This window comes from Trematomus bernacchii, unplaced genomic scaffold (genome assembly GCF_902827165.1).
Source record: "Trematomus bernacchii unplaced genomic scaffold, fTreBer1.1, whole genome shotgun sequence".
Classification (NCBI taxonomy): domain Eukaryota; kingdom Metazoa; phylum Chordata; class Actinopteri; order Perciformes; family Nototheniidae; genus Trematomus; species Trematomus bernacchii.
In genome coordinates, this window is record NW_022987564.1 from 22,389,114 (window position 1) to 22,528,573 (window position 139,460).

General features: G+C 41.5%; 6 protein-coding genes across 7 annotated transcripts; 3 read left to right on the top strand and 3 right to left on the bottom strand.

Moving 5' to 3' along the window:
• Window positions 1–11,758: 11,758 nt before the first annotated feature.
• LOC117478172 (homeobox protein MOX-2-like) lies at window positions 11,759–35,439 on the bottom strand. The gene is made up of 3 exons (XM_034125106.1): window positions 35,010–35,439; window positions 20,367–20,539; window positions 11,759–11,977 (listed from the first exon to the last, which is right to left on the bottom strand). Exons 1-3 carry the CDS (start codon window positions 35,437–35,439, stop codon window positions 11,759–11,761), a joined length of 822 nt encoding a protein of 273 aa, XP_033980997.1.
• A 31-nt stretch (window positions 35,440–35,470) lies between these two features.
• LOC117477815 (classical arabinogalactan protein 2-like) lies at window positions 35,471–41,823 on the bottom strand. Its single transcript, XM_034124565.1, has 3 exons — window positions 41,764–41,823; window positions 41,058–41,344; window positions 35,471–35,539 (listed from the first exon to the last, which is right to left on the bottom strand). The coding sequence occupies exons 1-3, from the start codon at window positions 41,807–41,809 to the stop codon at window positions 35,471–35,473; spliced, it is 402 nt and encodes a 133-aa protein (XP_033980456.1). The 5' UTR covers window positions 41,810–41,823.
• Window positions 41,824–56,637: 14,814 nt separating this feature from the next.
• Window positions 56,638–75,055, top strand: cunh6orf136 (chromosome unknown C6orf136 homolog). Its single transcript, XM_034125294.1, has 7 exons — window positions 56,638–56,722; window positions 59,559–59,773; window positions 60,596–61,270; window positions 73,207–73,295; window positions 73,397–73,597; window positions 73,986–74,055; window positions 74,799–75,055. The coding sequence occupies exons 2-7, from the start codon at window positions 59,687–59,689 to the stop codon at window positions 74,940–74,942; spliced, it is 1,266 nt and encodes a 421-aa protein (XP_033981185.1). The 5' UTR covers window positions 56,638–56,722; window positions 59,559–59,686; the 3' UTR covers window positions 74,943–75,055.
• A 5,274-nt stretch (window positions 75,056–80,329) lies between these two features.
• si:ch211-152p11.4 (regulator of G-protein signaling 8) lies at window positions 80,330–100,152 on the top strand. Its single transcript, XM_034124749.1, has 6 exons — window positions 80,330–80,653; window positions 82,443–82,942; window positions 83,807–83,856; window positions 84,058–84,191; window positions 95,242–95,408; window positions 99,169–100,152. The coding sequence occupies exons 2-6, from the start codon at window positions 82,448–82,450 to the stop codon at window positions 99,337–99,339; spliced, it is 1,017 nt and encodes a 338-aa protein (XP_033980640.1). The 5' UTR covers window positions 80,330–80,653; window positions 82,443–82,447; the 3' UTR covers window positions 99,340–100,152.
• A 5,786-nt stretch (window positions 100,153–105,938) lies between these two features.
• Window positions 105,939–120,043, bottom strand: atat1 (alpha tubulin acetyltransferase 1). Of its 2 annotated transcripts, XM_034124750.1 has the most exons (12): window positions 119,674–120,043; window positions 117,326–117,386; window positions 116,639–116,730; window positions 116,339–116,396; window positions 116,093–116,206; window positions 115,030–115,131; window positions 114,126–114,171; window positions 113,730–113,775; window positions 112,264–112,338; window positions 110,479–110,692; window positions 107,769–107,854; window positions 105,939–106,515 (listed from the first exon to the last, which is right to left on the bottom strand). In XM_034124750.1, the coding sequence occupies exons 1-12, from the start codon at window positions 119,763–119,765 to the stop codon at window positions 106,239–106,241; spliced, it is 1,263 nt and encodes a 420-aa protein (XP_033980641.1). In that variant the 5' UTR covers window positions 119,766–120,043; the 3' UTR covers window positions 105,939–106,238. The 2 variants fall into 2 exon arrangements, with proteins under 2 accessions (XP_033980641.1, XP_033980642.1); XM_034124751.1 differs by lacking the exon at window positions 113,730–113,775.
• Window positions 120,044–135,349: 15,306 nt separating this feature from the next.
• Window positions 135,350–137,572, top strand: tnfa (tumor necrosis factor a (TNF superfamily, member 2)). Its single transcript, XM_034125016.1, has 4 exons — window positions 135,350–135,571; window positions 135,685–135,712; window positions 136,115–136,171; window positions 136,492–137,572. The coding sequence occupies exons 1-4, from the start codon at window positions 135,410–135,412 to the stop codon at window positions 136,962–136,964; spliced, it is 720 nt and encodes a 239-aa protein (XP_033980907.1). The 5' UTR covers window positions 135,350–135,409; the 3' UTR covers window positions 136,965–137,572.
• Window positions 137,573–139,460: the final 1,888 nt, after the last annotated feature.

Below are 139,460 nucleotides of genomic sequence, written 5' to 3' on the forward strand. Positions count from 1 at the left end.
AGGCTCGCTGCTTCCGTGTGGGCGATACAGCGAGAACAAGCAAAACTCATCGTGAGCACACAAACACTCACAGCCGAAGTAAAAACAATAAGTGTGGCTTGATATTGAGTAAGAAAAAGGTTTATAATGCTGTGAGCATGGGTCTGCGGAGAGCATTTCTCCGCGATCCCAACGTAGTAGCCGAAAAACGTTTACCCATTTAAACAGTCGTGGTAGATACCTTGTTTGTTTTAAACATCATAAATACACAAACAACAATGAATACTTACAGGTTGTGTACCCGAATCTCCCGCTGGTCCAAACAAAGTAGGAACAGCATCGTTCTTCAGTGCCCTACACTGTACATATCCAGCATGAATCGCTGAAAGGTTTGGGAAGCTTTGTTTCGTGAAAGGCTGGCAGAGGGTGTGGCCTCTGGGTATTCCCACGTCAGAGTACCCAGGAAGTAAACAATGCAAAATGAGGAATCTCCAATGAGGCGTTTTGGGGAGGTATTTTCTGTGTTAGGGTTTTACTCCCTACAGGGTGTACTTTGAGGGGTTTTGACTCTGCAGACCGTTTACATGCAGAAAAACCTTCATAACACACAAGGGGACGGGTAATAACCGGAAAAGCATGACATGGGACCTTTAAGACATGTTTAAGTATCAAGCATAATTTACCTACATTTGATTGATTTTGCTAACTTATAACTGAATTTACTCACCTTGAGGCGCCGTTTACACGAGGAGAAAACTGCTTGTATCTGCATAGTTTCGCGTGCGTATAGCCCTATTATTTACACGAGGCCGATAGAAACTGACCCCACAAACGATAACGGGTCCCAAGGTGGATAGATTTGCAAACGAAACGCTCTGGGGGGGTCAACCGAGTCCGTGTAATCACCTCTATACGAATATTTCCTGAAAAAAATCGCGATAGCCCCACCTCTCCCCACCTCTCCCCACCTCTCCCCTGCTCACTGCTGTAGCAACTATCAAAAATAGCTGTGTTCATTAAACGCACAAGGGGTTCTTGAATGAAATAATATTATAAAAGGCAAACCAGAATTGTTAACGCCCAATATACTCCTTAAACAAAATAAACAGAGTCAGATTTCATGCATTGATCCATTATATTGACAAAGGTGCGATCTCACCCGGTGTTTGTAGAGAATATCTCTCTTTCTGAGCCATCCTCTCCACAGAGACATGCAATATCCACAGATTCGGTTTCTTTCAGTTAACTTCCCTGTTGCATTTATCCATATGCTGAGGAAATGACTATATCCCGCTGAATACCAGCAATCGCCACACACTTCCTCCTGTCAGTAGCTACTGCTAGTGCTACTGCTACTGACCATGCTACAGATATTAGTGCAAAATCTACAGCTCCTCTACCACAACCATCAGCAACAAGTGGACATGGAGAATTACATGAACTACATGTTGCTAAATACACCGCGGGGCTTAAACAGAAGGGTAGCCATGGCAACATTGTGGCGGGGGCTGCTCGGGCTGCTCTTCTTCGCGGCTTTTGGTGTATTTTGGCGGAAGTTACAGCGCCACTTACAGTCCCGGCATATGTACCACAGCGTTTCCAGCGGCCTCGTTTGAACAGACACGTTAAATGAAACTAATGCATGTGAACGGAAGACTTTTTTGAATACGCATACTGTGCATAAACGCAAAACGGTCCCGTGTGAGCGGGGCCTTAGTGAGTGGCCCAGCCCCTTCTTTATTTTTCTGTATGTGGCCCTCGGTGAAACAATTTGGACACCCTGGTGTGGAGAGACCTCCAACTTTGTTTTGTGTTAAGGGCTTTACTGACATCTAGTGGTCAACCATCACTTCACTTCACTTATGAAGCTGATTCAAGCTTCTCTTAGGACGCGTAATAATAGGCTCATTAGGGCTGAAATTGCATTTAACATTTTTTAACGGTATTAGTTTTTTAATACTATATACCCTAACATTAAATACCTACAAAACTATAATATTTTTCTGCAAGCTGACATGATGAATAGCAAAGTTCAGTTCATCCAGAGTGTGATTTGTACCTGCTCACTCTAGGACACAGATTAGAGGAATCTATACTCCTTGTCTCCAGGTGATGGCGCTGAATGTTCATTTAAAAGAATACAGCAGAGTAACGTATCTACCACATTAATTTGTGTATGCAGGGGAATGAGTTCCATTAGGTCATTTTTGTCATGCAAAATAAGTCATGCAAATATATTCCTAATTTGGTTTTCATATTTTTGTTGATTTACAGATAAGAATGATTAAATAGGAAGAAGTCATCAAGTGTCAAGAATGTGTATCAAAAGCATCACATAATGTATTTATGTGATTAGTAATCCTGATATATGATAATGTCTCCATCCACCCAGTGCTCTGCAGCTGCTCTGGCTGCAGCGCAGGTTGCCAGATATGGTCGAGGTCACTGAACTGTTGAAAAAAGTTCCAGCAGGTTCCTCCCTTTTAACCACAAATGGTGGTTGTTATATTTCTCTTTGTTCATGGATTTAAAGAAACATACAGTGTGTTAATCAGTCAGCTATACTGGTGTAGGCAGGCATATTTTATCACTTTAGGCAGAATCAGGCTTGCTTTTCCCCCTTATTTATATTCTTTATGCTAAACTAGGCTATTTTTTCCTTGACTGTAGACTGGAGATGCAGGCCCAATCCCCCCCCCCCCCCCCCCCCCCAAAGGCCTTAACGGATTGCACATGGGAGGGAGGCTGCAAGGGCTCAAAATGGTTTACCCAGGAAAGGGACAGCACTTCGAGGTGACATCAACCAATTGTGAGTTTGAGACCCTTTTTTTACTCCCTGATTCGAATGTCTTCCAAGCTCTTAGCTCGCATTATGGACAAGAGGTAATTGTCAAATAGTCGAGGCGGCAGGAACACCAGCTCAGATTCATGTTATCTGTAGAGTTTCAGTTCAATTAAATGTAATGAATCACATTGCATTCACTACATAACCTTTGGGCGACAATACTCCTCCCAAACAAATGCAGGCTATAACTTATTACATTTTTGTATTAATCTATTTTGAAAAATAGAGGTGTGTGTTGTGCTGATGTTGTGGGGACTCCTGCCCAACATCTCAGTGCTCTTCCAGCAGCTTCTTGTATAGTGGAGGTTGACAGTGATTACACTTATACAATAGTCAACACACCAGCCTATTCCAAAAAAAATGTATTAGTACAAAAAAATATATATATGGCCCCTAAAACCATCTCAGGCAACAGACAAACACTCACACACACACACACACACACACACACACACACACACACACACACACACACACACACACACACACACACCACACACACACACACCACACACACACTCTACATGAATAGTGTAGAAATATAAATGCTACACTGAGTAGCTAAACATTATCTGATTTATTCACACCTTTCCAGGTCCTTTCCGATGATAAACAGTCACACAGTTAGATTAACGTGGCCAGCTAACCAATCAGAGCAGACCGGGCTCTGGTTTCAGATATAGAGGGTGAAAAGAGCTTTTTGAACATTAAAGTATAAAGACATGTCACAGAAGAGGCAGAAATGATGAACCTGAACATAACCATTTTGTCCTCTTTAAAGCATAAGAGTGTCAGTTTTTGGAAAGATATATAAGTTGTCCAATCCTCACATCAGGGAGGATGGTCTTCCTACGAATAACTTCTAAAATCTGAATTTGCTTGAATTTAAGGGACCTCTGTTGCCCAAAAAACACAACTGTCCTTGGGAGAACAAAATATGATTCACCTACTGTGAAGGGACATTAAATATACCTTATTTACCCCCCTGTGATGGTGAAGGCCCATTAAGGGGAGGATGTGGTCATGGTCAGCTGTGTGTGTCGGTGTGTGTTTGCGCCCCCTGGTGCACCAGAGCAGTAGCGTGGCGTGGGGAAAAATTTAGGGGAAGCCCATTTTTTTGGGTTGGTTGGGGGGGGGGGGGGGGGTGGTTGTCAATAACGTAACCAGATGAGTGATTACATTTTACACACATTTGTATCACACAGATGCAGGACTTGCACACGCCTGTTATCTAACCGACAGGTCCGCACGCACTCTCCAGCCGAAACTCTCGTTTTATTAATTTAAGCATTTTCTTATTAATTTATGCAGACACACCCCCCCCCCCCCCCCCAAATGCAATACCAGCCGCTCAATGCGCAGTGCAGATGCGGTAATGAATAAAAAAGAGCATTCATTCACAAAGTAAATCAGGAGGACCTTTAAAGTTTTATGTACACATCAAAGTATCAGTAGGCGTGTATGAATTCAAAAACAATTATGTACAGAAACATTTGCATGCGATAGTCCACCTTCTCTTCCCTTCCCTACACACGGCAAGTGCAGCAACAGTCCTCGTCTCTGTAATTAGCTCAGTCCGTAGTCCAAAAGTAACTAAAAAATATAAACAATCTCATCTATTCAGGTGAAATCGCCAGCCGCCTCTGAAGGGAAGCCACAGTTAGCTGGCTTCCCTTGGCATGGCCCTGACCAATCACAGGTTGGCAGGGGCATCACGTGGGCCTCATCTGATTGGTCAATCCCTCAATTTTTTTCACCAAGGGAAGCCTGATCCGACTAGCCTCCTCTCGCAACAGTGAATGCAATCTACTGTTTCACCATAACATCTAGAGGGGCGCTGTTTGTTTCACTCTTTGTAATAAATAAATACTCAATGAGAGTGGGGGAGAGACGGGCCGGCAGCAACACACAGCAAAGGAGAATTATCGAAACAAAACAAAGTGTTTTTATTTATTTATTTAAATTATAACTACAATCCGAAAAAACAGGGGAAGCCTGGCTTCCCTTGGCCTCCGGGAGAAAACGCCACTGCACCAGAGAGAGCTGGAGGTGTTATGACTGGGCTTCCTGCTCCTCCAGGGTGTCCTCTGGGCACTTAGCTTAGCACTCACTGCTATCACATCCACACGCTGCTAGCTGAGGGCGGAGTGACCCCCACACATAAACTTAGCATGGCAGCTGGCCGCATGCCACACTTCACTTGGTGTGAATTCAGCGTTGGAGATTTAACTACCCCTTACCATGGAAGCATTTTCAGTTGGACTTCTTGTTGTCAAGTGAAACTGCTAAACCTTTGTACCCTCACACTTTCACAAAACCATGAGGGCACCAATTTAGTTAGAGACTGATGACATATGAAAGATTTCCTAGAACTAAAACTTGATTATATCATGAAGTTTCAACGTGTTAGGGTTAATGTGTGTGTGTGAGAGTCTGTCTTCCAGATGTGGAGCAGTGAGAGACTTTCTGTGGCAGTGTGTGTATTTTCATTTCAGTCAAGAATTCAATTTCTCCGAACCCCTTCTGGATGTGTATTTTTGAGGATCACATATAACACTTTGATAGGAATAAGAAAAACAACTTCTAGCAATGTTCACCGCAATTCACAATGCCTACCAGTTTGGGAATATATGGTTATTAATAAAACCCCAAAATGAATAGGTCAAAATAAATATGAATATATAAAATGAATGGCCTCAATAAAAATGAGTAAAATCGACAAAATACATCAGACTATTAAGGGATTCTTTTGACATTCAATTTGTTTTAAATCTAAGTTCTTTGGCTAGCCTATTCTCTAATGAAGTTTATTCAAGTCGAACTAGCAACCCCCTCATCCCTCAACACATTTCAGTCCCCTCACACAAACACATGACCGGCTCTCAACTAGCCATGAATCTTTCAGCTCATTATTATCTGATAGACTATGCTAAAAGATAATGCTTACAAAAAGTTATCTAACAGAGGATAATGAATCACGTTTTTTTAATTATTTATGTCCACCTGTTTACACCTATCCTGATTAAACGTCCAAACTCAACACAGCGGTGTGTTTGTGGTGTTGGTTCAGAGTGTGTAGCTGTCGAGGGGCTAACTGTAAGCGCGGACCGAGCAATCTTTTCCACTATGAATGACAACTTTCAGTGACATAGTCATTTTATTGGAATAACTATAAAATAACAGATGTAAGTAAAGGTTTAATTAACTTTAAAGTAAATGAAGTGTTATGTGCCACTGCTACCAAAGGTCTATAAGTGTATATGTGTGGTGGGGTACGACAAAAAGTAAACAAAAGTATAAAGCTACCGGTTCACTAACAGCGTCCACACGATCTGTTATTAAACCTTTCCTTAAAGAAAATATACTCTGTATAAGTGTTCTGAAGCTGTGTAGCCCACACTGCAGCCATTTGGAGATTAGGATCTTTGGCAGAACTCCAGGACAGTGATGGGCAGAATGGGGGTTCATCTGTCACCAACCTGCACTTTCACTCCCCTCAATTTCCTTCTCCAGCTTTATTTAGCCCCCCAAGGAGCAGCCAGCACCTCACCACAAATCTCCACTTCACCAAAAGTATTTTATTCAGCCTTTCTGTTAGTCCCTTCTCATGTTGCTTTACACTTTTCAAGCTATAGCAGCACAGTTCCTCTACTAAGAGCAGCATATTAATTAAATGCAATGCACTTTAAGCATTAAGGGGTAGAGAAAAAGGAGTGAATGTCCTCTTCCATGCCGTCTGGTTATTTGTGGTTCTCTGAAATATTGACTGGAGGTTTAATGAAGGACTTGTCTGGTGTCAGGAGCCGGCGGCTGGAAAAGCCAGCAGGGCAACAACAGTATGTGGTGTACTGGCGAAACGCTCCGATGACTGGAAAACAAAACCCTGGAAAACTGCACAGTGACAGGAGAACACACTGAGCTGACTGAAGGATGGTGAGGCAGCTAGATCTCTGGAAGAGGGGAGACCCTGGAGATCCCCAGGAAGAGAATGTGGGTGTCATGGCTGTCTAAAAGGTGTTCATTGAAATGACACACATTGTATGCTGAACTGCACAAGATTTTAGAAGATTTTAAAGAATGAATGTGTAATGTGGAGTAAGCTTTTGGAGTGACACAGAAACTTGCAGGTGATATTATTGAATGCTTCCGGTGTAAAGTATCAGGTCCTATTTAACCCATAGAATCCCCTTGGTGTCTTTAATTTAAAAAAAAACTGATGCACAAAATGACACAGTATGTTCAAAAAGCTGCCCTTTTGCTGGCCCTTTTCAAGGCATAGATCAATATAATTCGGTCCTAAAACCAACATATTAAACATTATGAAAATAAAATCAGTTTTCTTTTCATAAAAAACACTTGGAACAAAACCATTCAAAGAGTGTAGCTCTCAGATGGACTACACAACACAGGGGCAACAAGGACATTATCAAAAAACACAATAACGTTTTTGTTTTACTTGCAAAACACATCATACAACAAAAATGAATAAAAGCCAACAAATTATGAATGCTTCTATTCCCATTTCAGTTTTAGTTTGTATATAATATGCGATAATGTGCAAGATTAATTATTTTATTTTAATTGATTATGAATACAACCTTCTTCTATAAAATAAGCGACACACATAGGGAAATACAATCCTAGAACTAAGTGATTTTTCATTTCTATATTTATTATTTATTTATTATTTGTCCTTTTCTAAATTGTCTTTAGTTTTATTTTGGTCAGTTTTTTTGTCAACCATATTTTATGGAATGTTCTAAAGATTCATCTCATCAAAGTCTTGAGTTTGGATAAAAAGTCATTAAAGCATTTTTTATTTCCACTCATCACAGTTGTCGTACCTGAAATAAAAAGGGTATAATGAGACTGTAGCTCAGTATTTTCTTAGTATTCACTTTATTTCTTGGTCTAGTCATCAATTCCCTGGTGCCTGAGTCACAGTCCAGCAGCTCTGAATGCGTAACGCAGCTGTCAGTCAGGGGCCCCTGCCAGCTTATTGAAGGGCTTCCAAGTCCTTGGCCCCTGATCCCACTTTCCACTGTCACACTGTGGCATTAGACTCATACAGTTACCATCACATCATTAGATACATTTAAGCAGGACTGAACAAATAATGCTGGGAATTACCTTGGACTGTCAATTCCTATTAAACTGCTTTTAGATTCATTTTTCCCCTCCTACAAAAACACAATGAGATCCACAACCTGCCTTAAAAGATTTGCTGTTCTTCAGGTTTCATTTATTCGATTTAATATGAAGGAGTTTAAGACTTTTAACAGATGGCCCTTTTTAATATTCCCCAGATGAACAGTATGGAAACTTCCCAAAGACTTTGGGAACACAGGAACATCCACGGTCAGACTGTTTCCCAAAAGGGACTGAGTCACCGGGGAAAAACTGAGACTCTGCTTAAAGATCTCTTTTCATTTTCTGCTCTCCTGAAAGATCAAGTTTCTCACCAGATTTGTTAAAAAAGTTAGAAGAATTCCAACGCCTATCAACACTGGTGCAGTGCCGTAAATCTTCCTAAATGGTTTGGCCTGAAAGCAGCGCGGGGCTGCTGAATGTGGAAAGTCTTCTGCTCTGTTGATCTTGGTTCTGCGGCTGTAACGACAACATGACCCCTCCCTCGGGGGGCAAGTAGGAGCTCCATCGAGGATCAGACGTGACAATGGCCCCATGCTTTCCACCCCTCACAGCTTCTTATCCTCCTCTCAGTGAAAACAAACCTGTATCATCAGTCAGTTAAAAATATTATCTGGAGGTTCTAAGACACACTGGGGTAAAAGTAATAGATTTACTCAAGTACTGTACTTAAGTACAATTTTGAGGTACTTGAGTATTTCAATTTGTTGCTACTTCTACTCCACTCAGAGGTAACTATTGTACTTTTATTCCACTACATTTATTTAATACCTTTAGTTACTTTACAGATGTGGAGGACTGATGTGAAATATAATCAAGTGTTAAATCAGACTTTAGTTCCACCTGGAGTAAATTCACAAGCTACCCTGCAGTATACAAAGTCATTCAAACTAGCTGCACCTTTACCAGCTTTGATAACACTTTCATGATCAATCATTATAAAACATATCATATATATTATTCTGAAATGGACCAATCTGCACAATGACACATTTTTGTTTTGGTACTTTAAAGGACACCTATCATGCTATATTTAAATGATATATTGTAGGGCCATACCTATATAAGGTATATTTATACGTTTCTGTTTTCAAAATACCAAACAGATCATGCATTTTAGCCATGCCTCATTTCGCTCTATTTGCTGTTCTCCAGCACTGTTTTTGCACAGGGCTGATTCTGTGAGCTGCAGCTGACCACGCCCCCCTGCAGGAGAGGGGAGCTGTTCTGATCAAGTCAGAAGAGGGGGAGAAAAATAGATCTCCGTCCTCTGTGTTTTATTATATTAGTATAGGCCTATAGAGTCGTTATTCATTTGTTTAAAGCTCAATAAATAACAAATAAGACCTTTGACCGGCACTTTTTCTAATTTTGTCCGGAATATTTAAACTTTAACGGACATCTTGACCGGTGAAAGAAAACCTGAAACTCTGCCGCACGGGCCCCTCGTTCCTTGGAAGAGGCGGAGAGGTGGGCGTTTGTCATCTGCTGGTGGACTAACCGGAGAGAATTACAGTGCTTGCCTCGACGGGGAGGGATTGCATTGAATTAAAGCAGCGGGAGCAAACGCTTGCCTCGGGGAGGGAGAAAAAAAGCCACAGCGGAGAATAAACAGAAGGGGAACCATGGCAACCATGCGTGGGAAGTCTTCTTCGCTGCTTTTGTGGCAGACTACAGCCTGGCATATGTACTACAGGGTCTCCAGCGCTTTCGAGCGGCAATGGCCGGCCGTGGCCCAACCCCACATTCCCCTGATAGGTGGAGAGTTGGCCCAATAGCCGTAGCGCCACCGTCCTGACGTCAGGACAGTGTTCAAATCTGGATCAGTCTGTATCAGATCCGTTGCAGCCCCTTTTTTAGAGATTTGGGTATGGAGGAAAATAGAGAGGGTTGTGTTTTCTGACACTTGGTGAGTTCCCTGGAACACCGGGGACACATATTCATGTATAAAAGACGTACAAAAGTGCATTTTGCATGATAGGTCCCCTTTAAGTATATTTTGATGCTAATACTTTTCTACTTTTACTTGAATAATATTTTGAATGCAGGACTTTTACTTGTAACAGCGTATTCCTGCACTCTGGTAGTCGTACTTTTATTTCAGAAGAACATCTGAGTACTTTTTCCACCTCTGTTAACACACAATGTATTCACTAAACTGTAGAAGTGGCCCCGTTGTGAGTCATAAGAGTGACTACTCTCATCGGTTTCCCAGGTTATCTCCTCACTTTGTGTTTACAACTATAGAATTATAGTCTTAGGCTCTGTGTCCTCATAACGTTCTTACTGTTTTTCACCTTTTTTACAAGACAGTCTAGCTTATTAAGGCTACTTCATATTTGTTTGACATGTTTTTCTCCATGAACACCAACTGGAGGATGCTTGTTCTCACAGTTTGTATGAATGAGCTCACAGCCATCTGACAGCCGGGGAGCGAGGAGGCCGATCGGGGTACGGTGATAAAAGTTCAACACTCACAAGCATCCGGCTGATCTGTCCAAACAAACAGGCTTTTTGGTCTTTGCTATGATATTTTTTTTCTGACAGACACACCCAAAACCTGACTTCTCCAAATTATACAGCGACGTGACTGGTGCCTTCTGAAATTGCGGTTCAAATTTAGATATTGTCAACTCAAGCGCTCAGAGTATCTTCCACAAGCTGATAGATTGAGAGCTGTCAGTCCTAACACAGCGATGTTCCTGTTTCTGTTAATCCTGATATGTAGACGTTCGTCGTGATTATTTGGGGGAGTGGCTGTGGAGGGAGGCTTGGAGGAAGTGTTGCCAACTTGGAGACTTTCTTGCTAGTTTAAGAAACTTGGAACTAGTTCTGCTAGATACTTTTGGTTGAATCTAGATGAATCTTGTCTTAACCCTAACATAACCCTAACCCTAGCCACATCAACCAGCTCTGACTGGGGGATTCCAAGGTGCTCCAAAGCCAGCGTAGAGATATAATCCCTCCACCTGGTCCTGGGCCTGCCCCTCGGTCTCCTCCCAGCTGGATGTGCCTGGAACACCTCCCAAGAAGACAGCCATCCTCCAGGTTTCCTGTCCACCTCAACAGGCATCTTTGAACAGGAAGGAGCAGCGGCTCTACTGCGAGAGATGACTGTCCACCTTATCCCTGAGAGAGCCATTTCGACCATTTCTGTTCACAATCTCGTTATTTTGGTTATGACCCCCCCCCCCCCCCCCCCCTTCATGACTATACTGTAGGTTAGAGTAGGAATGTTTCTACGTTCCTGTATGTTCCTGAACATTATAATACTTGGTGTTTGTGGCCTAAGCCAAGTTGCTTGTGCCTAATCGTCACTTTCTCCACTAAATGTATAAATGCTAGAAATCGCCACCAAGACATTTGAGTTTTTATAATTTATTCGCATTTACTATCAACGTTTTTTTCAGGTGACAAGCAAGTCAACTTTCAGACTGAGCAAGAGGCAGAAGATAAACCTGTTTATTTTAGAATGTAGTTCCAGGTTCAGTTTATTTTGGGCACACATTTTGATAAATTATTAACTTAAAAAATAAATGGCATGAATGCTTTCCTTTCATTTAACTGTATATGCCACATCAATATTTTAGCATTGACTGTTATAAGAAGTACAGTACAATATGACTGAAACAAATTCTCAGACGGTGCAGAATACAAACCTTTTATCTGTCTGGAGCCTCTCTGCAATGTTCTTTGAGTCTGATGTCCTTGTCTTTTGAGAGACATGCACATATGTCTCACCACTATTTCTTTAAGTTCTATCCAGACCAGGTCCACCATCAAAGGTCATAGGTGAAGGTTGTCTGAGCTCTGGTCGCTCTCCTGGCTGTCCTCCTCAGTTTCGAGCCTCGGTGAGCACTTCTGTCCTTCTGTCTCTGAAAGCTCAGAAGACAGTAGTGTCCCTTTCTTTACATTAATCAAGTCTTTGTCTCGTAATGCTGCCCCCTGCTGGCCTCCCTTCACACGCTTCCACTTCATCCTCCTGTTCTGGAACCAGACCTTCACCTGAGAGGAAAACAAAGCAGTGAGACACAATAACTATGTTTGGTTCATGCTCTAAAGCAGTGGTTCTCAACTGGTCAGGCCTCGGAACCCACTTTTTACTTTGTCAATAAATCGCGACCCACCATTTTGAACAACTCAAATCTATTCAACAAAAAAATCGTGCTGTAATATACGCTTTTCAGCATATATTATGAATTAAAGTGAAGTACAGTGCATATATCCCTTATATCCCTTCACAGAACCAAAGTATGCTTTTAAAAAGGTTTAATGAGATGATGGAATCAAAGCTGAACTGTATAACATAAAAAGGCAGACATGCTGAAAACACCAGAAGGGGGGGGATTCTCCTCCAGGAGATTTTTTGAAATACTAACATATAAACTACGCATTCTGGTACACTCTGAGAAGAAAATAAATACATCTATTACTACCCGACATATTAATAATATTTTCTGCCATTGTTTGTTTTTCACGGGCCTTCAAAATAAAAGTTTGAAAAACAAAACAAAAACAAATTAAAACTTTTTTTCCTTTTTTTTTTTTCTTCACTCACACATCCGCGACCCACTCGAAACGGATCCGCTACCCACTTTTGGGTCGCGACCCACCAGTTGAGAACCACTGCTCTAAAGTGCAAACCAGGGGAGTTGCAATATCTGATCAATGCATTGAGCTAATTTATTACTTTAGAAACAGACACAAACATATATTATTATTACAGGAAATGTGTGTAAGAGTGTTTTGCAGCTTCTGTATCATCTCCACAATGTCATCATTTCAGGAGCAATACAAACTGGCTTTATTATTGATGGTTACACTTTTAAAAATGGGAGGCTCATGAGTGTATGAGAGGAAACACAAAACTATATCTCACTCTGTCCAATCCAATATAAAAGTTTACACACAAGTATTAAAAAAAATATACCGGACCCTGAAGGTTGGAGTCCTTATAAACAGAGTTAACTTTATTTTTTATATTTTCAATGGACATGATGTTGTCTGTATTTAAGAAAGACTAGTGACTACATTTGTATTCAGAAAATACACACCAACTCTGAAACAATTTCTATGCAGCAAACACTCAAGTTTATTTTCAAGTGCCTTCACATGCGCACATGAGTAGTTGGCTGACATCTCTTCGTCCTCTTGAAGTGAGCGTAATGGTGCAAGCCAATAGAGTGGTACAGGAAGGAGTCCTAAAACATTGTTTTTACAACTTCAGTTTCCCTCTTCTGGTTTTTTTGTTCATGTTTTTGGTTAGAAGTCTGAAATAAGACCTGTGGTTAACACAAGCGGAAGAGATATCCATGTTTTGTTCTACGACATCAAATGCGTCTCAAATCTCGAAATCTAATTTTAGCAAGGGAGCCCTAGTGATGCTAACTTCTGGGTCTGCCTACAAAAATACGTAATCCCTGCAACACTCTAAGACTAGATAAGTGGTGGTGTTAGGGTTAGGGTTATACTATATTACCAGATATTTGCTGATGTCACAGAAGCCTGCAGGCTCTCTCGGCTGCCTCCTTTTATTTGTGTGTCTCATAATGATGAATAAGCTGTTGCCTAAATTGGGGACATCCATTCTGGACCAATGAGGTAACCTCCTTCCTCTCCACCCCTGTAGTAATCTGACCCGAGGCCTACACCTGTAGTATGTGATTAAAGGGTACCACTTTACAATATGACTACCCTTATAAAGGATTCATAAAGGGTTTATACTGTAATTAGGTTGTAAACACTTTATTAATCATTAAGAACCATTTATAAACCAGTTCTAACATAGTTTTCAGACATCAACACAGGCTCACTATTTGGCAAGATGACTAAGCCTTATATTGGCTACCTAGCTTACTTCGTCTTCTTCATCAGCCAACATCCTTGGTATCTGTTGTTCACCGAGTTGATTCTCCCCCCATCCATCTTGCTGTTTCTTGGCATCTCTTTATGACCATTTATTTATGAGTTACTAACATTTATAACTGCCAAAAGGGAGCCTTGTAAAGTGTTAAACAAATCACCATTTATTAATGAGTTACAACCATTTATAATTGGTAAAAGGGAGCCTTATTGTAAAGTGTGAAACAAATCACCATTTATTAATGAGTTACTACCATTTATAATTTGTCTAAGTTATATTAAGCCTTAAAGTTTTGCATAAATTAGGGCGTGGTCACATTTAGTGACAGGTCATTCCAGTGACTGCTGTTGTTAGCTTCCTGCTCTGCTAGCAGCTCCGTGAAGCTACAGGGACTCAGCCTGCTCAGCTCATCCGTGGAACATAACTTGAACTCGACCATGTTTGTTGTGCTGGTGCCTTGTGGACATTTCTTCATGCTTATATCGGACTATTGTGACTCGCACTGTGGTTAAAACAGACGGTGCATGAATGCGGTTTTGCGGTAAGTGAAATTCGAGTACTTTATTTATGTGTTGCTTATGTTTTTAGTCAGCTAACGTTAATGAATGTTAAGGCTTGGGTAAGCATGTAGTAAGCAACTGGTAGCTACATCTGTGCTAACGATGCTAATCGTAGCCTCCAAGTTAAAACGTAATAGAGAAGTGTTAAGCATTAAGTGGGATAACACTGTAGAACAAACGGCTTCTTTTTGAGGTTGGTAAAATAAAGTCATCCTTTTAAGTTAGAGAGATATTTTATTGGTAACTTTATGCATTGCTAAAGTTAATTTAAATTCGCTATGCTCGATTATGTTGACAAGCTAATGTCAAAGTAGTGTTGAAGAGCGCCGTAGTGTATGTGAAATTAACCTCACAATAAGATGTGTGTATAATAATAACGTCATATTTCAAGATAATTACTTAGATATTACAATATGGTTGGTTGAGTTGGAGTTCATTATTGAGGTTACACGTTAACGTAGCAGTCATATCTGAAGAACGAACCCAAACCGTGTTCTTTTATTAATTGTATTACCAAATTGGTATCAAATAAATAGTAAGCATTGGTAACACCAATGCTGATAAAGTAAACTATTGTATTTGAGTATTTGTGTCTGTTCGCCAACGTTTTTTTTTAAATCAATATGGAACATTACTATATAATTATCCTTAACCTGTTTAGCCCTGAGCCTGTTTTTCAGGTCTCAGGCTCGAAAATGACATTCCCAGAACAAATGACCATATCTTCCCTTCTAAAAGGGTTAAATTAATAATATTTTTTCTCAAAGTAATGATAAACCTGTGAGTTGGATGTAGAAAAGTCAGAACAATATAGATATTTTTTATTTTAAAGAAAATTCAGATTGAACATAGTAAAAAACTGTAAATTATAGTGTCTGTCCAAAAATTCTTTTTTACTTATAGTGAAAACTACCCTTGGATGATGGTAAGGTAGACTAAAAGCTTTAGGAATCCAAAGTACAACATCTAATAAGTACCCTGTATCAAGATTGATGCAAAACAAGTGACATTTGACCTTTTTAGAGAGGTTTAGCAAAATAAACTCCACCTCTGAGGTGATTTGGGTGGAAATGGGGGTTTTACCGTTTCTCTGGAACCCATTGGTCGATTTTGGTGATTGACATCTCTTTCTGACCGTTAGAGCCAATAGAATCGAAGGGGAATCTCCCCCTCACACACATGGTACAAAAAAAAGGTGGGGGCTTCGCGCATGCAGTTTTGCATCAGAGCGAACCTATACTCTAGCTCTGACATCTGGAAACGGAAAAGCAGTTTTATTGCTCATGGATTATCAGAAATCATTTCAAAGGGACACAGACACATTGGATTAACCTATGGATTAACTTCAGCAGCGTTTTTATCGTTTTAATGCAATTGAAGACCACTTTTGACCAGACTACGACACAGGGTAAGCCATGTTAGCGTTTTTAGCTACCTAGCGCCACATGTTTTGATGTCTGTTTTTGTCTATAAAGTCGCAAGTTCGTATCATTGAGTGATAATGTATGTACCCATCGATTCGATTCTGTGTCACCTCACGATGTGAAACGATGTGTTGGATGTGCAGAAAAGATAAATAATAAGGTTTTGTGAGTGAATTTCGGTGCAGTAATCTGTTAGCATTTTTCGCTCGTTGCTAATTCAGAGGCTCAGCGTTAGCATTGTGTTTTTTTTTGTTGAAAAAAAACATAAAAAGGATCAGTTAGATGAGTTTCTTCCCGTTACATGGATATAAAACATTCATAGTTTATTAAATGAACATGCCCTCAGACACTGTTTCCTGCAAGATGTTGCGGGAGTGCCCCGGTACCGGGGTCTCTCGGGCTTAACAGGTTAAATTATGTTATACAATGCACCTAATAAATGTATGGCATTTTGAAACATGATGTGCAACAATCTTTACTGTAATTTGTGTGCATTTTGTTGTTAATATGTTAGTATGCACGTGGACGCTTTGGACATACCTGGAGAAGGAATAATTGGGTCTTCGGAATGATGGGAGTTAAAGACAAAAGGCGGAGACTAGTGTTGAAACTAGTGGAGAAACGATCAAGATGCCACCTTGCCCCTCTGATTAGACGGCATGTTAAGTCAGGAAGTAGCTTTATTAGTGATGAGTGGAGGGCATACAGGAGAGTGCTGAGTAACATGGGGTGCAACCACTACATCATAAACCACAGCAGGAGGTTTGTGAACCCCCAGACTGGCAGTCATACCCAACATAATGAAAGCTAGGTCGACCGTCAAAGGACATGTCCGTAGACTGAGAGGAAACCGTACAGAGAGTTTGTTGGAGGAACACCTCAAGGGTCTTGAATGGTCATCTTGTCTTGGCTCTGCTCACCCTGATGGACTGCTTGGACGCTTGTTCAAGGATATACACAAAGCCTTTCCAGTCTGAGTACCATTATGTCTTACCAAGTCTTTCATTTATGTCTGAGAAAAGCTTTTATGTTTAAATATGTGTATCAGTCATACTAAACAGTCATTACTTTGAGTCCTGATTTTCTTCATGTGTGAATAAAATGTTTTGCTTGGCTCTTTTGCATCTTACTTTGCATTTCAGGTGAAAAATGTGTATTAGGTCAGCGTGAATGTTATAACTCATTCATAAATGGACATGTGTATTCAACTTAAAAACAACGCACCCTTTCAGTAGTTATACATGTTCGTGACTCATCAATAGATGGTGATGTGTTTCACACTTTACAATAAGGCTCCCTTTTACCAATTATAAATGGTTGTGACTCATTAATAAATGGGAATGTGTTTTACACTTTACAAGGCTCCCTGGTCATAAGAGATGCCAAGGTCAAGATGGAAGGGGGGCAATCAACTCAGTGAACAACAGATACCAAGGATGCTGGCTGATGAAGAAGACGAAGTAAGCTAGGTAGCCAATATAAGGCTTAGCAGTACAGATAAATGTGGGCTCACTATTTGGCAAGCAACCGGTCACAGTCGCCTTGTTTATCTCATGTCTTATAAAAGCTTATTAATGATTTATAAAGTGTTCACAACCTAATTAATAAATGAATTACAAACTATTCGTAAACCCTTTATAAGGGTAGTCTTATTGTAAAGTGGTAAAGCGATTAAAGCAGTGGAGAAAAGTAGCCTGCCACTCACTTACCGGGAATAAACCCTTGCATGTATTGCTCACTTAGGCATGAATTTTCTTGGTGCTCAGCTTTTTGTTAGGTCATGAAATTGCAATATGAATGTATGTATTTAAAATGTTGTTAAAGAAACAACCCAATTCATATTTGTTATAGATCTGTACAGTTGGTGGGAATCAGAAGGTTTAAGAAAGTTTTAAGAACCCACCATCAGCCCTCTCACGTTCAGATTTTTTAAACTTTTATTGCTGAATTTTGGAGGAGCAGCTGATGTGCGTGATGAGGACTTGGCTCCAGACAGAAAGACCTAAATCCTGGTTAAGCTGTCCTGGCTGTTGCCTGATCCAAAACACTGAACAGACCTCAAATGCACTGTGTCTGTGATGGTGCTGAAACTGTAGGGTTGTTGTTGGACAGAAGTACTGGACAGTCTTCAAATGTACCGGTCCGTGGGTCAATTGGTACTGGGTCGCTTAGAAAGATTGAATGCATCTTGTATTATTGATTATCAGTAAGAAATATGTTTTTTTTGTCCAAAATGATGGGATACATCTGTCTGTGCACCTGAATCTCTCGACAAGACGCTTGTCTCAGTCCCGCGATACTTTATTTCAAAACCTGCAAGCAACAGGTGGCATTAAAAGTGTGTTTCAGACAACAACTCAGCTGGTGTTCTGGATTAAAATCAAGGAAGAATATCCTGTGATCGCCAAAAAAAACAACTGAAAACCCTGCTTCCATTTCCAACATCCTATCCTATCATTGTTGTCTTAAATACAGTAAACTGATGCTCTACTCTTCATCATTACCCTGCATACTAGTCTCACCTGTGTATTATTACTTCACTACAAGCATTAATGACAGGCAGTTGGCCCATTACTCCCTATACTTTCCAGAAATACCCTGAAGCAGTCATCTGTCTCTTTTCCTAATAACTGTTCAAACACAGCTGTTTCCAAAACCGTTAAACACCTGATGATCAACAGCAGACTGTGCTGGTGTCACCATCTACAGCACCGCTAACTCCATACAAATGTTTCTTTGTGAGCATTAACCATCTGGACTGTGGCACACAGCATCAGAAAGTTTATTCACAGACAGAGCAGCACGTTGACGTTTCAAAGAGTCCCTGTGGTTTGGAATGGATTAACCTCAGAGCATTAATATGACATCGCCAACCGTTTGTTCATGTCACAACTCTGGAGCACTTCTCCTGTGAAGTCTTGGATTTTTTTTTTTATTGAAGGCAATTATCAACTGCCTTATCCTCAGAGGGATGGATCTCATTGCACTTATTTGTAATGTGGACAAAATAAAGCAATCGTTATTAAAGGTCACCTATTATGCAAAATCCACTTTTCATGTATTTTGTAAATATGTGTCCCCTCTATGTTAAGGGACTCTGAAAGTTTCAGGAAAAATAATTCTCTCTCTTTTTGTCCTGATCCATTTATAAAAAAACCTGTCTGAAAATGAGCTGATCAGATTTTGGCCACTTTGTGATGTCACAATGTTTTTTTGGGTTGTGCAATCAATAGCCAATCACCAACCAAGGTAACACCCGCCCACCTTATCACCTGAATCTCCTCCTAGAGCACTATTGTGTTATTTAAGCCAATCATCTCTCAGAGGGGCGTGGCCAGCAGCAGCTCATTAGCATTTAAAGCTACAGAATCAGCACTTTTGGAACAGAGGGGTTTATGGGATGCTACAATGATGTTTGGAATTTCAGCCAAAAACTTCAGGGACATGTTTTGTATCTGAGACCTATAATATATTGTTGAAAACGAGTATAATAAAAATGTATTACTTTAAATGTTTAGTAATGTAAGTCAAATGTTTAAACTAAAAGTTTGATTCTGCTCATAAAAAGCTAAAACATGTGCACCTCACCATAACCATGCTTTCATATTATAGGGCATGATTCTCCCGTAGTCAGTTAAGAAGATGCTACATATAGCATCATACCTCTGTGTCAATTACAGAGAGATGTTAAGGTTTAGCCTTAACACAAAGTCCGGACAAAAATGCTACATGCCTGTATCTTGCATCTGTTTGCAAAAAGATAATACAATACATACATGAGCTTTTTTCTTAGCTATCCACACCAGGCCATGTCTGTTCTGATCAGAGATAAAACTGATATTGATCATTCCATCTGATTCCAAGTACGACAGCAGTTTAGTAAACTATATAACTGATCTCTAAAAACGTTAATGGATCAAGTGTTTATTCATGCATAATTCTATTAAAGATATTAGGATACTCTTATGAAGTAAAAATAGGTTTATTTCAGTGCTGTAACTTGTATAAAAAAGGTACACAAATAAATCACATTACCTGTGTTGTCCAGGCATTTCGTTAAGTTAATTTCTCTAGTTCACGTGTTATTCTGGGCCTGCTCTTGTGACTCCCTGTTTTATATTTTTTGCAGTAAACTCTCGCTTCGTAACTTCCTGCCTTTGTGTTTTTTACCGCCTATGTGATTGTCGACCCGACCCTGATTGTCTACACCTTTGCCCCTTACCTTGTGTATATTAAGTCTGAATAGCCTATGTAAAGTCTGCGTTTCCTGTCCCAGTTCGTCTTGTCTCATTATGCCAAGCCTGCCAGCCATCTCCCGTGACATAAGTATCCATTTATTGATTTTATTTGTGTCAAGTGTTTTTTATCCTCGAGGGAGCATTTCACTACATGCCTTTGTTAACTTTAACCTTGTGTCAGATTTGAATACAAGTCGTTACAAAATGAATACCTCATTGGTTGTATTTCATGACTTGGAGCATACTCATTGCTGCTTCTGTTTCCCCCTGCCCTCACACTGATTCACAGTAACTCAGCAGGTACCGTACTTGTCGTTCCGTGAGGTCGAGGTTGACGGATATTTCGTAGCGTCTCAGTCTGGTCAGATAGTTGTGGTGAGCGAACTCGGACTCCAGTTCCTGGATCTGCTCTTTGGTGAAGGCTGTGCGCTCCTTCCTGGGCTTGCTGCTCGTGTCTGACTTATAGCTCCCGTCTTGGGGCTCTGAAATGAAAAACAGAACTTTTTCCAACCACAGCCGAGTTTCCAAAAGAGAGGAGGGAGGAAGGACAAAAAAGGGGGATGACATTTTCTAGGGGGGATGACAAACTGCAGGGGCCCATCGGAAACAAAAATAAAGGGAAAGCAAATTAGCAGTGTGAGGCGACTTTACTGTATTACAGGGATCCTCTGGTACCAGAGGGAAGTTTGGTTTCTATTTTCTGTAAAACATTATAAGTCACACTGTGCCTTGAGATCCATCCTTCAATTATTAGCATCTCTAGAACAACAGCACAAATACAAAAAAATCAAGCTCTTTTCAGGGAAACAATACATTAGAGGATAATTACAGTCTATAACAACTAGGAGCTAATTGTTTTAGTTTAAATCATTATTCTGATTGGTTATTGGTTACACCCATTCTGACATGATCCACTAATGGTTTCTATAGCTATGTTATTGTTGCTCTTTAATACGTTTGTTAACCTGGTAGATTGTTCACCATCAGAATTATCTAGGGATGTGCAAAGAGCCCAGTATCTGTATTTCCTCTAATATTTGTTGAGGCAGCAACATTATGTCTTTGAATAAAAGTGGATCTAAGCATGACATCTTATTTTGAATACACTTCTAATTTTAGTGTTAATTTTGGGGGCGGCAGTAGCTCAGTTTCGGATTTGGTTTGGGAACGGCAGGGGTTGCTCGTTCATAACCCGAATGGTCCCTAAAGTCCAGGACCATTTGGGGCAGGGGAGAAGGGTGGGAGGCAGGGTGGAGAGTTCAGGGGAGAGATGTCAGAGAGGGGGTGGAGGAAGCTGTTGCCCAGCCTGGAGGTACGCGAGCTGAGGAACCTTCTTCCTGAAGGCAGGAGGCTGAAGAAGAAGAAGAAGAAGAAGAAGAAGATACACTTTATTAATCCCTTACAGGGAAATTTCTTTCCCCACTCTGTTGTGTTTACACACATTACACACACAGGGGAGGATATACATGCACAAACACAGAGGATATACATGCACACACACACAACCACATGCAGATAGGAGAGGTGGCAGAGCAGAGAGGCTGCCAGGTACCCAGCGCCAAGGGAGCAGTTTCGAGGTTAGGTGCCTTGCTCAAGGGCACCTCGGCAGTGGCCTTGGAGGTGAACTGGCACCTCTCCAGCTACCAGCTCACTCCATCTTTTTGTTTTTTGTTGGTCCGATCGGGACGTGAACCGGCGACCCTTCGGTTCCAAGACCAAGTCCTTACAGACTGAGCCACTGCCGCAAGAGGCTGTTGGAGGGGTGGGTGGAGTCACCCACAATGCTGAGTGCTTTGCGGGTGAGGCGGGTGTTGTATATGTCCTGTAGTGATGGGAGTGAGGCACCGATGATCCTCTGGGCAGAGTTCACTATGCGCTGCAGGCTCTTGCGGTTGGAGGCGGTGCAGCTTCCGAACCACAGCGTGATACAGCTGTTGAGGATGCTCTCGGTGGCGCCTCGGTAAAAAGACAGCATGATGGGGGGTGATGCTCCGGCTCGCTTGAGCTTCCGGATGAAGTACAGGCGCTGCTGGGCTTTCTTCGCTAGTGCGGTGGTGTTGTTTTCCCAGGTGAGGTCATCAGTGATGGTCACACCAAGGAATTTGGTGCTGGTCACCTGCTTCACAGCAGCGCCGTTGATGGTCAGGGGTTAGAGGGGGTCGGCGGTGGGTTCTCCTGAAGTCAACAACTATCTCCTTTGTTTTCTCCAGGTTGAGGAAGAGGTTGTTATTTTGGCACCACAGGGCCAGCTGGTTCACTTCCTTCCTGTAGTTAGTCTCATCGTTGTTGCTGATGAGACCCACCACAGTAGTGTCGTCTGCAAACTTCACAATGTGGTTGGAGCTGAAGTTGGGTTTGCAGTCGTGGGTCAGCAGAGTGAAGAGAAGGGGGCTGAGCACACATCCTTGGGGGCCCCCCGTACTCAGTATGAAGGTGTTTGAGGTGTTGTTGTTGACCCGTACAGCTTGTGGTCTCTCTGTGAGAAAGTCCAGCAACCAGTTGCAGAGAGAGGGGCTGAGGCCCAGGTCTGTACGTTTTTGTACAAGCTGCTGGGGGATGATGGTGTTGAATGCTGAGCTGAAGTCTATAAATAGCATTCTAACATATGAGTTATTGGTCTTAGTCTAATGGCGCATTTCCACCACACGGTCGGCCTCGGCCACTCTCGGTACTGCTTGGCCGCGTTGGGCCTTAACAGGGCCGGCTCACTTCATGCTGCGCTTCCATTACAGTTTAGGAACTGGGGTAGTTACTATGGTAACGCAGTGTAGGCGGAGCCGTGACGTCATCTTCAATGAGAACCCCAGAAAAACAACATAGCCGTTAGCTGTTAGCACTCAGAGCTCACAGCTCCTTATATATGTTCAGAAACTCGACAAAAGTTAAACAAGTACACACCACAGACTGCCTGTGTCATGGCGAGTACAGTCGCTGCTTTATTTATGTCTGTATAGGCCGTTGTTGTGAGTGTGGACGGTCGGAGCATATATTGAGTTAGCTTAGCCAATCTCCATCTAGAAAACACGCATTTTAAAAGGTTTTTCACCTGCCGTCTGTCTGCAAACTTGCCAAAGCATTAATTCATGGTTTTTACTAACCGGTATCAGTATGTTGTTACTTCGGCATCATTTTGAAACGTGTATTACAATTAAATCACGGTCAAATATGTCCATCTTGTTGTAGCCTCCTTGCCAGCGATTCTCTCTCTAGTTTAGCATACTCAGCCCGACTCAGCCCTGTTTGTTGGCCCCGATAGAACCACCATTTTGTCGGGCCAGAAAAGAGGTGAAAAAGTGGCCCCGGGCCGGGCCGGGCCGTGACTAGGCCTAGTGGAAGCGCAACCAAAAACGGGCACGGCACGACACGGCACACTTAAACCGCGCTCCGCGTCATGGTGGAAATGCGCCATTAGTGTCCAGGTGTGTGAGGGCTGGGTGGAGAGCGGCCGATGTGGGGGAGGGGGATGCCTTGTATGCTCCCTTGATGTTGGTATAGACCAGGTCTAATGTGTTTTTCCCCCTGGTTGGGAAATTAACATGCTGATATATTTTAGGCAGCACAGTTTTTAAGTTAGAGTGGTTGAAGTCTCCAGCTACGATGAGTAGGCCGTCTGGGTGTGCTGTCTGTTGCTCACTGATGGCTCTGTACAGTTCACCGAGTGCCTCCTCTTTACCCTCGCTACTGAGGTTAGGCGGGAGGTAAACAGCCACCACAAGAATCGCTGTAAACTCCCTCGGCAGGTCAAAAGGACGGGATTTTAGAACCATAAATTCCACCAGTGGCGAGCAGTGTTGGCTAACAACAACAGTATCTCTGCACCAAGCGTCACTGATGTACACACACACACCGCCGCCACGAGTCTTCTTTCCCCCGTTATCTTTGTTCCTGTCTGCTCGGTAGCTTGTTAGCTTGTCTAGCTGAATAGCGGAGTCAGGGATGTTGTTGTGGAGCCATGTTTCCGTGAACACGTAAACACAGCAGTCTCTCACCTTATGCTGGGTTGATCGTAGTAGACGTACGTTGTCTATCTTGTTATCCAGTGAGCAGATATTTGCCATAAGTAGTGATGGAATTGCCGGCTTGTGTGGGCTAGCCTCTAGCCTAGCCAGGATTCCTCCACGTTTCCCCCTCTTCTGCTTCCTCTCACATCGTCGGCGGCGTCTCCTTTCCGGGTGGGGCTCGACGCGAGACGGGTAGCAGAGGAGCTCCAGGCGGCTGAGTTCCTCTACGAGTTTAGCTTCCAAATTGAAGAAAGTTGATCTTCTTCCAAGAAGAAACTCACGGCTGTATTGTTGTCCTTTACGGTATAAGTCCAACGGAGATGACGAACAAAGTGACAAACTCGACAGATCTGACGAACAAGACGAAAACACTGTTTCTTCTAGACCGCGAGGGGCCGCTGCGACTGCTCGCGCCGCCATCTAGTCTAAATCAATTAATCAATTAATGTATTGATTATAGGTCCGGGTCCGTATAGGTCGGCGTCTGGGTCCGGATCCGGACCGCGGTCCGCCTGTTGCCGACCCCTGCACTAGCATGTACAATTTAGCCCATAACATTGAACATTAACAGCCAGACTGTGAATATCAAAACCTTGTTAGCAGTTAGTGCTATACCACTATGCTAAATTGGTATTAGCATTGCAATTACAGTAAAACAAACAACCTATGTTGTCCTTTTAGACGTCTAATAATATCCAACTATTCAAATCCATCATATTGAAAGAATAGGCCTTCACCAAAGCATGTTGACAAAGCTAGTAACTACAGCGAAAGACCTTTAAAATCCAAGTCAATTAACTTAAATATGTATTGTGATAATGTCCCACACAGCTAGTTGGTTACAACAATCTACAGTGATGTCACAGGGATTTCAGGCAGCAGGTAGTTGAAGGTTAAGTACCTAAATTCACTTGTTAATCCATTTGCTATGGCTACAACTGCCTCGTGGAACAACAAAGTTATATCTCACACAGGCTCCGCCCTCTACTGGACTCTATGGGTACTACTCTCTATCATGCTGTGCGTGCTTTCACCTACTGAGTTACGTAAACGTAGCCGGCCAATCGGGGCGAGCCTACCTGAATGCGCGCGCAGGCCCACAGTATATAAGGCGGCTACGCCCTCCGACCGCGTTATGTCTTGCCGGATGAGGCACAGGACCAGGAGGACATCGAGGTGGTGGAGACGGAGGACCAGGAGATGGCCGAGGAGGTGGCCGAGGAGGTGGCCGAGGAGGTGCCCTTCGTCTTCGCCATTCCGGCAGGCGGAGGAGGAAGACGAGGACTTCTCGCTGTCAGGCGCTTCTGGGTCCGGTGGCCACGAAGGTCCACCGCACAGACCTGCCCACCAGGATCTTCCGCTGGTGATGGCCACGGCGGCGGAGCGTGTGGGCCTACCGCTTCCCCCTCCGCTACCACCCAGACCGGTGACCCGCCTTCGTCAGGGGTTTTATGGCCCGGTTCAGCCAGCCCAGCCGGCTTTTGTTTCGCTCCCGTTGCCAGATATATGGCAGTGTGTGGAGGCGACACAGCGGCACCCTCTGAGAGCTGGAATTGCTTAGGGTGCAGGGCCACTCGGACACAGCGTGTCCCGGTGTGCCCCCCCTCGATGAGAGCCTTGCGGCCCATCTGCTCCCCCAGGCAGCAGGTTGGGCGGAGGGGAGAAGACCCCTGCCCCCGCTGCCTTGTGACCGTGAGGCCTTGGAATATCTGGATAAGATATTCCGGCTCGGGGCACAGCGGGCCGCGGCGGCCAATAATCTGGGCGTGTTGGGGGTTTCATTGATTACTCCTCAACAGGAAGCCCCCGCCTCCCCGTCGCAGGAAGACCGGGGCGATTATGTGGACCGCTGCATCGGACAGATGAATAATCTGGTCCACGGTGTGGCGGCCGCAGCTGGTCGTGTGATGTCCCTGGCCACAGTGGGATCACGCCACGTGTGGTTGGGGCTCACGGCACTCTCCAAAAAGGACCGTGACAATCTCCTTGGAGCCCCCGTATCCACGGAAGGGCTCTTCGGGTCGGTCACCACGGTCACGCAGCGCTTCCGCCGCTTGGAGGAGGAAAGAGTGCAGCTCAGCCGGATGCTGCCGCTGGCTCTCCCTCAGCGGGGCGAGCGCGAGCCTACGGTAAGAAGGAGAGAGAGGCGCAGGTTCAGAGCACCCATGGCTCCCGCTGCTTCTCCTGCTTCCCCGGCCGGTTCTACGGGGCGAGTCCGGTTCCAGCACCCGCGGGGCCAGGCCGGGCGATCCCGACGGGCCTCTGCCCCAGCTCCGCGTCAGCAGAGGGCTGTGGGGTGGGGTGCGCCGTCCTCTCGGAGTTGACGGGCAGGGGGAGTTAGGCTATGTGTTGTGGACTAATGCATTCAATGCGTTAGTTCACATTTTAGTTGTTATTGCCCCTGCTGACAATTGTGTGTATAATATGTAGCCTACAGTCAATGGAATTTCACATTTTGCTCTCCAATGTATGTTATTTTAATGTTGACACATAATACTATAACTATATATTTTACAGGAGCATTGTTGAAATTCCTAGGTCGAACTAATCCTACAGAACCACAAGTCAAGAGGACAGAGGAGCCAGATGGCAGTGGTGACTGAGGCAGAAGAAATAAGGAGAGAGGGCCCATGCAGAGAGGCAGACGTCAGTAGTGAAGAGACCCAAAAGACACTAGGACAGAGGAAACAGATAGCAGTGGTGGGGAACGCACTGTCATTTCATTTCACTGTGATTTTACTTTTCACATGTCACTTTATTCACTATTCAGCTTAGTTATTTATTCAGTTATTGTATTACTGGTACTGCTAATTGCACTATGTCAATTGTTGTATATTGTATATACCTATGTATTTACTGTAAATGTGTTGTAAATGTGTTAATACATTTAGTTTATTTAGTTTATATTTAGTGTAGGCTACATTTCTTCTCCTGTATTCAACTGTTGCACCTTAATTTCCCTCGGGATAAATAACGTTTCTTGAATCTTGAATCAGACCCAAAAGACACTAGGACAGAGGAACCAGATGGCAGTGGTGAGGAATCAGACCCACAAGAAGACACTAGGACAGAGTAACCGGATAGCAGTGGTGAGGAACACACTGTCATTTAATGCCCCCCTGAAGGGTCCCGGGATGGGCGTGGTGCGCACTGGCCCATTACGGGGCGGAAGGGCTCTCCTCCCCTGCCGGGAGGCAGGAGGGGAGAAGCCCTCCACACTATAGTCCACACACACTCTGCACGGGGTCAGTGTTTGAGTGTGGGACATGGGCACTTGCACTCTCCCTGTGGTCCTTAGGGACTCGGAGAGGTGGTGCACAGTGAGCCCATACAGGGCTGGGGATTCTCTCCATCTGCCTATGGGCGGAGGGAGGGAGCCCTCAGCACTGTTTTTCGAGCACACTTTCCGCGAGGCAAGCGCATCAGAGTGTGCTCTGTCAGCCGCGGCCCAGACTTCTCCACAGTCACAACTGGGGTAAAGGAGAGTGTGGGGCAGCAGCTGCTGACCAGAAAAGCCGGTCAGGGATTGTTGGACGACAGTGCGCGTATACATCAGGGCTCCACCCACTGTACCCATAGAGTCCAGTAGAGGGCGGAGCCTGTGAGAGATATAACGGGGGGTTACGTATTGTAACCCTTGTTATATAAGCACAGGCGGAGCCCTCTACTCAGGGCACTGTCTGTCCTATTCCGCTCGCTGAAGAGAGGTGTAGGATGACGGTCAGGAGGCGAGGCCTCCTTTTATACGGTGAGATGCACGCGCATTCAGGTAGGCCCCATAGAGTCCAGTAGAGGGCTCCGCCTGTGCTTATATAACAAGGGTTACAATATGTAACCCCCCGTTTTCAAGGAGTCCTATTGAATGGGGATTCAGGTAGGACTGTATAGGGCAGGGGTCTGCAACCTTTTTGACCAAAAGAGCCATTTTGCCCCCTTTTCCACCAATTTTTTTTGTCTGGAGCCGCAAAAGATATTTGATAGCTTGATAGCTTATAAAGTTGTATATATTGTTACATCATTGACAAAAACTACAGTTTTTTTGCATTTATTATGTATTACATTATAGAAAACTGTTTACCTCTAATAATAAACAAATAACTCTTATAAGGAGAATTAAAAAAAATACACAGGCCTAAAATAGATTAAACACAGCACTTGGGGAGTCCTCTGCACATTTGAAGAAAATGAATATAATTAAAATGGACCCACTTTGAAATAAATAAAACATATAGCTGCACCCTAAAAAGAGTTAGGTGATTGAATTATGACTGAAGATCGTCAGCTGTCTTCCTCTTCCGTGTTTTTCCTACAATACGTAAAGGCTGCAGCACCTTTGACAACTTCTCTCCACATATCAAACATACCGGTAAGCCAGCATCGTTTGCTGTGAAAGCATATAACTCTAACCACGCAGAATTAAACCCTCTGTGTTCCTCCGATACTTTTATTTTCTTTGATTTATCCATAGTTCGCTCATCGAGCCGGGAGTCAGGTTATTCGCCTGCAAGAAAAGGCGCTGGTGCGGGACCGTAGCAGGATATGACGCATATTTGAGTTGACCTAATTAAAACCGTTTTTTGTATGTGTCACAGTATCACCTCAAAATACAAGATACTGTAGTGATCACTGATGCATACACTGGGGTTACATAATCCAATCATGGAACTACAGGTTGGGGGTATTGTTTCCGCCCGGACACATATGTTGACGGTACCTCCGGGGTACCTACTGTGTGTCCTCCTCTTTCACTTTCTCTTACTCTTCTCGGCTCGACCCGACAGCATGTCGATTTCTGCTCCTCAATAAAGCCAGATTTGTACCTCCGATGCACCGCCTCCGACTCCCTTCTCTCGGCACTACAGTGGTGACCCTGACATAAGTCTCGCGAAGGATCCGGGACTGGACCGAACACGGCAAAAAGCAGACTCTGCTTTTCTCGAAATGCCGGAGATTTTTGGGGACCTCCGTTGCTGCCACGTGCGCACGGACTGAGGCTCGGTGCGCCCCACGGAATGGACGCGGACGACGCTCGCCATTTTCACGGCTTTTCGGCTCTGGGGGACGGCGAGCCTTCCATGGGGCCGGTACGCGACCGTGCCGGGTTGGTTCGGGACGTGCGGCTGCATGTCCGGCCAGCGACTGACGGCCGCCGAGAACGGCTAGCGACGACTGCTAGCATCGGCTAACGCCTTGCAGCTACCGGCGGCTATCGACAACCGACTGTTTTTTTTAATTTATTTTTAATTTTTTTGTGGTGCCGGAGAGGGGGTTCGATCATGTCTGGTCGGCCTCGCGTGGATCCTCTCGCTATTTCGCCCACCTGTTTTTGTTCGTGGACAGGACGACCTTTTGAGCTTTTTCTGGTGCCGGGGAGGAGGTTCGTCCATGGCTGGTCGGCCTCGTGTGGACCCTCTCGCTGTTTCACCACCTCGACGGCGGCTTCGGACGTCACACAGTGGCGCGCTTCTGGACCCCGTCTCGCCTCTTCCCTCGCCTCGGCGGTTCCGGACGTCGCCCATGCCTTCATCGGCCCGTGGGTGGCGCGCTTCGGGACCCTGCCTGGCCTCACCTCTGACCTCGGCTCACGGTTCGCCTCGACGGCGCCCCGTCTGGCCTCTCCCCTGTCCACGGCTCCTTCCTCCCGAGGACTTCGTGCCCGCCGCCGCTGTGCCTTCGCCTGCGGCCGGGCAGCGCTCCTCCCGGCTGGGGACCACCGGGTTTTTCACGCCCGTCCCCTGGTCTCGACACAGCGACCCTGCTTTCTGCGGCCCCCTGACGACGGCCCGTTCCGGCCCGCCCTCCGGTGGGGTTGCCCTCGCCTTCGTTGGGGCCCCTACCCTCTCCTGCGGCCCCCTTCCGACGGCCCGTTCCGTGGCCCGCCCTCCTCGGCCCCTGTGGTGCTTCCTCCCGACGCGAGGATTGTGTCCATGGTTGAATTCTGGGGGGGCTTGTGTAGTGATCACTGATGCATACACTGGGGTTACATAATCCAATCATGGAACTACAGGTTGGGGGTATTGTTTCCGCCCGGACACATATGTTGACGGTACCTCCGGGGTACCTACTGTGTGTCCTCCTCTTTCACTTTCTCTTACTCTTCTCGGCTCGACCCGACAGCATGTCGATTTCTGCTCCTCAATAAAGCCAGATTTGTACCTCCGATGCACCGCCTCCGACTCCCTTCTCTCGGCACTACAATACGAAACTTTTTTTTTTTGTCTAAGCTCAAGGGAGCCAGAGTGGAGGGCTTAAAGAGCCGTATGCGGCTCGAGAGCCGCGGGTTGCCGACCCCTGGTATAGGGGAAGGTTTCACTCGGAGTGACTTACACTTTGGGGTGTCGGTAAGAACACACAAGATTCTTGGTAGCGGTTGATTTCCTTAACTTATTAATATCAACACAACAGCACAGTAATACAGCCATGGAGCAGGTTTAGTGTATGTGTGTGGTCTATAACAGAGAAACACACAAGTATAATTAGAATCTTGTACTTGTACCACCAATCTTGTACTTGTACCACCAACTAAAGGCTTAGCGTGAGTGTCAGCACCTGATGACCGATGGGCACCGGAACCTGGTATTATTGCAGTGAACAAACACATTAAAACTTCTTTCGGTTAACTACGATGCTTTTACACCGCTCACTCTGCTACTGACACGCACCTCATCTGCCCCAGTTACACACAAACCTCTCAAGATGGCACTCGTAGCTACCCACATTCAAATGATCTTCAAGTGACCGCTTGCTCCTGTTTACAGACCTGCTGCGATACTGTCCAGTGTGATAGTGATGCCAAGTGACGACTTTATATAACAAAACTCTATTCAAACCAATGCTTTAAATGCACAGATATGATCATAACAGTTAATGAAAAGTACATTGAAGAGTAGCATTGCCCTTTGACTTCAAGCTGTGTAACTGTAAAGACAATTAATGGCTGTATCATCCACAGAATGTGTAATTAAACACTAAATGTAAGTGTACTTCTGTCTTAACAGGTGCCTATTCAAGATCAATCCGGACAAGGGGACTAGAGTGGAGAGGAAGGAATACAAACAAAAACAGCACTCGATAAAGATAAAGGTGCATTCATTAATTACAAACGTTGCTGACTTTGAATGGAGAGAGTTGAAACACACACACAGTCATGTACACACGCACGCACATAACTGGTAGATTTCTTTAGTGTTTATAATTGTTATCTTTTGAACAAAATGTTGGAAAAATGTTGAAATGTTTCATTGCGGGTCTATTCTGCTTTATTATTACTTAAAATATATTTTTTTTATTTTTGTGATGTATATTAATATTTTCAATAATATATTGTATATATAAATATATATATTTGTGATTTTTTTCTGCAAAACATCGGACAGTTAATGTAAACTTGGGCTTTTGCAAAGTAAAATGACATGTTTTCTTTGTGTTTTACATGTAAATGGTCTTAGATTTCGTGAAGTTTGCTGACGACACGACTGTCATCGGCCTGATCGCCGACGGCGACGAGACGGCGTACAGAGAGGAGGTCGAAAACCTGACATCTTGGTGCCAGGATAACAACCTCCATCTCAACGTCAGCAAAACCAAGGAGCTGATTGTGGACTACAGGAAGCAGCAGAGAGAGGGACATATGGGGGAGAGAGTCAGCAGCTTCAGGTTCCTCGGTGTCCTCATCACTGAGGACCTGACATGGACTCTTCACTGAGGACCTGACATGGACTCTTCACTGAGGACCTGACATGGACTCTTCACTGAGGACCTGACATGGACTCTTCACTGAGGACCTGACATGGACTCTTCACTGAGGACCTGACATGGACTCATCACACAAACACCATCACCAAAACTGCTAGACAGCGGCTCTTTTTTTTAAATTGTATAAGTCAATTTATTGAACATGTTAGAAACAAAACAAACAATAATAATAATTCAAGGTTCAAGGTATAAAAAAAATGTATTCTCAAAGTTTCTATCATGTTCAAAAGGGGCAAGAAGAAGCTTAAAAACGAAGAAATAGCAAGCATCACTTCACAGGTCCTGCTCAGAACCATTCAGGATTTGGTTTCTAAATAAGAGTTTTAGTTTAGATAAAGTTGCACAGTATTTCAGCTCATCATTACAGTTATTCCACAGATGAACACCTTCTGTTGTGATGCAATAACGTTTGGCATTTGTTCGTATGGGTGGTTTTAAAAAAAATGCAGTTTCCTCTCAACATGTGTATGTTTTCTCTCCGTGTGAAAAGTGGACATTATGATGTAATTGTTCTGCAGGCTGAGGAAGTTCAACATGGACTCCAGGATACTCTGCATCTTCTACAGGTGCACCATAGAGAGTATCCTGACTGGCTGCATCACGGCCTGGTACGGCAGTGCAATCATATTCCGTTTACTTGCATATAGACTCTATTCTATTTTATTTGTATTTACTTGCACTATTTTATCTGTTTTATTTGTTCTATGTTCTATATATATGTTGCACTGTTGGAGGAGCCTGTGACTTCAGTTTTTCATTGACATATCTACACTGAAGCTAATGTACAAATGACAATAAAGCCTTGAATCTTGAATTTACAGTATTTTCTAAAATAACAACAGTAATCTTCTGTCTTTAAGCTTTTTTTTATCATTAAAAAAAATATTTATACCGTTTTTTTAGAGGTGTATGACTCTATTCTAACAATTAATATATGTTAAAAGAAAAAGATTTAATAGAATTATAAAAACATTTCTTGTAAAATTACAGATTCTTTTGGCAAATAATGTGATAGTTAATGTAAACTAAGGCTTTTGCAAAGTAAAATGACATTCTTTTCTTTGTGTTTTACTTGTAAGTGGTCTTAGATACACGGTACTTTTTTGTAATAAAAAAAGTAATTTTCTGTATTTTAGCTTTTCTTTATTATTTTTTAAAGATAATTATTCTGTTTTCTAGAGGTTTATGACTCTATTCTAACAAATAATATATGTTAAAATAAAAAGATTTCATGTAAAATTACAGTTACTGTTTTTTTACATGTTATCTCCATATTTTATTTTACAGTTTTTTTCCTTTTTTTGCCAGAAAATTTCCGTTTTTTTACTTCTTTTTTTTTACAGTGTTGGTATGTAATTGTGAGGAACTGAATTTCTCATTGGGGATTAATAAAGTGATCTTAATGTGTCGTCTTCAATATATTGCATTTATAATCACTATATAGTATGCATATAGTGATGTTGATAGGTCTTCAAAGAAGTGGAATTTCAAATGTAAGTTAATAATATCTGAAATCTTAAAGTCTGCACAAAACATTGAGTCATGAATAATGTGAAAATGCCCGACAGCTCCTTGATGCCTGTCTCAAGGCAAAAACAAATCTTACAAAAAAATGATGCTATTTTATAATATATACATTTAAAAAATGATATAAACATGCTTTAGCAAGTCTAATCCAGTCTGTTCGTCTGACTTCATGTTTCTTGCGCATTTAATTTCTATTAGGAGATGTCCTGAGATGGGATGGATGCAGGACGGTGCAGTGACAATGTTATTTTGTAAGCCGACCCAGAGGTTGGTGTTATAACATTAAACAAAGAGTGAAAATCTTGGCCTGTGTTAACCACAGAACAAAAACACATTGACTGCGAAACGAGGGAACTGGAAGTGCTAAACGCTAAGTCATTTCAGGGCTTTGGGACTCATTCCTGCACCACTTCATATATCTAAGAATAACATCCACAATGGATATTCTGCAAAGCAGATTTACATCCAGTGTCAACATTTATTGTCGCTAGGAACCATTAGTCTGACCAAGCCAGCTCTCTCCAGGGTTGTAGGTCGATAACTCTGCATTGTGTATTTCATCATCATCCTTTTTTAGGAAAATCTAGTCTGTAATAAAAGTGCTGTGGCTTCTGTCAGTGCCAGTAAAGTTAAAGTTAGGAAATTGGATTTGAGTCCGGCGGCTGGCAGCTCCAGCACATCCTCTCCAAGTGTTCCGTCTGTCAGTCAGCTCCCTCTCTCCCGGCCGGGACGTCCAGCCAGGGGAATCGGAAAGTTCTTAACTTGGCAACCGCTGCGAGATATAATTCCTGCTATTAAATCTAGTGGATATATCCTGGAGATGATGTGCTCTTTTGTGTCCTTTTACCATTCATACACGCAAATACTGTATGTGCAGATAGAGAACTTTCAAAAATATGAAGTTAGGCTTCATGCCGTTGATACGTGAACCTGACTTTAGTTTTAACAACCTGGAGACTTTACATTGAAAAAACATATGCCAATAAATTAAATATATATATATATATATATATATATATATATATAGACTTAAAACAAAATGGTAACTTTTCCACTTTATCACGTGTAACATTGTATCTTTTATTTATTTGGTTTATAGATAATATGAAAATATTATATAAGGTGATAATTATGATGCCAATTTCAATCAAAATAGCTTCTAAATTCAATTACTTTTTACTTCTTTGTAGTTCTTTTTTAATTAGATTTTATTTTGGTGTAAACAGTAGTTGGTAAACAGCTGTCATAGTTGGTACTATTTATTTCTTCTTTGTTTTTCCAAATAGATTTGTATTTGACCCAAAACAATGTTTGGTCTTCATTATCGGTGTAACTATTAAAAGCCATCAACCCTTGTCTGAATATGCAATGACAATAGTTTAGACCAAAGCTAATTATGCTCAAGTCTTTAGTGTTTAAAGAAAAAATGAATTATCAGTATAATGAGGACAGGGTCAAAAACGAATCAAATAAAGCAAATAATACCACGTCAGCAAATTGACATATTTTGTATGTTTGTTTTAGGAAAAGAAGAATTTATACAACAATAGACATTTATCTGCATTTAAACTAAAGGAAATTGTTGACCAGTTAAAGTAAATAACAAACTGGAAATTCAGGGAGCGAGACATGTTTAAAAGTGAATGGATTATATTCTTCCCGTTCTTACCTGAGCCATCATTCCTGCCTTTATGGCTCCTTCTGTCCTTTGAAGAGAGATTCTGCCGGCCATGTTCCCCAGACACCAAGGACCCTCCGATAGGGGCAACACTGCCCAAACTGGGGTTGGTACTGCACAGGTTTGGGACCCCAGAGCACAGTTCAGGGGCCTCAAGCTCTGGCAGGAAGACACTGTGCCGTGAGTTATGTGAGAGCGTGGTCAGAGGGACCAACCAGTCAAGCGGGGGCTGAGGTTGCTGCTGCTGAGGCAGGTGGCCAGTGTCCTCTCCTTCAGAGTAACTGCAGGGGGGAGAACAGCTGGGTACATCCAGGTAGGAGACGTTGAAGCTTCGACACAGTGGAGATTGGGTGATGGCGGGGTGCAGACCCTGGGCTGGGGCGTGAGGGCTGCGCAGACAACCAAATAAAGAGTGATCCATGGTGATGGAGTCCTCCAAACCCCCACTCCTGTTACACCAAAAACTCCCAACACAAGCAGGTCAGGTCGGACAACCTGTCAGGTCGGACCTCCAGAGCCCCCTAAATCCCCAAGAAAGACAGTTAAAAAATAGTCCCTGGTTATCCAGAGCAAGCAGGCGGTTGACAATCTGATGGAGGGGGAACACTGGAAGGCTCTGTGCTGACACCAGGAACCCCAGGACCAGAGTGAAGCAGAGGGAGCTTCTAGAGAGGAGCTGCTGGAGAGGGAGGAGGGGGTGTTATATATAGGGTGTAACTTGAGCGGGAGGCTGGGTAACTGGCTCAGTGCTACTGACCGCATGCATGCGATCATCCTCCAAAATGCAATGCACAATAAATCTGAACCATTCCATAAACACTGCCTCAGGAAAAGTGGGCATTTTATTTTGGAGCTGAGCTGTGAAAAGAAAGAACAGAGTTGCATCAGCTGTTGGCTTTTGGATGTACAGTAGAGCAAGTGAAAAAAGATTTCACTGTGAAGGGTCTGAGGTTTCCACTCCAGGAAATGTCATTTCCCAAACACTTCATTTCCTGCATTCACCCACTTTTGGCTCGAGATACACTTTTTGTTATATTCCATGGAATGCTCTTAACATCCCGATAGCAATGAATATCTTAAGTGCTTTGACAAAAAATCCATAAAAAAATGTCATCTGTGGAAGCTGTAGTACTGTAAAAAGCACGACCAATCATTTTATCCCCCGGCTAAAATAACTGGATGGCCTACCTGCCTGTCAGCCTTCCATCTGTGCACAAACTTATCTCGTGCCCTCATTGGTCATGTGCGCGTTCGTGTGTTGGAGGAGGGGCTCTGTAAGGAAGTGGCAGATTTTTTCCGGCTGTGTATTTTCAAATTCTAGCACACTCGAGCAGGTTTCTCCAAAATTACCTACCCCACCTTTAAAGGTGGATAAAAAATACTGCTCGTTCTGCAAGTACTATTACTTTTAAAGTTACCTTTAACCTGTTAAGCACCATCCCCCCGGTACCGTGGGGAAAAATGCATCATCTGCAGGAAACAGCGTCTGAGGGCTTCTTAATATTTAATAAACTATCAATGTTTTATATCCATGTAACGGGAAGAAACTCAGCTAACTGATCTTTTTTTTTTTTTTTTTTTTTTTTTTTAAAACCACAAAGCTAGCGCTGAGCCTCTAAATCAGCCACGAGCGGAAAAATGCTAACGCATTACTGCACACACACAGAATCGATCGGTACCTACATTATCACTCCATGATAAGAACTCGCGACTTTATAAACAAAAACAGACATCAAAACATGTGGCGCTAGGTAGCTAAAATGGCAAAATGGCTTACCTTTGTCGTTGTCTGGTCAAAAGTGGTCTTCAATGGCATTAAAACGATAAAAACGCTGCTGAAGGTTAATCCATAGGTTAATCCAATGTGTCTGTGTCCCTTTGAAATGATTTCTGATAATCCATAAGCAATAAACTGACTTTCCCGTTTTCAGATGTCAGAGCGAGAGATAGGTTCACTCTGGCCAAAACTGCATGCGTGAAGCCCCCACTTTTTTTTGTTAACGTTGGTGTGTATGTGAAAATCCCCTTTCGATTCTATTGGCTCTAACGGTTAAAAATAGATGTCAATCACCAAAATCGACCAATGTGTTCCAGAGAAACGGCAAAAACGCCCATTTCCACCCAAATCACCCCAGAGGTGGAGTTTTTTTTGCTAAACCTCTCTAAAAAGGTAAAATGTCACTTGTTTTGCATCAATCTTGATACAGGGTACTTATTATATGTTGTACTTTGGATTCCTAAAGCTTTTAGTCTACCATCCCATCATTCAAGGGTGGTTTTCACTATAAGTAAAAAATAATTTTTCGACGGACACTATAATGTACAGTTTTTTACTATGAAAATCTGAATTTTCTTTAAAATAAAAAACATCTATATTGATTCTGACTTTTTCTTCATCCAACTCACAGGTTTATCATTAATTTGAGAAAAAAGATTATTAATTTTCCCCTTTTAGAAGTGTAGTTATGGTCATTTGTTCTGGAAATGTCCTTTTCGAGCCTGAGACCTGAAAAACAGGCTTGGGGCAAAGAAATAGCATCATGTACTTATAAGTAACTAAAATCACTCGTGCAAAAATGTCCCTTGTTGGAAAAGTAAGATTATTATTTGCAGGTTATTGTTGCATTACTGAGTTGTGTACAGTAGCCTACCCTATTATTAGTTGATTGTAGTTTCCAAAACCAAAGTTACCAGTCAGTAAGAGTTGTATAACAATTGTACTGGAGCAAGAAAATATCACACTTAAGTACAAGTCATTACTAAAATTGTACTTAAGTATTATATTTATTTACTGTAAGCCAACATTCAGTATTATTATTGCAATATAAATCACATAGTGTCTTCCAGTTTGCAGCCAGACCTTCCCTCCTCTTTACTTAAAGATCTTTGTGTCCGAGACAATGCCTCACAATTCTACAGTCAGCTGTGGAAAGGCACCATCCCAAAATGTTAGCCCCCAAAACCGGCTCCGGGGGTCCATGGTTCACAGCCCTGGTCCCAAAGACAGAGCTTTGATTTGAGTGAGGCTTTATTAATGATTATAAGTCAATGCTTTCATCAGAAATGAATATGAGCAGAAGTTTTAGAAACATTTCAGACTGCTAAAGTGTAGCATCCACACATTCAAAGACATTTATATATCTTACATCACATTGGTAAAACAATATTTTCCCTCTGGCTAATTATTGTCTATGTTAGAACCAGCACTTATGCTTCGTACACACAAGTTATCAGCTGTTATGCTGTCTTCAAGGATGAGAAGGTTTGTCAAAAGAAAAGTCAAAATGGAGATCCAGAAAAAGATAGAAGAGCACTAAATCCTCTGCTCAGAAGGTTCCTCTGTGTCATCTTTTGTTCTTTAATGCTGATGTACATTTGATCGTGGACTAAAAAGCACATCATGTCGTATATCTAAATACTTCAGACAGAATGATAATATATATATATCCAGTCTCTGATTACTATGCATGACCTAAATATTCTAATTGAGATTTTAAAAATATCTTAATTTTGATGGAGCTTGTTGAGGAAAATATTTACCAAGGCCTCATCCTTTATCATTACTGGCATTCAGGCCAACACACTCTCACTCCCTAAACGTCCAGGAGCGACGCTTGGTCAGGGTCCAGTGGCGTGCAGTTGGGACGCGCCGAGGCTCCTTCAGCTTCATAAACGGACGCAAAGAGCTTTCAACTGATTGCAATGTATTCCCATCGGCGGCGGTATTTGACGCTCAGGGAAGCACCGCATCGGTCCATGTCGGCGGCAGTTAAAGGCAATGTGAGCGTCCATTCCCATTGGATAACGGAGAATTGTACACCCGGAAGTAACTATTCTCCTTACTGTCGATTGATTTTACAGTGATATCTGCACTACTCATCAACTAAAAAACACCAGATTATCCTTGTAAATTACACAACATTGATTGGTTTAAATTGTGTGCAATGCTTTTGTATTTTTCCCCTTCGATTCGGTGAAACAAATATTTTTTCGGAGTTTAGGATGGCAGAAGACACTACACTACCCAGAATCCTCAGCTATTATTTAGGACTACAGCATGTGCTTTGTTTGACAAACCCCGTGATTAGTTCTCAAGCTCTGTGATTGGATGTTGGAGTGGCAGTGCGCGAAGTTTACACCGCGTCAAACAGCACTTTGAAACAATATGGTCTAGCTGCGGCCACGGACAGTACACGACACTACACGACACGCCCACTACACGACACGCCCACCTGACACGACACTACGGTGGCTGAGAGACATTACCGTACATGGCAGATTAAAAGCGAATTGACGACACTTATTATTATTGAGATCGTACATGGCAGATTAAAAACGAATTGCAAATGTTATTGTAGCATTTTAAGCAACTATTAGGCAAATAAATTAATAACCTAGTCTATCCGTTTGAGACACAACAGTATAACTTTCAACCCAAATCATTTTGTCAACAAACGGTGGTTTAGTCAACTTGTTTTTAATATATAAAATAGGTATTAATGAGATGATCTATTGATTATGTTTGTCTAACTGCTACACATGTATTTTATACATAAATGTAGATATTTGTGAACATCTAAATATAGTTGTTAAAGGTTTTAAGATATACATTATCACATCATGGGGTCATTAAGGAACAAATTAGGAGGGCCAGTCAGGCCACTAATGAGCTCAATCATTCACATGTATTATTATTACTTTATAAATTAAAAGTACTAGGGGTCTATTACAAAACCTTTGAAGGAATCGCATAAATTAAAATAAATGTATGGCAAGTATGATCAAATTAACATAATGTCAAGATATAGCCAATAGACAATCAACATGCTTTGAATATAAAGGAAGAAGAACAATAAACAGATGAACATTTAGGTTTTATGTGTAAATTGTGAACAAACCATCTTAATACATCTGGCAGTCTAAGACAGCAAACTAAGCTTCTTTAACTGCTGCTAGAACACTGTTTTACCATGGGGTATTTCTAACAAGACCAAAAAGATATACAAGGCTTCCAAAACAGAAGAAACCAACTCAATACAGTATTTTAATTTCCTTCAAAACGACAAAAGCACTAATAAAAACCAAATAACAATAACATAAAGGAAAAGTAATTGAAGTGGTTGCCTGTTGTAAATACCTTGGTATCTGGCTTGATGATTGTCTCTTCTCTAATAAGTCAAAGATATGTTTACTGTATATTATAAAAATGCTTGTCATGTAGGCATACTGGAGATGGGAAGGCTTTAGTCAGTGTTGTAGCTGAGATTCTTACCGTTCCAATGATGTATTAATAATAACTTGGATTTATATAGCGCCTTTCATGAGACCCAAGGTCGCTTTAAAAAGAACAGGAGTAGAAACAAACATAACAAAAGGCAGTTAGACGAACAGTTAGACAGACAACACAAATAGATTTGGGGCCAAAGACCTTGGCAGACTTGAGGGCCCTTTTGAAGGCGTCAAGCGTGGGGATGTTGCAGATCTCCGCAGGGAGAGCGTTCCAGAGAGTGGGGGCTGCCATACTGAAGGCTCTGTCCCCGAAGGATCGCAGGTTGGTGCGGGGGGCCAGAGTCTGAAGACCGCAGGTTCCGGGGTAGGGCATGTGGGAATTGTATTGATTTGATACAAGCAAGCCAGTGTTTCATTGTGTACTTTCAACTACAGTATATGGTCCGGCAAGTTCAGCATGCACTGCATTCACTGTGGTGAATATACAATAAGACACTGATACCGTTTTCCTCAATGAACATTTATTGAACAGAACATCATGTGAAAAATGTTCCTTTTTAGTTGTAGGCTACAAAAACAACATGTTGTGGTTTTGCGCTTTGACATCAAAATGTTGGGGGCTGTGGAAATATTGTGCCATGTTGCTGCAGCAGCCGGAGCCATCACTGGAGCGGCCGTCGGAGCCATCACTGGAGCGGCCGTCTGGGCCATCACTGGAGCGGCCGTCGGGGCCATCACTGGAGCGGCCGTCGGGGCCATCACTGGAGCGGTCGTCGGGGCCATCACTGGAGCGGTCGTCGGGGCCATCACTGGAGCGGCCGTCTGGGCCATCACTGGAGCGGCCGTCGGGGCCATCACTGGAGCGGCCGTCGGGGCCATCACTGGAGCGGCCGTCGGGGCCATCACTGGAGCGGCCGTCGGGGCCATCACTGGAGGAGTCGTTGTGGTTGCTGGGGCCGCCGCCAACGTAGTTGGATGTTCAGTGCAGCAGTTTTTAAAGTGACTAATAAACATCTCCTTTCTCCCAATGATTCTTGGGCCACAGTGATAATGGCTGCTGGCCACACATTTGAGATGGCATTTATAAACATTATAACCTAAAAAGAGACAGAAAGTGGTTTAGAGGATTCTAGAAACAAACCAACATGAATTTCTTGTAAATATGCAATTTGAAACAAGGTGTTTGTGCGAGAGCAATAAATAATCATGTCACCAACAATAATATTTTTGCCTATAAACTGATTTTTTGCAGATTGAATGTGTGATTATGCTCATATTGTGCCTACCCCAAATAAGGATATTTTTCCAGCATTATTAACACTTCATAACCTGAATATAAATCTAATTTTTAATGTTCAATTTATAATTCAAAATTAATTTACACCAAGGATGTCCTGGGGCACAGAAATAACACATGTATCCATAATGTGTGAGGCATTAAACACATCTAACAAGTAACATGTAATGTAATGTGATGAAGTATACAATGATCATATAGAATTATAGATGTACTTACCTCCATATTTCACAAGTGCCCTCTGGTGGCTCTGCAAATGAGCCATCAGACCAGGGTATGACCCGGTCCTTTCACAAAATGGACACTGGAAGGTGTCCGAGTCCAATTTGTTGAGCTCTGGGCGTGCTCCATCACGGAGTGTTGTGTTGTTTGTCTATAGGTGAATAAAATAGAATACAATTTCAGTGACTTTAATATTGGAAATAGTTAACTCCTTAAACAAGCAGCAATGGACTGGCCTGTATAATCCTATGGGACAAAGCTGGTCATACTTCCTCACTTTCAGAAGGTAACCCTTTAACTGCCAGCGCCACCATTTGGTAGAGCACATTTTGTGTCTTGATATCTTGTTGAAAAAAAAAAAGTTTAACTCCATCTGATTCAGCCAGCTCTACCTTTTTGGTTGACATGTTATGCACAAAACAACCTCTAGATGTCACTGTGGTTCGAACAGAAAGCCCTTCAGCTAGTTTAAATCTTTATATATACAGTACGGTCTATGGTTTAAATGTCAGGCCTACAGCATGGTCACAAACCCCATCTAAAAACAGAGGCCTGATTGCATCCACCTGGGTTACTTGGCTCTACCCAATAACTATATATCATTTAACTTTAAACCACACTTAAAATAATAATATAATTATACATATGTCAGTATAGCAGCTAATACATGTTTTTTTTTTTAAAACATTCAAATGTGAAAGACACCTTCAATGAATATTTAAAATCAGATTCTTGTAAAAATGCGAGTACATGCATTGTTCCATCTGTCAAGCTAAAATATATACATATATCTTAGCTCTTAGCTTGACATGCTAACTGAACGAGCATGTTCAGTTAGCATATATGCTAACTGAACGTCGAGCATGTCAAGCTAAGAGCTAAGATATATATATATTTATATGTATTCCATTCCTTTACATTTAATATTTAAAATACAAATTAGCTAAATAAACACAATTACACTGCGCTAAACAGCCACATCGACAAACAAACGAGAACCTAAATAGTATGTAATTATATCTAAAACCACAATACGTTAATTACCTGTACTCGGTGCGCCATATTGTTTGTCTGTTCTCTGAACCTCATGTCTCTTTAAATATCCTTGCATCAGCGTCAGTGTCGTCAATTCGCTTTTAATCTGCCATGTATGGTAATGTCTCTCAGCCACCGTAGTGTCGTGTCAGGTGGGCGTGTCGTGTAGTGGGCGTGTCGTGTAGTGTCGTGTACTGGCCGCGGCCGCAGCTAGACCCTTCTCCTTTGAAATGGAATGAAATCTGCCACTTCCTTACAGAGCCCCTCCTCCAACACACACATGACCAATGAGGGCACGAGATAAGTTTGTGCACAGAAGGAAGGCTGACAGGCAGGTAGGCCATCCAGTTATTTTAGCCGGGCCGGCTAAAATGATTGGTCGTGCTTTTTACAGTACTACGGCTTCCACAGATGCCATTAGGCTTGTTTGAGACGAGCTGCGGCTCGCCTCGAAAGTAGACGAGAATAGCCGATCGCAGCCGGGGGAGGTCTCAAAAAACTCGCCTGAAGTCGGACAGCTCGGAGTCGGCTTCTTCTTCTTCTTCTTCTTCTTCTTCTCTCGGTTTTTTGGCGGATTTCAAACAACTTTAAGGTGCATACCGCCACCTCCGGAGTCGGCTTGACTCGGTTTGCATTTATAAATGCACACGGCATCTATTGCACGTCTGTCCGTCCTGGGAGAGGGATCCCTCCTCTGTTGTTCTCCCTGAGGTTTCTCCCATTTCCCCCTTTAAACTGTGGGTTTTTCTCTGGAAGTTTTTCCTTGTATGATGTGAAACGTAAGGACAGAGGGTGTCGTATTGTCATACTGATATTCTGTACAAACTGTGAAGTCCACTGAGACAAATGTAACATTTGTGATATTGGGCTATATAAATAAACATTGATTGATTGATTGATAAAGAATGGACAAATGTGTTTAATCGTTAATGTCAGATATGTACTAAGTAAATACATTTGTTCCTGCTCAAGATTAGATTCAACTTTATTGTTATTGCACAGATTACAGGAGACAACGAAATGCAGTTTAGCTTCTAACCAGGAGTGCATAAAGCAGTAAAGTGAAAAGTAATGTACACAATCTACAGAATAAAATATAGAATGAATTGAATGATGAAAAAACAGTGAGGGGTATGAATACACTATATACACAGTAGCCTAGCCTAGTATGAACAGTGTGTTGTATGAATATGCTAAGATATATAAAGTATGACAACGGTAAGCAGTGCAAGTATAGTATAAAATATATAGATATTAATGTCATGATGATAAACATTGTGGAACAATGATGAAAAATGTGAATGGAAGTGGCGACGTAAAACTGACACAAAACAACAACACACTTTTGCCGAGCCAATGGAGAGTTTCATCACCAGCACGGGGTAAAACCCACCAATGAGCGCTCAGCTCGAGATACCAGCGAGTCGTTTCCCATCAAGCATTTCGCTTCCGCAGCCCGGGGAGAGAAACTGCGCCGCCTCGCCGCGCCTCGCTCTCAAGTCTGCGGGCGTCTTTGTCCCGCGAGATTTCAACGTCTCATGTAGGCGAGCCTCCAGAGCAAGTCGGACAAAATGACTAACCATCATGCAACGCACGAGCAAGACGTTGATCGCAATTGCGCAGGTCTGCGCAGGTCTCGCTTGTCTCAAACAAGCCTATTGTTTTATGGATTTTTTGTCAAAGCACTTAAGATATTCATCCCACAGGCCAGAAGACTATTAACCACCTGAACTTTGAAACAACATCCATAATATTCATCTGGCTGCTACTTAGAAATTATTTGTCAAATATATCATATTCCAATCACTTGTATATAGACTCTTATTGCACTATTTCACTTTTTACTATTTGACTATTTTTCTTTTTGTATTTACTTGCACTATTTTTTCTGTGTATCTGTTTTATTGTGTTGCACTGTTGGAGGAGCCTGTGACCTAAGGGGGGGGGGGGGGGGGGGGGGGGTAGGACACTGGGGGTGTGCCGTCGATGGGTTTCATTCCATTTCAAAGTGCTGTTTGACGCGGTGTAAACTTCGCGCACTGCCACTCCAAACTAATCACAGGGTTTGTCAAACAAAGCACATGCTGTAGTCCTAAATGATAGCTGAGGATTCTGGGTAGTGTAGAATCTGCCATCCTAAACTCCGAAAAAATATTTGTTTCTCCGAATCGAAGGGGAAAAATACATAAGCATTGCACACAATTTAAACCAATCAATGTTGAAACAGAACGGTAAAATAATAGTTTCCGGTCTATTCTGAGGCCCGACAGATGTGTAATATTTAATGCAGCCGAACCATTTATTACAATGCATTCATGTGATGACTTTCAAAGAGTAAAGCAAGCACTGCTGAATAATGTATGATTTTATCTTTTACGAAACGTTTTTTTTTATATGGAATGCAGTTGGAGGTCAACCAATCACAGAGCTTGAGAACTAATCACGGGGTTTGTCAAACAAAGCACATGCTGTAGTCCTAAATGATAGCTGAGGATTCTGGGTAGTGTATTTAAAATTCTAGCCATCCTAAACTCAGAAAAAATATTTGTTTCTCCGAATCGAAGGGGAAAAATACAAAAGCATTGCACACAATTTAAACCAATCAATGTTGTGTAATTAACAAGGATAATCTGGTGTTTTTGAGTTGATGAGTAGTGCAGATATCACTGTAAAATCAATCGACAGTAAGGAGAATAGTTACTTCCGGGTGTACAATTCTCCGTTCTCCAATGGGAATGGACGCTCACATTGCCTTTAAGGGCCGCCGACATGGACCGATGCGGTGCTTCCATGAGCGTCAAATACCGCCGCCGATGGGAATACATTGCAATCAGTTGAAAGCTCTTTGCGTCCGTTTATGAAGCTGAAGGAGCCTCGGCGCGTCCCAACTGCACGCCACGGGACCCTGACCAAGCGTCGCTCCTGGACGTTTAGGGAGTGAGAGTGTGTTGTTCAGGCATGCGACCTCAGTTCCTACTTTCTCTCTTTCTATGAGAATAATTTTGTCTAGAACTAGATAAATACTTGGGATTTGATGAGAGATCTTCAGAATTGGTTGGGCAGGAGCTGTGTCACTTTGCGTCTGCAGCAAATGTCTTTGTCAATTCTCCGGACGTAACTTCAAATAAATCTTCAGTGTCTGCCATCGAGTTCCAGCTCTCCTGTCTTCTCATTGTGTTCCGTCTTTGCTTCAGAATTTTCCATTTCAGGGCTTACTTTATCAAATCTTTCAATGAATGCATGATACTCAACACTATGAATGTGTCACTGTGTGCATTGCTCTAATAATTGTAACCCTTTTTATTTTATTTTATTTTTTTAATTCCTGTTACCAAAAGACTTAAAACATTTCTAATCACTTGATCATAATCATAGACTATCGATATAAGATCATCATACATCATTGTTTGCCAAAACTACCTGCCATAAAGATGAAAAGTTTAAAATCTTTGTCTTCATAACATTCTGTGTCTCCAGACCTTCATTCCTTTAACCGTGTCAGCTCTCAGTTGAACTCAATAAAACATTTGGACGGCAAGATCTAATGGCCACTGTGTTCATTATTTTAATTGCGAAGAAGGTATACAAAAATCAAGTAGGAACAATAAAGTTATACAAAAATCTATCAAAATAGGTATACAAAAACAAGTTGGGAAAATATATTTTGTACACCAAAGTCCAACATCAAAAAGGTATATACAAAAAACCAGTGGGAACAATGAAGTTATAAAACATTTGTATAGGTCCAACACAACCACACAAAGGTCAGTGCTTGTCCTCCATCGCTGCCACCATATGGCACATCAACCTCAGCATGCAGCAGTTGTCCTCCCGGATTTCTTTCATCACCTGGGACATCCGCTTGAACCCCTCAGCCACCTCCTGTCCCTGCTGCACCAGCATCTGGCTGTGCTCCAGAAACCTCTCCCCCCTCTCGTCACTCTTTTTCATTAACAGGAGAAGTTCTGACGACAGGTCTCGCTTCCTTTTCACTGCAAAGGAAACAATAAAGATTAACACGGTAGTCGTGACATGTGGTATGCAACTTATATTTTATCTAATAAATCTATATTATTGCAAATATTATATTCACAAGATACAAAATGTACTGTGTAATGTACTGTCATATAATTAGTTAAAACTACAGGCATTAAGGCATGCTACTCTAAATGCACATAGGAACAGTATTACTATGACTACTGTAACCCTTACCCTGTTTGTGTCGGCCACTGGGGAGCAATGACTCCTCGGAAGAGCTGGCTGTGGGGAGGGGAGAGCTGACTGTGGGGAGGGGGGAGCTGGCTGTGGGGAGGGGAGGGCTGCCTGTGGGGAGGGGGGATCTCCTTGACTGGGGCTTTGGGGAGCTACAAGCAGACGCTGGTGGGAGCTCTGACGCTGCTTCTTCGGATCCAGACAGTTCTGTAAACACAATATAAACACAATGAACAAAAGTCGTCCTACAACAAATCATCAGTCATCATAGAAGGGAGAAAATAGCATGGTAGCGTTTAGCAACAGCTAGCATGTTAGCAACAGCTAGAATGCTAATGTTTATGTTTTCTGAGTCCACCAAACACTCTTTAATAAATTATTGTGGGATAGCACAACACTGGTGTTAACTGTCCCATCCTTGGACGTGTGAAGCTTTGTAAAAAGTCCTTGCTGGTTTTGAAGCTTAACTAGCAAAACGTCAGAAGTCCGTGCCAGGTCCGCGTCACTCAACTTCTTGTATTTGTCCCATAGACTGTATATCCTCCTGGGACCCAGCCCATTGAAAATGTCCACTATAGTGGACATTTTGTTAACATGCATCTCCTTTTACTCTTTTGAGCTACTCTATAAATCCCTGATGTACTGTACAGAGGACATCCTGGTCTTTCCAGTGATATGTCATTGGTTAAAATTGCATGCTGGGAAGTTCCTCTTTCTTTTCATCCAAAATGGCTGGCATACCAAAAACAAAATTGTATAGAAGCAGGAGAAGTCAAATATTGTTGAATAATTGTAATTTTTACCATGAAAATCATATATGTTCTTGTTTATTAACATGTGAGGAACTATATAATTAGTTCTGAAAGCAATTCAATAATTCAAGTTTTGAAATAACAGCTCTTTTATAAATGTCCATTCTAGTTTACGTCAGGACCATCTTCATGGACTTAATGACTCAATATTGTTGCAGGAGACGGAACTGAAGCAGACATTTTCTGTACCAGATAGTTAAGGGAGATTCAGATTTGGAGCTCTCAGATGATGAGAGAGATCCCAGCTAGCGGGGAACGTTCTCACAACTTTGGCTATCATTACCTACAGGTTCTAATAAGGTTTTAAAGAAACGTTTTAATCTGATGTTCAAAGAATCTTTTTAGGATGTTTATTTTTTCAAATAATGTTCCTATAAGCTTTAAGGCTAACTAAGACATAACCAGGGGTGCACACAACTTTCTCAGTGAGTACCTGGAGTCAGTGTTTGGTACTCCAACTTCTGACGATTGTCAACGGGGGGTGGCGTCAGTGGAGTACAGCGCTTCGCGATTGTCAACGGGGGGGGGGGGGGGGGGGGGGGGGGGTGGCGTCAGTGGAGTACAGCGCTTCGCGATTGTCAACGGGGGGTGGTAGTAGAGTACATTGCTTCGATGTTTTGAGGATGTTATTAAGGCCTAAGATGACAGAAAGCTTTGTTATAAAATGTTCCTTTAATGTGATATGTTAACAGAGATGGAACGTTTTGCCTGCAACATTCTAAGGATGTGTTTTGGACGTTGTTGGGTAACTAATTAACCTCTTAAGCACGGCGGTCCCCCCATTGGACCCCTCCCACCTTTTTGTTTTCGAGATAATGTCTCAGGGCTTCTTAACATTTATGAAACTATTAATGTGTAGCACCAGATTAACGGGAAGAATCTCAGCTAACTGAAGATATGAACCATTTTTACCAAAACAAAACACAAGTCTCATAAGAAGCGTCTAAATGACCCCTGAGCGAAACAATTCTAACGCACTGCGGCACACAATTCAAGATAAAGATACCCTTATTACTTATCGTAGCTGCACATACAATATAGCCGATTAAAGCTGAGACTCCACTGATTATTTAGGTATAGTATCATCACTGAGCGATCCGAACTTGTGACAAGGGAAGCAAACACAGACATCACAACACGTACCTTTACGGAGCTTTTACGGCAGATCGTCTCACCGTAGCTGTCAATTAGGTCAAAAGACGTGTTCAATGGCATTAAAACGAAAAAGAAAAATGCTACAACTGTTGATCCATAGGTTGATAATGTACCTGTGCCTTTGAAGAAATTATTTATAATCCATAATTTCATTTTTTATGTAAAAATCGGAGCGGAAAAGTTAGCTGCTAATGGTAGCCACCAGAGTGTATGCAGCTTCCGGTTTTTGTAACGCGTCACTCTCACTCCTTATTTGTTAACGTTTTGGTGTGTATATAACTTTCCCTCGATTCCATTGGCTCTAGCGGTTATAAAGAGATTTCATTCATCAAAATCGAGCAAGGGGGGCCAGAGATAGGTCAAATCCACCCAAATGACCCCAGAAGTCAGGGTTTTTGGCTAAATCTCTCTAAAAAGGTCAAATTTCACTTGTTTTGCATCAATCTTGATACAGGGCACTTATTATATGTTGTACTTTGGATTCCTAAAGCTTTTAGTCTACTAACCCATCATCCAAGGGTAGTTTTCACTATCTGTAAAAAATAATTGTTGGACGGACACTATAATTTACAGTTTTTTACTATGTAAAATCTGAATTTTCTTTAAAATAAAAAACATCTATATTGATTCTGACTTTTCTAAATCCAACTCACAGGTTTATCATTACTTTGAGAAAAAAGATGATTAATTTAACCCTTTTAGAAGGGAAGATATGGTCATTTGTTCTGGGAATGTCATTTTCGAGCCTGAGACCTGAAAAACAGGCTCAGGGCTTAAGAGGTTAAAGATGTTCTTTATAAAACGTTCCCTCAATGCTACATGATAACCAAAGAAGAACATTTTGAAAGCAACATTTGGATAATGTTTTCAGGGGGTTATTCTTTTTTTATAAAACGTTCCTGTGATGCGAAATATTAACACGGTCATGGTCAACGTCAGATTTATTTGTAGTGCGCTTTAAAATACAAACTTGTTGCATTTGTTTGAAAAGGATGTTTAAAAAAAATCTGATGTCACCATATTTTCCTTTTAAAAAAACAAACAAGCATGTAATTCATGGGCCCGTTCTCATTTCATCAAATGTCCCTCCTCGACTCCTACCCTCGAGACTTAGTCCCGCCCACAGGAGATGCGAGCGGAGGAGCCGAGGAGGGGAGCCGAGGAGAAAGGAGGGGAAGCAGCAGGCGGTTAGAGAAATGAGAACTCCTCTCATCAGCAGTCATTTTAAAGAGACGTCCATTAATGATGACAGGAGGCACAGCAGCCCTCTGTCTGATGGACAGATGTGTTCATGACGACTTATATATTTACTTTTAATTCATTCACAGTGCGGTATAATGAGACAATAACAGGCTACAGATGCGGACACACACACAGACACACACACATACAGACACACACACATACACACACACACACACACATATGTATATATTTATATAAATATATACAATTTCAGAATCAAACAGAGCACTCTCATAATAACGTAACACTATCAGAGACTGGATATATCCCCCCTCTCCCCTCTCTGGTCGCTACAATGAGGAAAATAAATGACGGGCCAAAAGTTTTATTTACAAGTATAACAAGTAAGCAGAGGACACCAAACCAACTGAGACCTGTCTGTCCGCTGCATCTACGCACACACTGTACCACACACACCTACACTACACACACGCACCTACAGCTCCTAAAGCATAATCAGGCTACAGCCGTTGTGTATTTTATTATGTGAAGCACGAAATGGTTTTAGAAAAATATCGACTTTGTTTGTAGATATCTACTAAACTAAAGCAAATAAAGAGAGTAGGCCTGTTATACTGAGTGATATATATTATACACACTGCTCTGCTTTCTGCACGGACCTCACAGCTGTTCTCACTGTAAACATCGCGTCGCGATGAAAGCAGTTAATAAAATAATATCCAGGGGATGCATGCAGAGCTGTCATTGGCTGAGATCAGTCCGGCCGTGCGTCACGACTCTTTGAAACATCTCTGTTGCCGGAAATGCATCCACGAAGGAGCCGTGGAGGACCGTGGAGGACCCATCAGTGTATCCTCGGTTATAGCTCCTCCAGAGAGCCTCCTCGACGCTCGATGCTCGATGTGCATTTCGAGAAATGAGATGTCCTTCAACATGGCGCGCTAAAATTCATTTCCGGGTCACTACCGGAGGACCGAGGAGTCGAGGAGTCGAGGAGGGACATTTGATGAAATGAGAACGGGCCATGATATTGCATGTTTGCGTAGGCATGTCTGAGTTCCCAGCTAGACATTGTTGGTTCTAAAAACATTCTGAGAATGTTACCATTCATTGTTCTAGGAATGGTTTCATCGAGAAGTTTTATTTTAGTTCCTAGAATGTACTTCTGATAACATTGTTCGAACATTATACCCCAAGTGTTTTTGTTGTTTATGCACATATCTCTATTGTCATATGGATCGAATAACACTTAGAAAACCAAAGACAGACATATAGAAGAACGGACCGACTATCACTGCCCGTCCCTGAAACCCCTGTTAGTGTTTGTATGTGTTTGTTTCTACTGTGTATGTCTCTCTCTCCCCCCACCTGCCTGCTGGTCTGCTCTACACGGCTGGGAGCAATCTCCAATCAACCACACCTGCAACCTGCTCATCAGCCACACTATGAAAGCCTGCAGCATGCACTCATTCCCTGCCGGATTGTTGCCGTGAACGGTTTGTTGCGTGCCGCTCTAGCTTTTTGCCAGCATATTCTTTGACAACTTTGCCTGCTTTTGCCTCACACTCATTTTTGTGTCTCTCCCAGGAGGAATCCAAGGCCTTCCACACTCCCAAGACCAGCCAGGCCTCTCCACCCTGGAACAACTGTTTCCCACTGCTGCCATAACCAACCTCCACTCTATGGGCTCAGAACAGTCTCATAATACACACATGCACACAGAAGGATTCACACTTGTATTTCATGATCCGCAAAAGGATTCACACTTGTATTTCCGGATCCACACTTGTGTTTTTCAATGCACACACAAATGTGTTCCGTTTCATATACATGTAAATAAAATCCAAATACAGAAAAAAGTTTTACATATGTATTTTTGATCCTCACATATTTGTTTTCCGTTTAAAACCCCTGAACCTACACACACAAACCGCTTTCTGTGCATGGATCGCTGTGCATTCGTGTGTGGGTTTTTTGAGACTCCCCTGACGGTCACCCGATTCGTACTTGTAATTTTTTCTATCTATAGCCAATCAAATGTCTCCTCAATTCTAAGCCAATCACATGAGCGCGTCCCCACGAGGGTATGATTTATTGCATTTTAAGAATGTTTTTAAAGAACGTTATCCTACCTTTCAGAAGAACATTCTGGGAACCAAACAAAAACTTCCCGCTGAAAACGTTTTAAGAATGTTTTTGAAGAACGTTATCCTTCCTTTCAGAAGAACATTCTGGGAATCAAAATAAAAGCTTCTGCTGAAAACGTTTTAAGAATAGTAGGGCATAATGTTCTAACAATGTTATCAAAAACATTTTAGGAAGGTTATCACCAAACATTTTAAGAATGTTTTTGAAGAACGTTATCCTACCTTTCAGAAGAACATTCTGGGAACCAAAATAAAAGCTTCTGCTGAAAACGTTTTAAGAATAGTAGGGCATAATGTTCTAACAATGTTATCAAAAACATTTTAGGAAGGTTATCACCAAACATTTTAAGAATGTTTTTAGAGAACGTTATCCTACCTTTCAGAAGAACGTTCTGGGAACCAAAAGAAAACTTCCCGCTGAAAACATTCCTAGAACAATGAATGTAACATTCTCAGAATGTTTTTAGAACAAAATATTTCTAGCTGGGGATGAGGCTTTCACACCTGGGATAGAAGAGGGTCAAGAAGAAGGGGGGGAAAGATGCAGGAGGCTCCATGAGCGCACAGATACAGACAGAGAGACAGCTAGGGACGAGCTGGAAAGACATGGCCCTCTGTGGGCCAAGAGTAGCACGCATGTGTTATTGTTGTTTTTATTTTAAGTGGAGCCATGAAAAATGAGAATTGCCTCAGGAATGCAAGCTTTGTTTCTATGAGCATGGTCAAATGGAGACCACATCCATAAAACTAGTCGAGATGACCCTACAGCCGACTGGAGTCAATTAGGTACTTTTCCCACTACATCGACTACAAAGTCTGGAAAGATTCACCAAAAACCAAACTAGTTTTTCAGTGACCAAATAAACAGCAATGTTCAGATCAATTACTTATTTATGTTTTAAATAAAGGTGAATGTATTATTGTATTAATATCACGCTATAACCATAATACGTTACATAGTCTATCTGTTCATTTTGGCTGTCTTTTCAAACTAAAATGGTCCCGACGTCCTCTACAGTGGACATACTGTAACATTTAAAAATTTAATTAAATTAAAAAAGGTCTAAATTGCAAGAAGTTTTTTTAACCTTAAATAGGTAGGAAATCACACAAAAAAGTAAATTGGAAGACACTTGCAAACAACGGTAAGGTGAATACCGCCACCTACTGTACAAGAGTGTGTATCACCATGTCATCCTATCACTGTGTTTAAGTTATTTTAAATTCTTAATCAGCCCTGTATCACCCAAATACTTTACTTAAAACTGACACCGTTTTGCATTTCTATAGTAGCCTATACTGCAGGTTGATACTAGTGTATGGTTATACAGACTAGTCATTATGTTTAAAAATGTGTTTAAATTGTCAAGCATTTTAAATTTAATTTTGAACGGTCCTTTACAAATGAAGTTAGACTAATTATCATTATGCCGTTCGCCAAAACTTGATGGTCGATCGCTCGTAAAACACAGGCGGTATGGAAACTAATAACACCATGTGTTTGGTAACTTGTACAGCTGATATAGCACAACACATTTATATTATTTCCTTTAGTGGTGGATAGAGTTGCTGCTGGGGGGTTGAGACGCACAGCTGGCCAATGAACCACCATTTATATATAACATATAACATATTTTTTGTAAATAAAGTCCCAAATGTTTGTAGGCCTACATGTGCAAACACAGCTTGATTGCATTTGGTTTACTATAATTACGCTTCTCATTATCTTCTCACGTGAATCCTACGCAAAGTTGTATAAATGAGAACCCTGAACACATCAGTAATGCATTACTCACCGGTGTCAGTAGAGCTCTGCAGATTCAGCCTGTCCTCCACCATCGTCTCCAGTGTGATGGAGTTGACTGTCCCGCTCTGCGGTCTGTCCCCCAGGACAGAGTCCAGCACCTCATAATGCGGGCTGTGTTTCGGACCACCTTTGCCACTTCGACCGGGGTCTGATCTTATGGTCTCGATACCCCTTCTTCAGTTTTTTCAATTTGTTACTGATTTGTTCCAGTGTCCGGTCGAATCCAGCCCTGGCCATATCTCGCTGCAGTTGCTGAAAAATTGTCTTTGACCTAGTACTCCGCTCCAACTTCTCTTGAACCTCTGAAGAGGACCAAATACCAAGGAAGCATCTCGTCTCCTCCTTGGTCCACTGCTGTCTTAGTTGGCCGGCGTCCATGGTTGTGCCGTAGTGTATGCTGCTGTAAAAACGTGCAGCTTTTATTGTTAATGATCAGGTTAATCCCGCCCCCACCTCCGATGTTTACAAGTAAGAACCAGTTTTCGAGAGCCGGCTCCTCTGCGGTGGAAACAGGAAGAACTGGTTCGCAATTGGGCACTAGCTCCAAACTGGCCCTGGAACTGGTTTGGTGGGAAAGGGGTATTCGTGGAGTGGGGGGTGTGTCAGCCAATTGAATGCTGTACTGCTGCTACATCAAGAGTATGACCTTTTGAGTGGGAACGTCCAATCACAAAAGGACATTGTGTCCAGTGGTTAACACACTAAAATGTCACACAAAGCACAATCATTTAAACTGACACTCGAAGAGCGAAACCTCAGCTCAAATCTCCAAAACTCTAAACACATTTTCAGCTCTACACCCAATTTGCAATTCAAGTTGCCACTTATGCAAAACACTGCACACGGTTAACTAAGAAAGACACAGAAATCTGTTATATTCACTTGTTTGCCATTTTCAAAACACTGCCGTTAAAAATGAACGAATTAACAGATACACATGCCAAATGACCGTAAACACCAAACTGCTTTATTGTTGACTCAGCAACCAGGATGTAAGCATAAGCATTAGAAAAAAGGGATAAGAGAAAGAAGGAGGATGAATTGAAGTAAGTTGAAGGCCTATAGGTGCATGTGTCTTCTGCAGGTTGATGTGATGTGGCCAGACCCAAGCACTTTTCATTCCTCAGTTTTTTGTATGCCTGCCGTCCAAATTTGTTGAGTGGCCATTGTAGTGGTCATTTATGGCGCGTTTCCACTACAGCGCGGAGCACGGTTTAAGAGGGCTGTGACGTCAGCGGCCCGTTTTTGGTTGCGTTTCCACTTGGCCTAGTACCGGCCGGCGGGTCCTAATTCACAGTTTTTCTGGCCTCATAAAATCGTGGGTCTAGGGCCAGAGACAACGAGGCTGAGTCGGGCTGAGTATGCTAAACTAGAGAGAGAATCGCTGGCAAGGGGGCTACAACTACAACAAGATGGACATATTTGACCGTGATTTAATTGTAATACACGTTTCAAAATGATGCCGAAGTAACAACATACTGATACCGGTTAGTAAAAACCATGAATTAATGCTTTGACAAGTCTGCAGACAGACGGCAGGCGAAAAACCTTTTAAAATGCGTGTTTTCTAAATGGAGATTGGCTAAGCTAACGCAGTTTATGCTCCGACCGTCCACACTCACAACAACGGCCTATACAGACATAAATAAAGCAGCGACTGTATTCACCATGACACAGACAGTCTGTGGTGTGTACTTGTTTAACTTTTGTCTAGTTTCTGAACAGATATGAGGAGCTGTGAGCTCTGAGTGCTAACAGCTAACGGCTGTGTTGTTTTTCTGGGGTTCTCATTGAAGATGACATCACGGCTCCGCCTACACTGCGTTACTATAGATACTACCCCAGTTCCTAAACTGTAATGGAAATGCGCCATAAAGTGAGCCAGTCCTAACGAGGCCTAGCCATACCGAGCGAGGCAGAGCGAGGCTGTGTAGTGGAAACGTGCCATTAGTAAAATGTATATATTTTTACGACAAAATAAAAATCTTGATCCTCAGTTAAAACTTGGTTGAGCATTCATGAAAAAAGTTGCAAGACATTAAACAATAAAAACATTTCAAGAAACACCGAAAACAAAACAAATATTGACCTATGTGCAAGTAAATGAGTAGGCAGTAAACTATATCAAAAATATAATAAGATAAGCAAAATAAAGTCAAATTAAATACTGTACACAGGAATAAAATACTGTTTATTGTAATAATAAATACATATGTGAACTATAAACGAGATGTTATGTAGTTATGAAGGCACTTGACAGCGCTACGGCGTTCAACAGTGGTATGGCAGTCTGGCAGGCACACTTGTCTAAACTGCTGAATCTTTATTTATTTTCTTAACTCTGTCGTTTATATTTTAATGCACCCCTGATACTCCTTTACTGTTTGTCTAGTCTAGTGTTAGTTAGTAACTGCACTTGTTTAGCAACAAAAAGTAATAACGAAAGAAGAAAATTAAAAAGGCAGTAAAAGGCAGTCCTGGTATTTCCTACGTCAGTGAACGCAGCATTACGACAGGGTGCGTGAGGCGTGTTTGGCCGGGCAAGGACCACAGGCAAGGACACTCACAGGAATGACATTTACGTAAGTTGGCTACCTTTTGCTTTCTGTATTTCCATGAATACTGTCCAAACCTGGAGGAGCACCGCAGCTGCACTGACTGCAGCGGGGGTCAGTGTGGTAAAGCTGCAGGGACGGTTGACGAGCCGGTGGCTAGCTTGCTACTAGCTAGTAAATAGTTAGCCTAGCAAGCTAGCAGCTACCATTGGCTGTCAAGTTAGGCAGCCAGCATTAGAAGCTTTTAAGGTAATGTCAACGATTAACGGGAACATATCTCGAGTCCAAGACTATTTGGGATAATTCATATGTGACTAAAGGGGTTAGTAGACACTTACAATGCAGCTGTTTCAAATGTAACGTTAATGTTGATTTGCAAAATAAAAACGTCTGGGTTTATGTAAAACAATATGTTCCTTGTAGTGCAATGTATTACTAAGTCTACAATAATGATAAGGTGTTATGTTGTTCTGTCACCAAATAGTCATTCTTCATTCACACTGTCATCATTCGTGTAGAAATATCTAGAAATGACCAGCACTAGCTTATTGTCTAGTTTATATTTAGCAGAGGTGGAAGAAGATGTTTTACTTGAGTGGAAGTAGAAGTACCAGAGTGTAGGAATACTCTGTTACAAGTACAAGTCCTGCATTCAAAATGTTAATCAGGTAAAAGTACAAAAGTATTATTATCAAAATATATTTAAAGTACCAACTGTAAAAGTAGTCATTGTGCAGATTGGTCCATTTCAGAATAATATATATGATATGTTTTATAATGATTGATCATTAAAGTGTTCTCAAAGCTGGTAAAGGTGCAGCTAGTTTGAATGACTTTGTATACTGCAGAGTAGCTTGTGAATTTACTCCAGGTGGAACTAAAGTCTGATGTAACACTTGATTATATTTCACATCATTAATCCAAATGTGCAGAGTAAATAAAGGTACGTAAGTAAGTGTTGTGGAGTAGAAGCACATGATTTACCTCTGAATTGTAATGGGTTAGAAGTACAAAGTAGCAAATAATTGAAGTATTCAAGTAAAGTACAGTACTTTAGTAAATGTACTTATTTTAGTAATGTTAATTCCTTATTTAAATTATTACTCACTGTCTGGGTTATTTTAGATGATTTATTGTTTATTCTGTCAAATGACATTAACCGCAGCATGCCCTTCAAAAGTTATTAAGCTGTGTCTTCAAACAACTTTGCTAAACAAGGTGTTACAACCCAGAGGATTATTCACTGAGAAGAGTTCTACTCCTTTTCACTTTCTTTCATTCCAAGTTGAAGTACACAGTCTGTAAAATGTTCCTTTTTATAACGGCATCCTGTCTGTTAATTGGTCTCACTCACCATGGAGACACTGATTATAAACGTGTGGTCTGCTGCAGGTCATGTGCTCCTGGCACAGTCTCTGAAAGCTCAGACCCAGGTCAGGGAGAAATCCGTCGACCAGAATTTTCTAGACTTTTTATTTTCCATACGGATACCATGACCTTCTCTCTTTGAAGCTGCACATAGTTCTATAATATAAAAAAACCCATCAATGGATCAAAAGACTGTATAATATGTTGCATGTAGTGAAAAACCCTCCGCTTTTTGTTGCGTTTCCACTAGGCGTAGTTCCGGCTAACGGGTACTTTTTCACAGTTTTTCTGGCTCTCCAAAATCCAGGTTCTTTCCGGGCCAACAACCGGGCTGAATATGCTAAACTAGTGAGAGAATCGCTGGCAAGGGGGCTACAACTACAACAAAATGAACATATTTGACCGTGATTTAATTGTAATACACGTTTCAAAATGATGCCGAAGTAACAACATACTGATACCGGTTAGTAAAAACCATGAATGAATGCTTTGACAAGTCTGCAGACAGACGGCAGGCGAAAAACCTTTTAAAATGCGTGTTTTCTGAATGGAGATCGGCTAAGCTAACGCAGTATATGCTCCGACCGTCCACACTCGCAACAACGGCCTATACAGACATAAATAAACCAGCGACTGTATTCGCCATGACACAGGCAGTCTGTGGTTTGTACTTGTTTAACTTTTGTCTAGTTTCTGAACAGATATGAGGAGCTGTGAGCTCTGAGGGCTAACAGCTAACGGTTGGTTTTGTGTTTCGAATTGAAGATGACGTCACGGCTCCACCTACACTGCGTTACTATAGTTACTACCCCAGTTCCTAAACTGTAATCATGGAAACGCAGCATAAAGTGAGCCTGGCCTACCAAGGCCTAACTATACCGTACGAGGCCCTGCAGTGGAAATGCGTCACTAGTGGCCTGTTGCCTTTCTTACATTTTGGAGTGGTGCAGGAATGAGTCCTAAAACCCAGAAATAAGTTAAAGTTTTTCCACTTCCATTCCCCTGTCTCAAAGATTTTTGAACACAAGCTTAACAGATTTTCACGTTTTCCTCTACGATAAAATGTGTCGGTAAATACCACACTGGTGAATGTCTATTTGTCATAAAGACGTCATCATACCTCCAATCATAAAAGTGGTGTTAATATGTGGAGATTATCCTGCAGAAATATAATTTAAATGTATTTGCCATAGATCTTATTTTCTGCTATGTTTCATAATGGACAAATGTGCTTTGTGTCGAGGGAGCCCTTGTGATGCTAACTCGTCACTGCACCACTCTATTTTGCATTTCAGCTTGATCAATAAATGATTATTAGTCATCAAAAAGTATCTATTTTTCCAGAAGCCATGATTCTGATTGTTAGTGAAAATCTCTTGCCGATATCAATACTATTTGGTAGCATTTGAAGGTCAGAAGAACATGATTTCAACACTGCTAACCAGTGTCTCGGTGAAGGACTGGCTGTTACTATCTGTTCTCTTCTCTTCCTCAGGTTTGTGGCTGTATTGAGCGGGAGTTGTCCTGAGTGATTAGTTTGCCTCTGTTTGTGTCTTCCTGGTGTCTCTGCTGCTCTGAGTGATGGTCAGCTGGTGACTGGGGTCGCCCCTGCTCCTGTGGTGAATGGCTGTGAGCAGAGGGGGGGTTGCCTTCTGGGTGGGTTGTGTCCGCAGCCACGGCAGGAGGCAAGCCGTCGGGAGTCTCTGTCAGGTAATCTGTTTATGATCCTCTCTTCCATTTCATATGTGAGTTATGATGTAGAAGCCATTTGACTAATAATGTAGTTACTTTCATCGTGGTGCAGAGCTTCTCTCTCTGCACCAGAGGATCCAAAATGTCAGGAACAGTCAGAAATTACTTTCAGGAAACAAAAAGAAATCCGGATGGGACTCAAGGGCATTAAGACAGCAGCAGGATGCACGGATTAGGGTTATAGCCAACAATGTGATAATGGAAATCTATCACCCAATGAAAGATATCCATTATCATTATATAATAGTATTAGAAATTGACAGCGATTTTTACTGAATCACAGTTCCTCCAGAAACAAAATGATATAAACAAATCAGATCACCTTTATTCGTCCCACAGAGGGGACATTTACAGCAAAAGTGAAGGGCCAGAAATATCAAAATATTAAAGATAGAAATTACACAAATAGAAATTTACAAAAATATACATCCAGGTGGACAACAAAAAAGACCAGTAATACTATAAAAAAATAAAATAATAAGTGTTGCGTGTATCAAGTAGTTTGATAGCAGCCAGGTAACAGTAGTAAAAGTGGAAGTATATATTGCATGTTATTCAGAAAGAGATGTTGATGGAGATTTTTAGAAGATGTCCTGTGTGCCGGACAAACAGAAATGAAGCTGATATTTGTCCTGCCTTCTTTGTCCGTCTATAATTATATTAACAATTATATTCCTTAATGTTTTGATAATAACATTTCTCACAATCGTGGGAGATTTTAGGTGTTTTTCTTATAGAATTGAATGTGAAATATGATCTCTCCCTGTCCTTCTCCTCCAGGCAGTCGACTGGCACTGGATCCGTCAGACACGCCCCCTGAGCAGTGCATCATGGGCCCTGGCGCCCCCCAACAGCCTGAGATATCAGAACATTAAGCAGCCCGTACTGTCGCACCCGTTCCACCATGCCAGCCAGCCTCTGTCAGGGGCTGACGGAGAGGAGGAGTGGGAGAGGGCCTTCAGCGTGTGTGTGCTGGTGCGGCAGGGGGAGTCCCACAGCCTCCACACCCTGCTGGAGGTCCCGCTGTTTGCCCACAATAAACTAAACCTCCTCGCTCCTGGGCTTCACCCCCCCTCTGAGTTCTCCTTCCCGTTGACCATGGTGGACGGCAGCCGGGAGGACGACATCAGCGTTGACAGCTTCAAGAGAAACGGCGCTACTATAGAGAGAGAACACGGTTGTTTCAGGAGCCTGTTTGAAGCCGAGCGGTGTCCTGCTCCCTTTATGTATGGCTCTCAGTTTTACTGTTTCCACTGCCCGGGCACGGAGCCGGCGCCTGGCTGCAGCCTGAAAACTATGGAGGATATTGGACTTGAAAACAAGCTTGTGGTGCTCTCTTTGCAGCCTCACAGCTCTCTGTACAGCCAATCAGAGAGAGCAGAGGGGGAGCACACTGAGGGAGACAGTGAAGGAGAGAGGCAGCTGGCCCTGATGTATGAAAGACTGAGGATAGAGGTAAGACTGTTTATTGATCCTCCAGTCCTTTCCTCACAACACAATGCAATACAGCTTTATTTGTAAAGCACTTTAAAACCTTCAGACCAAAGTGCTGTACAGAGAAATGAAATAAATAAAATATAAAAATCACAAAGCTCAGCTTACAAACTACCACAACAATTTAAAAAAATACAAATGAAAGGTAAAAATAAGATAATAACTGCTATTAAGTAAAAACAAGCTACAAAGTGTTGAACACTAAGGAGAAGAGGTGGGTTTTAAGTAGTGTTTTAAAAACAGACAGTGTAGAGGCCTGTCTGATGTGCTGGGCCAGATCGCTCCACGGTTTAGGGGCCTGAGGGGCTCTGAGCTTTGAGCTCAGTTTCGGGCACATTCAGGAGCAGTTGATCAGCTGACCTGAGAAGGAGGGTGCTTGTCAGTTGACCTCTTAGGCCCAATCCCAAACCGCCCCCTACACCCTACCCCTACACACTACCCCTCCGTTCGCGCGGGGGTTCCGCCACATTAAGTGCTGTTCCAAACCAACGAGTGTGGAGCGCTGTGGAGGGGGAGTGGGCTATCAAGCCCTCAAACAGCGAGTCTGCAGCGGTGCTGACTGGAGACCAGTCTCTACCTGACCGGAGTCAACGCTGTGTGTTTACAAGTAGTTCTAGCAAACATCCACTGATAAACTGCGATGTTAACAACCTCATGATAACCTCATATTTTTTTTACTTGGGATCATACCTGTGGTTAGTCTAGAAAAAGGTAAATGTGTGCATTTTATTATAAAGTTGTGTATATTTACAGACTGTTGCAAAAACTAAGAAGCTTATAAACATCAGGTTTAAAACTAAAAGAGCTTTACAAAAAAGTAACACAATGAAAGATGTTTGGAGTTTTATTTGAGTTATTAATTTACATTTTTTGTCAAAGAGATGCTGATTTGAAACCGTTGTTACATACAGTTACGGCATTTCCTGTTTCTGCCGGAGAGAGGGGAGTTTGTCCCAAAGCTTGCCGCTGTATTTACTCCCTCCATCTGACAGGAGGGAGCCTCATGTGTCACTCCACGGAGTTCACTCCGTCACGGAGGGGGAGTGTGTAGGGGTAGGGTGTAGGGCGTGGTTTGGGATTGGGCCTCAGTCAACTGACAAGCGAGCAGAGAAAAAAAAACAGTCGTCATTTTAAAGCGACTTCACTTTAAGAAGACCCGCAGCTCAGCTGCACCACCTGTTCACTGTGAGGCCTCTTGTTGATCTCAGATGCCGAAAAAACTTCTGCAAAGAATACATCTGTGCATCTGTGCTCATAGCTCCCCAAGCATGCCATCTCTCCTCTAAATGCATTTCAGGAATTCAATGTCCTTCAAGATGATGCATTGAGATCAGTTTCAGGGTCACAGGCAGGAGGGTGAAGGAGAGAAGAAACAAAGAGACACAAAATAGAAAATGAGTCTGGATAAGTTAAAGGGGACCTATCATGCAAAATGCACTTTTGTACGTCTTTTATACATGAATATGTGTCCCCGGTGTTCCAGGGAACTCACCAAGTGTCAGAAAACACAACCCTCTCTATTTTCCTCCATACCCAAATCTCTAAAAAAGGGGCTGCAACGGATCTGATAAAAACTGATCCAGATTTGAACACTGTCCTGACGTCAGGACGGTGGCGCTACGGCTATTAGGCCAACTCTCCACCTATCAGGGGAATGTGGGGTTGGGCCACGGCCGGCCATTGCCGCTCGAAAGCGCTGGAGACGCTGTAGTCTGCCACAAAAGCAGCGAAGAAGACTTCCCGCGCATGGTTACCATGGTTACCCTTCTGTTTATTCTTCGCTGTGGCTTTTTTTCTCCCTCCCCGAGGCAAGCGTTTGCTCCCGCTGCTTTAATTCAATGCAATCCCTCCCCGTCGAGGCAAGCACTGTAATTCTCTCCGGTTAGTCCACCAGCAGATGACAAACACCCACCTCTCCGCCTCTTCCAAGGAACGAAGGGACCGTGCGGCAGAGTTTCAGTTTCAGTTTCTTTTGCCGGTCAAGATGTCCGTTAAAGTTTAAATCTTCCGGACAAAATTAGAAAAGTGCCGGTCAAAGGTCTTCTTTGTTATTTATTGAGCTTTAACCTGTAAAGGCCCCTACACACCAGGCCGATATCGGCCGTCTTGCGTTGTTGGGCGAAAACGGGTTCCTTGTCGCCCAAAGTCAATTTGGTGTGTCCCGAACCCTCGGCCGTGACACGCCTTATTTGGCCTTTCACGGTCGACACCCGGCCGATTCAACATGTTGAATCGGCCGGGTGTCGGACACAAGCTATCGGGCCAAGAAACCACTCTGATCAGCTGTTCAGCTAGCAAATGAGAAGCGAAACGGAAGTGAGGGACGTAAACAAACGATTTAAGAAGGCACAGGACAGCAGCTAAACCCCAGCAGGTGATACTTAAAAGACATCAAACATAGCCCTTAAATGTCCTCTCTTACCTCCCACACATAGCAGGGACATCTCTGATATCGGCGGGAGCGTCCCCGGCTGTCCTCTGCTGAGAGCTCCGTGATTTGTTTGGTCAAGTCCGGTTTTTCATCTCATCGTAAATTTAGCAAGAAGTGGCCATTATTACATTGCTGACTCAATAAACTACACACCCGCCAGAACACTGCGATCATCAGATGCAGGTCTATTAACTGTGATTTTATAGTATGTCTGCACTTTATGTGCTCATTTCATCATTCATGTATTTTTATATTCTAAAACATGTTTTCGATGGACGAGAGTGAAAATGGAACGCACATGCTATTTGTTTGTTTATATCAGTCTGTTCTTCTTCTCTGTTTTCCGGTTGTTGCCTATTTTGAATGACGAATACACACTACCGCCGCCTGCTGGTAAGGAGAGTTATTGCCACTCACGCATGCGCAGTTCGTACGTGCTCGGCTGAAGTCTTTGCGGTGATTTCCAGTGCGACACACGGCCAATACGCAGGAGAACTCGTCGATGGAACTGTCGGTGTCGGGTGTCGGCGAGTTCTCTGGTGACTGCCTGGTGTGTCAGGGCCTTTAAGCACCAAGCCTGTTTTTCATGTTTCAGGCTCGAAAATGACATGCCCAAAACAAATGACTACAACTTAACTTCTAAAAGGGTTATATGAATAATTTCTTTTATCAAAGCAAGGTTACATCTGTGAGTTGGATGTAGAAGTGTCAGAATCAATATAGATGTTTTTATTTTAAAGAAAATTCAGATTTTACATCGTAAAAAACTGTAAATTATAGTGTCCGTCCAAAAATTCTTTTTTTACAGATAGTGAAAACTACCCTTGGATGATGGGTTAGTAGACTAAAAGCTTTAGGAATCCAAAGTACAACATATAAGTACCCTGTATCAAGATTGATGCAAAACAAGTGACATTTGACCTTTTTAGAGAGGTTTAGCCAAAACCACCCCACCTCTGAGGTGATTTGGGTGAAAATGTTTTTTTTTTCCATATCTCTGGCCCCCCTTGGTCAATTTTGATGTTTGACACCTCTTTCTGACCGTTAGAGCCAATAGAATCGAAGGGGGAGGCCCCCACACACACGCGTTGTGAAGAGAAGAGGTGGAGGCTTCGCGCATGTAATTTTGCAGCAGAGTGGACCAATCTCTCGCTCTGACATTTGGAAACGAAAAAGCAGTTTTATTGCTTATGGATTATCAAAAATCATTTCAAAGAGGACACAGACACATTGGATTAACCTATGGATTAACTGCAGCATCGTTTTTTTATCGTTTTAATGCCATTGAAGACCAGTTTTGACCAAGGTAAGCCATGTTAGCGTTTCTAGCTACCTAGCTCCACATGTTATGATGTACGCTTTCGTTTATAGCGTCGCAAATGTTTATCACTGAGTGTTGAGGTGGGCACCCCCAGATTCTGTGTCTCCAGGTGATGCTAATCGATGCGTTGGCTGTGCATCTAGGATAAGTAATAAGGGAGTTAGGAGTGAGTTTAGGTGCAGATAGGTTACATTTATTCGCTCGTGGATAATTCAGAGGCTGAGTGTTAGCATTGTGTTTTTTTTTTGGAAAAATAAATTAAAAAGATCAGTTAGCTGAGTTTCTTCCCGTTACATGGATATAAAACATTCATAGTTTATTAAATATTAAGATTCCTTAGACGTTGTTTCCTGCAAATAACGCGTTTACCCGCCCGGCACCGGGGGGGGCGGTGCGTAACAGGTTAAAACAAATGAATAACGACTCTATATAATAATAATAGGCTATAATAAAACACGGAGGACGGAGATCTATTTTTCTCCCCCTCTTCTGACTTGATCAGAGCGGCTCCCCTCTCCTGCAGGGGGGCGTGGTCAGCTGCAGCTCACAGAATCAGCCCCGTGCAAAAACAGGGCTGGAGAACAGCAAATAGAGCGAAATGAGGCATGGCTAAAATGCATGATCTGTTTGGTATTTTGAAAACAGAAACGTATAAATATACCTTATATATGTATGGCCCTACAATATATCATTTAAATATAGCATGATAGGTCCACTTTAATTAAAGTTGCGCAGAGCACTTTTTTTTATTTTATTTTACCAGGATAGGTTCTCATTGAGATTACAAATCTCTTCTTTAAGAGAGTCCTGGCCCAAGATAGGTAGCAGCAAAGTCACTGACAATTTTAAAACTCACAATCACAACACAATCATAGAACAAGATCAGCCAAAGCATTCACAGACCCAGCGGCCTGCTTCACAGTCATTGATACCTCATTCACACCAACGGTGTTTCAGGGCCGGTTCGGAGCTGGAGCTTGAAAAGCACCGGGTTTTCCTGTTCACACCGCAGCGGAGCAGCCTCTTAGCTTCGGAATCCGGTTCGTTTCAAGCACCAAAAAATGGTCTGCCTGCCTGCGTTTTATCCAGTTTGTACACAACGATGGAGAAACTTAACAAGCAGCAGTGGTCCACTGAAGAGACCAGCTACCTACTGGGAATCTGGTCTTACGAAGAGGTACAGAGGAAGCTGGAGCACAATCGGCCATTGTTGTTGTTGTCGGTGTGAGCTGTGAGGGGTTTCCGCGCGGTTTGGCTTTATGAAGCAGGCACGCAAACGGTTACGTAATGACGCAGCACCAGTCGGACTCTGTGCGGTGTGAAAAGAGCCGGAGCTAAACCGAAGAACTGGTTCTGAACCTGAAAAGCTCTAGCACAGAGCTTGAACCGGAGTTGCGTTGGTGTGAATGAGGTATGTGAGTCGTTTAAAGCAGGGGTTCCCAACCCCCGGTCCGCGGACCGGTACCGGGCCGCAGAGGTGTTACTGCCGGGCCGCGAAATAGCTGTGAGTTTATCGTAATATTTGCAGAATTATAAATATATAAAAATATTTTATCATAATATTTTTTCAAAAAGTGTTTAATTGTCGCACCTATGCCACCAGTCATATTATTTCATCCAGTAGCTAGTTAATCTTTCACCAGAAAACCGTTGAAAATGGCTTTTATGATGTTCCGAGGGATTCGGCGGCTCAGCCTAAGGTCTCAGCCTCTCGTGCGCACGAGAATGTTACCGGTGCGCCAAGTAGGAAGAGGAGCACACAGGAGACAACCGTTTGATTGCAGACTGTTATGTTTATGTGGGGAAATGGTGGTGCATACATTATTTGAGATATATTTCAAACTCGGACTTCATTTTAAGGACATGTCGGCCAGGGGTGTAGAGCTATTTGTTTAAGCACCGGATTGGCAAAACAGGAGAGTAAACCAGTCTGCCTTGATCTATGAATTAATGTCCGGGACTCTCACGATCTGCTGCCCGCAGCTGCTTTATAGAAGGAAACTCTCCTTCACTTCATGAAATGGCTGCAGCATCAGGAGGCAGCGGGACGTATACTCCGCCTCTGAGAAGTTCATAACTTCATCAGAACAGCTTAAGAGTGACTGCAGGTTGCTACGTGTTAAGCACACACACCACACACCTCTACACACACCTCTACACACATCGAACTGCCCGATTACTCCCTCTTTTATTAGTTTTATGAAGGAGATGTCCAGTCAGTCACCAAGGCGCATGATGTGTGTGTGTATGTGCTCTGCTCAGCTCAGCTCTGTGTGTTCGGTGTGTTTGTGTCTGTCTGACACCGGCATTTGTTTTCAAATGTTTATGAACAGTAATTTACACACATATGGCTAACTCCATATATGCGGCTGTTCCCAAAATAAATTAGTTTAATCTTAATCTCGATGTAGTGCTAAATGCTGTCGGAGTGCACCGGAACGAACGACACTATCATAATATCTTCTGAAAACAAATGCCAGTGTTCATAATGCGGCTTCTCCTCGTTTTCCCAGCATTCACTGGATTATCCGTAAATCAAACAAAACCAAAACGTTAATTTATCTGTTTTCCCGTTTTGGTTTAAAAACTGAATAACGTCGTTTTTTTGGTTTTCCGAAAAACCAAAAAATGACACCGGTTCTTTTTTTAAACTTTGTTAATATGTTTTGGATGCATATTGTTCTAGTATTTGTTCAGGCTGTTGCATACAATTAGCCTCTGTTGCTACCTGCTGGTGGTGAGTAAATATTAAAATCAGTTAAAATTGACAACCGGTCCGCGATTTTTTTTTTAATGTATCTGCCGGTCCTTGGCACAATAAAGGTTGGGAACCCCTGGTTTAAAGGAACCAGCTCAACAGGAGAAGCGTAACTAACCGCCCTCTTTCCCAATTCAGTACAGACTTTTGGTAAAGTTAGATTTAGTTAAATTCATGTTAAAGGATGTTTTGGTTTAGAGGTCTTAAGAACACTTATATTAATGCTAGTTGCTTGTGACCAACCACATTCTCCTACCCACCTCCACAAACCACCACTGAGTCAAATGATGCAGCACAAAGCAAGACGCTGGTGCAATAAAAGCAGACTTATGGCGCATTTCCACTACACGGTCGGCCTCGGCCACACTCGGTACGGCTTGGCCGCGTTGGGCCTTAACAGGGCCGACTCACTTCATGCTGCGCTTCCATTACAGTTTAGGAACTGGGGTAGTTACTATAGTAACGCAGTGTAGGCGGAGCCGTGACGTCATCTTCAATGAGAAATCCAGAAACACAACACAGCCGTTAGCTGTTAGCACTCAGAGCTCACAGCTCCTTATATATGTTCAGAAACTAGACAAAAGTTAAACAAGTACAAACCACAGACTGCCTGTGTCATGGTGAATACAGTCGCTGCTTTATTTATGTCTGTATAGGCCGTTGTTGTGAGTGTGGACGGTCGGGACATATACTGCGTTAGCTTAGCCAATCTCCATCTAGAAAAACACGAATTTTAAAAGGTTTTTCGCCTGCCGTCTGTCTGCAGACTTGACAAAGCATTAATTCATGGTTTTTACTAACCGGTATCAGTATGTTGTTACTTCGGCATCATTTTGAAACGTGTATTACAATTAAATCACGGTCAAATATGTCCATCTTGTTGTAGTTCTAGCCCTCTTGCCAGCGCTCCTCTCTCTAGTTTAGCATACTCAGCCCGACTCAGCCCTGTTTGTTGGCCCCGATAGAACCACAATTTTCTAGGGCCAGAAAAGAGGTGAAAAAGTGGCCCCGCGCCGTGCCGCGCCGGTAATTGGCCTAGTGGAAGCACAACCAAAAAAGGGGACGGCACGACACGGCACGCTTAAAGCGAGCTCCGCGCTGCAGTGGAACTGCGCCATTATAGGACTTGTTTCTGCAAAAAATTCACTTCATTGCCAATCTCTGGATTTTAACAATCCCACTAACAAAATAATAGTAAATGTGCTTCTATAAGGGAATCCTTTTTTAAGATTTAAAAGATTAGAGATTTGAAAAACCAGTAGGTGAATTCAAACCATAACACTAAAACCGGACTACCTTGTGCAGTGCAGATGGGAGTTTGTATGCACTACCGTTAAATCACGTAAACAAACCAGGCATCCAATCAGCTTCGAGATCAGAGATGGAACCAATTATCAGATGGGATCTTCTAAAATGTTAGTCTTTTGTCATGGCATACCGGTGTGTATCCAATGAAGTTGTAGTAAAAAAGAAAATTGACTTTTATTCCACATGTATCAAAAGCAGGTACAATCCACAAAGTCTTTGCTATAAAGTGACTGGACACTTAAAAAAAATGTGTCTAAGTCTGTTCTAGACCTAATATTAAACTTACATTTATATTCCCATGAAATGTTTTTTTCCGTTATAATCAGTATACTATTAACGTATTAACTTCAAGCCTTATAAATCCAAACTAACAAGATAATTCTTATACAAACCACGAACTATGACAGTTAAACATAGTAACTGTGTCTGACCTGAGTTCCCTTAGGCTGGAGCCACACAAGGACGATAACGCAAACGGACCGAAATCGTTATCAAAAAAGTCTCCCGTCCACACGCAACAGGCACCAGAAACGTGTCCGTTCACACGAGACCGCTCGAAAGCGCTGGAGACGCTGTAGTACATATGCCAGGCCTGTAAGTGGCGCTGTACTTCGGCCACAAAATACACCAAAAGCAGTGAAGAAGACTTCTCGCGCATGCATGGTTGCCATGGTTGCCCTTCTGTTTATTCTCCGCGCTGGATTTAGCAGCAGAGGTGGGGTTTCGCCGGTCAACATGTCCGTTAAAGTTGAAATCTTCCGGACAAAATTAGAAAAGTGCCGGTCAAAGGTCTTCTTTGTTATTTATTGAGCTTTAAAACAAATGAATAAAGACTTAATATAAGAATAATACACGGAGGACGGAGCCTCTCTTTTCCTCCCCCTCTCCTGACAGCCCGTCAGTATCCGTGGTCTCATGCAGCTGGCTGATCCAGTAATGAGTAGGGTTGGGAACCGAAACTCGGTTCCAGATGAGAACCGATAAGAAAATGCCGGGTACCCATACAAAATACACAATTTCGGTTCTGCTTAACGGTTCCTAAACGCGGTAGACCCTGTATTCCACCGGGTCCGTCTGCGCCGCGGTGACCCGGTGAAATACAGGGTAAGGGCGGACTGGCCATCTGTGTGTTCTGGAGAATCACAGAACGGCCGGTCGTCAGCGGGCTCGGTACGCTGACGGCCGGCACCGCCCTTAATTTTTTTAAACGGCATCATGTAAGTTGCGCTGACAGGCGACAGAGGTCCACAGTTGCCCCGCAGCGAGGCTCCCCCTGCCCTCCTGTAGACAGTTCACGAGCTCAGTCACTTCATAACACCAAAGATGGATCGCGGTAAACGCTCTAAAGTGAGGCTCCACTACACTAAAAAAGAAAAAGACAAGGCACAGTGTAATGCCTGTTCATAGCTTGCCACAGGCATAGCTCAGTTAAAATAAAGCACAGCTATTGTGTAATACATTTGTATTGCATGTATATTTTTTATTTGTAACAATGTCAGTTAAAGCTTAAAAGAATAAAGATATTTTTGTTATCTAAACCAGTGATTCTCAAACTTCTTTCAATAATGTACCCCCTTTGAAAAAGAAATTCAGCCAAGTACCCCCTGATCAGCGCAAAAACGATTTGTTAGGGGAAAAAAGCCTATATTAAGAGGTACAGCCTTGCACCATCAGTGTCTGATTTATTAAAACAACATTGTAACTGAGAAACACTTAAATGCTACATTTTCAAATGTTTAAAATCCATCACTAAATTCATGGCCAACCAATTTTAATATCATGCAATAACACTAAGACGACATTAGTTGCATTGAACTGATCTTTTTAATAAGTTGTACTTACAATTTAGTGAGAAACATGAGCTTGTGCTTCACTGAGGATCTTTGTCATTCTGACAGGGAGGCAACTGCAGTTATTACACTTCGCGTTTTGAAATATGTGTAACTAGTCTATTAATGTAAAACCCACACTGCTCAAACTTCGTTACTTTTCCTAAAATTGGTATTTATCTTTCTTTTTTTTTTCATTAGCATAAAATAAATCTCACTTAGCCCCTGCAGTACTCCAACGTACCCCTAGGGGTCTGCGTACCCCCATTTGAGAACCACTGATCTAAACGTTTGACCTCTTATCTTTTACAATTTTGGAATCGAAACGGGGAATCGATAAGAACCGGAATCGATAAGCAGAACCGGAATCGGAATCGATACATTTCAAACGATACCCATCCCTAGTAATGAGTGACCCGACAGTAAAAATAAACATATTTATAACTAGTTTAGGTAGTTTGAGAGATAATTAAAATAGCTAAGGGTGATGATCTAACTTGAAGTGTGTGTTTTGTTCCGCTCATCACTCCATCACAGCGGGCGGAGCTGCAGGTTATCATGCAGAGCTGCGTGTCTCCTCTCCTGTCCGATTAGACATCACTCGCGTTTATGTCCATATCGATCAAATCTAGCTGGAAGCTCCTGCTGGGTGCACTGTCCTGCGAGATACCGGGACCTGGCTCGAAACACTGGGGCTATTGCGTCATCGTTATCAGGAAATTATCGTATAGGCGTAAACATGGAGCCGTTTGCCCCCCCAGAGCGTTTCGTTCGCAGATCTACCCACCTTGGGACCCGTTATCGTTTTATGCGTTTCCATGTCGGCCTTGTGTGGCCGAACCGTCTATATGATAGAGAACTGTAGCAGATACGACCGTTATCGTCCTCGTGTGGCTGCAGCCTTAAATAGATAAGACACAGTGGTCATGGTCTTAAAGTGCCAAAAATAGATGTTTGAATAGTTTGAACATGGATTTTTGACAAGTAGTTGTGTCACGTAATTTATGGCCATTCATGAGCGCACCAGCATTCACGGCTCTGCCTGAAGCATGACTCGGCTTGCTCCACTGAGGAATCATTGCTTCATCATTCACATGTATCAAACATACCTGAACTAGGATAGCAGGTGCGTTTGGATAAGCCGCCCACTCAGTTTTGGCTCCCAGTTGACTATAGCCTATGCCAGGGGCGGACTGGCCATCTATAGAATCTGTAGAATCACAGAACGGCCGGTCGGCAAGGACCGTTGACGGCCGGCAGCGCCCTTAATGTTTTATGTTTTTTAAACGGCATCATTGAAGTTGCGCGACAGAGGTCCACCGTTTCCCCGCAGCGAGGCCCCCCCCCCCCCCGTTGACAATTCACTAGCATTGTTTGGGTGAAAGAATGAAGACGGTTAGGGATGTCCCGATCACCTTTTTTTGCTCCCGATCCGATTCCGATCATTTGATTTTGACAATCTGCCGATACCGATTTTTCCCGATCCGATCTTTATGCAATGCATTAAGAGGAAAAAAAAGGTAACAGATAACGGCTGGTCATCCAACGCGATGAATTCAGCTATCTTGGCTGTTCTGGGGTAGTTTCTCTTTCCTTTTAAAAGTCTCTGAAAGTGTCGGTTGTTTCAGTGCCGTTACCTGAGTGGCCGCTGTGTACTCGTCGTGTTGTTGTTGGTGGTGTTTGTATTAGATTGGTCATGTTGAACGTAGCTCTGTTCTTTCCACCACGCGGAACCTCCGCCTTGCAAACATTGCATCTGGCTGTTACACTGCCTTCGCTTTCAATTTTATAATACTTCCAAACTCCTGACATTTTCTCTGTCCCGACTCCCGAGTCACCAGCTGAACGTAGCCTCTTGTTAGCTTACTGCTACTATTAGACACTGCGCCCACTCTGTTGCCAGATTTGAGAGAAATAAGCAACCAGGTCTATGAAAACAAGCCCAAAAGAAGCAACACATACATGATGTTGTGTAATTTTAACCCAAAACTAAGGCCTCAGGATGACTTTAAGACGTGAACATGGTCATTTTTGTTTTGTAACATTAAATAAAATGTATAAAAATATTTTATAAAAAAAAAAAAAAAAAGAAATTCCGATCCCCGATTTTTTTCTCCCGATCCCCGATCACGTGATCGGATCGGGACATCCCTAAAGACGGTTCATTAAAAGCTGAATAATGATAGATGAAATTGTTAAAGTACCGACACGGTGACTCGTTTTAAACCATACCTTCTTATTGTTTTGCAGCTTCCAAGTTTCTTTTCGAAGGTCCACGATTACACCATGTACTCCAACAATTTGGAATTCATCAACGGACTCATCAATACCAAAACCAGGTGATGCTGCTCCTGCAGTTTGGTTACTACACAGTATACGCTGTATACATGTCTCCACTGTGTTGGTCATTCCTCTGTGCCCCTGTTGCTGTGTGTTGTAGAGGCCTCCTGGTGTACCAGCTGACCCTCTCCCTGTGGCGCGTCCTGTGTGTGTGTTACTACTCCAAGGCCCGGCTGGAGGTGCTGAAGCTCACTAAGCACTCTGAGGACGGCACAGTGAAGGCTCGCTGGAGGATCATCGGCCTGCCCTTCTCCTCCCAGCTGCTGCGCTTCTACCGCAAAGACAAATCTCAACTGTACAGGTATAAACTTACAGTACTATATCTAAATTCACTGTTTACACAGCCTTCGCTTCATTAAATATGCAATAAGTCTTCGGTAAGTGTTTTATTTGATGTAAAAAGTGCTTCGATCAGGATTTTCGGAGCTGATAACCGGTTGTTGGAAGCAATATTTGCTGATTATTTTTGCCTCTTCAAGAGATTAGACAGTATCATGCACTGTTCATTTATTTGCTATCTCACTCCTTAATCCTCTTTCACACATTCTGCAATGAACTCTGTAGCTCAATTTTTCCACCTCAAGTTTAAATATTTTGTTGTATTTTGGTGGTCGATCAATAGGAGCACACTTATTCTCAAGTATTTTGTCACAATGGTTTTAATTGCATCCAAATGTCTTCTTTTATAGGTCATATGATGCATTCTCTACTTTTTACATTGGACCGGATGGACTCATTCACTGTCATAAAGTTGAAACGGTGAGCACCGAACTAGCGGATGTTCTGAGAGCAGGGGCTGCCACATTTTTTATTTCCATAAATATTTCTAGAACCACCAGCTACATCTTTATAAGCTTTCTTTCAGGCAATATATTTTTGGGGAAATATTGAGCAAAAATGTAATTTTAAAATATCTCAGTACTAGCTGATCGTCACTTTCTGTGTGGGCACAGCAGCCGTGTGCAATGTGAGACGACACTACATGGTTGAAATTCACAAGTGTTTACAGTGAACCACATGGCAGTGTACTAGAGGAAGTATCAGAAGTGAGACACAGTATTGTCTATGATGGTAGACTTTCCCGTATTACAGATCATTCCAAAGAGAGAGTTCCTATTGGCTGTTCTACAAATGCCAAAGCACTTGCATGTCTCAGGAAAAGTTACAATACTGATGAAATGTGATCCCATTTAGTTTTTTCACTCCAAGAGGTAAAAGACATATATAGCTCTGTTCAGATCTTTGGGAGAAAGATGGGACTTTACCGTCTAATCTGAAAAAAGATTTCGCGACTGAACTGATTTGTCAAATTTCAAAGAGTTGTCACAAATCAAGTGAAGATTCTTAAAAAAGATCAATATTGATAAGCTAAAGGGCCAAGGAAAAAAAATTAAGAAATGCCAGACATTGCTGTTACATCTGTAGTTATAAATAGAGAAAGAACACTTTTATCGATGAGGCTTTTCGTTTATGGATGTGAGCTTCCTGTGTCTCTGTTCCAGGTGATGCCGCTTCAGCCCCCGGTCGTGCCCACAGTAACGTCTCTCCTGGTGGGGGCTCTGGTAGCGCTGGGGGCGCAGGAGCATCGACCCGCTCTCAACCTGCTGCCCCTCCTCCTGTCCTCGCTGCGCCAGAGCAGAAACTGAGCCCAGGAAGACGTCAGAGGAACAATGGAGAGTGGAATCATTCTCAACATAGGAACAACACATATATCTCTAAATGTTGCCCCTGAATTAAACACGAATACATGAAGACTCTATACTGCTTCGTGTTTTTCTGACTTTAAGTGTTTAACCTGAAAACTGAACTGGGTGTTCACAAACGGAAGTCACATGGCTTTCATCCCTGCTAGACAGACACTGGGTTGTTGTATTTTGAAACAAAAGGTACTGCATGCTAACTACCATTTGTAAAACATTTGTGGTCAGTTTTAACTATTTAATTTTGAAGTTGTAAAACTTGTTGCTAGCATTGCAACGTCCAGATCCATTATCTGCACGTCCAGATCCATTATCTGCACGTTAAAATAAAATTGTGGTATTTCTTTAACCTGGTTCTTATTGTCATATATGTACCAAATGTGTTCCTCTGAGCCGAGCTAGAACCCCTGGATTAGCTTCTGTAGTTGACTGTGTACAAAAGTTTCGAGGCAGCTTGCCTTGTCATTGCACTCGTTTGCTTGCGTGTTGTTGAGCAGCAGTATCATACCATACCTGGCGACTCCAGGGAAACGCACCCAGCTTAACGTCGAGAAAGCGTTGCAGCATGTAACTCCTGCACAAACAGGATGTAACGGTTTTCATGAAATGTAACGTTGCCAAAGAGAGGCAAGACCTAGTGGTGCAGTGATGGCGTCTTTTTGTAGGCCGACCCCAAGTTACCATTGCATTGGCTAACTCCAGCAATGGGATTTTTGCATTGGATTTCAGTATATTGCAGAAAATAAGATCTATGGCAAACACATGTTCATGATACTTACACTTTTTTTCAGCAGGATAATCTCCTCATATTAACATTACTTTATGATTTTTGTTGTCAAATGCAATCGATTTTAATATGAGAGAAAAAAAAGCTTAAGATGGGCTATAAACAAACTACATAATAGTCGCATGGCTGGGCATCATCACCGCTAAGCTAAAAGCCGCTAATATTTGACGTTTCAACATTTTGTGGTTACATTTAGTCACATGTTAGCAGCCGCTGTTTTTATGGACCATTGAAGCTTCAGACATTTACAAGTGGGAGATTTACTTACATATTTTATGTCGTAGAACTACATTTTATAAATCTCTTGAGCTTGTGTAGATAGATTTTATGTCAGGCATTAACTACTATCAAGTTAAAAAAAACTTGACTTTGAGAAGAGGGAACCGGAAGTGGTAAAATGCTCACTAATTTCTGTGTTTCAGGACTCATTCCTGCACCACTATATTTTTGCAAACCACTGCTTCGTTCCCAACCAAAGTGATTAAAAGCAATGTTCACATTTAAATCGCTCACAGAGGTAAACAGATCAAAATGCATCAGGTTCCATGTAATGTTCCCTCCAGTCTTGTCAGTGTATAGCTCGATCACTGCAGGTGACACCATGGCATTAGTTTATATCAAATAAACACTTTTGAGTTGAAGTCTGTAGCAGCTACGAATAGTTCAGTGAATAATAAACTAAAATAGACTCCTCTTTAGTCCCATTTTGTTAACCCCCCTACTGTAACTAAATAAACATTCAAACACTGCAGAGTCGTAACAATAATAATAATACATTTTATAACCAAGCGCTTTATCAGATGCTCAAAGAAACATAACGGTGGTAAAAAATAAATAAATAAAGGATGAATTTCAAATCGAGCTATTAAAACAACAGTTAGCATAAGAACACAACATGAATCACACGATGAAAGCCAGTCTGAAAGGTGCGTGTTGGTCTGGGACCTGTGCTGAGTCACCTGAGCCAGCTGTCACTGTCCAATCTACCAAGAAAATATGCGGTAAAGTGATTTTTAAATCAATAAAGAAACATCTATATCAAGGCCTTGCAGATATTATTATTGTATTTATTTAGACACTAGACTGAAATTCATCAACCATCTGTTTTAGTTAACTTTCCTTAAGGAAGTGCTCTGCATTGTAAAAATAAATAGACATTGTTTTTTGACAAGTTTATCCAAATGTTAAATTGACTTTGTTAACATAGAGAGTTTCTAAATAAATGGAGTCAAAACATTTCAGAGATATTTTCTTTTTCTAAATGCAGTAGATGGAACCTGATGTATTAAACAAAAATACTATTGTTGCTTTTAATTCATGTCATTCCTAAACAGCAACTAAACTATTCAGTAGTCCTAGCCTATAATCTAAGAGGACACATTTATTTGACTAATTATCTTGGTTTCTTTTCTAAGGTCACATTGTTCTGTTGTCTTACACAATACACATATGTAAACAACATATTATTTTTATTTATTTTCTCTTGTCTTTATTCACATTGCATTTGATATTGCAGAAATCCAAAAGTAACAGAAAGTAATCAGATTACATTACTTTTCAATTGTGATTCTCAGATTAGGTTACTGATTACATTTTCTTATTAGTCATTTTATGGAATACATTTTTTAAAGTCACCCTCCTAACTTGGCTTTAAGTGTAACCTTTGCTAGGGACCCCTGCTCCTAACACTAGGGTGGGTTTAATGTAGAGTGATTTTTCTTCTGTGGTCCTATGAACATATGTGATCATTTTTGCTAACTCTTTGCTCAGGAAGGCTTCTCTTTGTGACACTGAGGATGTGCAGCAGCAGTGGTGACTGAGAATGCCCTCACACATCACCAGGGGGCAGTGAAACCTCACAGGCAAGAGAAAAAGGCTAATACATTTACCAATAGGGACATTGTTTGATTCTAGGTATGAGTCTATTTCCTTTATCACAAGCATGCATCCATTACTAGACTAAAAAATAATAATGGAGAAATAAACTCAGTGAGGCAGCAGAGAAAGAGGGAACACTCCAATGAGACTGCTACATATAAACACGGCTCTCATGGCTAATATCATATTATGTATGATGTGATGAACATGATATCCCAGGGTGTAACTGCCGAAATGTCTTTCCATGTTGAAACACAAACTCTTGCTCTCACGTTATCTTCTGAAACAAAAATCCTCAAAAAAATGTCTGACTTGCTTCATGTACATTAGTACACCAACTGCTTCATTTTAGTTTGATCTGAACTCAAAACCTTGTGGTGATAAGATAATAAAATAAAAACAGGAAATCTGTTTCATTGTCAAGAAGCTACTACACTACTTTCCTGACGCCACAGCGCTATGACATCACTGCACGTCATTATGAATATGATCTCATTTACAGTTTTGCCTTGTACAGATATACAATGAAACGACTCAGTTAGCAGAGGAAAGAACTTCTCATGACTCACTACTGCAAAGACACAAACATCTCTATTCAGGAGAAAATGCTCATATTTTGAGAAAAAGGCATAAAGCCATTTTAATAAAAAGATATAGCAAGAAAAAGGTTGAAAGGAAATTCAAATTCATATGAGAACATTACAATTCACATGTCCAACAGCTACTTTTTCTCTAGCATCACTGTTACTGTACACCACGGACAATTACCATTTTCTCATTAGGATTTTATAAACATTTGACTTTCAAGTTTAATTATAATATGACCGTTTTCTTCTTTCAACTTAATTTATATAATTTTCAGACTTTTACTGGCACATTCAGACTTTACAACAGAGTTTTATTATTATAGTTTACATTTTTTTTTAACTCAACTGTCAATTCTTATTTGTTTTCTTCAAGTAATAATCCAAGGTATCTCATGCTATAATGCTCAGCCTGCTGTCACTACAGAGGGGGATTACATTTGTTGTCCTGTGGCCCTCTCCTCTCTTGCTCTGGCCTGATGTTGTCTCCAACAGCAAAGGGTCTGTTTGAGCTCCACGGTCTGCAGGGTGTCCGTTCTGACAGCCTTCAGCCGGGGACGTCAGTCTGCAGCAGAGCAGGAAGCACTTTGAGGCCATGTGTACAGATGGTGCCACAGTGTGCTCCTGAAGTGTGTCCCATAGAGAAAGCTCTGTGTGTGTGTTAGGGAATCTGTGAGCGCTGCAGTCTGCATCTCCTCTGATGTCGCTCCTCGCCTGGCAGACAGACAGAGACACAGCAGCTTATATAAGGATGGGGAGGGATTCTTTAAAAATATATTCTGTTACAATTACTAGTTACATGTAAATAAAAATGTGTAATCAGTAACCTAATCTGAGTATCACAATATTAAAGTAATACACCCTGATTACACTCTCTTTTTCTCCTGCTGTTTTAGTGAAACACATGAATTAAAAGCAAACACAGCATTTTGTTTAATAAAACAGGTGTCCACCTACTGCATAAAAAAAAGATATTTAAGATAAAGAACAATGAAAGAAGCCCAAATGAAAACCAGTCTTAAACAATGCACCAGCGTCTTGAAAAAATATATATTTTCATTGCATAACATATTTTCTTATTGTGCAATAATAAAGTATGAGCCTTTTGGCAGTTAATGTTTATTATGCTGCATTAGGGATAATGTTTAATATGGGAAGTGGAGGAGAGAAGAACCGAGCTAAGAACCTTCCCCCACCATGGATCTGATAAGTGTTCCGATCAGAGGTTCATCAGACTGAGCTCACAGGAAGCTCATTGCTTTGTTGTTGTTTTTAGCACGTTAGCCACCCAGCTAACGTTAGCTTATCTCAGTCACCGGGGGAAGTCACAGTGATAACAGCTTCTCCAGCGGGGACAATGTTGTCCACGTTTAACGGAGGTAATGCTTTTGATATAAACATTATTTAAAAAATAAACTACTTTTCAGAATGACGGGGTATTTGGGTTGACCTTTTAGCTTAATTTCCCTTGATTTCCCCAAATTAACCACGACAGTGAACGCAACGTCAAAGGACCCCAAAGAGAGGCGTCCGTATCATGCCTGAGCGCCTTTCTATTTTGGCCACTTTGGCAAAGTGTATCTAAAAAAGTGTTTCTATTTCAAGTGTTCGAACGTGCCAGGTTTTTTAAAGTTTACCTCCATATCAGATTATACATTCAGAAAAGTATACAAATAAATTATAAGTATTTTCTATTATTATTGTTGATTGTAGCACTAGTAGTATAGCCTATGTGTAGCAGTAGTAGAAATGTGTACTATTATGTGTTGTCATATTTAATGTTGTAGTGTAAACTGTTGCTTTATTTATTCTAGACTTGTTCACACACTGAGATGTATTGTCAACACTGAAGCTGCCTGTCAGTGGAGTGTTTTCAGGACACACCTCACGAGTGTGTGTGTGTGTGTGTGTGTGTGTGTGTGTGTGTGTGTGTGTGTGTGTGTGTGTGTGTGTGTGTGTGTGTGTGTGTGTGTGTGTGTGTGTGTGTGTGTGTGTGTGTGTGTGTGTGTGTGTGTGTGTGTGTGTGTGTGTGTGTGTGTGTGTGTGTGTGTGTGCGTGTGTGTCCTGCAGGAGTCTCAGTGTGAAAGACAAGTTCAGGCAGAGTAAAGGTGTGTCTCGCGGCAGTCAGGAGGGGGAGGCAGCCTCTCGGCCACTCAAGTGGAAACTCAATGGAACTTTACCTGAAGTTATATCTTCTTCCGTGAGGCTTCTCCAGCCTGTGTCCGTGTGGAGTGCTGAGGTCCGACTGATCCAGGTACAGCTCTGCAGTCCAGCCTCTCTCTGTCTCTTGGGACCAGAAAACGACTCTGCTGGATCCGGAAACCTGAGCTCGTGCACATGTCGCTCATGAAATCTTGAGGAATCTGACTGTCTGCCATGGAGAGAGTCTAAACCCGCAGGACGAACAGGTAAATACTGGCGTTTTCAACTGTTGTGTTCAGGGTGCAGCGATGAGCAAAGGGCTAAAGGGCTCGGTGCCATGTCATTAATTTAGACTGTCAGCAGTATAACATGAGTATAATTCAGGTCTACTTCCTCATAATCTGTCCAGTGATAACAGTAAAGTAGCCTACTTTATGTTCATCTGCAGTAGCTATTTAAGGAAGGCTTTTTGTGTAAAACAAAACAAAACAATGGACACAAACTTCACGATGACAAAAATACAAAAGGTATAGGCTACCAGAAAGTTCAAATACTGAGCTAAAAGTATTCGTTTTATAGTTAATGATTATACTCCGTAAAGGCTGTTGTTTTAACCTGGAATTTCTAGGTACAAATTATAAAATACTAAATCATATCAGACTTTGATTTACACATAATCTCAAGTAAGAGTAATTGTTGACTTATTTTACTTTGTAAAATATTATATTGTATACGTTTTTACCAAAATCTCGTCCCACCAACAATATGCATAGAAAAATAGGAACAAAAATATTTAAATGTTTACGGTAAAGAAAAAATGTATGTATAATATCTTAACATTGTAACTTACATTTTCATGAAAATGTAGTCATAAATCCACCTTTTTTGGGACTAATTACTTTAAGAATTTAGTCAAAACAACACAATTGTGACTAGGCTTTTTAGGTGAACAGGTCGCATTCGCACCAGCCTTGTATAGTCCGGTTGAATCGAACCCTGGTGCGTTTAGCCGCTTGGTGCGGTTCGTTTGGGTTGGTGTGAACGCAGTCCGAGACCTCTGAAGCGAACTAAACAACCGGACTCTGGTCCGCCTAAAAGAGGTGATCTCGGACCGCTTGCAAGTGAACTCTGGAGCGGTTCATCGCTGGTGTGAATGTGCAGTCCGCACCAAAACATAGGAAGCGTAATATTTACGAGTCACAAGAACGCGGATGTCTTCCAAATCTTTAGCGAAAGAGTCTTTCAAGACATCCGCGGTTGTTTAGTTAAAGAGTGAATCAGAATTAAGTGTTGAACTGTGTCGTGTAAAGTAAAAATGCTCTGTCAACTACATAAAAGTAAGAACACCTGTCGTCGGTGAAACGCCCCCTCCTTACTGCAGAACGTCTCTCATTATATGTGTTATAATGTTTTTTAACGGACGTTGTCTGATTATATAATCATATGCGCGTGCCGCTATAGACTGTTGATCTCCAGATTGACAGCAGCATGAGAATAACCTGCCGAAAGTGCCGATGCTCCATGGCGGAGGCTCCGGTAGAAATTGCTAGGATTTGCGGTTTTAAATGTCTGACCAATGGCTGAACAGCATTTCCGTGCACATGACTTCCGTGTTTAAAGTTTATAGTCCGTTTGAGTTTTGCCCGTGTGAACGCAAACCGAACCTTCTGAAAAATGAAAGAATGTAACAAACTGTGGTCTGGTGCGCACCAGAGAAGCGGACTATTGGGTGAATGCGACCTAAGTCATGCTATAAGTGATCTTCATGAACTTTAAGACAACATTACATAAAGCATGTAGTAAGTAAATGTAAAACATTCTAACCAACAAAGCCAATGGTGATAGTAAAATATTTGTCGGTCTCTCATGCATTACAGTAATTTATTTTTATTCATTTTACATTTGTGTGAGAATGTCAATTCAGAATTTAAAGGAACATTGAATCCAATGTGGGCTGCCATTTAGTGAGCAGACACACCCTGCTTTATTAACTCACGTTGCTTCACTGTAGCTCTTCTAAAACTCATATCTGGCCAATCCTTTTCTTGCACACAGCCACCATGCGCAGGTTCAGCTCCGAGGGGAACCTCCTGGATCTGGACTTCCTCCCCTGGAGGAGGGTGGCCCTGAATAACCAGGATGTTCAGAGGAACCGGGACTCTGGCACCTACACCCCTCACACAGAGGAGGACGATCTGAACGGGGGCTCCACCCTCCTGAACCCCACCATCCTGGAGCCTAAAGGGGGTCACAATGAGGGGGGGGCGAATGAGCTGACCAAGCAGCACAGCGTCAGCGTGGAGACCCTGACTGAGCTGGGGAAGCAGGACAAGAACCACCTGAGTGTGGGCCTCATTGGGGAGGGCTGCAGGGCCTACAGCGACGGCCAGCTGGCCCCCCACGCCCAGGGCAGCACGGAGAGCATGGAGAGGGACGACATGCCCCCCGGCTCCCCCTCCTCCACCAACCCCTTCTCCTTCAAAGCCCATCACAGGCGCAACCAAAAACACAAGCTGTCCTCCGCCAAGCTGCACCTCCGGAGTCTGTTCGGACAGGTGGGGCTCTTTCAGTCTGTAGAGCAGCAAACATTACAGTTTAGAATCTGGATCTAGAATCAATCTCACTCTAGCTGTCAACGGATCGATCCCCATCACTATTGGGACTCACCATGTGAATGAGTTGAAAGCATGGGAAAAAGCCCTTGAGTGCATCTTGAGTTACATTTTGAATAGTTAAAAGAAAAGTACACAATGATCATTTGCTCACAAGATGATAAACAAACAAAATCATATAGTAGATTACCATATCCTGCTTGTCTTATCCTACATGTTTACAGGCTATTATCTGTCAGTACTGTAGCTCAGTTAGTTAGTTAGTTAGTTTGTAGAAAAAAGAAATGTGGCAAACAAATGTGTGATTCTTACACGTTTTGTTTAGGACACTCTCCACATATTTATGCCTGTTTTAAAATAGTTTAAGCATAAAATAAAACACTGACGTTGAGCTTTAAAGGGTCCCTATTCTGCTTATTTTCAGCTTCATATTAGTATTTTGTGTCTCGACTGTGAAATGCTTTCATGTGAGAGAAACTCCCTCTTGAGGGAACACAGGGACTTTAGCCTTTGCAGACCATTTACATGCACTAACACCTAGAGAACACTACAGGAGAGGGGAAACCCCAAAAGCTTCAGACATTCACCAGTGGGGTAGCTTGTGTTAACCACATACCTCATTTCAGGCATCTAACCAAAAACGTTTACAAAGTTTAAAAAAACATTGACTTTGAGAAAAGGAAATTGGAATGTCTAAAATGCTAACTCATTCTGGATTTCAGGACTAATTCCTGCACCAGTCTATTGGGGTTTCAGTGAGTTGAACACAGGGAAGATTTCCAGTTAACTTTGTCTTTTCTGTTTCAGAGTCCTCATTCTTCAAACCCAAACCTGTCCAACACAGAGCAGAAAGACAGGTCAGCACTCTTTATTTTCATTCAACTTCATTTTGAATATAGCTAATTTAGATATCCACATAAAATAACACTGCATTAAACTGGCAGAATTTCCTCACAACACTCAAGACGTTTAAATGCTGTCCTCAGACACATATTGGATGTCTTCAAAATGAAATCCATTTGTTCCTGCGTCAGTATTTATAAAGATGTGATCCCCAGTGTGACAGAGCGGAGGTCCCGCCTCCTCTTCATGCGTCAGTGGAGCCAGGTGGGCCACGGTAAGAAGAGGAAGTTCAGTCGAGAGGAGCTGGAGAAATGGGCGGAGTCTCTGAACACCCTGCTGCTCAGCCAAAGTGAGTCCTGCTTTACTCTGAGACTAGTTTTATTCAGAACATCACTCATTGATTGATGGAATCATTTGTTTGATTTGTCCAATTGATTGATTTGATTTGATTACTTTCATATACATCACTGAACAAACTAGAGAAATGAGAGGCTGTAATTGTGTGGGAGAGAAGCTCCCTTTGGAGGGGCTTTGGGATTTGAAACATATATGTCACACTACAGAAAAGGGAAACTCCCAAAAGCATAATAGGACGTCTTTTAAATTGTACATTTTCATCTTTATTATTGGAGCCTATGAGAGCGATATGGACCAATCACCACCAAGGGAGGATTGAGCTCCATGAAAGACAAGGAAGAGATATTTCTCTGTCGTTACATTTCTCTCGTGTAGCAGATGAGCTACTGTATTTCATTGCGCAACCCTGTGCTGCTTAATGATTCTTGAATTTATTGAGGAAGTGGATCAGCACAAATGATTACAGAGTGTTTTATGTCTATAGGGCTGGCCAGGGGTCTCATTTATAAATGGTGCGGACGCTCAAAAGATGGCGTACTCCAGTTTGTAAGCAATGTTTGCGATTTATAAAAAACAAACTTGACGGGAAAATGTGCGGTCCTCCACGTAAACTCTAACCCATGCGTACGCACTAAGCACAACAACGGGAGAGACGAGAAACTGCGACACCGTTGGCAGAAGGAAGAATGGAGAGAAATATGTGGAAATAAATAAAATGTTACCTCTCATTTATCAAATATGAAGAATTCATTTTCAAACATTGATTAAAGCCAATCTTAAAATGATTAAACAAAAGCCTGTTTGAGACTCCTCAGTGCACACAAAAACATAACTTGGAGAAATAAATAAATACGGATATGTTATTTAAAACCACCTCGAATATGTTGTCTTAATGTTATGAAATGTTTTCTCATAAATGATGCGGTAAGCAGGAGGACAGAATTACGTCTCAACTGACGCCGTTTTGCATTCTATAGGTTGTAGATACGAGCATGGTTTTATATACTATCATGTTTAATCATGTTTTATGCCGTTTGCCAAGACTTGATAAGTCGCTCGTAAAGCACAGGAGGTATGGAAACTAAGAACACCATATATTTGGTAGATTTGGCAGCTGATATAACTCAACACATTAGTTTTATTTCCTTTAACTGGTGGAGACAGAGTTGCTGCGGGGGGGGGGGGGGGGGGGGGGGTTGAGACGCACAGGCTGCAGTGGAGACGCTGTGCACAGCTGATTGACAGCTGGAACACAACCCACCAAATAAAAAAATAAACATTAATTGACTCCACTCCGCAGGGATCCCCCGATACTTTATTACAGTTGCTCATCATGGGGGTGTCTCCTGTCCCCGGCACAAACACACTGACACACTGCCTGAGGAAGGTTATGTGTATTTTGTCATTAACTTTTTTCAGACCACTTATTTATTTATGTTGGTGACGATCCGACCTCCATGCTGCTACTCTGGTTCAAACTGCATCCACCAAACAATATGATTTGTCTCCACCTTCCCAAAAGAACCTAAATCTGACTCGGTGTGAGATGTCTTTTTTAGCTGTTCTGTCGTCATTTCCTGCGATCTTCTTCATGCAATCAGTCAAAATGAATATTAATACGGGGCGTTTCTTTGACTATTTATAGGCAAATATGGGCGTTACGTGAAGCCCGCAAAAGCTGCGCCGCATTTCGAGTTGATTGTGATTTATAAAGGGAAACCGGCGTAGGACGTGCCGCACGCAAGTCCTACGCCGGTACGCAGTCTTTTATGAATCGGAACATTTCTGTGCGTATTTATTTGCTTTGTACTACGTAAGCAACCTTCCCACGTGAATCCTACGCAAGGCTTTATAAATGAGACCTTTGCCAAAGGTCCAGCCAAAAAATAAGCAGGGAGGGCTTCCTGGGGGAGGTGGAGGGGGTCTGTGGATCCATAGGGTTCCCTTTTTTCTGATGTTAGATGATAGCTCTTCTTCTAAACTGTTTTTGAGCGTCTGACCAGAACACCTACACCCTGTTATTTGGACTGATGGTCAACTTCTGCTTTAAAGACATGTTGGTGCAACTGAAACTCTGTCTCAAGTTCCCCTGCTGTGTCTGAAGTCCCAGGCTGCTGCAGGGTGTCGACATCTGAGCTGACGTCACTGGTTACTGTGTGCTGTGCAATAAAGCTTAAAGAACAGCACTTACCCGGACCCTGCTGCCTATTAATAGAACAGTTAGTTAACAGCGGTATAAATCACTCCTGTTATAGTTCCTAAATGTCCCTGCAGCTACAGGATGTTTGAGTTTGGTCTGACGTAAACAGGGATAGTGGTTGCAACATTTGTTATGCCTGCTACACGGGTACATTCCTGAATCACTGCTCTGTGTCCTGGTAGTGTTGTTTTTGGTGTGTTTGGTTGTCACTGGTTTGAACAACTCCAGGGCGAGTCCTGATTGAACACTCTGATAATACAGATAGCTCCACAGGTTATTTTAAATACTTTCCATGTATTTATCTGCTCTGTAGATCACTTTAGCTGAGGGTAGTGCAGGTGTGGTTAGATGCCTGAAATAAGATCACAAGATGAAGAGATTTTAACCTTTTATTTCTACGTCATACAATACGTCAGTAAATACCTCACTGGTGAAAGTCTGAAGTTTCTTTGTGTCTCTAAAACAGCAGTTGCTAACAGGTAGCAAAATGAGACATCTGTACGTCATCACACCGAACATTAGCTGCCTTTACCTCAGCAGTGCTGATGGGCAGTCATATGACTGTGTGTAGTTTTCTTTATAGCCTAATGTTAGATTTTTACGTCTGGCATTTTTTATTTATTTTTATTTAGCCTTTATTTATACAGGTGTAAAATCTCATTGAGACACAAGGTCTCATTTTCAAGAGAGACCTCAGTGGTAACACTACCACACAAAGTTACAGACAGACAGGACACTAAACACAGAGGCAACAATAAAATACAACATCGTAAAAAAAGTAGTCATTGAAATCCATATACAGCAGTCAGTTAAAGCAGGTGCAAACACCCACAGATGATTTCTCCAGCTTTTTAAAAAAAAGTTTAAAATCTGTGATGGGTATCAAACTGGTCAGCTTAAGTTCCTGCTGAAGTGTGTTCCAGGTCGAGGGGGCAGAGTATGATATGGCTTTTTTCCCAAGCACCGTGCGTACTGAGGGGACGGACAGAGTGATGTCATTTTGAGATCGTAGGCTATAGCTGTACTGTTTGTGTGATATGTAAGTGGATATGTAGAGGGGCAGCAGTCCAAGCATAGCGGTATAGATGAGTTTGTACCAGTGCAGTGATCTGCGCATTGATAATGATGTCCAGTTGACTAAAGAGTACAGCGTGCAATGGTGTGTGAGGGGTTTACAGTTTGTTATGAACCTCAGAGCCCCATGGTAGACAGCGTCCAGCAGATGAAGTGAGTGAGCTGAGGCGTTCATGTACACAACATCCCCGTAGTCCAAGAGCGGCAAAAATGTGGCAGCTACAAGCCGTTTCCTCACACTTGTGGAGAAGCAGGCCTTATTTACGCTTCAAATATAAAGAAGCGGTGTTAATATGGGGTGATTATCCTCTTATTTTCTGCAATATACTGATATCCAATGGAAAAATACCATTGTTTTTTAACGATGGAGCCCTTGCGTTGCTAACTTCTTTTTGCCTACTAAATAACTTCATCCCTGCACCAGTGTATTAACTGTAGGATTAGGCTAATGGATGGTTTGTGTCTCCTTTATGTTCATGCTTTTCCACTCAAAAAGCCTAGTGTCAGTGATGTGCGTACATTTTGTTTGTCTTCTCTTTGGCTTTTTGAGGTTTCTTTCCTGCAGTGTGTTATATATGGTTGTGTGCATGTAAATGGTCTGCAAAGGCTAAAATCTCTGTGTTCCCTCAATCACAACAGAGCCAGCCAGCTAACCAATCAGAGCAGACTGGGCTCTGGTTTCAGACAGAGGGTGAAAAGAGGTGCTGCAGCACAGGCAGTATGAGAGAAATAAAGAGCTTTCTGAACATTAAAGCATGGAGACATGTAGAGACACTACATACTGATATACACCTGAACATCAGCAGGAGAGACTCTTAAAGTAGAGACACTACATACTGATATACACCTGAACATCAGCAGGAGAGGACTCTTTAAAGTAGAGACACTACATACTGATATACACCTGAACATCAGCAGGAGAGGACTCTTTAAAGTAGAGACACTACATACTGATATACACCTGAACATCAGCAGGAGAGGACTCTTTAAAGTAGAGACACTACATACTGATATACACCTGAACATCAGCAGGAGAGGACTCTTTAAAGTAGAGACACTACATACTGATATACACCTGAACATCAGCAGGAGAGGACTCTTTAAAGTAGAGACACTACATACTGATATACACCTGAACATCAGCAGGAGAGGACTCTTTAAAGTAGAGACACTACATACTGATATACACCTGAACATCAGCAGGAGAGGACTCTTTAAAGTAGAGACACTACATACTGATATACACCTGAACATCAGCAGGAGAGGACTCTTTAAAGTAGAGACACTACATACTGATATACACCTGAACATCAGCAGGAGAGGACTCTTTAAGTAGAGACACTACATACTGATATACACCTGAACATCAGCAGGAGAGGACTCTTTAAAGTAGAGACACTACATACTGATATACACCTGAACATCAGCAGGAGAGGACTCTTTAAAGTAGAGACACTACATACTGATATACACCTGAACATCAGCAGGAGAGGACTCTTTAAAGTAGAGACACTACATACTGATATACACCTGAACATCAGCAGGAGAGGACTCTTTAAAGTAGAGACACTACATACTGATATACACCTGAACATCAGCAGGAGAGGACTCTTTAAAGTAGAGACACTACATACTGATATACACCTGAACATCAGCAGGAGAGGACTCTTTAAAGTAGAGACACTACATACTGATATACACCTGAACATCAGCAGGAGAGGACTCTTTAAAGTAGAGACACTACATACTGATATACACCTGAACATCAGCAGGAGAGGACTCTTTAAAGTAGAGACACTACATACTGATATACACCTGAACATCAGCAGGAGAGGACTCTTTAAAGTAGAGACACTACATACTGATATACACCTGAACATCAGCAGGAGAGGACTCTTTAAAGTAGAGACACTACATACTGATATACACCTGAACATCAGCAGGAGAGGACTCTTTAAAGTAGAGACACTACATACTGATATACACCTGAACATCAGCAGGAGAGGACTCTTTAAAGTAGAGACACTACATACTGATATACACCTGAACATCAGCAGGAGAGGACTCTTTAAAGTAGAGACACTACATACTGATATACACCTGAACATCAGAGGAGAGGACTCTTTAAAGTAGAGACACTACATACTGATATACACCTGAACATCAGCAGGAGAGGACTCTTTAAAGTAGAGACACTACATACTGATATACACCTGAACATCAGCAGGAGAGGACTCTTTAAAGTAGAGACACTACATACTGATATACACCTGAACATCAGCAGGAGAGGACTCTTTAAAGTAGAGACACTACATACTGATATACACCTGAACATCAGCAGGAGAGGACTCTTTAAAGTAGAGACACTACATACTGATATACACCTGAACATCAGCAGGAGAGGACTCTTTAAAGTAGAGACACTACATACTGATATACACCTGAACATCAGCAGGAGAGGACTCTTTAAAGTAGAGACACTACATACTGATATACACCTGAACATCAGCAGGAGAGGACTCTTTAAAGTAGAGACACTACATACTGATATACACCTGAACATCAGCAGGAGAGGACTCTTTAAAGTAGAGACACTACATACTGATATACACCTGAACATCAGCAGGAGAGGACTCTTTAAAGTAGAGACACTACATACTGATATACACCTGAACATCAGCAGGAGAGGACTCTTTAAAGTAGAGACACTACATACTGATATACACCTGAACATCAGCAGGAGAGGACTCTTTAAAGTAGAGACACTACATACTGATATACACCTGAACATCAGCAGGAGAGGACTCTTTAAAGTAGAGACACTACATACTGATATACACCTGAACATCAGCAGGAGAGGACTCTTTAAAGTAGAGACACTACATACTGATATACACCTGAACATCAGCAGGAGAGGACTCTTTAAAGTAGAGACACTACATACTGATATACACCTGAACATCAGCAGGAGAGGACTCTTTAAAGTAGAGACACTACATACTGATATACACCTGAACATCAGCAGGAGAGGACTCTTTAAAGTAGAGACACTACATACTGATATACACCTGAACATCAGAGGAGAGGACTCTTTAAAGTAGAGACACTACATACTGATATACACCTGAACATCAGCAGGAGAGGACTCTTTAAAGTAGAGACACTACATACTGATATACACCTGAACATCAGCAGGAGAGGACTCTTTAAAGTAGAGACACTACATACTGATATACACCTGAACATCAGCAGGAGAGGACTCTTTAAAGTAGAGACACTACATACTGATATACACCTGAACATCAGCAGGAGAGGACTCTTTAAAGTAGAGACACTACATACTGATATACACCTGAACATCAGCAGGAGAGGACTCTTTAAAGTAGAGACACTACATACTGATATACACCTGAACATCAGCAGGAGAGGACTCTTTAAAGTAGAGACACTACATACTGATATACACCTGAACATCAGCAGGAGAGGACTCTTTAAAGTAGAGACACTACATACTGATATACACCTGAACATCAGCAGGAGAGGACTCTTTAAAGTAGAGACACTACATACTGATATACACCTGAACATCAGCAGGAGAGGACTCTTTAAAGTAGAGACACTACATACTGATATACACCTGAACATCAGCAGGAGAGGACTCTTTAAAGTAGAGACACTACATACTGATATACACCTGAACATCAGCAGGAGAGGACTCTTTAAAGTAGAGACACTACATACTGATATACACCTGAACATCAGCAGGAGAGGACTCTTTAAAGTAGAGACACTACATACTGATATACACCTGAACATCAGCAGGAGAGGACTCTTTAAAGTAGAGACACTACATACTGATATACACCTGAACATCAGCAGGAGAGGACTCTTTAAAGTAGAGACACTACATACTGATATACACCTGAACATCAGCAGGAGAGGACTCTTTAAAGTAGAGACACTACATACTGATATACACCTGAACATCAGCAGGAGAGGACTCTTTAAAGTAGAGACACTACATACTGATATACACCTGAACATCAGCAGGAGAGGACTCTTTAAAGTAGAGACACTACATACTGATATACACCTGAACATCAGCAGGAGAGGACTCTTTAAAGTAGAGACACTACATACTGATATACACCTGAACATCAGCAGGAGAGGACTCTTTAAAGTAGAGACACTACATACTGATATACACCTGAACATCAGCAGGAGAGGACTCTTTAAAGTAGAGACACTACATACTGATATACACCTGAACATCAGAGGAGAGGACTCTTTAAAGTAGAGACACTACATACTGATATACACCTGAACATCAGCAGGAGAGGACTCTTTAAAGTAGAGACACTACATACTGATATACACCTGAACATCAGCAGGAGAGGACTCTTTAAAGTAGAGACACTACATACTGATATACACCTGAACATCAGCAGGAGAGGACTCTTTAAAGTAGAGACACTACATACTGATATACACCTGAACATCAGCAGGAGAGGACTCTTTAAAGTAGAGACACTACATACTGATATACACCTGAACATCAGCAGGAGAGGACTCTTTAAAGTAGAGACACTACATACTGATATACACCTGAACATCAGCAGGAGAGGACTCTTTAAAGTAGAGACACTACATACTGATATACACCTGAACATCAGCAGGAGAGGACTCTTTAAAGTAGAGACACTACATACTGATATACACCTGAACATCAGCAGGAGAGGACTCTTTAAAGTAGAGACACTACATACTGATATACACCTGAACATCAGCAGGAGAGGACTCTTTAAAGTAGAGACACTACATACTGATATACACCTGAACATCAGCAGGAGAGGACTCTTTAAAGTAGAGACACTACATACTGATATACACCTGAACATCAGCAGGAGAGGACTCTTTAAAGTAGAGACACTACATACTGATATACACCTGAACATCAGCAGGAGAGGACTCTTTAAAGTAGAGACACTACATACTGATATACACCTGAACATCAGCAGGAGAGGACTCTTTAAAGTAGAGACACTACATACTGATATACACCTGAACATCAGCAGGAGAGGACTCTTTAAAGTAGAGACACTACATACTGATATACACCTGAACATCAGCAGGAGAGGACTCTTTAAAGTAGAGACACTACATACTGATATACACCTGAACATCAGCAGGAGAGGACTCTTTAAAGTAGAGACACTACATACTGATATACACCTGAACATCAGCAGGAGAGGACTCTTTAAAGTAGAGACACTACATACTGATATACACCTGAACATCAGCAGGAGAGGACTCTTTAAAGTAGAGACACTACATACTGATATACACCTGAACATCAGCAGGAGAGGACTCTTTAAAGTAGAGACACTACATACTGATATACACCTGAACATCAGCAGGAGAGGACTCTTTAAAGTAGAGACACTACATACTGATATACACCTGAACATCAGCAGGAGAGGACTCTTTAAAGTAGAGACACTACATACTGATATACACCTGAACATCAGCAGGAGAGGACTCTTTAAAGTAGAGACACTACATACTGATATACACCTGAACATCAGCAGGAGAGGACTCTTTAAAGTAGAGACACTACATACTGATATACACCTGAACATCAGAGGAGAGGACTCTTTAAAGTAGAGACACTACATACTGATATACACCTGAACATCAGCAGGAGAGGACTCTTTAAAGTAGAGACACTACATACTGATATACACCTGAACATCAGCAGGAGAGGACTCTTTAAAGTAGAGACACTACATACTGATATACACCTGAACATCAGCAGGAGAGGACTCTTTAAAGTAGAGACACTACATACTGATATACACCTGAACATCAGAGGAGAGGACTCTTTAAAGTAGAGACACTACATACTGATATACACCTGAACATCAGCAGGAGAGGACTCTTTAAAGTAGAGACACTACATACTGATATACACCTGAACATCAGCAGGAGAGGACTCTTTAAAGTAGAGACACTACATACTGATATACACCTGAACATCAGCAGGAGAGGACTCTTTAAAGTAGAGACACTACATACTGATATACACCTGAACATCAGCAGGAGAGGACTCTTTAAAGTAGAGACACTACATACTGATATACACCTGAACATCAGCAGGAGAGGACTCTTTAAAGTAGAGACACTACATACTGATATACACCTGAACATCAGCAGGAGAGGACTCTTTAAAGTAGAGACACTACATACTGATATACACCTGAACATCAGCAGGAGAGGACTCTTTAAAGTAGAGACACTACATACTGATATACACCTGAACATCAGCAGGAGAGGACTCTTTAAAGTAGAGACACTACATACTGATATACACCTGAACATCAGCAGGAGAGGACTCTTTAAAGTAGAGACACTACATACTGATATACACCTGAACATCAGCAGGAGAGGACTTCTTTAAAGTAGAGACACTACATACTGATATACACCTGAACATCAGCAGGAGAGGACTCTTTAAAGTAGAGACACTACATACTGATATACACCTGAACATCAGCAGGAGAGGACTCTTTAAAGTAGAGACACTACATACTGATATACACCTGAACATCAGCAGGAGAGGACTCTTTAAAGTAGAGACACTACATACTGATATACACCTGAACATCAGCAGGAGAGGACTCTTTAAAGTAGAGACACTACATACTGATATACACCTGAACATCAGCAGGAGAGGACTCTTTAAAGTAGAGACACTACATACTGATATACACCTGAACATCAGCAGGAGAGGACTCTTTAAAGTAGAGACACTACATACTGATATACACCTGAACATCAGCAGGAGAGGACTCTTTAAAGTAGAGACACTACATACTGATATACACCTGAACATCAGCAGGAGAGGACTCTTTAAAGTAGAGACACTACATACTGATATACACCTGAACATCAGCAGGAGAGGACTCTTTAAAGTAGAGACACTACATACTGATATACACCTGAACATCAGCAGGAGAGGACTCTTTAAAGTAGAGACACTACATACTGATATACACCTGAACATCAGCAGGAGAGGACTCTTTAAAGTAGAGACACTACATACTGATATACACCTGAACATCAGCAGGAGAGGACTCTTTAAAGTAGAGACACTACATACTGATATACACCTGAACATCAGCAGGAGAGGACTCTTTAAAGTAGAGACACTACATACTGATATGAACCTGAGAATGAGCATAACAGGGCCCCTTTAACGTGAACACCTCCTCTCATCTCTCAGACCATGTCTTTTAGTTCAGCATTGATGAACTTATGCTTCAGTAATGTTCTGCTGACTCTTTGCCTTTAACTGCACACAGAGCCTGCCTGATGGCTCCCCCCAGCCCTCTGTGGGCCTCCTTATCAGTGCCATGCTCATTTAGAGTGCTGTTCTCTGCAGCTGAAGTGTGTGAGCTGTGGCATACCTAAATGTGGTGTCAGCAGCACTTTGAAACTGTCCATCCGTACAAAGTCATGTTTGAAACCTCAGATTAATAACCAGCCATGAATCAAAGCCTAGACAGCCTGAGACGAGACAAATAGAAATGAACGGTGCGTGCCAAAGTTTGGAAACGAACCTGAGAAACTTCACAGCTGGCAACACTTGTGTGTGTTTGTGTTGTGCTTACAAGGCCTGCAAGATTGTTGCGTCAGTGTTCTGTGTGTGGGTGTCTGCTTGTAACATGCTTAAAGTGGCGTTTGCATGTGTCCCTCCTCCTCCTCTCAGGTGGGGTCTCAGTGTTTGGAGCATTCCTGCGCTCTGAGTTCAGCGAGGAGAACCTGCAGTTCTATCTGGCCTGTGAGCAGTACAAACACTCGTCCAACAACTTCAGCCTGCAGAGGAGGGCCAAGGAGATCTGCAGCACCTACATCCAGCCCGGAGCCCCGCGGGAGGTACACAACTCTTATGTTAAAGCTAGCGTCATGCAGCCAAGGTTTTCAAACCTCTCTGCATCAAACAGGAAATGTAATTCAAGTCCTGTCTCATGTGTGTACCTCTCACGTTTCCCCCTGTGTAGGCGTTTGAGGTTTAACGTCACAGCTTGCATCAATAGCAGCATTCATTAGAGACTGTTTTGCACAAGTAGAGCAAGACTTGCCAGAAAAAACAACCTTTTGGAAACACATCAGTATTTTTCTACTTTCTTCTTTCTTCTTCTACTGATAGGAAATGACTTAAAGTGAACAACATGTGTGACAAATGTAAAGGTTACACCAAACTCACCTAACGCCCTCAACCTGCGAGCATTTGATGTTATTCCTAACAAGTTGACAATTACCTAAACATTGCAACAGCTCAGGTAGGCTGAGATAAAACTGTTTGTGTACATGATTTCTCGCTATGAAGACTCTACCTTTCTGTTTTTTTTTTAGAACCACTTATTTTAGAGGACATTTACTAGTTCTAATGAGTTAAAACATAATCTCACATACATTCAGTTATTCCGGTAAGTTCAGCAGTAAAACAATAAAAGTTCCTCACTCTAAATGCATGTCAATCTTTTCCCTAATGTAGGTACTGGATTAACTCAATTGATATACTGTAAGAGCAGTGACTTTGAAATGGCTTGCACCAGATCAGTCGTTTAAAAAAAGAGTAAAATATTCTACATCTTTGGCCCATGAAGTGTCCATTTTGGAGATGTTATGTTTTACTATATATAACTATCATACATAAGGGCATTCGTTCTCACTTGGTGTGTTGCTCCAGTCCAGTAATTGTACATTTCCAACTAAGGGAAATGTTCAGATACAACAGGAGACATGATGTGATATGTGCACAAACAGCAGCTCTTCCTGTGGAAATAGATAATGCTCTGGTGATTGGCTGCACTAGTTCTTGAATAGATGACGTTACAGATGTGTCTGTGGTACTGTGATTACTCTTCATCTAGAGGTCATTTTGTTCGCATCAGGGGTATACATGTTCCATTTTGTAATAATAAAAAAGAAGTCAAGCATGATCCGGATGTGAAGCACATTATAGCACGTATCACAGGGCTACTTACTGAATACATCAAGAGTTTTATATATTTAAATATATCTATTTTACTGATTTAAAAATGACAGCAGACTGTCCAAGTCTGTTCACATTTTGTTTTCCACAAATCAGTCTTTTACCTCAGAGCCCTATACTGTGTTCCTGTTAGTGTTTACTTCCTGTCTGTCTTCTGCTGTTCCCTTTAGTGTTAACTTCCTGTCTGTCTTCTGCTGTTCCCTTTAGTGTTAACTTCCTGTCTGTCTTCTGCTGTTCCCTTTAGTGTTAACTTCCTGTCTGTCTTCTGCTGTTCCCTTTAGTGTTAACTTCCTGTCTGTCTTCTGCTGTTCCCTTTAGTGTTAACTTCCTGTCTGTCTTCTGCTGTTCCCTTTAGTGTTTACTTCATGTCTGTCTTCTGCTGTTCCCTTTAGTGTTTACTTCATGTCTGTCTTCTGCTGTTCCCTTTAATGTTTACTTCCTGTCTGTCTTCTGCTGTTCCCTTTAGTGTTTACTTCCTGTCTGTCTTCTGCTGTTCCCTTTAGTGTTAACTTCCTGTCTGTCTTCTGCTGTTCCCTTTAGTGTTTACTTAATGTCTGTCTTCTTCTGCTGTTCCCTTTAGTGTTTACTTCCTGTCTGTCTTCTTCTGCTGTTCCCTTTAGTAGTCATGTGTCGGTCGCGAACGAGCCGGCTCGCGCCCGCGAACGAGCAGTTTTTTGTTGTTGATTTTGTTGTTGTTAAATAGCCTAATACAAGACAGAATGATATGATGATCTCCGCGCTACGCATGCAGTGACATGTAATATCCAAGGATTAGAGACGGTTGGATGCTGCTGTTTTGAGCATTGCAATATATTTATTTTCACTGTTATTTATTTATGATTATCTTTAGGCTCAGCAACGATTTTATAGTTGTTGCTATCTGCTTTGTGTAGCGTGTTCTACAAGCAAGTCATTGAGTTCACAGGGTGGTATCAGAGAGATACAAGGGTCTCTAAATGCAATGAAAACAATTGGCCACAGCAAATCGTTTATATTAAACATGCAATTTTTACTTTTGAATACTTCAGTACAAAGGATGTATTGAATACTTTAAGTGATATGTGTACACATATAAATCACTAGTCAAAACAGGGCTACATTTGATTGAATTATAAAAGGTATATGCGATCAAATGAAGAGCCGTTTGGGAGCCGAAAGAGCCGGCTCTTCTTGGTGAGCCGAGCCAAATGATCCGGCTCACCAAGAAGAGCCGGAATTCCCATCACTACCCTTTGGTGTAAGTAAGTCAAGTTTATTTATAAAGCGCATTTCAGTGCTTGACAAAACAATAAGACATCAACATAAGAGGCGTACAATGATCAATGAACACACAAGCCACATGTTAAGAAGTCATAAAAGCACCAGAACATAATTAAGACACAATAAAAACACAATAAAACAAAACTTACAAACGAAATTTAAAACAAACAAAATAAAAACATAGTATAAAATGGAATAAAATCAAGCACACCGGTTACCCAAACGCCTGCCCAAACAGGAATGTCTTTAAAATAGTTTTAAAAGAGTCAACAGTTTACTTCCTGTCTGTCTTCTTCTGCTGTTCCCTTTAGTGTTTACTTCCTGTCTGTCTTCTTCTGCTAGTTTCTGGGTGTTTCTCAATGTCGAGTAAAGCTGCTGCAGAGACACTATTTCAAGCATACTACGTCATCGAGTGCCGCCGAAGTACTGTTCCAATCTCCAGCATACTTGGAAATCTACCGAGCCTGGCGTACTCCGTTTGGAGAAATATCGAGGCTGCACATGAGTAGACTCCGCGGTCTTAAAATCCCCACAATGCTTTGCGCACGGACCAATTTCCCCAAATCTGTGGCGGAAAATGTAAGGCGGGGCCTCTCATATGACGCACACCTGCACACTTGCTAGAAGATCGCAGGAAATGACGACAGAACAGCTAAAAAAGACATCTCACACAGAGGCCGTTTCTCAATCGCGAGGATGCTTGCCGCAGCCGAGCCGAGCATCTTGCCGAGCATCTTGCTTCAGAAGCGAGGAAAGAATACTTCCTGGCATTTGGAAAAGTGGAACAGGCTAGCAAGTGTGCAGGTGTGCGTCATATGAGAGGCCCCGCCTTACATCTTCCGCCGCATATTTGGGGAAATTGGTCCGTGCGCAAAGCATTGTGGGGATTTTAAGGACACGAAGTCTACCCATGAGCAGCCTCGAAATTTCCCCCAAACCAAGGACGCGGCCTCGGTAGATTTCCAAGTATGCTGGACATTGGAACGGTCCTGCTGCGCCACTTGATGACGTAGCATCCTTGAAATATTGGCTTGGAAGCCAATATCCTCGCGATTGAGCAACGGCCTCCGTGTCCTTAACCTCTATTCCTTCTCTTGTTCATTTCTTGTTCTTCTTTTTTTTTTTCCTTAACTGGGGACAGTTCAGCCATCATAAATCCAAAGTATTGTGCTCTCCAAAAAACATAAACATGAATATTCAGAAAGTATTTCATGGTGTTTTCAGATGCACATAGTCCCTTATTTAGAGCGTCTTTAGCAGTGGTCTGCTATCAAAAAAGACTACTGTATGTCCAAATTGACCAAACAAAATGCAGTATTCAACTAAGCTGTGTAATAGGTTAGTGTCCTACTTACTTACCGTGTGGTCTTGTTGCAGGTGAACCTGGACAGTAAGACCAGGGACCTGTCCCTCCAGCTGCTGCAGGCTCCGTCCCACGCCTCGCTGTCCCTCGCTCAGAAACGCATCTTCTCCCTCCTGGACACAGACTGTTATCCCCGCTTCCTCCAGTCCGACGTCTACCTCTCCTTACTGCGAGAGTCCGACTAGGAGCACCATGTGGGGACACACCTGGCCTCAGGAGGAGGAACACTGTGGACCTAAATCTGTCTTCATAAGATAGAGAGCTTCTGTGCAGGAAGTTTGTGTAAAAAGTACAGTGCAAATTCCCATTGGAGTCAGTTAAATGATATTGTTCACATTGTAATGTCTAGATTCAAAAGTTATATTTCATGTATTTGTTTTTTTTTAAGCTATGTGAAGCTAAGCTAACCAAGTCGTAGCTCTTTATTAAATAATTGACAAGAGATTGATATCTATACAAAATGTTAAACTATTCTTATATTTGTCCTCTTTTTGGCGCTGAGAATATGAAAACACATACCAGACTGTTTAGTTTTCCTCACTTTAAAGGACCTGTGAAACTATGGAGCGAAATCTGGGCCAAAAGTTTCATCTGAAAAAATAAAATGGATTTGAAAGTTTTGGACTTTGTAAAATACTATGACGTATTTAAAAATTAAGGTTGGATATTATTTTGATTGTTTATTCTTTCAGATTCAAATCTTATTTTTCTGAATCTGAAAGCATAAAATCTGAAACTGAAAAAAAGACTCATCAGAATATAAAAGGGAAATATATGTATTTATTCAAAAATAAATTGCTAAACTGAATCAAAATAATATTCAACCTGAACATATTTTTAAATACTAATTATTTGCTTATATATATCATTGTATTCTTCAAAATTCAGGATCGAAACATGAACTTTCAAACACTTTCCAAACTTTTGGCCCAGATTGAGCTCCATGTGAAAGCAGGCGGCTCTCATTTTAATGATTAAACTCAGCTAATGTTCCCATGGTCCAGTGAGTGTGAGTCTCTGCTGCTGACAGACAGGAAAAACACGTTCAGCAAGAACGAGCTCTCTGCTGGAAAAGGTCAACTATGTGAGTATATGACAAAGATGGGAAACCTGAGCAACTCTCCTGTGACAGGTATAATGACGACCGGCAAGTGTAGTACAGTAAAAGTCCTGCATTTAAATTCTTACTTCATTAAAAGCACAAACGTATGTGCATTAAATTATACCAAAATGTAAAGTAATCATTATTTGTTGTGTCCCATTTTCCTATGTGTTCCTATCCTGCCATGAAAGGGAAATGACTTGAGAGTCAGATTCAATCTGTGGTAAAAAGCAGCTTTTCTCACCTGAGGCAGCTAGCCAAAGTAAAACCTTTTCTCTCCAGACAGCAGTTGGAGACAGTAACCCACGCCTTTGTCCCCACTCGGCTGGATTACTGTAACTCTCTCTACATGGGGGTCAGTGGGTCCTCCCTCGCTGCAGCGGGTGCAAAATGCCGCAGCAAGGCTTTTAACTGGCACACGGAGATATGACCACATTTCCCCCATTTTGGCTTCGCTCCACTGGCTGCCAATACATTTTAGGATTCATTTCAAAATCCTTTTGTTGACTTTTAAATCCCTAAATGGCATGACCCCACCATATCTTTCTGAGCTGCTACACCCTTACACGCCCAACCGCCCTCTCAGGTCAGCAGATCAACTGCTCCTGAATGTGCGCAGAACCATAACCTTGCCATTGATGCTTATCTGACATAAAATAGAGCCAAATAACAAATAACCCAAACATAGACAGCGAATACAGCTGTGCATCACATCACATTCCATCCATGGCATTCTGACTCTCCTCTTCCTCGTCTCCTACACTCAGACCTCCTGTTGGCGGGATTAGGACATGAGGAGAGGAGGTGAGGAGAGGAATCAAGGAAGTGGTTTGCAGGATGTTACGGCAGGCGTTTATCTCAGCTTTCAGACAGATGGATTGACATGAATTCATGTATACATGGAGAATGATTGACATGCAGCATGGTGATTTGTTTAATGACATGTGACATCATCCAGCAGAGACCTGGATCAGCACAGGGAGAGCAGGGTTATAATAATTCTGAGGACCAGATGCATTTGTAGTTTTATACTGACATAAAATCACTGCAAAATATTGCACAATGCACAAATGTTTTTCATAGAGAACATCTCCATATGGACAAAGTGTTCTTGGCAGTTCAGGAACATTGACACACTTTGCAACAAATGTAGTTTTTAAATGATGTGGTTCAAAGACAGCATATGAATCGAAGGGCAAACAAAGTCTATGAACTCAAAGTAGCACCTCCAACAAAAACAAGGTGCTGGGACATGGAAGTTGACCATCAATTTGGATCCAGCGCTTTTCCTTTCCTTTTTGATGAAGATGGTTTCTCTCCTCATGGGACTGTCTCTGTACAAACCACAGAAACAATGCAGGAATACAAAGACCATAGTGGTTAAGAGTCCATTCTTGTTTGTTTCCTATCCTCTGTGGTTTCCTCACCATTTGGTACATTCCAGTAAACTTAATTAAGTCCTCTGGGGGAACTGCCTCTGCAACAGAGTTGTTTTATTCTGTATTGCTTTAAGCACATTATATGAGCCCAATTCATCACTGAATTTGGTTACGTTTCTTTGAACGGCAGACCTTTTTCTGTTTACCACCAAAGTCCCTAAAGATCTGGATCCTGCTCAGCAGACGGACCCCACTCAAACAAATAAGTCCACAAAGAAGTATGGGCAGAATACATAAATGTTAAACTTATCCAGAAGTTAGAATGTATATCCTACATACCAAAAAAAAGAATATTAGCACTGCCAGTTCAGATTCATGCGTTATGAAACCCCAAAGTGCCAACAGCTTTCGTTGGCACTATGTTATTGTGAGTAAAGTAGTTCCATGGCTGTGTGCCTGTACAGTAATATGGAAACCATGGCACACTGGCTGATTCAAGCTATTAGCCAGCCCACTAAAGTGTTCAGAAACTCACTTTAATTCACTCAGAATGTAAACCTGCCACTGGCAAAAAGGACTTGTAGCAAACAGAAGCACTCTGGGTAAAGGTCTCAGTACTGCTCTGTCAAACCACGTGTCACGCGGTCAGACAGCTCACCTGAAAATGATTGTGATAGTTGTATAGAGGTGTGCACATGAAAATCCATCGACGGAGACCTGCTGATTGAATTTAGGGGAACATGTGGCACTAAGACGGCATGATATTTAGTGCACATAGAAAAATGGCAACAAAGTGACATCTTATATTATTGACTTCGGTTAGTTAAATAGGCTTTTTTAAATGATTGAATTCCAATCACTTTCCAACATCAGAAAATTAGAATCAAGTTCTCCCAGGTTTTAAGTAAATGCAAGTCAATTTCATGCACATTAGTAAACATCAATTCATTTCACACAGATATTCAGCAAATGGAAAACCATTTCTCCAAGATAATCATTAACTATACATCTAATTCCATCAGATATGAAGTACATCTAACTTACATTTGCTCAGATACTTAGTAAATACAACATTTATTAAATGACTTTCTTCAACACTGTTTAAATGTTTATTTTATTAACGTACTATTTTTTTGTTGCTTAAATGTGATCAATTTATTCAATACTTTTGAATCAAGTTGTTTTTAAATTATATTTATTATATTACGCGTCACTTTGTTGCCAGCATTTTTTGAAGTAACCAATGGTCACATGTCTTAGGCTGCAGAACACTCACAGGGACAGTGAGGATCTGATCTGAGCTCATTTATGCCAACTGAAGCAAGACTTCACCAGACTTCTCTAACGCACCATCAAGTGGGAAATGGCCTTAATGTTGTGGTATCCTTCAGGACTTCCACCTCCCTGAAGCCATCCTTACCATAACACTACTTTAGCAGCAACAGAATTCAGACAGCGGCTGCGTTAAAGCAGTTTTACAAACGTTCAGGGAACTACGGTGGCCCTCAGGTAACTTGAAAACATAAAGGCCCTCTCTGGAGCTCGGTTTGTCCATTCGGAGCTACTGCAGGAACAAGGTGGATCCCAGACAAATAATCACCGGACTATTAGTGTCAGGTGAAGCCTATGGTTGCACCGGCTGAAATAGTTCCAACATAATCATAGGATACAACTTAGAGCCTATAGTATAGTATGTCAAAGTCCTCCATAAAAAAGTTTGTATGGCAAATGGTTTGGAAGGATGAGGAAAAGCAAGCACAGGAGTTTCCTGAGATCATTTGAACAGGAATCATGCCTGCACTGCTACAGAAAGCAGGTAACAAGAGTAACAAGGCTAAACCCAACATCCACAAAGCTTTAGTATCAGACCAACATGCCAAGTATGTAGCGTAGTGGACTTTGCCCCTGACTTAAGAGATAACATAGCCCATGCAGCACAGTCTATGTGTATACATGTCCTAAGGCCCCGGCTCCACGAGGACGAAAACGGGTTGAATCCGCATATTTCTCATGCGTATAGCCCTCTAAGCTCGACGACGCCGTAAGGGAAACGTAGAAACAGACCCTGCAAACGACAACGGGTCCAAAGGTGGATAGATCTGGGAACGGAGCGCTCTGGGGGGTCCAACGGGGCCGTGGAGTCGCCTATACGGTCATTCGTTTTCATAGCCCCGCCTCTCCCCCGCAGGGTTGCTATCGTGCTCCAGTCGCTACTGACCATGCTACAGTTCTTTGTGCAACATCTACAGGAGCTCCTCCTTGAATTCAGATTTATCTTTATCTCGATATGGACATAAACGCGAGTGAAGTCTAATCTGACAGGACGGAGACACGCAGCTCCTGCCGCTGTGATGCAGCGGGAGCAAAACACACACTTCAAGTCAGATCATCACCCTTAGCTATTTTAATTACCTCTCAAACTACCTAAACTAGTTATAAATATGTTCATTTTTACTGTCGGGTCACTCATTACAGGATCAGCTGCTGCATGAGAAAAATAGATGTATTTGATGATTATATATCATTATATCGTCGTTATTCATTTGTTTTAAAGCTCAATAAATAACAATGAAGACCTTTGACCGGCACTTTTATAATCTTTAACACACGCTGACCTGCGAAAAACTCTGCCCGGTTCTGTCGGCCCCCACCGCGGAGAATACACAGAAGTGCAGCCATGACAACCATTCTTCTTCGCTGCTTTTGTGGAGGAAGTTGCTGCTTTTGTGGAGGAAGTTACAGCGCCACGTACAGGTTCGGCATATGTACTGCAGCTTTTCCAGCGTTTGGATGTAAACGGAGCTGTCTCGTGGAGCTTGACACAATCCGGTGTATATTGCGTGGGGACGGAAGGTTTTTTGCGGTTGCATTTGCGTTACTCCGATGCGTTTTGCCGTATTTGTCCTCGTGGAGCCGGGTCATGTGTGACTTTAAGCATGTTTCTGTCTTTGTGCGTACATTTAGAGGTTAACCCACATATTATTCACCTGGCCCCTGGAGAGTACAGGTGAGTGTGGTGCTGCTAAGAATGCTGGGAATGTGATTTGTTAAAGGTCCCATTACATGGCCATTTCTACTGATCATAATTCCATTGTTGAGGTCTACTAGAATAGATTTACATTGTTCAATGTTCCAAACTCACATTGGTTTCTCATGCAGCATCTCTGTAAAGTATGTGTATTCACTCTCTGTCCTACACGCCTTGTTGGAGCTCCTGCCCCCCCCCTCCCTATGAGCCCACTGTGCTCTGATGTGTGTTTATGTGTTACAATGGCGTTTGTTAGCAACCAGAAAATGACACCAGTAATGACAAACAGATGAGAATGCTGCGTGGGGTCTGGGTGCCGTGTTGGCGGGACGTTGCGGGGCTCGCTGCTCCGCCCTTTGAGGCTCGAGGAGCGGACAGTGTGAGCTGGATTACTAGTGTGGTTTCCTAGTTGCTGCGTGGGGTCTGCGAGACGTGGCGAACTGTGAGTGGAGATCCACGGAGCCGCGGCTGAGAAAAGATAAGGCTGATGCCCCTTTCACATCAACGCGGTTCCCGTTCTAGCTCCGTGCTTGCGCTCTTCTAGAGGCGTATTTTTCATTATGATTCTACTTGTGATAGTCGGACATGACAACCTGTGCAGCCCATGTATTGATTCCATCCGATAACTGCTATAATAACAAACAAAACGTCTGCCTGCTCTCCACAATGATCAATAACAGCGAACGGATGGTCAAAGTAAGGTACAAATAAACAGAATCACACGAAGCCTGGTTAGTGTTGCCTGACTTTATAAAGTGTGTTTTTTTTTTTATAAGTGTGTGGTTGCCTTCTAGTCACTTTGCTCAGCGCTACTGCTGGTTACAACTTGTATTTGCCGTACTCGCCATAAACTGTTATTGCTCAGGTTGATCCCGCCCCTGCACCCGCCTCCGACGTAAGCGTGACGTATGCGGTTCTTGCTTCTAGACCGACCATTTTTTGGAGCTTGGTAAGAACCGGTTTTCGTGGAAAAGAGGCGGCTCCGCTGCGGTGTGAACAGGAAAAACCGGTGCTTTTCAGGCTCTAGCTCCGAACCGGCCCTGGAACCACGTTGGTGTGAAAGGGGCATCAGTGAGTGTGTGTGTGTGAGGAGCTCCACGGATTGGTCTATTTGGACCTGGGTATCGTTACGTCACTATACTAAGGAAGAAAGAAATGGAAAAAGAGAAATGTCCAACGAGGCGTTCTGGGGCAGCATAGACAGGTCTTTTCTGTGTTAGAGTTTTACTCGCTACAGGGTGTACTTTGAGGGTTTGTGACTTTGCAGACCGTTTACATGCAGAAAAACCTTCATAACACAAAAGGGGACGGGTAATAACCAGAAAAGCATGACATGGGACCTTTAACCTTAATGACCTCACTATGGTTACTACTTCTGATTCCCCTTCAACACTGCTGCTCTGTTATGGCTTTATATCAACACTTCCAATTCATTTGGATGGTTGTGTCTCATGGCTGTTGTAGTAACACCTCCATATTTGGCCCATAGCATGTTTAGTAAACTACTACAGGGCAACATTTTTTGCAACATCTTTCAGATATAATAACCCCTCTTATGGGAGCGTGCCCCCGTGTTCACCAGGGCCGGGTGCTCCGGTGCTCCTGCTTCTGCTTCACCCACTGCGCGCTGTGGCAGCTCTCTCCTGCAGTGCACCACCACCCCCCCCTGCCCCCGGGGCTCTCCCTCTCCAACAGACGTCTCTGGTTGAACAGCATGCCTCGTGGCGCACGCTGCAGACTGTCCAACCCCCGGAGCTCCTCTTCAGCTCCACCCAGCTGGGTCCCTCTGTACACGGAGGAGGTGAGGGGCTTCTTGGATGCAAACAGAGGTGGGAGTGAGAGAGGCTTGGACCTGGATGGGGGGGCAGGAGAGGACAGGATCAGTAGAAGGGAGGGTTAGGGGGGGGGGCAAACATGTTTTACTGCATAATAACCCTATGTGCAGCTGAAGAAAACCCAACAAGACTTCCTAGCTTAGCATAGCATCATAGCATAGCATCATAGATTAGCATAGTGTGGCTTAGCATAGCTGGTTGGTTGGTCTGCCCCTCCCATAGGGAGTGGATAACCACAAGAAATGATTCATATCCGTTTTCTCTCATTAAAGTCTTGGCTACTTAAACTGTTTGGGTTAAGTCGGATGAACTCACATTATAAATGGCCTTCGGGGAAATGTCAGGAACACTTCCACATCTGCTGGGCGGGCCCTTACTGAGCTCACAGTCTGATCCTGGCTCCAGAGGTTTCTAATAGTCATACTACTATTTACTTGTATTTATTTTCCTCAGTTGCTTGACCACATATTTATGTCAGTTGAAGGTTGGAGCTTTCTTATCCCGGCTGCACATAAGGGGAAGATGCACATGTATCATCCAGAGATGTTCATGTGGCTGACACATTAATAGCTTTGCCAAACCTGTCTGTTTGAACAATTCTAAATTAGAGCTATTTCACAATCTATGGGACAAAGACAACAAGAACCGAGACATTGACCCAAAGTTATTTCTCTTCAGGTTGCCCAAAAGTAAAACTGATTTGGTTCAACATGAGGATTTGTTTTTCAAAATAAAAGTAGTCAAAGTAAAGTCTGTCATCTCCCTTGATTCTTCTTTGTTGGGCGAAGACGCCATGTGATGAACACACGCATGCAACAATGATCATAATCACCTCATTAGATATACTGTATGATGCTGAAATGGGCCTTTAGGTCAAGCAAGTACTTTTACTTTTGGTACTTTAAATATATTTTGATCCCAACACTTTTGTACTTTATAATGTATTTAAATGCAGGACTTTAAGTTGTCACAGAGTATTTTTACAGTTCAATATATACTTCCACGCATATGACAATAAAATCTTGAATTTGAACCTTTGAAGAGTGGGCAGAAACATTGATCATAAACAGGTGATCTACATCTTTCTTAAAACCCATGGAGAAAAATCTTTAATTCAGATCTATTACCTATTCTATAACATTCTTTTACATGATAAGTACTAGTGGGGTTTTTTCGGAAAGTTTTTTGCATTGTTATCATCTAAAATGTAAATGATATTTAATGTGGCCGGTATAACGTGAGTGTAAAAAGGTTCCTCACTGAAGCTCACCTGGGGAAGGTCTGTGCAGCAGTCCAGCTGCTCTGCTGTGCAGGGGCCCCCTGTATGGGCTGCAGGTGGCCCCCCCACCCTGCTCGCTGCAGGAGACATCCCAAACATACGGAGCACGTCGACGGGAGGAAGGAGGACAAGAAGGGATGGCAGTGCAAGTCAAAGAAAAGTTAGGGAGACAACAGAAAGAAAAAAAAGGAGGACAATGAATGAAAAACTGACATAATAAAATAAATAAAAAAGTAATGATAAATGATGGCAAACATAAAGGGAAAAAAGTGTGTGTGTGTGTGTGTGTGTGTGTGTGTGTGTGTGTGTGTGTGTGATAAAACACAGTCTGACATTACGAGATGGGTTTGACAGTTTAATGGGTTCATAGAAAAGGCGGGCAGATAAGACAGAGCCATGGTGTTCCTCTGCTGGGAACATGAGGACTATATTCTTAAAAGTCAAAAATCCTCCTTACAACAGATATCCCCCCCCCCCCCCACTCTCCAGGAGTGCCTTCACACACACATCCTGGTTCTGTGATGAGAGAAATGTGGAGGTAAAGTAACCGTGGGAACCTGCTGCGTAGAACACTTTAACTTTGTTGTTACAGCTCAGAGTGGCTGAGATAGAAACAAATCCACGGCAGGCGGATGAGACCTGAACACTGTTTGGATCATGTATACGGGGACATCAACCACCAGCTTTTTTATGTTCTATGCAAATCTGATTTCGCAAATAGAGCGGTGCAGGAATGAGTCCTAAAACATGGAAATGAGTCAGCATTTTACCACTTTTTTTTTCATTGTAGTAGTTCGAAGGCTGAAATGAAGTCTGTGGTTAACACAAACTGAAGAGACTTTCACGTTTAGTTCTACAAAATAAAATGTCAGTAAATTCTCCACTCATGAATGCCCGAAGCCTCTGCGTGTCATAAAAACAGTGAAGTGTCTAACTAAGTCTACCAAACATCATCACGCCGACCATTAGCCGCCTTTAGCTTAGCGACGGTGATGCACAGCCATGTGACGGTGATGTAGTTAGCTTTTAGCCTACAGTTAGCTTACTTCTGGTGATTGCATTTACGACTAACAAATTACAAAGTGGTGTTAAAATGTGAAGATTATCCTGCTGAACAAAACATGTAAGTTTCATAAACGTGTTTTTTTTCTGCAATGTACTGAAATCCAATGGAAAGATCCCAGAGCTTTTGGTTGAGGGGCCCTTGTGATGCTACTCTTCTGGGTCAGCCTACAAATCTGTCATCACTGCACCACTCTATTTGACCATACTGTGAGACTGAAAAACAAGAGACTGGTGCCCGTGTAAAGGCACTCCACGTGTCACACACTGTGGAATCGAGCTAAAAGAGGCCAGACGTTTAAAGGGAAGAGGCACAGTGCCAGGCCGAGGAGGTCAATGCAAGCCCTGATGAGATCTATTGAGGGAACTAAGGAACAGAAGAGGACGATGACAGTGAAAACAATGTATGTCAAATGAGTAAAAGAAGATCAATGTGTTGAAATGGGAGAATGAAAAGGTGAAGGGAAGGAGAAAGAGAGAGGAAGAGACAGAGTTTAGAACACTAGGCTGAACAGATAAAGGAGAGAGGACACAATCAGAGACTGAAGACAGGAATGTAGCGTCGCTCTGACAGACAGGACCCTCTCTATTCTATTTCTACTTTGTTAATTAAACAAGCTCATTTACATAAAGTATTCTAAATACTTTATATAGGATTTCAACATTCACTCATAAGCAGCAATGCAGCAAGGTATATAGGGGAGAGGATTAGGGCCACGTGAATTGTTTTTTAGATCTAAACAAAAGTGAGTTTTTATTAGCTCTGAGATTAAAGTCAGAATTCTGAGCTGAAAGTCAGTATTCTGAAATTAAATTCAAAATTCAGGGAAAAAAGTGCTAAAAAGTCATTTTTCCTCTCCGAATTTTGACTTCAACCAGAATGAAAAAAACGAAAGGAAAATTGTCAGACCTCTTTAAATGAATTCACAAGTGGCCCAACCCCTCTTCTGTAGGTTTATCAGTCATCAATCACACCCCTCACTGGTGGGGCACTAATGCTCAACCACTAATGTTCTGGTTAACATGAGTGGTTGAGCTTAAAGGAGGACTCACCTGGTAACCTTCAAACATAAAATTATGTTTTTTGAAATGAACAGGTATTCCAAAACTAAGAATATTGAGTAATCTTCTTTTAGTTCATTAATGTAAATGGGATCATTTTGGCTAAACCCGTAGTATTTCATACATTCCACGCGAGTCGGAAGTTCATCTATAGTGGGGCTCCAGTGAAAATGTGTGTGTTTGTGAAGTAGTGAAAATACGACTTTACTGCACAAGCTTTGTGTGAGACTTTGTAAACAGATGTTTACAAATAGTACATTAACTTCAATCAATTACAACACTTGTCAGGTTTAGTATTCTTTGGATGCTGCAGGGACCTCACACAGCTTTAATCTCACACACTGCATGTTCCTGATGCTGCCTTCACTAACTGTTCTATCAGTGTCAACTCATCTGCCTGCATCAGTGTTCCTGTGCATGGGGAAACACACTTTAGTGATTGCATTTCCATTCACAGATCCTAGCAGACTCTCATGTGTAAAATGTGCATGTACATGCTCCAGGTCCAGACTAGGGTAGTGTGTGTGTGTGTGTGTGTAACTGTGTCAGTGTCAGAGGGATTGTGTGTGTGTCCTACCTGCTGCGTCTTTCCCTGCAGCGCTCGAGGAGGGGGGACTGGGGGCTCTGCTCCCTGCTGCGCCCAAGGGCAGGAACTTGTGCGGCCTGGGGGCGGGGCCTGCTGGGGGAGGACCCCCCGCTCAGGGAGGGGGAGCACTGGGAGGATACCGACCGCTGCGGGGAGTGAGGCGGAGCAAACGGCCAGGGGCGAGCCCGCTGCTCCTGATGGACCACTGCACGGGGAGAGGAAGTACTGATGAGCAAACTGTAAAGACTGAACTGTGTGCTGTTTCACATTGGAAGAGTGTCCCTTTATTGAAACACATTTCATTTCAATCAAGGTTAATCATCTAAAAACACCTGTCATTGTCAATGTGTTTCTAATGTCATTTCTGCTTGTTCCACTTCCCTGATATTTTACTTGTACACAGAAAAAAAGTATTTTTAGATTGACTGTTTATGAGAACTGTCAAATCTTGCAAGAGCTTTTGTTATGCAAATATAGTGAACTAGTTTATCTCTATTTGGCATAATAGGAGCAGAGGCAGAGCCTAAATATAAAACAGCACTATTCCTGTCTCATGGTAGAAGTCTAATTATACATAACCTCACCAAATACTATCAGAATACCTTTATTAGTCCCACAGAGGGGACATTTACATAGTTACAGCAGAAAAAGAGCCACAGACAGCTTAATGTTACATATGTTACATGCTTTAAAGTACTAAGTTACGGTATAATACAAAAATATAATAAAAAATAAAAAAAGTTACATCATTTTCAAAATACACATCCTGTAACAGTTCTTAGGATTTAGCAGCCAGGTGTATATTACACAGTTATTAACGGCATATATATATATTGCACATATTGCACTTAGTTGGTTGGTATTTAACAGCAAAGGGTGTTATAGTCTGTGTTGTTGTGTGTGTGTGTGTGTGTGTGGGGGGGGGGGTGTGGGGGTGTCTTCTAGGGGCTGTGCTGGTTGTATAGTCTGACCGCTGCAGGAATGAAGGACCTGCGGTATCTCTCCGTGAGACAGCGGGGGTGCAGCCGCCTGCCGCTGAAGGAGCTGCACAGTGAGGACAGGGTGTACTATGTAGTGTTTTTATGTTTCTATTTTAAGTATCAATTACAAATTCTGACCACCATATATATTAAAGGGTTATGTCTCGGCAGGATTTGGAAAAACTTGATGTCCAGGCATTTACCTTAAGTAGACTGGACTACTGTAAGATTGTCTTTAGGGGTCTTTGAGGTCTTTCCTGTCCGTCAAAGAATTGACTTGAATGCTTTACTCTCATCTGCTACATGATGAAGCATCCTGAACTCTCAGGTCTTCTGGAACGGTTCTGCTTTCTGTCCTGTCAGAACTAAACATAGAGAAGCAGTTATTATGCTCCATATATCTGGAACAAAGCAGAAACCTGCAGGTCTGCTGCTACGCTCACTGATGAAATCCAGGCTGAAGACCTTTCTTTTTGCTGCTGCTTTTAATTGAATCAAATAACTGTTCTTACACTGCACTGTAAATTTAACTTTTTTATTTTATAGCTGAATTATTCTACTTAGCTTGTTTTTAAGTTATTCTCTTAGCTTTTAATGATTGTTTTTAAAAGTCATTTGATAATTTGTTTCTGTTGAACGATATCTTAATGCTTTTTATTTTTTGTAAAGCACTTGAAATGGCCTTGTGTTGAAATGTGCTTAATACATGACCTTGCTTGCCTAGCTAACACATCATTATGATTTCTTCTCAGCTGTCAGTATGGCTCAGAACAGTTTTCATACTCTGTCTGTTTACCTTCTCTCTCCATTAAAGAGTAGGGCTTGATCTCTCCGTCCGGCTTTCTTAGGGGAACCTTTCTCAGCTGGGCCACTGTGGAGGAGAACACATTTAGAGTGGGGACAAACACAGAACATGACTGCTCACACTACATACTGTCCTTCACAAGCTTCATTTGAACAGTATTTCCTCTGCCAGTACTGTACTACTACTTATCAGTGAAGGCTGGAACACATTTCACGTATTGGTCTTGAGAGCATTTCAAACTCAGAGCAGACATGTTAGCATGTGCAACATTTCTAGCAGAACTTGAAACAGGACAGACCGTCCCTGACAGTATCCTTCAAATGTGAAATAGTTGTTCTTGTGCCATGTTATTATATCAGTCTAGGATAACCTGAACATATATTTTGAAATGTAGTTAGTAAAAGTGTAGGAGTGTTTAACACCATTAATGATAAGCTGACACTCAGGTTCAACACTCACCCAATAACTAGAATAATCCACAATCTAAGAGCACACGATCAATTACCATAATCGTCATGGTTTATTTGGATAAGAGTAAATACACCATCATGTCAAGCAAGTAAGTCTTGCCAACACGTGTGTTGATGTATTCATGGTCAGTGCACAGCTACATGCAGACAGTATTTCTGGTGAAAAAAAGGACACTTGTTCTAAAGTCAGAAACTAACTCTCCTCTCTTTCAGGAGTTTTGTAACTGTGGCCTCCTCCTCCTAAAGAGGCCCTGTTATGCTAATGTTCACGGTCATATTAGTATTGTGTGTCTCTACTGGGACATGTCTCTCTATTCGCTCTTTCTTTTTCTCATACTGCTGCAGCACTTCTTTTCACCCTCTGTCTGAAACCAGAGGCCAGTCTGCTCTGATTGGTTAGCCGGCCTGCTCTGTTATGAAAGGTCAACCTCTTGTAGGGTCCCAGCCCTATCACGTACAATGTGTTGGAGCGCTAGCCAATAGAAACACGAGTGTAACAGTGATGGCATTATGTCACAGAAGTAAACAAAGGAGTCCAATGGAGGTAGGTGGGGGGGGGAGAGAACCTCCCTCTGGAGGGAACACAGGGATTTGAGCCTTTGCAGACCATTTACATGCACACAAACCTATAGAACACACTACAGGAAATGGAACACCTCAAAAAGCAGAATAGGGCGTCCTTAACAATCTGACAGACATTAAGAGGCATTGCAGGGTCAGGAAACAGGCAGGTATCCTCCTGTCAGTGAGAGATATGTGAGGGAGGGGGGGTGAGGTGGATCTACAGGTTGAGGCATCAAATGTAACATATACTATACCTGTAAGTGTAGAAAAATAAGAGTGACGGGAATAAGGGAGTGAAAACCGGCTGAGAAATGATGAGGAAAACAAGAAGACCCAGAGAATCAAACATATAACATGGGACAAAGAAGGAGGACAAGATGCTGGGGACACATGAGAAAAGAAAAGAGATTTCAAAGTCCTTACAAAAAGCTGAACATCCCCTGATCCGGCAGAGGAGAGGAGGGTGAGCCTGAGAGAGTGTGATGAAACAAAAGATGTTGGAGCTCTGCTCTTTTCTACTCTTACACACTCTATAATGAGGAGAATTGTACATAGAAATGTGCAACAAAAAAGAAAAAAGTGATGTCAAAAGCAAGAATTCACTTCACACTGTAGCATGTCAAATATGTGATGTAACTGAACTTCCAAATATGTTTTCACAAAAGTATTTGGGTGTTACGGCTTTACACAGGTTTGCTGAGAAATGAGGAGGCATATTCAGGGTTGAGAAATACATTCCCAGAATCATCAGAGGTTCCATTTTTCACAATTACATAACCCCTTTCCGCAACAAAAAGCAAAACATTTGGAAAAACGTACCTGATATGTTGACGAAGAAGCCCTCAAACACCACAAAGTTATTGGCCTGGACAGAATAAAATGATAAGCAACATAACTGTTAAAGTAAGAAAGGATCCAATCAATGTGGTTAGCTTTTTCACAATGAAACAAACGGTGATACAAACATTGAAGGGCATGCACAATTGACTGAGCAGCATTATTAAGGCAAGCTACTGAATCAGGAAAGCCATCAGAAAATGGGGTTCAGTCTTGACCTTTGGGAACAGTTAACGCATTTAAGAAGAATCTCTGCTTCCTAGCTTTTGGATCTTTCAACTGCATGTCACGTATGCATTCATCCTGCTGAGGTGTCATAAAGTAGAACAGGTGGTTGGCACTCTGGGCCAACATGTAAACAGTGTGATCCACACTCACATAAGCTAGTACAAACACTGACAGAACTAACAGAAGCATTTAGGTGTGAAACATCTGCTCCGACAGCTTGACCCTTGTCCTTTAATATGAATGATATCCAGGATGATCCTTATATCTTCTTACATGTTGATTCTGTGTGTATCTGACGCATTGGGATAAAAGCTGTAGCTATTCAATCTGACGCCCTATTTTTCACTAGGGTTAGGGTTTAATCTACTTGATTAAAAAAGTGCTGATCACCTTAAAGAATGTATATGATAAGAATAGACTAGAATAGATGTAACTTTATTGTCCTTGCACAATAAAGTAATACCTAATGTGGTGAATGTTTAACTGGTAGATGTGACTTCTAACACTACAGTAAGGTGATAATGATTGTACTATAGAGAAGTCTCACTCCTTTACAAGTAGAGACACAAACTGTTTCTACTGGAATAAGCCTGATGAGCGACAGCTGATAAAGCCTCACACATAAATATATAGCGACAGTGTGAAGGACAGACTGTACCTGAGGGACACTGGGCGTCAGGCAGTAATGCTTTGCCAGGAAGGACAGGAACTTGGGCGACGGCCTGTCGTAAGCCATCAGGACGGGCTTTAACTTCTTGTGCTGCGGTACAGAAACAGAAAGAGACTCATAAACAACACACAGCTATGAACTGTGATCATCATCTCTACTGGCAGATATATTAATACATATTTTCCGGTTCTCTCAAACAAGAAAGATGTTCCAAGTTCCATTCAGTGTTGTTTGTGAAAATGCACGCATTTCTCATCGCTCTATGTTCTCCTAGTTTTACTGAACATCCCACATGTGGCTACAGGTTAAAGAATGACTACTGGCAGAACATTTTGTCTTTCAGTGTGGTTACTTTTGCTTTTAGATGTGTTACGTCAACAAGGCAGCACACTAGTTTGTTTGAGGCTTACTAGGATTTAAGGTATGGTAGTGTTAAAGCCAGTTTTAGTTTTTTGTGAAAAGGTCCTAATCTTGTCACAGTGGTGACCTATAAAAGACTACAATTCCCACAGTGCAAGTCTTTAATAGTCACAGATATGGGAAACCTATGAGGAAGAGGCCGTGAAGACACAGTTTTGAACTGTTCATTTATATGACGTATATTATGATAGAAAGAAAGATGAGTTGTGCCTCTTTTGTATTTGTTTGACCTCTGTAAAGGCCTATTTTGTTTGTTGAAAGGCTGTGGAAAGAATTTTATTTTATTTTGATTTACCAAGAGTTGTATAGCCTCTCGAGTATTTAGTCACACATCATCAGAAGCCAAAAAAGTCATCAAAAGTGTAAGTAAAACAACAACATTGAAAGATAAAATGTTAGAAATGTCTGTTTAAAAGCTTTAAAAAGGCATCTAAGTGGTTTAAGGAAACAAAGGAAGGAAGCCACAACAGGCAGTACTTCCACCATGAAGGAATAATGGAACCTGTATTTCATAACATTTCTCTTAGTAAGCCCACAGACTACTCATGTTTTGATCTCAAGAACCTCGAGAGGTGAATGTCATAACGTCTTCCACTAAATCTGCTTTCAAGTCATTTGGAAGGAGTTTCACCTGCAGCATGAAATCAAAGAGCTCCCTCCCGTAGCCATATCGCTGCAAGTTCTCTGCTATGTAGAAATCCAGAATACACAGTGGCTCTGCCTCCACGTGTGAACCCTGTCGGTCCTGTGGAGGAAACACAACCAGCACAGCTCAGAAAGCAAGTTTAAATAGACATCAAATCAGGGAAGCATGTGAAATAATTGCCCAACCGAAGAGCCAGAAATGAAGAGAATTCAAGACAAAAAAGGTACTCACAAGTAGAAATAACTTTTTGTAGCCAACCTTGAGAAACCCCACGACAACACCACGGCCTCTGTGTGTGGGGAAGGAGGGGCAGGGGGGGAATGGGATACAAGAGGGTGTAGTGAGTCAGACTCTGTGCTCTAATTAACTTTTTGCTGCTCCAATAAACATAAACACAGTACGCTCACATCTAAACACAACAGTACATGCACTGTGACCACAGTATGACTCAGTACTGAAGCTATTAAAGGTCCAGCTGATGAATACAGCTCAGTCAGGGTGTGTATAATGAGAGGAGAGTGTGACATGTACCCGTTGCTCTCTACGTCCTTCAGCAGGTAGAGCTGGTGCTTCTGGGACTGCAGCTTGGAGGCACTGGTTATAGAGGCTGGGAGCTGCTGGGCCTGTGGAGAGTAAGGATATGTTACGTTTATCATCAGTACTATCACAACTAGTGATACTAGTACTAACATGAGGTTTGAGTTTTGCAAAGGATAATATTCCAGCCCTCTGTCTGTACAAGACATGTCTAAATGATATGTCAGTACACTAGTGGGTGTACATACAGTACGCGCAATATGCCTGTGTATTGTGTGTTTGAACCAACGTCATTCAAATGATAGAGTGTGTTGTTGTGATGATAGATGTTGGATCACAGAGTATTGGGTTAACCCGATCAGTGATGCTGTTGCCCTAATCATTATCAAACTGCATTGAGAACCATTAGGCCCTAATGCTTCTCAATGCAGTTTGCTGGAAGTGATGTGTCTTTTATGTGGAGTAAGCATTTAAAAAAAAAAAAATGTTAACGGGTAAATTGATGTCAAAAGACAAAGTGATAAATGTTAGGAAAAGTACGATATAAATATTTAAAGAAAGTTAAAAGTGCTTATAAGTATTAAAAGTGAACTACAACTATTTTCAAAATTCTAAATAAGTAAGTTTTATTTTGATTCTAACCCCAACAAACAAACATAAATCATACAAACAGAGACTCACCTTTGCTGAGGCTCTCCCAAGCTCATCGATAACTGTTTCTATGTTTGCCTGAAGATGTGGCCTGCAACATGAAGAATAATAATAATAATAATAATAATAATAATCAGTGGTGGAAGAAGTATTCAAATTATTATTATTGTCAAAATACTTTGTTACGAGTAAAAGTCCTGCATTCAAATCTTACTTGCATAAAAGTACATCATAAAAGTATTATCTCCAAAAAGTAATTAAAATATGAAACGTAATCATTGTGCAGAAAAGAGCGTGTGTATATAATTATATCTATAATATGTGACATTTCTAGAAAATAGTGTTGCATCATGTAGCATTTCACTGTTTAAGTTCTGATTGACTTTTAGTAAAACATTTAAATAATTAGACTCTTTTGTGACTTAAAGGTCCCATGTCATGGCCATTTCTACTGATCATGATTCCATTGTTGAGGTCTACTAGAATAGATTTACATTGTTCAATGTTCCAAAATCACATTGGTTTCTCATACAGCATCTCTGTATAGTATGTGTATTCACTCTTTGTCCTAGTGATGTGTCGGTCGCGAACGAGCCGATTCTTTTGAACGGCTCTTTGGTACGAACGAAGGGAACCGAGTCGTACTTGGTGAGAGCCGTTCTTTTTATCGTTCAATCGTTGGTCCACACTGTCAAAATCCACTCGCCTTTTAAAAAGCTTGATTTTGTTTTCCAAACGTATTCTGTGAAGACCCGCCCCTACTCTGATTGGTAGGTTTCAGCACGAGGAGTGAGATGGGGTGGGTCTTAACGGAATACTTGCCAGAGAGAAGTCATAACAAATGGTAGCCTACAGGACAGGTAGACGACGTGTTTTTCGGATGGAAAATGAGCCAAACGCAAAAACGCAGCAGCATTTGGATGCACTTCAACCAAAACCCAGGCAGTGATAAAGCGTAGTGTTCTAATATTAAGAGGTGCGTGAATTTCATTCAAGGCAAGGCAAATGTATTTACTTAACACATACATAGGGTAAATTCAAAGTAGTAGATTCACTGACATGAATGACATGGATATGGCGCCACCCTGTGTCATGTTTACAATGCAGATTATTGACATTAGGTCTGGCAATACAGTCAATCATTATCCTGGTGATTATTATAAACCTAGTAACCCCGCCCCCTTTAAAAAAAACGGCTCTTTTGAACGGCTCTTTGAAAGGAACGGAGCCATAAGATCCGGCTCCCTTCAAAGAGCCATAATTCCCATCACTACTTTGTCCTAAACGGCTTGTTGGAGCTCCTGCCCCCCCTCCCTATGAGCCCACTGTGCTCTGATTGGTCAGCTTGCCCACTCTGTTCTGATGAGTCCACCACCGTTACAGCGGAACATCAGTGATTATGTGTTACAATGGCGTTTGTTAGCAACCATAAAATTACACCAGTAATGACAAACAGATGAGAATGCTGCGTGGGGTCTGGGTGCCGTGTTGGCGGGACGTTGCGGGGCTCGCTGCTCCGCCCTTTGAGGATCGAGGAGCGGACAGTGTGAGCTGGATTACTGGTGTCGCTTCCTGGTTGCTGCGAGACAGCGAGACACCGCGGAACTCAGCCTGAGCACACAAACAGCTGAGAAAAGATAAGGCTGAGTGAGTGTGTGTGTGTGTGTGTGTGTGTGTGTGTGTGTGTGTGTGTGTGTGTGTGTGTGTGTGTGTGTGTGTGTGTGTGTGTGTGTGTGTGTGTGTGTGTGTGTGTGAGGAGCTCCACGGATTGGTCCATTTGGACCTGGGTATCGTTACGTCACTATACTCAGGAAGAAAGAAATGGAAAAAGAAAAATGTCCAACGAGGCGTTCTGGGGCAGCATAGACAGGTCTTTTCTGTGTTAGAGTTTTACTCGCTACAGGGTGTACTTTGAGGGTTTGTGACTTTGCAGACCGTTTACATGCAGAAAAACCTTCATAACACACAAGGGGACGGGTAATAACCGGAAAAGCATGCATGGGACCTTTTAAAGAGTTTATCCACTAGTTTAATTTTTAGACTTGCATTTTGTTAAAAGTGTTAACAATAAAGGTAGGGAAATAAATTCCCTTTTAAATGTAGTAGAGTAGTAGTACAAAGTAGCATGCAATGGAAATACTCAAGTACCTCAAAGTTACTGAGGTTACTTATTACTTCCCATCTCTGCTGATACTTCACCCCCAACAACCCCCTGAATACAAAGTGACACTCTGAAATGAAGTATCTTCCTCCATATTATCCAGTTGTTCTTCTACAGCTGCACAGCCACATATAGTACTGTGTTGGTGACTGTACTCTGTAGCATTAATACAATGTGACAGTTCCCAGCCTGAAGAGAAAAGGATGTTCCGACTTACATTCCTGCTGTTTTACGTCCTGCAACAAGGGTCTGGTCCAAGATGGAGAACCTCTCGGGAAATAAGTGGTTGATATCAAAAGGAAACTCCATTATATCTCACAGATAGCTGGACCGTTATATCCAGGTTAGCAGAAGAAACAATAGCAGCAGGAGGGCAGCAGGTGCTTTGCTAGCTAGCGAGCTAACCAACTAAACGGGCTGTATGCTATCTCACAAAGATAATTCGTTAATGCAAAAACAACAGTAAGCTAGCTGCTAGCATTCCGAAGAGAATAGCATTAAAGCTCAGCATTGTCTGAATGTGAGGGGCTGTAAATGATGAGAGTAGTGAGAACAGGCACCGGCTATTCACAGTCACTGCAGCTCAATTGTGTCTGTGGTCGAGTCCCTCCCTGGCAACATCAACCGTAATGTGTGGAAAAGACAGTGGAGACAGTCTGCATTAACTACTGCGTCAATAAACGTTTTGAAAAATATCCCAAATCAATTTAAGGCAAACATGAGTACACATGTTGGGAAAGAATGATATAGTTATTTAGTCAACTTCTATCCTAATAGTATTTTTACCATAATGTTTAGCAAACCTGTTGTTCCAGTTTTACGGTAATATTGATGAACAGAGGATGTGAAACTCTGCTAGGAGATCCCAGGGGAGAGCTGTCTTCAATTAAATTCAAATAGCTTTATTAGCATGACCATCATGACATACAGTATTACCAAAGCTTTGTACAATTGTGACATCTATATATAAATAAACATTTAATGTGCTGTTCAATTCATAAACATTTTTGAACAAATGCAAGACAACATGTTTTCTTTACAAGGAATATAAGGGAAAATGTATTAAGAAAATAATAACAATGCTGATAATCAATTCATAATGCATTCATAATGAAATAATAATAAAAAGACGTGAGAGAGTTTGATTCTCTCATATTGTGGCACTTGTGCAAATAAGCAGCCCCATCACAGTTACTACTAGGCTACTACTACTACTACTACTACTACTACTACTACTACTACTACTACTACTACTACTACTACTACTACTATTTCTTCCGGAAGTTTAACAGATGGCATAGATGGCTCATCATGTACAGTTACTGTAATGTGTACAATGTCCAGCAGATGGCACTCTCTGTCTGTCTAACAGTTTTACTTTTGTTGGACATTTATTCCATTAAAAATGTTTTACTTTTATAATTATCTTTGAATGTTTCAGATATATTGCTGTCCATAACACATTTATTATATTATACATATTATATTATACATAGATAGATATGATTTTAATAGGAGAAGAAAAAGACACAAGTGGTAATTCCTTTAGTTGATAATTACAACAAATACAATTCACGGAGTCAGATTTTGAAATATTAAAGGACCCTTAATAAATACTGAAATAGAGGAACTGTATTCATTGTGTTTCTTCACGTGTTTACTAAGATTCTTCCTGTACCACTTCCTCTTCCACTGTTAGGTTTTAGAATGTTTGCTTGCAGCACCAAATTAAGAGAAATATAGTGTGTATATACTGTAACATATGAACTAGAATAACAGTGATGCAATAATGCAGAGTGCCAATATGTTGAGTGAATATTGAATATAGAATGTAACAGTTTTTACAGTATATTACACTGTTCTTGATGGGTCAGTTTGTACATTCTATGGTCATTATTATTTAAATTTTTCTTTCTTGATTTTATTTTTTATTTTATTAATCTGTGTGAATCTTTGCTGTCCTGTTTTTTTATCGCTTATCCTGTTGCTGCTTTGTACAACTGAATTTCCCCACGGGGATTAATAAAGGTCCATCTTATCTTATCTTATCTTAAAGCAGAAATAGGGACAGAAAGCAGTCCTATTACAATGTCAGCTTTGGTCAAACAACACATTTGTTTTACGGTAACTCCATCAGAAAACACTATGGAACATTCTGTTTTTACCATGTATATCACATTTGATTACATATCTATAATTTGCTTATTTGTGCATTTACTTTCGCATTGGTGACTTGAAATTTGAAGTGGGACTAAATGATGCTCTATGTGAGTTGCGAGGAAAAGGAATCGGCTTTTTACATTGTCACTGCAGCTGAAACATAAACATAAACCGTAATGGGTGAATAATGTGTCCCAACAAGCTCAGCCTTTGTTATTTTTATTGATGTAGCTTTAGTTTTCAAGGATATAAAGTCAAAGCTGTAGTCGAGAATAATAATGGGTCAAATATATGTGTAATGTATGTCAAACCTAGAGGTATTAACCATCCACACACTTACGCTTCTGTTAGAACGTAGTTTTGTTTTTGTGACCCACATATTCTGGTGTCATGACCTCATTTTTAGCAACTGTGAGCTGTTCATTTAAAAACTCATTAAATAACTTAAGTTTATTTAATAAATAATAAGTTGTGTTCAGGGGGTTTGACCTCATCAATTCCTAAAAGTTATATAGTAAATAATATATTTACTATATTGATTCTGTGGGATGATGAGAAACAGAATTTCGATCTGTCTGTATTACACAACGAGAGGAATTGACAATAAAGTTGACTTTGACTTTGAGGTAGCATTCCATCTTAATCTTCTTAATACAATAATCTAGTGAGTTTATGAATATGGGTCAAACTGTTATTTAATGAACCCCTCCTCTGTGAAGGTGGAAAATGCTTGTGTGTTGCAACTTACAAACAGGAACACATTTCTGCATACGCACAGCTCGTTGGTTTACTTCAGAAGTGAGTCAGGAAACCACAACACCACAGGTTTCACGTAGGTTCTTTACCTGGTTGCAACCTCGTCAACAAAGCTCCACTTCCCCCCCCCCCCTCCATCCTTCCATCCGGAGCCTCCACCAGCCTCGCCCGGGCAGGTAGAAAGTTGTGAGGGAATCCTGCGTTGCCTCATTCTCCCACCACCATTGCATAACTCTGGTGTTTCCTTCACATCACATTATCTCACATGTGCTAACTGGTCCACCATGTGACTGACAGTCTTCTCTAATGGTTTGTATTCTAACTTCCTTTTTGAAAAAAGGTCAGCAGGTTTACTGCTTCAGTTTGGATCAGATGACTTTCCTCATTACAGAAAAATAAAAAGATATGTAGACACTAGAGGTGGAAGAGGTACTCAAATCCTTAACTTAAATATGTACAAGTAAAAGTCCTGAATTCAAAATGTCACCTAAATCAAAGTACAGAAGTATTATCAGCTAAATGTACTCAAAGTATCAAAAGTAAAAGTACCCATTATGCACAATGGCTCTTTTGAAACTATTATATTGTTTTAGAATATTTTATGATTGTGTTTTTATGGCTAACATATACATGTAAGAGCTTTTTAAATGATGACAATGTAAAGCCAATTTCAGTTTTTAAATAATAATGTTTTTTATTTTTTTAATTAATAATCCGAATGTGCAAAGTAATACAAAACATACAATATATCCATACAAAATGTAGTGGAGTAAAAGTATAAGGTAGAATAAAGTGAAAATACTGAGTACCTGAAATGACAGTACTTATGTAAATGTGCTTATTTACATTCCACCACTGGTAGACACACTGTTGATCAGGGCCAGCTCAGGTCATAGTTTTGGCTAATCTTCTTAGCTTAATTTAAATTAAATGTTATTGCTTCAGCATCAAATTATATTCTTGACAATGGTATTTTTTTAAGTTGTGTCAACATTAAGTGTTTTTTTACCCATCCTGTTTCAACATGACAGTGCCTTGTGCACAAAGCCAGGTCAATACACAATTCAGAATAAAATAGGATAAGAATTGGACTGCACAGAGCCATGAGCCCATATAAATATACAGTATACCATACTGGGGGTGCTAGTGGAGCGCCACACTAATTGCGCCGCATATTCGGCTCAGTTGAGGCCCCCTCCGCAAGGTGAGGCCCCCTCCGCAAGGTGAGGCCCCCTCCGCAAGGTGAGGCCCCATGCAGTCTGCATGATCGGCCTGTAGGGAGGGACGGCCCTGAATATAAGGTAAAAACATATTGTATTTGCTTTTTAATTACCAAGTAACATACCAACAGATACTAAAGGAACAACAAGCATTACCAAACATTAAAGGATACATATTCTAGACACTTGTGGTTAAAGAAAGGTACAGGCTTGGGGAGTAATAGATTACATGTTTACATATACGCAAACAGGATTTAAAACAAATTAACTGTATTCCCTTACAGTTATATATACGGTTCCAGGTTCCTGCTGTGCGGACTGAGGCTGGAAAAAGGAGTCTTTCTTATTATGGTCCTTGGTCTTGGAATGACCTTCAATCACGCCTCAAACTGAGGGCACTTGTCTCAATATCATGTTTTAAATTGAAGTTGTCTGAAGTCTTTACCACCAGCTGTAGTGTAACTTTCTTACTGTCCTAATGTGCACAATGTAGTGACTGCTTTTTCCTCTTTTGTTTCCTTAGTTACGTTCTCTGTATTTTATATGTTTGTGTTATGTGTTATGTGTTATGTGTAACGTTGCTGCCTTCTTGGCCAGGTCAGCATTGAAAATGAGATTTTATCTTAATGCTTTTATCTGGTTGAATAAAGGTTAAATATAAAAAAATATATATATATAAAAAATATAAGAAGAATTGTGTCAGATTACTGTGACATTTCTAAAAATTAAGATTACTAGCAGGATTACAATGTTAGTAAAACTAAAAAGAGCATCTAGTGTTTGTTGTAAAGGATCAGATGTTATCTCTTCTAAACTGTTCTGTTCTGTAGGATAATACTTTATGTGTGAATCTATACGCCTACTGCCTGAATCTGCTTTATGGTTTTCACTTTCTTTGTTCATTTGCTCTGTTTTTAATTCAGCAGGTGAACCTGTATGTTCATAAAATAGTGTGTGTGAGCTTAACTGTGTGTATTAAAGTAAAACGGAGCATTTTCTGTCAGCTCAGATTTGATTTCTGCTTTTTGAAACTGTAGTATGTGCTCATGTGTGTCAGTGTTGGTGTACAGGCTGCTGCTTGAATCTGCTGACAGGCAGCTTTTCATATACATATAAGTGTGTGGAAGAGAAACTGTTTGAGGCCAGAAAGGATTTCAGGATTCTAGCCTTTGCACACCATTTACATGCACTAAAACCTAACACACTACAGGGAAGAGAAAACCCCCAAAAAGCAGAATAGGATTTATAATGGTTTCTTCTTTGTAAGGTCACATTGTTCTGTTCTGTCTTACATAATACACAGAAGTAAAAAACATCGTATTGATATTTCTTTTCTCTTTTATTCATTGACATTGCATTTGATATTGAAGTAATCTTAAAGTAACATAAAGTGATCAGGTTACATTACGTGTATATTCTGATTAGGTAGCCTTCTGATTACACTTTTTACAGGTAACTAATAATTGTAACGCAATACATTTTTAAAGTAACCCTCTAACCCAGCCTCTACACACCTTTTCCCTTCTCCATTGAAGATTTATAGATCTTAAATAGAGAAAATGTAACAGGTAATTGGCTGAAATGAAAACCAAATAAGAGAGAGAATTTCTGCCACTGATAGAAGTGGTTCCTCCGAGATACAAACTAAAAAGGCAAACTGCAAAACAAGTGATAAACACAATCAATGCAGGATTTATTCTGGTTGTTTGCAATAAATACACAAAAACAATAAAGATAAAGTAATGGTGAACTATATATATTGCTTTGGCTAACTAATCAGTTGTCATGACCAAATGTAATTTGTATAAATACTCCAAAACAGTTGCAGCAGTCATCTAGGATCTTCTTGAACTGACTTCAGACTTCTGGAGCTATTTTAAATTAAGAGCATTTTGAGTAATGGGAAATGTAGATCTTTTCCTGAGAGTATGAGTAAGTGTGAATGTGGAGTTTTTTTTTACATGTATCTTTCTCGTGTGAAGTTCAAAACGGTCGCCACCCATAGCGACACAATCACACGTTCAACTCCCAGACTGTACTCACACATATGACACTTACACACAGTACGACTGGTCCTGAAGTGTACAGACATTATCTATTTGTATTAGTGATAACAGTCAGATATTTGGTGAAATTGTTCTCATTATTCAAGGGGTAAAAACTGAAAAACCAAGAAGGAATAAGATGGGGGTTTCCCTCTGCTGTCCTCAAACAACCTCTGATATCTTCACACAATCATCCTCCTACACCCTTCCTCCACACATGCACCCTTCTTGTGGTTGACATTGTTGTATTGTATTTCCCCCTATTCTAGTTACATTGTAATCCCCAATTTATTTTAAATGTATCAGTAATCTGTTTACGTCTTTTTTTAATGTAATTCTAAGGGATTACAGGTACCTTTTTTTGTATTCTGATATAGTAATCCCATTCCAAGTAATTCACTGCTTGTTTACTATAGAATGTAAGAAAAGCTGCAGGTGTTTGAGGCATTATGGCCACATGTGACACATTGTGAGACTGACCAGGCTGGATTTAAATTATTACCTGTAGCTTAAGAAGGTAAGCTAAAGGGAAAGCCATGAGTGAAAACAGGGCCGTTTTTTCCTATAGGCGTACTATGCAGATGCATGGGGCCCCCGCGGCCACTAAGGGGCCCCCAAGCTGAAAGTTCAGGTTCAGCCTCAATATATTTGGGGAGAATTAAAATTAGCCGTCTTTATTTGTTAGTGATGGGAATTATGGCTCTTTGAAGGGAGCCGGATCTTATGGCTCCGTTCCTTTGCGAGAGCCGTTCAAAAGAGCCGTTCAAAAGAGCCGTTTTATTTTGAAGGGGGCGGGGTTAATAGGTTTATCTGCAAAATATACCTTTTATAATTCAATCAAATGTAGCCCTGTTTTGACTAATGATTTATATGTGTACACATATATAACTTAAAGTATTCAATATATCCTTTGTACTGAAGTATTCAAAAGTAAAAATTACATTTTTAATATAAATGATTTGCTGTGGCCAATTGTTTTCATTGCATTTACAGACCCTTGTAACTCTCTGATTGTAGAACCACGCAAAAAAAAAAGCAGATAGCAACACCTATACAAACTGACAACAACTCTTTGCTGAGACTAAAAATAATCATAAATAAATAACATAATGAAAATAAATATATTGCAATGCTCAAAACAGCAGCATCCAACAGTCTCTAATCCTTGGATATTACGTGTCACTGCACAGAGCACCCGTAGCGCGGAGATCATCATATCATTCATATTAGGCTATTTAACAACAACAAAACGGCTTGTTCGCGGGCGCGAGCCGGCTCCCGTCGTTCCCTTAAAAGAGCCGGCTCTTTGAGCCGACTCGTTCGCGAGTCACATCACGCGACACATCACTATTATTTGTAGACAGCCAAGCCCCCTCCTGTGTTCTGTGAAGCATTATATGCTTACAAATCAAATGTAGGGTATAAACACAACTAAACTGCAATGATAGCAAAGCTGAGGCTTGTGTTTTGGGGTAATAAAGTCCAAATCATCGTTGGGCTGTCACCCAATGAGTGACTTCTGAGGAAGATGAAAAATAAATTGCATTTATTGACGTAGAGGAGCCTTATTGTTTACCTTTTTAATATGATTTTTTGTAAGTTTCAATTGCTTGGTTTTCGTGGAATTAGCCTGTTTTCCTCTTAAAGTGTAACAGATTGATGCTTCTCCACGGATCATCTTAAAGGCTTCGGAATCCCCCCATTGTAGTTTGAAAAAATAGGGCCCCCAAAAAGCATCTTGAATAGAGCCCCCAAAAAGCTAGAACCGGCCCTGAGTGAAAACGCCATGGATGTACAGAGAACTGGATACAGTATTGGAGGCTGGACCCCTTTTAATCCTAAAGTTGCTCATGGCGCATAAAGCCAAAATGGCCTGACTCGAGAGCAAAGGCACCCGTATCTGGGCACAGAGAGCACTTTCCTTTTCCATAAGCCCCGCCTCCAATCCGACATGTACTCTCTCAGCTCAGTCAAATAATTGGAGGCGAAATAACTCTGGATTCAGCTTTTGGCGCATTTTAAAACGTTTAAGCCCTATTAATTTAGATAAGGGCTATTCAAGTGTTCGTACTGGGTAGTTGATTTAGTTACAAAACATGTATCTGCTGATTTACAGATGTCTCTTTCACAATGTAAGTCAATGGGAGAAAGTCCTTTTGGGCCCAAAGACGTCATGGACTGACACAGAAGTTGTACCACCATTTGGCCATTACCAACATTTGCTTCTTCCTGAGGGCTTGGAAAAAAGCCCCCAGAAAAATGTCACACAGACAAACCAAACAACAAGACTATCTCCAGGTTATGACCTCGTTTATGTGTGAGGTAAAAGCCAAACTGAAAGTAGTTTACATTTGAAATGCAGTGTTGGAGCCAGCATATATGAATCAACAACAACTTGTATTTCATTAGAGAAACGTTTTTGTTTAACTTCAGTGATCTTCCAACACAGTCTCACGGCATTTCGTGTTATAGTCACGAAATTAATCTATTGATTCGTGTTCACCAATTGTGATTGGTGTCACACAGAACGATTTTAAAAGCAATGTAAATAATAACAAATTAGAAGGAAAAAGAGATTTAAAAAAATACAGATTTCAGTATTCTGACACAGAACGATTTTAGAAGCAATGTATTTATATTGGTAGTATGTTTCGTGCCTGCACCAAATAATAACAAATTAGAAGGAAAAAAAGATTTAAATAAATACAGATGTCAGCATTCTGAGGCTCTGAGCCATTTCTTTTCCTCGCGGACGGCAAAAAAACTCTGACATTATACTATTTAAAATATAAGGGTTAGGCTTAGGGTAAGATATTGAGTAAGAAAATTAATTTTTATGAACCACACAGCTTCTGGTCTTCCAAGACCCGACTGGACAAAAAGACGTGGTGCAGGCACGAAACATACTACCAATAGAAATAAATTGCTTTTAAAATTGTTCTGTGTGACACGAAATAAATGCGAAAATCGTGTTGGTGAACACGAATCAATAGATTAAATTAATTTCGTGACACTAAATGCCGCGAGACTGGGTTGGATCTTCATATGAGGACACAAAGCAGGTCCCCATTCTGAAGTCCAATTTAATCACATTTTTGTTATCGACAATAGGAAAATCATGCCGAGTCAACGCAGCGTTTGTTGAGGTGATAGCAGCCAAGTTTTGACATTTTCTCTGAAGCTCTCTCTTTCTTCACACAACTACTGTCTCTTTTTGTGTTTTCAACAGAGTGCAACACAAATGCCTTCAAGGAAATACTGTCTGGAAGTGGGAACACAAGGCCCAGGCCAGATGGGATACAGTAATCCTCCAGGCTGTTCTCAGCCAGCAGCGAGGCGTCGTTCCAGTTGGTGCTGCCTGAAAATCATTATTTCTTCAGTTTAATAACTTATGAAACTGTTTTATGACTTATTAAACTGTCAACCATTTAGAATCCTACATTGCGCACACATATATCACCTGCTGTCAAAAACAAAATGAATATGAATGCTGCTCCGTTCGGAAGTAAATGAAAGTCTGACACTTATTCACTGTTTCTGGTCATTTGTGAAGCTACAGTGCTACTGGTCTGGTATTGTGAAAGAACTAGAGGCTAGAGGCTATTTAACGTTGTGACTTTTGCCACTACGAAAATATTTCTGATGTTTTGGATCAAATAGATTGTGGCATAATCCTTAAATGGAGTGTATCCCTAACAAATACATCTCATGGACTTACTTGGACTATATTGGACCCAAACTGTCATCTTCCATACTGCGAGGGTTTCATCCTTCAGCCTATCGCTTCTATGTACTTCTTTTTTCCTGTCAACTTGTTACCTTTTTAAACATTCATCTGTATTTTTTATTCATTTTGAATAATTATTGTCATTTCAATTTCTTTATGTTGTTGCCTTTCTCCCACAGGTACAGAATGGTAAAGGTTGCGGATCGTAGTAACATTAATTTCTTACTCCTACCTATGCAACTTACTTGTCATGTCTGAGCTGTTGCGTTCTGTGTTGTATTTGAACAAAAGAATAAAGATATTCAACCAAAGGTTTCTTGGTTAAACACTGACAGACTTTCTGGCCTCAACTCTATCACGTACAATCTGTTTGAGGAACTCCCTCTGGAAGGAACACAGGGATTTTAGCCTTTGCAGACCATTTACATGCACACAAACCTATGGAATACACTACATGAAAGAGAACAACCAAAAAGCTTAATAGCTTAATGTTTTAAACTAATAAACGTATACATTCAATATCAAATGGTGCTATTCCTTTTCTTTCCAGATTCTTTTTTTTTGATGAAATTACTGAAGTGGAGCTGTTCAGTGGTCAGAGAAGCAGACCATAGTTTTAGCCCGCATCTTTTATATGTGAATGTTCTCAGAGAAACATATAGATTTTTAAATATAGATTATTCAAATTCAGTTTTTAGTGACACATATTTGCCCACACAGCTGCTTCCTGATCATGGAACCCCTCAGACGTGGCCACTCTCCGTAATGAAAATATCTCTCGTTTGTACATTTGAGGCACCCTCCCTTCATTTTGCCCCGACTCTACAGATTTAAGAGGAAATACTGATAAAAAAAACAAAATTACATTTGACTTTAAGATAAAACTGATCAAATGAGGTTGTTATGCGTGAGAGCAGAAAGTGTTGGCACCAAATGTTTGCGGGTAGCTGAAGATCTGCGAGAGATATAGAGATCTGTGCTCTCATCTTGTAAAGAGGAAGCTGAGTGATGAGCTAATCTACAAAAAGACTCTGTGTTTTCCTTTGTGGCTTTGGGGAGAGTATCACGTTTTTTATAGATAAAGGGAATTTGTCTCTTGTGATAGATTTAGAAACAGAAACAGAATCAAGAGGAGTGATGTTCTGCCACAGTGGGGATTCTTTTAAATACAAAAATGCAAAACTTAAGTTCATGTAAATGAAAGTGGGCTGTCCACCAAATAAAGAGGAGGGAAAATTCTCTTTCTCACTTCCTTCCCTCGTTGGAAAGGTAATTCTCTCTTTGTAAGAGTGAAAGTCAACGTTAGTGTACAGATGTCTGTGGTCAGCTAGAAGTTTCCCCTTTCTTTATTTTAAACATTTATTTTTAAAACCATCAGTAAATGTGAAAAATACTCGCAAGTGTGAGTGGCTATTTCTAAGGATTTCTTTGTTCGATTAGATGTGAAGCTGCTTTGCCCTCAGGTTGGGTGAGAATACAGTTATTGGAGTAAAGAAAAAGATAAGATTACAGTTAAACAGACTAATATATCTTCTTGCTGAAACTCAAGTTAGAAATGACAGAAGGAGAAGGGAAAGGTTTACAGTAAAGGTTTCATTTCCCAAAAAAGCCTGTGGCTGCAACTCGAAAAGTCAAACAAAAATAGAACACAACACAAGCCCCCAGCTTCTGGGGGGTCGTTCCATGGCCAAACACGTCCTGCTGAGGCCCCAGCCCACTGAGACCAGAACCAGGTTAACATCACGCCTTTATTATCTGACATATGCCTTGATTCTGATTAGCTGTCTGGTCTCCCCTCTCTCTCTCATCTCCACAAGCCGCTGGGGGCCCACAGGATCTCATGGGATCTTATGGGATCTCATGGGATCTCATGGGATCTCATGGGCCCCAAGCTCACCCCTCAGATACCAATGAGTGATCAGGGTATTGGCATCCTTTATGCAGGGGGGGGGCAATGAAGCAGGGCGTGGTTCAGAGGGTAAAAGGGCACCGCAGGAGGTAGTAACCCAGGGCGCTGACCCCCCAACATATGACCAGTGACTCTTTTCATGCCCCACTAGTAGTTCAACTTTTCGCTGAGCTGATTTTGACTGATGATTTACAGTAGAGGGTGGCTGACTACCTTGAATTCCTGGGAAAACACGGAGCCTGTTCAAGGCGTTGGTATGCAAAACAAAAGAGAGAGAAACGTTAAGGGTGAAGAGTAGTTGTTTAACCCTCTAAAAGGTTACCTTTTATGCAAAATGCATTTTTTCATGTCCTTTATAATATGTGTCCCCGGAGTGACAGGAGACTCACAAAGTGTCAGAAAATAAAACCCTCTCTCTTTTCCTCCTTACCCACATCTCTAAAAACGGGGTAGGTCAACGGAGCTGATCCAGATTTGCTGCGGTCATGACGACATTACTGAGATGCTGGCTTTAGACCCACGGCCCTATCAGAAACGTTGCTGTATCAGAAACAATGCACGACGTGTTTTGGCCGTAATATGGTCTTTGTTTACATTAGCAAGCATCGCTAACACTCAGAGCTAACCTGTACTGGAGAGAGTATGTGTAAAGAAGCCGGATATAAAAGGTACTCACCTTGTGGTAAACCCACAAGAGCAAAAGCGTTTGAGCTCCATACTGTTTCAGAAATAATCCTTGAAGTGGTTTGGAACATAATATGGCGTTTAATCAGGTCAGCATTTAGCTGAGAATCTGGGTAGAACTCTCTTGCTCTTTTTTTATTTTTATTTTTGAAGCTACAGACCCAGAATCAGCAGTTCTCTAACAGGGCTGAAATAGGGGGGTATGAGGCTACAATGGGTGATCTGTTTGGTATTTTGAGCAAAACACTTCATAGACATGTTTTTTATATATCTGAGACCTATAATATGCCTGAAGTTAGTATAATAGGAGACCTTTAAAGCTGACATCGTTCCATCCCGTGGACTGGTTCTGAACCTTCGTGTCAGATCGGTCAACAGACTGGTCAGCTGAGAAAAATGAATAAATGCAATAAACCGTATGTTGTAGCCGCACAGCCCCATAAACTCTTGGAGCCCCACTTGAGTGAAAAGGTACACCGTTTGTTTCTAAAATGTGGTGGAGTAAAATGATATAGTGACAGAAATGTATTGAAATAACCAGCATGGAGTTACTTTGCGCTACTGCATTTAAAATGATGGAACCAACACATTTATGCATCTAGTACATTAAGAATGCCCTCATTGATAGTTGATTATAAGAATGTTTCATGATACATTTTACCTACGTTACGACACAACATAAATCGACTTAACGCGGTGACGTTATCTTTCCATCGTTGGAAAAGATATCCCAGTTGGGTGCCGTGGGCCAAGAATTAAGCTGTGGCCCCCCATACCCTTGTTGTTGGGTTATTCCTGTCAGTAATAATAACATTGACAGTAATTGAGACTTTGCAAGAAATACAAGTCACATGATCAAAGAGGTTTTAAACAAACTGCAAAGTCTAGCTTATTTTTTAGAAACACAGGCTAACATTGAAATATAAAATAAACGTGTACAATTGTGCCCTATTGATCTTGCTGTAGTTATCAGAGTTTCCCTATGCAATGTGGTATTATGAGACATTAGTTCTGTCTGTCTGTAGTCAGTTTCAGATATATTTAGAACGACACAGCTTCGTCTTATCTACCATCAGTGATCTCAATCAGTCTCATACCGTGGTCATGGTCGATATGAAGCTTGTGATACAAGAACATACACTCACGAATACTGCTATCTTGCGCAACTTTATCTTCATACACTGTTACGAATGAAATTGAAACACATTTTCTTCTGGCATTATCTTTCCCATGAGTGTTCCTGGCTTGGAAAAAACAGCTTTCAATGTGGACAGATAGGCCCAGGGCCAGGGAGCTACTGATTAGACTACTGGCGGTGCTCCAAATCTGGAATTTCTACCAACAGATTACCATTTTTGATCTATTTGAAACCAAAAAGAGACACACACTTGATCCGATAGCTTTGGGGGTGTATTTGCATGGTTTAAGAAGTCAATCCAACTTCACACTGAGGGGATATTGTGGAGCAGATGTCTGGGTCTAATAGTTTTGCTCGAGCTAATCCTAACCCTAACTCTCTACAGACCCTAACCCTACACTTCCACAATTTCTAACCTGCAGTTATTATCTCAATCTGACCGCTCGAGCTGACGTTAGATGGATCTGAGGGTGTTTCTGAGTAACCCCCCTCCCCCTCCCACACACACACACGCACACATACTGCTAATGGACATCGAACAACCACACTCACACTTACTCATCTGCACCACTACTGCTAGTTGTGGTTCTTCTGGAAAACAAGTAAACCTCATGACTTACCCCTATCTCTGTGGTGGATGTGTTATGTATTTCCTCCTTAGATTGGCCTTCATCATATCATATCCTAAATCGTCTATGCCGAGGAGTAAGGGGGGATTGGGTGTTACTGACTGATTCTTTCAGGTGATCTTAAGTCCTCTGTTAACTTCGAAATAAATGTGCCTATAGCTTTATAAAAGGTATTTTTTTGATATAAATATATTCCTTTTATATTAGGGTTAGGGTCAGGGATATCATTTTTGACATTGTGCTGTATTTCTTTTTTTTCACAAGGACCTTACCTCTATCTCTGCAGGGAAAGGGTTCATTTGTTGAAAAAAAGTTATAAAGCAATATTGGTTTAAAGAAATAAACACTATTTTCTCTCCATTTATATGGAAGGGGAAAGAATGCTAATATTAACCACAAAAAGTTGGCTAATGCCGAAGAGGGGATTTAGGTTAACCTGACCAAATGAATACTCCTTTTTATACAACGCCAGATTCCTCATAGTATGGGGTCAAGGAGCGAAGAATCAAAAAGCAAACTGTGATTGGCTGGATGATAATTACAGATAATAACAAATCTATTTTTCCAGCATCATCATAGTATTGTCCCACAAGGACCTTGGTGCCAGTCAGTTCCCTGAATACACATGGTACTGTAAATACTAACATCTATTGTTATGGCATAATGGAAAAGTAGTTTTTAAAGTGCTCAGAAAGAATCTGACATTTTAAAGATCTACAACTCCAGTATACAGTAGCTACAATGTGAGCATTTAGGGGGGAAAAGATTCTGCAATCACAGTTTTTGTCAGCTATATACAGTTCTTTAATATCAATCAAATGTACCAATGTATCCAAAACTTGATATGGGAAGGGCAGAGTAATACATGTTCCTTCTTTGACATTGCACTGTATTTGTTTTTTGACGAACCCATGACTATTAAAAGTTGTATTACAACCATGTCTATATTTAAACAAAAGGGAAGTGAGTAACACAATGCAACTTAGATATTCACAATGACACGTCAGTTAAAGTTGTGTACATCCTGCTATAGTGCAATTCTCTTTATTAATATTCCGACCCATTTTTGGCAATTCTGGCACAAACCGCAGATATCTTGATGAATAACAGAATGATGTGTCTTTGGCTTTTTACCCTGCACCTCAACACCGTTTCCATATATCTGACCCACATAGAGATGACCACAACATGCGTCAACACTCTGCATCAGATGTGGTATGATCGGCGTAAATGTACATTTTAAATTTAATATAGTAATCTTTGTAGGTGATTTTCATGTTTTTCTGTAGTTTTTGTAATTGTCTGGCATAACAAGTGTTCTGCCAGACAATTAGTGTACTTGAGAGAATGGCTTAATATGTGTGTACCTCTGTCTGTGTGTGAGTATCTGTTGACACGTGGGTGTGTGTGCACTGAGATGTGACAGAGGTATCTACAGGTATTAGTGTGTATGTGCTAATGGGATAACGCAGTCATATTGATGCTTTGTGTGTAGGAGTGTGTTAAATCTTCCCCAGCTCTGGGTCTCTTCCTCATTCAGAAATCTCCACTCACAAACTGTGACATCACTGGAGTTTCCCTGTAGCCTTTTAAAAGGAGCCAACGGACCAGAGCAACAGTAGAAAGCAAGAACACTCTCGATAAGGTTTCTAAGAGCTCAGTTTGACTTGAAGAGCTTTACAACAATGGAAGGTGAATGCAAAGTAATGCTGGAAGCAACAGTGGAACCAGGATCCAGGAGCCAATCGGTGAAGCCATGGTCGAAGCTCACCACGGCCCTGTTGGTGTTCACACTCTGCCTCGCTTCTACTGCCGCCGCCATGCTGCTCTTCAACAGGCAGTCCAAGGTGGGTGCACATGGATTCTATTAACTTCTGATTTAATGAAGTGCTGGATGTCTCTGACAGAAACTCACCGTCACCCAACAGTTCTCTAACAGTCTCTCTATCTCTTGAAACAGGGCCCAGGACAAGATGAAAACACTTTTGGTGAGTTCCCTTAATTCTCTCAAAAGTTCAATACTAGAAGATGTCATAGATAGCAGCATACTAGATAGCAAATATATGTTTCTGTTTTTCTAGTAGATTGGTCTGTTATACTATCTAGTACTCACATTTATTCAGCATTTTTTTAATTGTATATTTGTTAGATACTATTGATATATATCTTTTTTTATGTTGTTATGCATATATTTAATGTTTATCTTTTAATCTATTCTATATGTATTTTATTCTATTATTAACCTCAAAATTGTTAACATAACAACTGAAATAAGCTGCTCTCATAGTTTGTCTTTAGCTGCTGGTTAAACTAAAGGACAGTTGAATCTTGTTGAGACCCTTATTCTGAAAGTAAAACGTTTCTAAACCTCTGTCTTTTCCTTTTTCCAGATCTCCGCCATGCATTGAGGCAACTTCCAAACCAGAAAGCGGCCATTCATTTAGTCGGTAAATATTTTTGAATTTATATGAATCCTTTTCAAAATAATCATCTTTGTGTAGAATTTGTGTGTAGGTTTTTATGCATGGTCTGCAGAGTCAAAAACCCTCAAAGTCTTGTTTTTTCGGACTGAATGTACTGTAGTAGGGCTCACGAGCAAAACAAGGTTTTCATGTGACTTAATATAATTAATCAAAATAAGGGTTATTAAGTATTCTGAGTTTTCTCAAAGACACATTTCTACTGCATTATTTTTGATCCTGTGTCCTTGTTGTAAGACATTTCAAACCTTTGACGTATCCATCACAATCTCTTCATACTTCATTAGGACATCACAACTCTTCCAGGCAGAACTCCATTGAATGGAAGGACGATGGTGACCAGACCCACTCTCAAGGAGGGCTGAAACTCAAAAAAAATGAAATTGTGATTCCTCGACATGGCCTCTACTTCGTATACAGCCAAGCGTCTTTCCACGTCAACTGCCTCAGCAGCGATGCTGAAGAAGGCCTCCCACAGCCCCTGGTCCACCTGAGTCACACCGTGCAGCGCTGGTCAGACACTTTTGGGAAAGACGACGAGGAATCCTACCAGACCATCCTGCACTCTCTCCGCACCGCCTGCCAAATGAAACCCAGCAGTGATCCGGAAGAGGAGGGGTGGTGGTACTCCACTGTGAACGTGGGGGCTGTGTTCGACCTCAGGAAAGGGGACCGACTTAGGACGTTGACGGAAGAGAAGACTTTGTCCCATCTGGAGGATGAAGACGGGGACACTTTCTTCGGAATGTTTCAATTGTGAGGTGTGGCCTGAGTGCAGCTAGGGAACATATGAATGTATGCTGGAGACTCTGGTCTTGATGGGGGCTCCACTGTGAGGCTGAGCCCACTGCCTCACCTCAACCCAAGTCCACTGTTCAATGTTCAAAGGTCTACACTGCACTAAACAGACTTTTAGAAAATACTTTACTTCCAAAACGTTAGCAAGTCCTTTGTCAGAAAACCGAGCTGTGTTACTGTAGCAGTAAACACAATAGCTGTAATGTTGCACCATAGATATCTATGGGGCTGTCATGTTATGTACTATGTACCTGTCTTAGTGCCAGTACCTTTTGCTGTACTGCAATGCTCTGTTGCGTATTTATTGTGTCACTACAAGCTGACAGAAGAAGATTTTAACTGTATTTATTTAACATAACAATATTTATTTATTTATTTATTATTATTATCTTTATTATTCTATTTATGTATTTATTTATTTGTTTATGTGTTCATTTACAACAGTATTATTGCTGTATGTTATACATTATTTATTGCATTATTTATTGAAACCGATTTGATCAGCTGTTTGTCAATAACATTTATTGGCATTGCATACAGTGCATAGTGCCCGTGGTGCTGTAAACATGTTTGAATAAAAAGTATTTTTGAAATGACACATCTGTCTGTGAGTGTTGGGTTTTGCTGTTTAAGAATGTGGAACTGAAAAAAACAGAACTAGTGAGCTGCTACAGTGTAAGTGCACAGTCAGGAGGAAGTAGCAGCAGCAGGGTTGACGGGGTTAAAGAACCACAATGCACTTTGATCTGTCAAGGCTGTAACTTGTTTCCCTAAAAACAAACATCAGTTTGATTATGAACATTTGAAACAATTGAAACCCAGTGGTATCATTCCAAGCAGAGTTTTGAGATATTCGTCTCTGCAATATGTTTGTCAACACTCCTAAACATGGTAGTGAATGGAACTTCATTTTCACAATTTTGAAATGGTGGCCTGAGCTTGAGCAGAGACTGAAACTATGGGCATGATTACATACCACTGCATTGTGGGTGGTGATTATCATAAAACCCTTAACCCTAACCGATTTACACATCAATGCAACACATTCATGTTCCCCGGTCCAGCTGAGTTGTGATATTGCCTTAATGAAAAGCTTCACTGTAAATCAATATACTGAGTACGGACCAGCTGAGATTTGCAGCTGTAGTAAACATTAACAATGAATCCCAACTATGGTGGTAACAAACTTTACAGAACAAAATGTATCTTGAAATCAATAAAAAACCTTCCTAAAATGTCCTAATCCATATGTCTCCTGCTGGCGATTCCAATATTTAATTCAATATAATCTGACCTCTCACAGTTTTCAACAAAACTCTGTATGTATAAATGTACTTCTGTTGTCAATAACTTAAACAATGTGATCATGTTAATCAAAAATAATATGATTTGATTAACTACAAGTTGAAAATATAGTATTTACTTGTATTTTAGGTGGATATAAAACTATCTTAGCCTTTTCACTGCAATGCAATTCATGGTAAAGAATCTGTGCTGGAATTCCGTTATAGGGTTGCGTCTACAGGGGGTAAGTGTTTAAAGCCACTGCTATATCATGAAACTGAAAGTTCAAACAAATATACACTTAATGGAATACTCAGCCACCCACTTCCCTACCTTGCACAGATTTAACAGGCCCCAAGCTTCCTTATTTCCTGGGGTTGTGTGATTTACAACATTCTTGAAAACATCATGATTGAAGGTCAGGCGGAGGAGTGTTTCTCCCACTCAGGGGTAGATTCATTACTTGCATTCATGAAAGCTCGATGGAATAAAGCAGGGGTGTCAAACTCATTTGAGTTCAGGGGCCACATGCAGCCACATTTGATCTCAAGTGGGCCGGATCAGTACAATCACAGCATAATAACCTATAGATAACCACAACTCCAAATGGTTCCCTTAGTTTTAGAGTAAAAAGGTGCTTTCTGAAAATGTTCACATTTAACAAACTATCTGTTTACAAAACATTATGAACAATCTGAAATTTGTTTAGAAAAATAAGTGCAATTTCAACAGTATTATGCCTCAGTTTATTATTTCCACATGTGCATTACAATGTACAGATCACAGTGTGTCTACAAAAACATCTAGACACAGGTATCTGGAACTGAACAATATAGTGTTTACTTGTGATCAAAACAACTTGTCCAGATCTAGAAATTATTTTACATGAATTTCCACATCTGTGTAGTAATCCTGAAAGTTAACTTATCCCCCTGCCTTGTACATGTATAAAATGTATGCGGAGATATTACATAAAAGTTGGGAAAATTGCAGTTATTGTCTTCTCTGTCATTTTGACACTTTACCAAATCCTTAGGTTAATGCCCGTGTGCATGACACCCCTGGAATAAAGGATGTCTGATGAAACAGAGGGCAACATGAACCTGATCCTCAGAGTATTTACCTTATCCCAATCATGAGGCATCTCTGTCACCACCAGTGACTGTGGTCAATT

Coding starts and splice junctions, on each gene's coding strand:
- LOC117477815 (XM_034124565.1), bottom strand. CDS start 41,809: ATGGCTCATTTGCAGAGCCACCAGAGGGCACTTGTGAAATATGGAG. Junction 41,345..41,763: donor GGCACTTGTGAAATATGGAG/GTAAGTACATCT, acceptor GTCTCTTTTTAG/GTTATAATGTTTATAAATGC. Junction 35,540..41,057: donor TGGCCCAGACGGCCGCTCCA/GTGATGGCCCCG, acceptor TTGGGGATTTAG/GGGGCTCTGGAGGTCCGACC.
- si:ch211-152p11.4 (XM_034124749.1), top strand. CDS start 82,448: ATGCGCAGGTTCAGCTCCGAGGGGAACCTCCTGGATCTGGACTTCCTC. Junction 82,943..83,806: donor TCCGGAGTCTGTTCGGACAG/GTGGGGCTCTTT, acceptor TTTCTGTTTCAG/AGTCCTCATTCTTCAAACCC. Junction 83,857..84,057: donor AACACAGAGCAGAAAGACAG/GTCAGCACTCTT, acceptor TGTGATCCCCAG/TGTGACAGAGCGGAGGTCCC.
- atat1 (XM_034124750.1), bottom strand. CDS start 119,765: ATGGAGTTTCCTTTTGATATCAACCACTTATTTCCCGAGAGGTTCTCC. Junction 115,132..116,092: donor TCTTTGATTTCATGCTGCAG/GTGAAACTCCTT, acceptor TCTGTACCGCAG/CACAAGAAGTTAAAGCCCGT. Junction 110,693..112,263: donor CTCTTTAATGGAGAGAGAAG/GTAAACAGACAG, acceptor CTCCCCGTGCAG/TGGTCCATCAGGAGCAGCGG.
- cunh6orf136 (XM_034125294.1), top strand. CDS start 59,687: ATGGCTGTGAGCAGAGGGGGGGTTGCCTTCTGGGTGGGTTGTGTCCGC. Junction 59,774..60,595: donor CCGTCGGGAGTCTCTGTCAG/GTAATCTGTTTA, acceptor CTTCTCCTCCAG/GCAGTCGACTGGCACTGGAT. Junction 74,056..74,798: donor ACTGTCATAAAGTTGAAACG/GTGAGCACCGAA, acceptor TCTCTGTTCCAG/GTGATGCCGCTTCAGCCCCC.
- LOC117478172 (XM_034125106.1), bottom strand. CDS start 35,439: ATGGATCACTCTTTATTTGGTTGTCTGCGCAGCCCTCACGCCCCAGCC. Junction 20,540..35,009: donor AGGCAGGAATGATGGCTCAG/GTAAGAACGGGA, acceptor TTTTCATTTCAG/AGCCCCAAGACGGGAGCTAT. Junction 11,978..20,366: donor TCGACCTCACGGAACGACAA/GTACGGTACCTG, acceptor TTTTCCTCTCAG/GTGAAGGTCTGGTTCCAGAA.
- tnfa (XM_034125016.1), top strand. CDS start 135,410: ATGGAAGGTGAATGCAAAGTAATGCTGGAAGCAACAGTGGAACCAGGA. Junction 135,713..136,114: donor ACAAGATGAAAACACTTTTG/GTGAGTTCCCTT, acceptor TCCTTTTTCCAG/ATCTCCGCCATGCATTGAGG. Junction 136,172..136,491: donor AGCGGCCATTCATTTAGTCG/GTAAATATTTTT, acceptor ATACTTCATTAG/GACATCACAACTCTTCCAGG.